Source organism: Cyprinodon tularosa, unplaced genomic scaffold, assembly GCF_016077235.1.
Source record: "Cyprinodon tularosa strain WSP-4 unplaced genomic scaffold, ASM1607723v1 ctg668, whole genome shotgun sequence".
Classification (NCBI taxonomy): domain Eukaryota; kingdom Metazoa; phylum Chordata; class Actinopteri; order Cyprinodontiformes; family Cyprinodontidae; genus Cyprinodon; species Cyprinodon tularosa.
The window spans coordinates 306150-448042 of record NW_024039416.1 but is presented as its reverse complement, the minus strand read 5'-3'; the positions used below and the strand labels follow the sequence as shown (position 1 = coordinate 448042).

The 141893-nt window shown below is 42.9% G+C and overlaps 7 protein-coding genes and 1 long non-coding RNA gene across 13 annotated transcripts; 3 read left to right on the top strand and 5 right to left on the bottom strand.

Moving 5' to 3' along the window:
* Window positions 1-98: 98 nt before the first annotated feature.
* Window positions 99-10695, bottom strand: olah (oleoyl-ACP hydrolase). Its single transcript, XM_038267265.1, has 6 exons — window positions 10478-10695; window positions 7995-8133; window positions 2110-2209; window positions 528-697; window positions 365-447; window positions 99-263 (listed from the first exon to the last, which is right to left on the bottom strand). Exons 1-6 carry the CDS (start codon window positions 10632-10634, stop codon window positions 121-123), a joined length of 792 nt encoding a protein of 263 aa, XP_038123193.1. The 5' UTR covers window positions 10635-10695; the 3' UTR covers window positions 99-120.
* Window positions 10696-22712: 12017 nt separating this feature from the next.
* LOC119771381 (protein argonaute-3-like) lies at window positions 22713-54807 on the top strand. 2 transcript variants are annotated; one of them, XM_038267262.1, is made up of 18 exons: window positions 22713-22888; window positions 25806-25926; window positions 26021-26229; window positions 26317-26453; window positions 28363-28497; window positions 29375-29462; window positions 36234-36381; window positions 38274-38393; window positions 38476-38619; window positions 43957-44090; window positions 47409-47593; window positions 47680-47839; window positions 47927-48017; window positions 49293-49487; window positions 49838-49972; window positions 51447-51548; window positions 51636-51835; window positions 53364-54807. In XM_038267262.1, exons 2-18 carry the CDS (start codon window positions 25822-25824, stop codon window positions 53470-53472), a joined length of 2397 nt encoding a protein of 798 aa, XP_038123190.1. In that variant the 5' UTR covers window positions 22713-22888; window positions 25806-25821; the 3' UTR covers window positions 53473-54807. The 2 variants fall into 2 exon arrangements, with proteins under 2 accessions (XP_038123190.1, XP_038123191.1); XM_038267263.1 differs by having other exon boundaries at window positions 22721-22888; window positions 38476-38598.
* Window positions 54808-55601: 794 nt separating this feature from the next.
* On the top strand, window positions 55602-56984 carry LOC119771391. The gene is made up of 2 exons (XR_005279141.1): window positions 55602-56266; window positions 56417-56984. It is a non-coding gene; the product is annotated as an uncharacterized LOC119771391 (long non-coding RNA).
* A 14331-nt stretch (window positions 56985-71315) lies between these two features.
* LOC119771379 (free fatty acid receptor 3-like) lies at window positions 71316-72267 on the bottom strand. The gene has a single exon (XM_038267258.1). It carries the CDS (start codon window positions 72255-72257, stop codon window positions 71316-71318), a length of 942 nt encoding a protein of 313 aa, XP_038123186.1. The 5' UTR covers window positions 72258-72267.
* A 10426-nt stretch (window positions 72268-82693) lies between these two features.
* On the bottom strand, window positions 82694-84678 carry LOC119771392 (free fatty acid receptor 3). Its single transcript, XM_038267283.1, has one exon. It carries the CDS (start codon window positions 84188-84190, stop codon window positions 83141-83143), a length of 1050 nt encoding a protein of 349 aa, XP_038123211.1. The 5' UTR covers window positions 84191-84678; the 3' UTR covers window positions 82694-83140.
* Window positions 84679-91485: 6807 nt separating this feature from the next.
* tekt2 (tektin 2 (testicular)) lies at window positions 91486-99582 on the bottom strand. 3 transcript variants are annotated; one of them, XM_038267281.1, is made up of 10 exons: window positions 99519-99582; window positions 97521-97674; window positions 95386-95511; window positions 95107-95312; window positions 94892-95035; window positions 94701-94815; window positions 92185-92292; window positions 91964-92107; window positions 91802-91881; window positions 91486-91714 (listed from the first exon to the last, which is right to left on the bottom strand). In XM_038267281.1, exons 2-10 carry the CDS (start codon window positions 97665-97667, stop codon window positions 91492-91494), a joined length of 1293 nt encoding a protein of 430 aa, XP_038123209.1. In that variant the 5' UTR covers window positions 97668-97674; window positions 99519-99582; the 3' UTR covers window positions 91486-91491. The 3 variants fall into 3 exon arrangements, with proteins under 3 accessions (XP_038123209.1, XP_038123210.1, XP_038123208.1); XM_038267282.1 differs by having other exon boundaries at window positions 97521-97705; window positions 99519-99571; XM_038267280.1 differs by having other exon boundaries at window positions 99393-99521.
* A 3502-nt stretch (window positions 99583-103084) lies between these two features.
* usf2 (upstream transcription factor 2, c-fos interacting) lies at window positions 103085-110818 on the bottom strand. 2 transcript variants are annotated; one of them, XM_038267267.1, is made up of 10 exons: window positions 110403-110800; window positions 109958-110001; window positions 108495-108610; window positions 106705-106821; window positions 106384-106537; window positions 106221-106308; window positions 105117-105175; window positions 104365-104456; window positions 104151-104279; window positions 103085-103356 (listed from the first exon to the last, which is right to left on the bottom strand). In XM_038267267.1, exons 1-10 carry the CDS (start codon window positions 110438-110440, stop codon window positions 103267-103269), a joined length of 927 nt encoding a protein of 308 aa, XP_038123195.1. In that variant the 5' UTR covers window positions 110441-110800; the 3' UTR covers window positions 103085-103266. The 2 variants fall into 2 exon arrangements, with proteins under 2 accessions (XP_038123195.1, XP_038123196.1); XM_038267268.1 differs by having other exon boundaries at window positions 103267-103356; window positions 106705-106818; window positions 110403-110818.
* An 8237-nt stretch (window positions 110819-119055) lies between these two features.
* LOC119771374 (lamin-A-like) lies at window positions 119056-137905 on the top strand. Of its 2 annotated transcripts, none has more exons than XM_038267253.1 (12): window positions 119056-119430; window positions 126113-126269; window positions 126369-126494; window positions 126571-126741; window positions 128468-128593; window positions 129426-129646; window positions 129720-129993; window positions 132918-133025; window positions 133108-133227; window positions 134768-134824; window positions 134935-135129; window positions 137559-137905. In XM_038267253.1, the coding sequence occupies exons 1-12, from the start codon at window positions 119093-119095 to the stop codon at window positions 137592-137594; spliced, it is 1929 nt and encodes a 642-aa protein (XP_038123181.1). In that variant the 5' UTR covers window positions 119056-119092; the 3' UTR covers window positions 137595-137905. The 2 variants fall into 2 exon arrangements, with proteins under 2 accessions (XP_038123181.1, XP_038123180.1); XM_038267252.1 differs by having other exon boundaries at window positions 119057-119430; window positions 134932-135129; window positions 137559-137904.
* The last annotated feature ends 3988 nt before the right edge of the window (window positions 137906-141893 follow it).

The following is a 141893-nucleotide window of genomic DNA, read 5'->3' as shown; positions in this document are numbered from 1 at the left end:
GACTTCAGAAGCTCGTTGAGTGAAACACCAGATAAAAAGAAAAATCAGGGGCTCATATGAACTCACACCACATCTTTGAATAAAAATTTCCCCCCAAAATACTTAAGAGAGTCCCTTTAATCATAAATAATCCATCTCTGCCGTCTCCAAGGCCTTGGTGATGTGGTCTAACAGGATCTTTTCATTCCCAGCATCCTTCAGGTAGAAATGAGAGCCTTCAAACATCCTGATGGTGAACTCTCCAGACGTGATGCTCCTCCAAGCTGTTCAGAGACACATTTAATCAGGCGTGGAACCCACAACCTTCTCAGCTCCTCACCGCAGGTGTATCTTTATGTTTGGGGTTAGCAGTTGAAGGACTGACCCTGTAAGTCGTGAGGAACGTCCTCCTTCCCATCGAAGCAGGTAACGGGACAGGCCAGGAACGGAGCGTCTGGTTTGGTACATCTGCAGAGAAGGAACCAGTTCAGTGAAACCGTCCGATCTCCTTCTGAATCGAAGCCAAACCAGCGAGGAGATGATCCGACCTGTAGTTCTCCACCACGTGCAGGTCGGCCTTCAGGGCCGGCAGGAAGAGCTTCAGGACCTCAGGGTTCGCCAGGAGCTCTGGAGGAGTTCCTCCGATAGACGTTAACCACCGCAGGAACTGCTCGTCCGACAACTCGTTTCTTTTTGGAGCTTTAGCGCGAATCTCAGACTGGAAAATAAAAACAGCGTCAGTGTTAATCTGGCGCCAGCTGAGGCACGAGGCTCAGCTTCTTTCTTTCTTTCCCCAAACGGCAGATGTCATTTAAACGTCGGTTTTTAGGCTAAATCTGGTCGGTCCGTCATAGTGTTGATTCAGTTGCTGAAAAGATTCTCAGTTATACAGGTCAGAGTCATTCTAAAAAAGTAAAAAAAAAAAAATCAATCCACTGGACTTTGTTTCCAAGTCTGAAGACGTTTCTCTTCCATCCTGGAAGCTTTTTCAATCCAAATGTCAGAAATAGCGTTTAGTTCCAGGTTTTATCCAGCAGCCCAACAAAGCCTGGTTTTAGTTTAGAAAACATGCAAATAGAAACGGATGAACGGGTCCCCCCCTTTGGAATGGGGGTCATTTGGCTTCTTTGTTAGCCTGCAATGCCCCATACCTGTCTATGTCTCTCAAAGGGGGGTCGTTAGAGGGAATTGTTGGCCTGGCCTGGAGCCATTAAAAAATGCCAACAGGTCATAAGATTCCCATCATAAAATAAATGTCCGCCATTAAATATAGACACAATTATGTCGCAACTGAAATAAATATGATTCACAAACTTGGAATATTTTTTGTATCATGTTACATGATGTTACATGATTTAGAAATACGGAGAATTTTTATTTTTGTATTTCGAGAATAAAGTCGTAAAATAACAAGAATAAAGTCATAATAGCAAGAGAAAAAAAAGTCCTAAAATTATGAGAATAAAGTTGTATTTTATGACGACTCATACAAGAAGCACGACTTTACTCTCCTAACGTTACAACTTTTTTCTCGGAATGTTACGACTTTATTCTTAAATTAAATAAAAACTAACCTGGCCCTAATTCTCCGTCATATATAAACATGTCGCCTCTTTCACTGATAGAAATTTGCCCTGAACCCTGAAGCCAGAGGAAAGGCAGAGAATGGGATCTGGAAAACTGGAATATGAAAATAATCTAATTCTTAAAAGTCAATCTGAGAAAGTTCAATAAAACAAATCTGAAAATATAAAATGTCATTTATTTTCATTAAAAAAACTATTGAAAATAAAGTTGATAAAGATAAATATTATTATAAAATTTAATCTGAGAAAAGAGAAAAGTTTGAAGAGAAACTTTGTGCTAAAACGTGGAACAAAAAAACAATAACCACAGGTTCATCCATGTAAAACGTAAAAACACACAAAAACATCAGGACTTTCAATGACAGGTGTCTATTTAAGGCTGTTTTCAAAGGCTTTCCATGACCTTCAAATTATCTTTTTTAATCCACAAACCTTCAGCAATTTTAAGGACCTGTGGGAACCCTGAAACCAGAACCATAAGCAAACAAGGTTCCCAGCTCAGGTTCCTGGTCCTGCAGCCTGAAGCATAAGCAGAAGAACTCACATGAGGAGCAGAAGCTCCGGACAGAAACAGATGAACCGGTTCCAGGTTATGAAGCTTCTTCAGATCTTCTGCAACCGCAAAGCTTGTGAGCGCTCCGAAACTGAAAGAAATGATTTCCGTTAAAAGTCGGGTTAATTTTAAAGGAAAAGTCCGATTAGCAAGAAATAATGAATGGATCGTTATTTATACCTGAAACTAATAGGTTCACGATGATTTAATGAATTCAGTGTTAATCAGTAAAATAAATCAAAACATTGATTTTAGTATCGATCACGGAGTCTGGGAGCGGCCATTTTTGCCCAAATATAGTAACCCCTCCCTCCTGCCATCTTCCTGCATCGCAGGGGGCCAGGAGGGGACTAGGAGGGGAGCTAGGAGGGGGGTAGGAGGGGACCTAGGAGGGGGGTAGGAGGGGGCCAGGAGGGGACTAGGAGGGGGCCTAGGAGGGGGGTAGGAGGGGACCTAGGAGGGGGGTAGGAGGGGGCCAGGAGGGGACTAGGAGGGGGCCTAGGAGGGGGGGTAGGAGGGGGCCAGGAGGGGGCCAGGAGGGGACTAGGAGGGGGCCTAGGAGGGGGCCAGGAGGGGGCTAGGAAGGGGCTAGGAGGGGGCCAGGAAGGGGCCAGGAGGGGGCTAGGAGGGGGCCAGGAGGGGACTAGGAGGGGGCCTAGGAGGGGGCCAGGAGGGGGCTAGGAAGGGGCTAGGAGGGGGCCAGGAAGGGGCCAGGAGGGGGCTAGGAGGGGGCCAGGAGGGGGCCAGGAGGGGGCTATGAGGAGGCTAGGAGGAGGCTAGGAGGGGGCTAGGAGGGGGCCAGGAGGGGGCCAGGAAGGGGCTAGGAGGGGGCCAGGAGGGGGCTAGGAAGGGGCTAGGAGGGGGCCAGGAGGGGGCCAGGAGGGGGCCAGGAGGGGGCTAGGAAGGGGCTAGGAGGGGGCCAGGAGGGGGCCAGGACTGGGCTAGGAAGGGGGCTAGGAAGGGGCCAGGAGGGGGCTAGGAAGGGGCTATGAGGGGACTAGGAGGAGGCTAGGAGGGGGCCAGGAGGGGACTAGGAGGGGACCTAGGAGGGGGCTATGAGGGGGCCAGGAGGGGGCCATGAGGGGACTAGGAGGAGGCTAGGAGGGGGCTAGGAGGGGGCCAGGAGGGGGCCAGGAAGGGGCTAGGAGGGGGCCAGGAGGGGGCTAGGAAGGGGCTAGGAGGGGGCCAGGAGGGGGCCAGGAGGGGGCTAGGAAGGGGCTAGGAGGGGGCCAGGAGGGGGCCAGGACTGGGCTAGGAAGGGGCTAGGAAGGGGCTAGGAGGGGGCCAGGAGGGGGCTAGGAAGGGGCCAGGAGGGGGCTAGGAAGGGGCTATGAGGGGGCTAGGAGGAGGCTAGGAGGGGGCCAGGAGGGGGCTAGGAAGGGGCTAGGAGGGGGCTATGAGGGGACTAGGAGGGGACCTAGGAGGGGGGTAGGAGGGGACCTAGGAGGGGGGTAGGAGGGGGCCAGGAGGGGACTAGGAGGGGGCCTAGGAGGGGGGTAGGAGGGGGCCAGGAGGGGACTAGGAGGGGGCCTAGGAGGGGGCCAGGAGGGGGCTAGGAAGGGGCTAGGAGGGGGCTAGGAAGGGACCAAGAGGGGGCTAGGAGGGGGCCAGGAGGGGGCCAGGAAGGGGCTAGGAGGGGGCTAGGAAGGGGCTAGGAAGGGGCTAGGAGGGGGCCAGGAGGGGGCCAGGAGGGGGCCAGGAGGGGGCCAGGAAGGGGCTAGGAGGGGGCCAGGAGGGGGCTAGGAGGGGGCCAGGAGGGGGCCAGGAAGGGGCTAGGAGGGGGCCAGGAGGGGGCCAGGACTGGGCTAGGAAGGGGCTAGGAAGGGGCTAGGAGGGGGCCAGGAGGGGGCTAGGAAGGGGCCAGGAGGGGGCTAGGAAGGGGCTATGAGGGGACTAGGAGGAGGCTAGGAGGGGGCCAGGAGGGGGCTAGGAAGGGGCTAGGAGGGGGCTATGAGGGGACTAGGAGGGGACCTAGGAGGGGGGTAGGAGGGGACCTAGGAGGGGGGTAGGAGGGGGCCAGGAGGGGACTAGGAGGGGGCCTAGGAGGGGGGTAGGAGGGGGCCAGGAGGGGACTAGGAGGGGGCCTAGGAGGGGGCCAGGAGGGGGCTAGGAAGGGGCTAGGAGGGGGCTAGGAAGGGACCAAGAGGGGGCTAGGAGGGGCGGGCCAGGAAGGGGCTAGGAAGGGGCTAGGAGGGGGGCCAGGAGGGGGCCAGGAGGGGGCTAGGAGGGGGCCAGGAGGGGGCTAGGAGGGGGCCAGGAAGGGGCTAGGAAGGGGCTAGGAGGGGGCCAGGAGGGGGCTATGAGGGGGCCAGGAAGGGGGCCAGGAAGGGGGCTAGGAAGGGGCTAGGAGGGGGCCAGGACTGGGCTAGGAAGGGGCTAGGAAGGGGCTAGGAGGGGGCCAGGAGGGGGCTAGGAAGGGGCCAGGAGGGGGCTAGGAGGGGGCTAGGAGGGGGCCAGGAGGGGGCTAGGAAGGGGCTAGGAGGGGGCCAGGACTGGGCTAGGAAGGGGCTAGGAAGGGGCTAGGAGGGGGCCAGGAGGGGGCTAGGAAGGGGCCAGGAGGGGGCTAGGAAGGGGCTAGGAGGGGGCTATGAGGGGACTAGGAGGAGGCTAGGAGGGGGCTAGGAGGGGGCCAGGAGGGGGCTAGGAAGGGGCTAGGAGGGGGCTATGAGGGGACTAGGAGGAGGCCAGGAGGGGGCTAGGAGGGGGCCAGGAGGGGGCTAGGAAGGGGCTAGGAGGGGGCCAGGAGGGGGCTAGGAGGGGGCCAGGAAGGGGCTAGGAGGGGGCTAGGAAGGGGCTAGGAGGGGGCCAGGAGGGGGCCAGGAGGGGGCTAGGAATGGGGCCAGGAAGGGACTATGAGGGGGCCAGGAGGGGGCTAGGAGGGGGCTATGAGGGGGCTAGGAAGGGGGCCAGGAAGGGGCTATGAGGGGGCCAGGAGGGGGCTAGGAAGGGGCTAGGAGGGGGCTAGGAGAGGGCTAGGAAGGGGGCCAGGAGGGGGCTAGGAAGGGGGCCAGGAAGGGGCTATGAGGGGGCCAGGAGGGGGCTAGGAGGGGGCCAGGAAGGGGCTAGGAAGGGGCTAGGAGGGGGCTAGGAGGGGGCTAGGAAGGGGGCTATGAGGGGGCCAGGAGGGGGCAAGGAGGGGGCCAGGAGGGGGCCAGGAAGGGGCTATGAGGGGGCCAGGAGGGGGCTAGGAGGGGGCTATGAGGGGGCCAGGAGGGGGCTAGGAGGGGGCCAGGGAGGGGCCAGGAAGGGGCTAGGAAGGGGGCTATGAGGGGGCCAGGAGGGGGCAAGGAGGGGGCCAGGGAGGGGCCAGGGTGGGGCCAGGAAGGGGGCTAGGAAGGGGCTAGGAGGGGGCCAGGACTGGGCTAGGAAGGGGCTAGGAAGGGGCTAGGAGGGGGCCAGGAGGGGGCTAGGAAGGGGCCAGGAGGGGGCCAGGAGGGGGCTAGGAGGGGGCCAGGAGGGGGCCAGGAGGGGGCTAGGAAGGGGCTAGGAGGGGGCCAGGAGGGGGCCAGGACTGGGCTAGGAAGGGGCTAGGAGGGGGCCAGGAGGGGGCTAGGAAGGGGCCAGGAGGGGGCTAGGAAGGGGCTAGGAGGGGGCTATGAGGGGACTAGGAGGAGGCTAGGAGGGGGCTAGGAGGGGGCCAGGAGGGGGCTAGGAAGGGGCTAGGAGGGGGCCAGGAAGGGGCTAGGAAGGGGCTAGGAGGGGGCTAGGAGGGGGCCAGGAGGGGGCTATGAGGGGGCCAGGAAGGGGCTAGGAGGGGGCTATGAGGGGGCCACGAGGGGGCTAGGAGGGGGCTATGAGGGGGCCAGGAGGGGACTAGGAGGGGGCCTAGGAGGGGGCTAGGAAGGGGCCAGGAGGGGGCTAGGAGGGGGCCAGGAGGGGGCTAGGAGGGGGCTATGAGGGGGCCAGGAGGGGGCCAGGAAGGGGCTAGGAGCGGGCTATGAGGGGGCCAGGAGGGGGCCAGGAAGGGGCTAGGAGGGGGCCAGGAGGGGGCTAGGAGGGGGCCAGGAAGGGGCTAGGAAGGGGCTAGGAGGGGGCTAGGAAGGGGCTAGGAAGGGGCTAGGAAGGGGCTAGGAGGGGGCCAGGAGGGGGCTAGGAGGGGGCCAGGAGGGGGCTAGGAATGGGGCCAGGAAGGTACTATGAGGGGGCCAGGAGGGGGCTAGGAGGGGGCTATGAGGGGGCTAGGAAGGGGGCCAGGAAGGGGCTATGAGGGGGCCAGGAGGGGGCTAGGAGGGGGCTATGAGGGGGGCCAGGAGGGGGCTAGGAAGGGGCTAGGAAGGGGCTAGGAGGGGGCTAGGAGAGGGCTAGGAAGGGGGCCAGGAGGGGGCTAGGAAGGGGGCCAGGAAGGGGCTATGAGGGGGCCAGGAGGGGGCTATGAGGGGGCCAGGAGGGGGCTAGGAGGGGGCCAGGAAGGGGCTAGGAAGGGGCTAGGAGGGGGCTAGGAGGGGGCTAGGAAGGGGGCTATGAGGGGGCCAGGAGGGGGCCAGGAGGGGGCAAGGAGGGGGCCAGGAGGGGGCCAGGAAGGGGCTATGAGGGGGCCAGGAGGGGGCTAGGAGGGGGCTATGAGGGGGCCAGGAGGGGGCTAGGAGGGGGCCAGGAAGGGGCTAGGAGGGGGCTAGGAAGGGGGCTATGAGGGGGCCAGGAGGGGGCAAGGAGGGGGCCAGGGAGGGGCCAGGGTGGGGCCAGAAGGGGGCTAGGAGGGGGCAAGGAGGGGGCCAGGGAGGGGCTAGGGTGGGGCCAGAAGGGGGCTAGGAGGGGGCTAGGAAGGGGCCAGGAGGGGGCAAGGAGGGGGCCAGGGAGGGGCCAGGGTGGGGCCAGAAGGGGGCTAGGAGGGGGCCAGAAAGGGGCCAGCGTGTTTTCATAGGGGAACAGAAAAGCATGAAATAAAAAGCAGGGCAGGGGATTCAAATACATTCAGAGAGCTGCATGAAGTGGGATTTCTATTCAATTAGGTTTAATTATAATTATTTTTAGGTCAACATACAGTCATGATTTAGGAATTTTACATATTTTTGACTTAATTTAAGTTAAATTTACCTTTTTTTATTAATGTTTTCTATAAAATCTGAATTAGAACTCAAGAAAAACTGTAAAAATTAGAGCAATTTGTTTTGGAAAAAAACATTTAGCAGATGAAAGCTGGGATCCTATCTCAGTACCACTAAAGCTATCACCTTAGTGTTTTTAAATAATTAGTAAGACAGAATTTGTAAAGAAATAAAATGAAACAGATGCAAAGGACCCATCAGTAACCATGTCTGTTTCAACACAGATCATCATTAGTGTTTGTTTGAGTATTATGTCTACAAGGGGCACTGGCCCCCATTGATCGCGGTCTAGAACCGCCCATGTTTCCTGATCCTCCACGGACGGGTTGGTCGTTGGATCGCCAACTTGAAGAGGGAGGATTTGCCATCGAACTTCTGGCCAGAGAAAAAACCTGTAATATGTAGCCAACATTTGGAAGAAGAATGTTTTCAAGATGACTTGGATAATAGCGCGTTGTGACAAACACCAGATACAGCACTGGGACTTGATCAACAGCCGATACCGCACCGTGACGTCACTAACCAGTAGGTGGCAGTAGTGTTCTTTGACAAACATGGATGCCTCCAGTAAAGCACATTCACATGAAAATTACTCTGAATTAAAAACACTGATCATTTATTGAACAGGATGGAATCATTTCAGATTTAAAGAACTTTCAGAAGTTTGAATTCTGAATATGAGCGACTTTTCCTTTAATGCAGAGCTGCTTCTCAGAAATGAAGCATCTTTCACCATTTTTAGGGAAGCTTTACCCTGAAATCAGAGGCAGCTGTATGGAACTACCCAGAACTCCCCCACCTATGAGACCCCCGGCTGGGAGGCGTTCCCACCTGTGACCAAACAGAGCAAACGGTTTCTCCCTGAGCAGCGGCAGCAGAGCAGAAATGGCCTCGTCTACGATCTGCTGCATGTTCTCATGGAACGGCTCTCTGGCTCGACTCTCTCTGCCCGGCAGTTTGACGGCAAACACTGAAGCAGACAGACAGAGAAGGTTCCATTAATCCCCTAAATAGAAAGAAAAATATCCAAAGAGTCAAAGATGGAGACGGATCTTTGTAGCACAGAGAAACTGGATCTTTGGTTTCACTCTTTTTAACTTGTTTTTCACATATTTTCCTTTTTTTACAAAACATCATCCAGTTTTACTTGTCATTAGTTGGTTAACTATGGTGCGCCGTTTGTAAAGTTAAGCAGTGAAAAATTAGGAGCAATATTTATGGTTATTTAGCGTTTTAAGAGAATAATAAGCGATTTATTTCCTCCCCAAGTCATTCATTCATTTATAAAAACCTTCGTTAAATATATATTCAGTTTGGAGCTAAATAGTTAGTTTCTAGGGATGCACTATATCGGGATTTTGGCCGATATCCGATATGCCGATATTTTAAAACTCATGTAGCCGATAACTGATATCGATACCGATGTTAAAGCTGGACAAAAATAAGTAGTCATTGAAAATAGCAGTTTTGTTATCCATTTCTGACACTTTGAAAAATAATATACTCAAATATATTTTCATATGCTGATATCAAATAGATTTTTAAAAATGCGGTATCGATCTATTTTACTTTCAAAATCTGGTGAAACTTCATCGTTCTGTTACAAACTCTCGTGATATTTTGCTAATTCTTGTGAGATTTTGTTAGTAAAATAGATCGATACCGCGTCAATATATCAACATATAAAAATATGGCAACATTTGGTGAATTTTCGGGGGATTTCGTAGCATAACGATGACATATAGCAATATTTCATTAGTAAAAGAGATTGATATGGTGTTTTTAAATGGCAATATATCAGCATATGAAGATATTGGGATATTTTAATGGATCAATATTTTTTCCCTCGTCTTTAGAAGTTTTTAAGTCTGTAAAAAAGAAGTTTTTGAGGAAGAAGTAGTTTTTTTTTTTTTTTTTTTTTAGACGTTAGAAACTCAGAAGCTGATCAAATATCGGGTTAAATATCGGTGGGGTGGCCGATGTCCGATATTCAGTTTTAAAGGCCGATACCGATAGGGGGCCGATTATATCGTGCATCCCTAGTTAGTTTGTAAATTAAATATTTAGTTTGGTAAATAAATACTTAGCTCAAACTAAATATTTAGTTCCAAACTGAATATTTATTTAACAAAGTAAGATTTTTACAGATGAATGAATGACACAGTGAAAAAACGACTTGGAAAAAAATGAAGCTCTCTTAAAACACCATAAATAACCATAAATATTGCTCCTAATTTTTCACTGCTTAACTTTACAAACGGCGCCCTATAGTTAAGTAGCTTTACACAAATGTCGTAATGCAAAATGAACTGTCAAAAATGAACTTTCCTCCTTTAACCGACGTCTGAAGAAGATGCAGAACCTTAAAGCAAATAAATTCTCCGATTTATTGGAAGAATTTCTGCTTAATTAGTTATTTCAGTTTTTTCAGTGTTTATCTCAGTGAACTCCTCTCATCGCACGCTACTTCTCGTAGGCTTCGTTCCTCCACCTCCTTTTACTGCCTGCATCAACCTAAGACCAAACTTGCCACTATGGGGGATAGGGCTTTTCAGGCAGTAGCTCCACGGCTCTGGAATGCCCTTCCAGAGTCCCTGAGAGCCCCACAAGGTTTGGAGGCCTTTAAAAAAGGTCTTAAGACTCACCTTTTTAAACAGGCCTTTTAGAACTGTAAGTTTTGTTTTAAATTGTGGTTTTTATTGTTGGTTTCAATTGTTGGTTTTGGTACCACTTGGTGCGAGATGTGTTGCTGTGGGCCCTACAATTTATTCTTTATTTTTTATTATTACTATTATTATTACTATTATTATTATTTTTTGGTAATTGTTGGTTTTTTTTTTTTTCTTCTTCTTCTTTTGGTCTCTGTAGCACTTTGAGATTTCTTTGAAATGTAAGGTGCGTTACAAATAAAATCTATTATTATTATTATTTTTTCCTCTTTCTCTTCCTTGTTCTAGCCTGTATTTTTTTATTGGAGTTAATAGGAGTTGTAATCTTATTTGTTTCTTGTAATGTTCAATATTGACGTATTGTTGAATTTGTCATTAATATTCTGTATTTTTCAATAATAAAAAAAAAGTTAAGAAGCTTTATTCTTTAGCAGCAGATTGGAATGTTCTCCATGCATGTTTTTCATATTGTTAATTACATAGAATTTTGATTAAATTTAAAGCAATAAATCCCCATTACTATAAGAGTTTTTCTTGCTATAAACCTGCAGAACTGTGAGGAACTCAGTGGTTCCTCATGCCCTCTATGCAGAGGCAGGAACGAGCAAACATGTTGGAAACCTGTGGTCCTGCAGGGTGGGTTACCTTCCACAGAGCTGTTCAGCACGTTTCCCCAGCGAGCATAGTGGATGGAGCCCCCCCCTGCCCAGGGGAAGCAGATGAGGCGGGTCACAGCTTCTGGCCTCCTCCTGAAGCAGCTGATCACCTTCTCCATCCTGAGTCCCCAGCTGCTCCTCTGCATTGAAGGAGCCAACAGCTTGTTGCCCCTCCTGCAACATTTCCTGCTTCCTTTCTTCTGTGGTTCAGGAACACAGTGGAATCCTCTCACAGGGTTCTGGCGACATCTACAGCCTGGAATGTGTCACTACATCCAGAATTTCCTCTTCTTCTTTTCTATCATGGCGGATCGCAAGCAACTTTAAGCTGCATACCGCCACCTACTGTTCATGAGTGTGTAGCAACATTGTTTTACATCTATTAAATTCTATTTTTTAATTTTGTATTCTGAAGATAAATACTCTTCTCAATTTCTCCCTTTCAGGTTCAGATGTTTTACACACTGGAAAAACGATCTAGAAATAAGTAAAAATATCTTAAATAAAGTGTATTTACCATTGTTTGAGTAGGTATATGAGATAGTTTTCCAATGGAATGAGTATTTTTACTCTTAAAATAAGATATTTAGATCATATGCACTTGAAATAAGACCATGCAATTGTGTTTTCTTATTTTAAGTGTAAATTGTCTTGTTCCATTGGCAAAATGCATCTTTTACCTCCTCAAACAAAGAACAAATACACTTATTTCAAGAAAAAATTACTCATCTAGATTTAAATTTTGTCCAGTGCAGTTCATCAATACGTCTTCTACATTTTATTTTTCTCCACATCCTTCACATTTATCATTATTTTTCCTCCCTATTAAATATGAATTGTCATTTAAATAAGTATGGCCTACTCTTAATCTGATCATTATTATTTCTTCCCTTCGGTTTCTCTCATTTATATTTCTATTTAATACTGAGTTTTGTACTTTATATAATCTTTTTCCTTTTTTATCTTCATTCCACCTTTTTGCCATTTTTCAATTTCTTTCCTCTTAATAAATGATTTTCCTTCCCCTTTCCCTAAAGGAATTGTAATTGCTATAACCTCCTCTAAAGCCCTTTTTGCTAATTTGTCTGCCTTTTCATTTCCCTTTACTCCTTCATGAGCTGGAACCCAACAAAACCAACTATCATTGCCACCCCTATATAATCTAAATAGACTGTGCTGGATTTCTAATACTAAATCTTTTTGTATCATTTCATTCTCCCTGAAAACTTTCTAAAACTGCTTTGGAATCAGTCCAGACCACCACCCTGTCTGCTCTAACCTCCTCCACCCATTATAAGCTTATTGCCACCATATCTGCTCTGCCTGCTGGTCCTTCTTCTTCTTCTTTTTTTTTTAATGGCGGTTGGCAGACAACTTATAGGTGCATTACCGCCACCTTCCAGAATGGAGTATGGACCAGACAAACTATTATATTCTCCCTAAAATACCCGTTCTTCTTAGAAAATTTAAAATACTCCCAAAAACTACATCCCCAGATGACCTTTGAAACAATTCCCTTATATCTAGTTTACTTTTATTCCTGTCTAACTCTCTACACAACATTTCTCTTTCCTGAGTATATTTATTACATTCTAAAAATATGTGTTGGACAGTTTCTACAAATTCCCACAAATACAACACCCTGTATTATGCTTATTCATTATTTTAAGAGTACTATTTAATCTTGTATGTCCAAACCTTATTCTAGATATAACATCTTCTTCTTTTTTAATTCTATTACATTTTCTTAATTCTCCAACCTTTTTTTGAATACTATAATAAAATCTAGCATTCCCTCCTTTATCCCACTGTTCTTGCCATTTCTTCTTGAAATACATTTTTATAATATTCTTTAACTCGTTTTTACTAATGTTAATGTTTAAATCAATATCCTTTTTAACAGCACTCTTAGCAAAACTATCAGCTAACTCATTACCGATAACGCCAATATGAGCAGGAATCCAGACAAATTTAACAACAGAACCACCATTTTTAATCCTAAAAATTGAGTGAAGAATATCCAATATAATATCTTGTCTCGACTCTGAATTAAATTCTAGAATACTTATTAATACACTACTTGAATCTGAACAAATTAAAACCTCCCTGTCTTTTGTTTCCTCAATCCATTCTAAAGCCATTAAGATAGCCATTAATTCACCTGTATACACTGCCAATTTATCTGTTATTCTTTTATTCCTCATAATATTTAAATCTGGGATTACAAATGCTATACCTACTCTTTCATTTAATGTTTTAGAAGCATCTGTATAAATTTGTATATACTCTGAATATTCTTTGTTAATATAATCTTCCACCTCTTTTTTATCTAACTGTCTCCCTTTTCTCAATAAATTTAAATCACCATCAGCCTGTCCAAACTGATTACAAAGTTATCTATTCCTAATTTTTTTACTTTATTCATGCCTGCTGGTCCTTTCTAAGGCCCCTACACTTATAGAAAGTGGACTGATCCACATCACTTCCTGTCTTATCTCAGAACAAGAAAAAATTAATAAGAAAAATCATACAACAAAGATAACCTGCAAATAAACTCTGTATATATTAATAGAAAAAATATAAATTTAGTAATAAATTAATACAATTCAAATAGATAAAATACATATTTTAGTCAGCTTCCAGCAGCAGGAATCCTCCCTGTAATCAACAGGTTCATTGAGACTCTAATAAAAATTAAATATTTATGTTGACAAACAGGATATAAGCAACAGGAAAGAAAAAAATAATGATCTAAATCAGATTTTCTCTAAAAGGTTCAGAATATTTACAGATTAGATAATTAATTTCTGTTTTTTACCTCTAGATTATAAAATATGTTGATGGTCAGAAGTAAAATTCAGTCTAGAAACAAAAATCGTCTTTCTTTCTTAGGTTTCAAATGTTCTTTTAGATTTCTAATCCCTAAAAGTCAAAAATGACGTTTCCCTTGTTCAGGAAGTGACGTTTCTTTTTCTACGGTTGGTATTTCCTGGTGGGTTTCCCTCAGAGGAGGAGGAGGAGGAGGAGGAGGAGAGTGGAACTGACGCCAAGAGGAGAAATTTAATCCACACATACCGGAAATGATACCTTTTTTACCTTTCAAAGTAAAAATCTGCAATTAAAATAGATCAATAAAAAAAAAAAAAAACCGAAAATGGGTCAGAAGTTTAAATCAGACAAAGGAGAAAGATCTGACTTTGAATGAAGAAAGAAATATTTTACATCAATAATTTTTTTTCTTGATTTCTGTTTGTGCGTCATTTTATTTCTGTGTATGTGTATACATATCTGAAAAATTAACTATTTCTAAATAAATGCTCTTTCTAAATTTTCACATCAGCAGAATAATAATAATGGGTTAAAACTAATAATAAAAAAATATAATAAAGGAGTGAAACTGTTGTAACTGGCTGACTGGTAATATTATGTATTATTAACGTAGATATGTCAGAAATATGTGTGAGGATATATTTAAATAAAATAAGACCCAGATTTATTTTAAAAACATGTGGATTTTCCTTTTTATTTGCTTAATTTTAACTAAGTTACACCTAAAAATACACAGAATGATATGATGTTGACATATTTTCCAGATACCGTGTTTATTTTTCCTCTGACGAGTAAAATTATAAAAGAAAATTAAATGTATATAGGAAAAAAAAAAGCTTATCATCAATTAAAAATAGATCATCAAAAAAAAAAAAACTGAAAGTGGTTCGGAAATTTTAATAAGACATGGGAAAACGATCTCGCTTTAAAGAAAAAAAAATATTTTACATCAACAATCTGGGGATTTATTGATTTCTGTTTGTGCTTCATTTTATTTCTGTGTATGTGTAGAAAAATCTGAAATATTTACTATTCTTTCTAAATAAAACAAATTTGCACATCAGCAGATAAAATAATAATGTAATAAAGTTTACTGGAGAAATGTTTTCTGCTGTGTTCTAACTGACCTACTGGTAATAATGTGTGTTTTTAATGTAGATATGTTCTGAAATATTTAAATAAAATAAGACTCAGATTTATAAAATAAAAAAATCACGTGCATCTCTCTTTTTGCCTCATTTTAACTAATACATACAAATACAAATAATTAGATTAAGTTGACATATTTTCCAGATAACGTGTTTATTTTTCCTCTTTCGAATAAAATAAAAATAAAAAATTAATTGTAGATTTATTTTCAATTCAATTCAGTTTATTTATATAGCGCCAAATTCACAACACATGTCATCTCAAGGCACTTTACAGTTCAACCAGATCATACAGTCAAATAAAAAAATATATATATCTTATTTATCATTTAAAATACATGCCTTGTTTCTCAAAACGTGAAAACATTTAATGTAGTCTTTGAGAGCTAGGGGTGCTTTTATTTTGAAAGATTCCACCGGAAACAGTTGGTTTCCATCTGCGCCATCTTTCCGGTTGGTTTGATTAGACCGGTTTTATCGGAGGAGGACACCGGGTTCCCGAACTCCTAACGCCCGTCTGAGGAAGAGGAACGCCGGCTTGTCACCTCCACTCCACGGAACATCGAGTTCGGCCTGTAAGAAGGGGAACATTTCTGGGTTTTTTCAGCTGTTAGCTGTCGGTGTTTGGAGCTAAAAACGCTGTTAGCCACATACGGGGCTGAAGTCGGTGTCTGAATGTTAGCTCCAGACTAAAGGCTGTGTCACAGTTTGTCAAAAACGTTTTTTTCCTGCATTAAATCAGCTAATTTTAGGGATCAGATGTTCTAAAGCTTTTATCAGCTCTTTGGTGATTTTCTTTAGTTTTAATTAAATGTTAAAACTGCGATTGTATCGCTTCTCCGCTATGCTAACCACCCTAGATAAGTTTTTAAAAATTCTTCAATTCTCATACAGACCTGTAAATCCTGTAAAATAGATAATTATATGTTTACGCAGTGAAATTATTTATGATTTTATTTAAGGGTCAAATAAATGTTAGTCAGAAAGTGTAAAAAAGGTGTAATAGCCCTTTAATGTCAGACGGGTCAGAGGCTAACTTCGGGCAGTTCTTCTACTTTTCTTTAGTTCTGTCAGTTCGGGTGGGATCCGGTTTAAAACCGATCCCTCCTGAGTGGAACGTCCTCACGGTGAAAATCTAACAGTTTTTATTCTATTTCCAGGTGCAGGGAAGGCAAAGAACCGGGCCAGGACCGTGTGGTACCGCTGCGAGCCGAAAGCTCAGGAGGGAGGGGGGGTGGGCCACCCGGATCCACACGGAGTAACAGTGAGCCGGGTCTCCGGACGCGGACTCATGAATGGAATCGAAACAGGTTTAGATGTGGGTCAGAAGCCGTTTCGTGGTTTCTGATCAACCGGTTCCCACTGGTTCCTTCAGCTGTCTGAGGAGAGGACGGGCCGGAGTCTCGAGTTCCGGAACATGGAGTTCGGCCTGTAAGTAAGGGGACTGAGTCTGGGTTTTCCAGCTGGGTTAGAGGTCGAGTGGTTTGAGGGGCTAAGAGACGGAGTCTGAGAGCCCAGAGACCTGGGTCTAAAGGGGCCCAGGGGGGTCTGAATGTAGCTGAGAGGCTAAGGCTGGTGTCTGAAGTTGCTCAGAGACCGTTTTTTTTCCTGCATTAAATCAGAGCTGAGTTTAGAGGTCCAAAATGGTTCTAAGGTTTTATCAGTCTGGGTTGGTGGATTTCTTGAGATGTTCCAAGATGAGTTAATAAACCGGGGCGGGATTGAGATCGTTTCTGGCTCCGCTGATGCTAACCAACCCTGAGATAAGACTTTTGAAAGGTATTCTAGTCTGAATTCCAAGACCTGGTTAGAGGCTCCAGGTGAGTTAATTAGAATGATTGAGAGGTTTAGCATGGATTGAGATTCAGAGACCTTGATTTAGGGTCAAAATAGTTAGAGGTTCAGAGATGGAGTTGAGAGGTAATAGCCCTGGATTAGAGGTCAGAGACCTGGAGTCTGAGAGGCTCCAGAGACGGGGAGTCTGTGAGGCTCAGAGTTCTGAGTCAGTTCCGAGGCTGGGTATCCGGTGGTCTGAAGGCCGAACCTGAGTCGGGCTCCTGAGACTGGAGTCTGAGAGCTCCAAACTGGTTGAGAGATCTCAAACCTAGTTTCAGTTCTAGTCTAGTTCCAGAGCTGGAGTTGAGAGGCTAGAGACTGATCTGGGTTCCAGGACCGGGTTGTGGTTCCAGAGACTGGAGCCGAGAGCCAGGACCTGAGGTGAGGGTTGGACCACTGGACTCCAGACTGGAGCTGAGAGTTGAGCCGGAGTCTGAGAGGCCCAGAGACCTGAGTTGGATCAGAACCAGGTGAGAAGCTGGGTCGAAGCCCAGAGACCTGAGTTGAGAGCCCCAAGGCCCTGGACCCTGACAGGCTCCAGGTCCTGGAGTCTGTGAGGTCCAGAGACCTGGAGTCTGAGAGGCTCCAGAGACCTGGAGTCTGAGAGGCTCCAGAGACCTGGAGTCTGAGAGGTTCCAGAGACCTGGAGTCGAGAGGTCAGAGACTGGAGTCTGAGAGGATTCCAGAGACCTGGAGTCTGAGAGGCTCCAGAGACCCTGAGAGTCCTGAGAGGGCTACCAGAGACCTGGAGTCTGAGAGGCTCCAGAGACTGGAGTCTGAGAGGCTCCAGAGACCTGGAGTCTGAGAGGCTCCAGAGACCTGGAGTCTGAGAGGCTCCAGAGACCTGGAGTCTGAGAGGCTCCAGAGACCTGGAGTCTGAGAGGCTCCAGAGACCTGGAGTCTGAGAGGCTCCAGAGACCTGGAGTCTGAGAGGCTCCAGAGACCTGGAGTCTGAGAGGCTCCAGAGACCTGGAGTCTGAGAGGCTCCAGAGACCTGGAGTCTGAGAGGCTCCAGAGACCTGGAGTCTGAGAGGCTCCAGAGACCTGGAGTCTGAGAGGCTCCAGAGACCTGGAGTCTGAGAGGCTCCAGAGACCTGGAGTCTGAGAGGCTCCAGAGACCTGGAGTCTGAGAGGCTCCAGAGACCTGGAGTCTGAGAGGCTCCAGAGACCTGGAGTCTGAGAGGCTCCAGAGACCTGGAGTCTGAGAGGCTCCAGAGACCTGGAGTCTGAGAGGCTCCAGAGACCTGGAGTCTGAGAGGCTCCAGAGACCTGGAGTCTGAGAGGTTCCAGAGACCTGGAGTCTGAGAGGCTCCAGAGACCTGGAGTCTGAGAGGCTCCAGAGACCTGGAGTCTGAGAGGCTCCAGAGACCTGGAGTCTGAGAGGCTCCAGAGACCTGGAGTCTGAGAGGCTCCAGAGACCTGGAGTCTGAGAGGCTCCAGAGACCTGGAGTCTGAGAGGCTCCAGAGACCTGGAGTCTGAGAGGCTCCAGAGACCTGGAGTCTGAGAGGCTCCAGAGACCTGGAGTCTGAGAGGCTCCAGAGACCTGGAGTCTGAGAGGTTCCAGAGACCTGGAGTCTGAGAGGCTCCAGAGACCTGGAGTCTGAGAGGCTCCAGAGACCTGGAGTCTGAGAGGTTCCAGAGACCTGGAGTCTGAGAGGCTCCAGAGACCTGGAGTCTGAGAGGCTCCAGAGACCTGGAGTCTGAGAGGCTCCAGAGACCTGGAGTCTGAGAGGCTCCAGAGACCTGGAGTCTGAGAGGCTCCAGAGACCTGGAGTCTGAGAGGCTCCAGAGACCTGGAGTCTGAGAGGCTCCAGAGACCTGGAGTCTGAGAGGCTCCAGAGACCTGGAGTCTGAGAGGCTCCAGAGACCTGGAGTCTGAGAGGCTCCAGAGACCTGGAGTCTGAGAGGCTCCAGAGACCTGGAGTCTGAGAGGTTCCAGAGACCTGGAGTCTGAGAGGTTCCAGAGACCTGGAGTCTGAGAGGCTCCAGAGACCTGGAGTCTGAGAGGCTCCAGAGACCTGGAGTCTGAGAGGCTCCAGAGACCTGGAGTCTGAGAGGCTCCAGAGACCTGGAGTCTGAGAGGCTCCAGAGACCTGGAGTCTGAGAGGCTCCAGAGACCTGGAGTCTGAGAGGCTCCAGAGACCTGGAGTCTGAGAGGTTCCAGAGACCTGGAGTCTGAGAGGCTCCAGAGACCTGGAGTCTGAGAGGCTCCAGAGACCTGGAGTCTGAGAGGCTCCAGAGACCTGGAGTCTGAGAGGTTCCAGAGACCTGGAGTCTGAGAGGCTCCAGAGACCTGGAGTCTGAGAGGCTCCAGAGACCTGGAGTCTGAGAGGCTCCAGAGACCTGGAGTCTGAGAGGCTCCAGAGACCTGGAGTCTGAGAGGCTCCAGAGACCTGGAGTCTGAGAGGCTCCAGAGACCTGGAGTCTGAGAGGCTCCAGAGACCTGGAGTCTGAGAGGCTCCAGAGACCTGGAGTCTGAGAGGCTCCAGAGACCTGGAGTCTGAGAGGCTCCAGAGACCTGGAGTCTGAGAGGCTCCAGAGACCTGGAGTCTGAGAGGCTCCAGAGACCTGGAGTCTGAGAGGCTCCAGAGACCTGGAGTCTGAGAGGCTTCCAGAGACCTGGAGTCTGAGAGGTTCCAGAGACCTGGAGTCTGAGAGGTTCCAGAGACCTGGAGTCTGAGAGGTTCCAGAGACCTGGAGTCTGAGAGGCTCCAGAGACCTGGAGTCTGAGAGGCTCCAGAGACCTGGAGTCTGAGAGGTTCCAGAGACCTGGAGTCTGAGAGGTTCCAGAGACCTGGAGTCTGAGAGGCTCCAGAGACCTGGAGTCTGAGAGGTTCCAGAGACCTGGAGTCTGAGAGGCTCCAGAGACCTGGAGTCTGAGAGGTTCCAGAGACCTGGAGTCTGAGAGGTTCCAGAGACCTGGAGTCTGAGAGGCTCCAGAGACCTGGAGTCTGAGAGGCTCCAGAGACCTGGAGTCTGAGAGGCTCCAGAGACCTGGAGTCTGAGAGGCTCCAGAGACCTGGAGTCTGAGAGGTTCCAGAGACCTGGAGTCTGAGAGGCTCCAGAGACCTGGAGTCTGAGAGGCTCCAGAGACCTGGAGTCTGAGAGGCTCCAGAGACCTGGAGTCTGAGAGGCTCCAGAGACCTGGAGTCTGAGAGGCTCCAGAGACCTGGAGTCTGAGAGGTTCCAGAGACCTGGAGTCTGAGAGGCTCCAGAGACCTGGAGTCTGAGAGGCTCCAGAGACCTGGAGTCTGAGAGGTTCCAGAGACCTGGAGTCTGAGAGGTTCCAGAGACCTGGAGTCTGAGAGGTTCCAGAGACCTGGAGTCTGAGAGGTTCCAGAGACCTGGAGTCTGAGAGGTTCCAGAGACCTGGAGTCTGAGAGGCTCCAGAGACCTGGAGTCTGAGAGGTTCCAGAGACCTGGAGTCTGAGAGGTTCCAGAGACCTGGAGTCTGAGAGGTTCCAGAGACCTGGAGTCTGAGAGGCTCCAGAGACCTGGAGTCTGAGAGGTTCCAGAGACCTGGAGTCTGAGAGGTTCCAGAGACCTGGAGTCTGAGAGGTTCCAGAGACCTGGAGTCTGAGAGGTTCCAGAGACCTGGAGTCTGAGAGGTTCCAGAGACCTGGAGTCTGAGAGGCTCCAGAGACCTGGAGTCTGAGAGGTTCCAGAGACCTGGAGTCTGAGAGGTTCCAGAGACCTGGAGTCTGAGAGGTTCCAGAGACCTGGAGTCTGAGAGGCTCCAGAGACCTGGAGTCTGAGAGGTTCCAGAGACCTGGAGTCTGAGAGGTTCCAGAGACCTGGAGTCTGAGAGGTTCCAGAGACCTGGAGTCTGAGAGGTTCCAGAGACCTGGAGTCTGAGAGGTTCCAGAGACCTGGAGTCTGAGAGGTTCCAGAGACCTGGAGTCTGAGAGGTTCCAGAGACCTGGAGTCTGAGAGGTTCCAGAGACCTGGAGTCTGAGAGGTTCCAGAGACCTGGAGTCTGAGAGGTTCCAGAGACCTGGAGTCTGAGAGGTTCCAGAGACCTGGAGTCTGAGAGGTTCCAGAGACCTGGAGTCTGAGAGGTTCCAGAGACCTGGAGTCTGAGAGGCTCCAGAGACCTGGAGTCTGAGAGGTTCCAGAGACCTGGAGTCTGAGAGGTTCCAGAGACCTGGAGTCTGAGAGGTTCCAGAGACCTGGAGTCTGAGAGGTTCCAGAGACCTGGAGTCTGAGAGGTTCCAGAGACCTGGAGTCTGAGAGGTTCCAGAGACCTGGAGTCTGAGAGGCTCCAGAGACCTGGAGTCTGAGAGGCTCCAGAGACCTGGAGTCTGAGAGGCTCCAGAGACCTGGAGTCTGAGAGGCTCCAGAGACCTGGAGTCTGAGAGGCTCCAGAGACCTGGAGTCTGAGAGGTTCCAGAGACCTGGAGTCTGAGAGGTTCCAGAGACCTGGAGTCTGAGAGGCTCCAGAGACCTGGAGTCTGAGAGGTTCCAGAGACCTGGAGTCTGAGAGGCTCCAGAGACCTGGAGTCTGAGAGGCTCCAGAGACCTGGAGTCTGAGAGGCTTCCAGAGACCTGGAGTCTGAGAGGCTCCAGAGACCTGGAGTCTGAGAGGTTCCAGAGACCTGGAGTCTGAGAGGTTCCAGAGACCTGGAGTCTGAGAGGTTCCAGAGACCTGGAGTCTGAGAGGTTCCAGAGACCTGGAGTCTGAGAGGCTCCAGAGACCTGGAGTCTGAGAGGTTCCAGAGACCTTGAGCCTGAGACGTTCCAGGGACCTGGATCCCGAGACTCTGGAGCCCGAGAGGCTCCAAGAGACCTTGATCCCGAGAGGCTCCAGAGACCTGGAGCCCTAGTCTCTGGAGTCTGAGAGGCTCCAGAGACCTGGTTCTGATCCCAGAGGTTTGGATTTTTACCAGCCAATGGTTCTGTTCGTTGCTCTGGTTCCATTTGGGTTTTCGCCGCGGGGAGGCAGATCTTTCCCGTCCTGATGGCTCGCCGTTTTTTTTCCCATCATTCCTCAGAAGGATTCCTGGTTCCTGATCCTCTGAGGCTTAAATCTAATTTCAGATGATGATGAGCCCAATGCACTTGTTTACCTCTTACCCCCCTGCTTGCCGTCACCATAGCAACATCGATGCTGTCACCATGGCGACAGTTTGGCAGAGCGCCCTCCCTCTCTCTGACTCTTTCATCCACTTTTCTTCTTCCTCATCAGAAGCAGAACTTCTCAGTTTGTAGTTCAGAACCTTCTGGATCGTCTTCAGCTTCAGACTCACTTCCTTCCTGCAGCCCGTCTGCTTCCAGCTCAGCTCATCGGAACCGAGTCCCAGCCTCACCTTCACCTGATTCTGATTAATCACTTATTCAAAGAACCATCAGTTAATTAGGTGATTGAATTGTGACCTAGATTAACTGTCACTGATCTTTGAAATCTGACAGATCTCTTGGAGTGAAGCATAGAAAAAATGCAAGCAAATGTATAGATTAAACTCATCTGATCTCTATTTATTCACCGTATTGCTGATGCCTGTTTGTAGTACTGGGATAAAGTTAAGCTAACGGCCGCCATATTGGTACTCCCTAGTTAAACCGGTCGCACTGTAAACAATCTGTGCGCTGCAGCATCAAACAACGATGATGTTCTCATATTCAGGAGGACTTAAGACTTTTAAAATAAAGATAAATTCATCACTTTGACACAGACTGGCTGTTTCATAGCATCAGTAGATTAAATTTAAATTAGAATAAAAAAATAGACGCATCACATCACGTCAATGAAGTCTCTAAATCCCGAGGAAGGAGTATCAACATGGCGGCCAGTGGCTTCACTTTTTTTAGCAATCCAGTGAATAAATAGAAATCAGTGGAAAACTCCTGATCCCAGACTGAAGGAAACCAGGAAGTAGGGTTTATTTCAGCAATCGATTCATCCGTCCCGTTTTTATTCATTAATCTAAAAATGACACTTTTTGTATGATTAACATTTTTAAATAAACAAACATTTGGAATATAGAATAATAAAACAATATTAAGCATAATAAATGTTAAAGCATAAATATATCTTATTTGTATTGATGTTCGTATTATATATATATAAAACATAAAATTGTAAAATTGAATCATTTAATCTCTAAATATATTAGTTATGAATACTATTCAATTATTAAATCCTTTAAAGAATAAATGAATGGAAAAAAAAGACTTTTACTATAAAATCAACATAATTATAATAATTGTTTTTGTGAATGAGCTGCCGCCGTTTATTGAAGATTGCGCCCCGGTTTGTAGCCACGCCCACATCCAAAATACCAGGATGTTAGGGCCAATTAGGGACACAGATGTCAACAGGAACATTCAGCTGACTGAAAAGAAGACGCTGCTGATCAGCGTTTAATAAATGTCAGTTTCAGATGAACTTTTGTTTCCTAACAGTTCTCTATCTCTTTTCCCCAGGAGCCCAAACCTTGTTTACGTTGCCACGGCGACCCGGATATGGCTCCATCGGAAAGCCCATCAAGCTCCTGGCCAACTGCTTCCAGGTGGAAATCCCTAAGATCGACGTTTACCTGTACGAGGTGGACATCAAGCCGGAGAAATGTCCCCGACGGGTCAACAGGTACCAGAGGACACAGAACGGGTCCATCTGTCCCCCTGCCATCCTGTTCTTCTGTCCACCTGTCATCCCGTCCTCCTGTCCTTATATCTTCATGTCCTTCTGTCATCCTGACCTTTCTTACCAACCGTCATCCTGTCCTTCTGTCCACCTGTCATCATGTCCTTCTGTCCACCTGTCATCATGTCCTCCTGTCATCCTGTCCTTCTGTCCACCTGTCATCCCGTCCTCCTGTCCTTATATCTTCATGTCCTTCTTTCATCCTGACCTTTCTTACCAACCGTCATCCTGTCCTTCTGTCCACCTGTCATCATGTCCTCCTGTCCACCTGTCATCCTGTCCTTCTGTCCACCTGTCATCCCGTCCTCCTGTCCTTATATCTTCATGTCCTTCTTTCATCCTGACCTTTCTTACCAACCGTCATCCTGTCCTTCTGTCCACCTGTCATCATGTCCTCCTGTCCACCTGTCATCCTGTCCTTCTGTCCACCTGTCATCCTGTCCTTCTGTCCACCTGTCATCATGTCCTCCTGTCCACCTGTCATCCTGTCCTTCTGTCCACCTGTCATCCTGTCCTTCTGTCCACCTGTCATCCTGTCCTTCTGTCCACCTGTCATCCTGTCCTTCTGTCCACCTGTCATCCTGTCCTTCTGTCCACCTGTCATCCCGTCCTCCTCTCCTTATATCATCATGTTCTTCTGTCATCCTGACCTTTCTTACCAACCGTCATCCTGTCCTTCTGTCCACCTGTCATCATGTCCTCCTGTCCACCTGTCATCCTGTCCTTCTGTCCACCTGTCATCCTGTCCTTCTGTCCACCTGTCATCCTGTCCTCCTCTCCTTATATCATCATGTTCTTCTGTCATCCTGACCTTTCTTACCAACCGTCATCCTGTCCTTCTGTCCACCTGTCATCATGTCCTCCTGTCCACCTGTCATCCTGTCCTTCTGTCCACCTGTCCTGCTGTCCACCTGTCATCCCGTCCTCCTCTCCTTATATCATCATGTTCTTCTGTCATCCTGACCTTTCTTACCAACCGTCATCCTGTCCTTCTGTCCACCTGTCATCATGTCCTCCTGTCCACCTGTCATCCTGTCCTTCTGTCCACCTGTCCTGCTGTCCACCTGTCATCCCGTCCTCCTCTCCTTATATCATCATGTTCTTCTGTCATCCTGACCTTTCTTACCAACCGTCATCCTGTCCTTCTGTCCACCTGTCATCATGTCCTCCTGTCCACCTGTCATCCTGTCCTTCTGTCCACCTGTCATCATGTCCTCCTGTCCACCTGTCATCCTGACCTTTCTTACCAACCGTGATCCTGTCCTCCTGTCCACCTGTCATCCTGTCCTTCTGTCCACCTGTCATCCCGTCCTCCTCTCCTTATATCATCATGTTCTTCTGTCATCCTGACCTTTCTTACCAACCGTCATCCTGTCCTTCTGTCCACCTGTCATCATGTCCTCCTGTCCACCTGTCATCCTGTCCTTCTGTCCACCTGTCATCCCGTCCTCCTCTCCTTATATCATCATGTTCTTCTGTCATCCTGACCTTTCTTACCAACCGTCATCCTGTCCTTCTGTCCACCTGTCATCATGTCCTCCTGTCCACCTGTCATCCTGTCCTTCTGTCCACCTGTCCTGCTGTCCACCTGTCATCCCGTCCTCCTCTCCTTATATCATCATGTTCTTCTGTCATCCTGACCTTTCTTACCAACCGTCATCCTGTCCTTCTGTCCACCTGTCATCATGTCCTCCTGTCCACCTGTCATCCTGTCCTTCTGTCCACCTGTCCTGCTGTCCACCTGTCATCCCGTCCTCCTCTCCTTATATCATCATGTTCTTCTGTCATCCTGACCTTTCTTACCAACCGTCATCCTGTCCTTCTGTCCACCTGTCATCATGTCCTCCTGTCCACCTGTCATCCTGTCCTTCTGTCCACCTGTCATCATGTCCTCCTGTCCACCTGTCATCCTGACCTTTCTTACCAACCGTGATCCTGTCCTCCTGTCCACCTGTCATCCTGTCCTTCTGTCCACCTGTCATCCCGTCCTCCTCTCCTTATATCATCATGTTCTTCTGTCATCCTGACCTTTCTTACCAACCGTCATCCTGTCCTTCTGTCCACCTGTCATCATGTCCTCCTGTCCACCTGTCATCCTGTCCTTCTGTCCACCTGTCATCCCGTCCTCCTCTCCTTATATCATCATGTTCTTCTGTCATCCTGACCTTTCTTACCAACCGTCATCCTGTCCTTCTGTCCACCTGTCATCATGTCCTCCTGTCCACCTGTCATCCTGACCTTTCTTACCAACCGTGATCCTGTCCTCCTGTCCACCTGTCATCCTGACCTTTCTTACCAACCGTGATCCTGTCCTCCTGTCCACCTGTCATCCTGTCCTTCTGTCCACCTGTCATCCTGACCTTTCTTACCAACCGTGATCCTGTCCTTCTGTCCACCTGTCATCCCGTCCTCCTCTCCTTATATCATCATGTTCTTCTGTCATCCTGACCTTTCTTACCAACCGTCATCCTGTCCTTCTGTCCACCTGTCATCATGTCCTCCTGTCCACCTGTCATCCTGTCCTTCTGTCCACCTGTCATCCTGTCCTCCTGTCCACCTGTCATCCTGACCTTTCTTACCAACCGTCATCCTGTCCTTCTGTCCACCTGTCATCATGTCCTCCTGTCCACCTGTCATCCTGACCTTTCTTACCAACCGTGATCCTGTCCTTCTGTCCACCTGTCATCCTGACCCTCTGTCCTCATGTCTTCATGTCCTTCTGTCATCCTGTCCTTCTGTCCAACCGTCATTCTGACCTTCTGTCCAACTGTCCAAACGGCCTCCTGTCTTTCTGTCCACCTGTCCTTCTGTCCACCGGCTGGGAAACCTCTAAACTTGATGCTTTGTGGTCTTCCTCCAGGGAGGTGGTGGACTCCATGGTGCAGCACTTCAAGGTGACCATCTTTGGCGACCGGATGCCGGTCTACGACGGGAAGAGAAGCCTCTACACCGCCAGTCCACTTCCTGTCGCCACAGGAGGGGTAAGGCTCTGGTTCAGCCGCCGTCCGTCACAGGGACAATCCGGGAAGGTTTGTTCCAGCTGGAGTCAGCTTGACTCTCTCTGTTCCTCCTCAGGTGGATCTGGACGTCACCCTGCCGGGGGAAGGTGGGAAGGACCGCCCCTTTAAGGTCTCCATCCGATTCGTCTCCCTGGTCAGTTGGCACCTGCTCCACGAAGTCCTGACGGGACGTGGCGTTCCAGAACCGCTGGACCTGGACAAGCCACTCAGCACCAACCCGGTTCACGCGGTGGACGTGGTCCTGCGCCACCTGCCCTCCATGAAGTCGGTATTTCTTCACGTCACGTAACGGTTTCAGAGAAACCCAGGAGCGGAGATGAGTGACGGTTCTGGTCTTCATACCCCCACCAGGTACACCCCGGTGGGACGATCCTTCTTCTCCTCCCCTGAGGGCTACGACCACCCGCTGGGGGGAGGGCGGGAGGTTTGGTTCGGTTTCCATCAGTCGGTGAGGCCCGCCATGTGGAAGATGATGCTGAACATCGATGGTGAGTGACGACAGAGGTCACGGAGCAAACGAGCTCTGGTTTGGTTAATTAGTTAAAGTTGACGGGAAATCATATTTAAATGTTAAACCATTCTGACTTAAACATGTATAAAAATGTAGTTAGAAAAGTTAGAACATTTCTATAAAAAAAATAAAAAATCCTGTCTTAAAATTCTGTGTTTTTTTTTTTATTCTGCAGGCCAGTTAGTTCTACGTCAGCCTGAACACCTAAATTCGGCCAATCATATATCAACGGTCATCTGTCAATCAAATACTTTCGATCATAGCATCTTGATTCATATGTCGCAGCTAATATACGCAACGGTTGAAATCAGAATCCTTTCCTTTCCCATTGAGTTGCGTCCCAGTGTTCACGGGGATGGACGTCTGTGTCTTCGGCAGGCGTAGAGCTAACAGAACTGGCAGCGTTACGAGGCAAGGGCTCAAACATGTACGGCTGGAAGCCTTCTACACCAAACCAAGCTTCTGCCGCCCTGGCGTCCTCTTCCACAACATCTTCGTCCCCGCTTTCCTCCTCTAAATAAAAAATGGAAGACGGAGGAGACTTATCCACGACCTCCGACACTAAACTCTCCTCCTCTTGCATGTTTCCGCTGTCCATAGCGTTCCTTGACAGCGTCGTTTCTAAGTCACCAATTTAGTGCTACTTGGTTCCAATGGAATTTCCCATTGGGAACCTGCTAGCACTAAGTTGCTAACTGGTTAGCAAGATGCTTCTGACAAACCGGCAGCAACCAAACTTGCTTGTGAACCTTCCACCACAACAATCCCGCCCCCTTGATAATCGACCAATCACATTCACTTTATTCACTCATGCAAAGTCGTGCACCACTAGGGAGAATTCGGAAATGAAACGGTTGGAACAGCCGTGCAATGCAATACCTCGGCTCCAGACGTCCCGCCCCCTCCACAGACGCTCCGCTGCTCCTCTCCCAAATTGTAGCTGACCACAGACAGTGCCGCAGACAGGAGGCCGGCTTGTTTTGTTTTTATGACCGAAATTGCAAAAAAACAACTCGCGAAGTTTGACCCGTTAGAAGAGCGAGGTGCGCGAGAACGCTGGGACCCTTTTTCCACCTGGATCTCCGCTCTTTTTGGCCCTCATGTCCCTCCGTCGTCGGACTAAACCCGCCCCCACTTCCTCGCCGCCTCGGCCGTATCTAGACCCACAGCGTGTAGCGCAGACCACGCTTCAATATTGAGTATAAATCAAAAATGTCTGCATCAAGCTCACTGCAACACACTGCTGTAAGAGTATAACCAGTAAGCGAGGCAGGAGGGCAAAATAGGTTTAGCGCCACCGCAGCACGGGAGGGAGAATTACGCCCAGGAGCAAATGGATAAAAATAGACCGGAGAAAAAAAAACATGAATCGATTTTCTTGCGGACGTATCGATGCATCAATACGAAACGATTATTATTTACACCCCTATGCACAACCCTGTAGCCGCTCTTTAGAGGGAACAACTAATAAAAGTTTTTGCTCAGAAACCAGGTTGTCTGTGCGTCTGTCGAATTTAACGCAGATATGAATGTGTTCATTACTATTCCTCCACTAAATGAAAAAAGTTGTACTTTATTATTATCTAGAGACTATTAATAACAGGAGGTGAAATGCAGTTCTAGATGAGCCGGGCATGTGGTGATGTCATCAGTACGCTTCTGTTCCATTTGACCAATATCTATGCTCCCGTGCTCCCCGAATCCAGACTTTCATGTGTTCTTCTCAAGAATATACTTGGCGAGGACACAAGTCCGTACTCGGGTTCTAGTGAATTGAGAAACAGCCAAAATATGCCTGATAAGTTTTAGACTGTCCTGATTGCTGTACGTTTGATCCGGTTCTCTGAGGTGTTTCAGCTCCGATTTTTCTCCTGTTGCCATTTCAGTTTCAGCCACAGCGTTTTACAAAGCCCAGCCGGTCATCCAGTTCATGTGTGAGGTGCTGGACATCCACAACATGGACGAGCAGCCGCGCTCGCTGCCGGACTCCCACAGGGTCAAGTTCACCAAAGAGATCAAAGGTATGTGACCGCTGTAGCTACCAGATCTGCTCGGGGCCCCGCCCCTTCCTATGATGTCATCACATGGCAACTCCACTCGGATTACACCCGTTTCTTAAGGATCAAATCTTTTTTGGAGTCTCAACATATAATTTTTTCTATATTTGCTATTATTTTACATTTCATTGACGATCTAAAGAAGCTGAAAGAAGAAAACAATCATTGTCAGTCTGGAAGGAAAGTCCTGCCTTCTAAGACAGACTGAGTTCTGCTATTTAACAAGATGACCAAAAAAAAGTCTCAGCTTATTTTTATTATTTTTATTAAGATCTGAGGGCAGAGAAGGACAATGGGACATCCTAAAAAATGACTTTGTAGAGATTTTAGAGGAATAAAACCGTTATTTTACTTGTAGGAAACAAACAGTTGTTGTTGACATGAAGCTAAAAGTTATGTAGCTTAATCTGGCTAACTGACTCAGCTAAAAGAGGCTAACTGTTAGCTACAGCTAGCCACAGCGCTACCGAGCTGTCCCCCTTTATATCACGGTCTAACAGTTAATTTGTTCACCAGAAACAGAAAATATTTTCAGTTTTCTTATCGATCAGGTAAAACTTCATCGGTCATTAGACGCGCTAACGCTGCAGATGCTCCCGACTCGGCACACGGACGCTGCGTGATGTTATTGTCGTTGTCTGGGCAACCACAGTATTTTAAATTTCGTGGCAACGTTCAGCCAATCATGTAGCGTAACATCACTGGCATGAAGCAGGACCCCAGCAGATCTGGTAGCTACAGCGGGCCTCAGCTGAAGCGAGTCCAGCACCGGCCTCCTCCGTGTTTCTTTCATGTTTAACATATTCAGACTGTTCCTGATGTTCTTTTAACGTCTCCGCAGGTCTTAAAGTGGAAGTCACCCACTGTGGAAGCATGCGCAGGAAGTACAGAGTGTGTAACGTCACCCGGCGGCCTGCCAGCCTGCAGACGTAAGTCTTCACACTAATGGAGGGAATTTTGTTTCATTTTTGCTGCAAGCAAAGAAAAGATTTAACCAAAAAAATAATAATACAATCCAGGAATTAAACTTTGAAAAACTTATTAATCATAAAATAAGGCTTTGATTGAAACTTTATTTGGTTTTATTTTAAATTTACAGATTTTATTTTTCAAAATGTTTCAGATTTCTCTTTTTTCTGATTGAATTTTTTTTTTTAATTCCATTTTCCAGATCATGCTCCTTTTAATCTGGTGGGCAGGCTTTCCTCTGGAGGGATGAGCACAGATTTATTTAGAAAAATTAAATTTTTTTTATCATTTTTTAATTTCTTTGAGCAACAATACAAGCAAGATTTACATTGAGATGTTAGTATCGCTCAAAAGGAATAGAATGGAAAAAATTTAAATCTAGAGAAGTAATTTTTACTTAAAATAAGCGCATTTTTTCTTGGGTTGAGGAGATAAAAGAGACATTTTGCCAACGAAACAAGAGAATTTACACTTAAAATAAGAAAACACAATTGCATTGTCTTATTTCAAGTGCAAATTATCTAATTAATCAAATTTTAAGAGTAAAACTACTAATTCCATTAGCAAACTATCTCATTTAGCTACTCAAATTAATGGTAAATACACTTAATTGAAGACATTTTTACTTATTTCTAGATCTTTTTCCAGTGTACCGTAGATAGAAGTTGAAGAGCTTACCCTAAGTAGAGAACAACAATCGTTCAGTTTGGTTTATAGACAATTTCCTGATTCCCATATTTACTAGGGGTGGGTATTGGCAAAGAAGTCACGATTCGATTCCAATCACGATTCATAGGCCACGATGCGATTGTATCACGATGCATCACGATACTTGAATTATTGTGATGTATTGCAATGTTTTCACTGAACACTGTTAGAAAAAGATCCAGCCCTTACCAGTGGCTGACTGGCTGAGTATGATCTGGGTAGTGCCTTCCAATTGATAAATAACTGAAAGCAACTGCATTCCTACATAGCTGTATTTATTGAAATGACTTTTGGAGGTGTTGCCATGAAAAAAAACAAATATTACTGTAACTGGACACAATATTACTATTGCTGGAGTGGACACACTGGAGAAAAGTGCTTAGGATTTATAAAACTAAAAATAACAAAATAAGGATTATCTCAATGAAATGAAAACATTCAAATTTATGACATTTCCCCTTTTGGACGTAGCTGCCATTATAACAATATCATTCCATAAACACAAGAGGACAAACTTAGACAAAAAAGCGCATTGGCTTTATAAAACTATCATTTTTTTACCTGTTGTTTCACCTCATCATACATCTATGGGACCAATACTTCAGTGAACTGTTTCCGGCTCGGGGTTATATAATGAGGCTCCAGTGTGCTGATCATTTTTTTGAACCCACTTTTCTCCACCACACCATATGGTCGCAAATCCAGGCAAATGAACTCGGTGATTGACTCTGTCATTTTCTTTGCACGTGTAGATGTTTGGGCTAGCTTGCCATCGAACATTGTTTGTTTAAGCACATTTTGCGGCGCTGGCGGCTCTTGATTTTCTGGATGGCGCCTCTGCATGTGTGTTTTTAGGTTCGTTGTGTTCCCACAGTATTTAATTCTGGTGTAGCAGTGTTTGCAAATTGCGTGCGTCATATCAACTTCATTTTTACCTTTGTTTTTAAAACCAAAATGCTTCCAAACATCGGATTTGAAATGTGATGGAGCCGGACAAAGTTTCTTAATCTCTTCCATGTTTTGTTTTTGAATGACTCGGCGCAGTATCCCGCGGCCGGAAATGCTTGTGACACAAGGCAGCGTGCGTCAACACATCCGCAGCGACATCTGCTGGACTGGAAGTTGTATTACACTTGTTTTTGGCTGATGTTCGCCAACAATTCATGCAATGTTATTTATTCATTTTTTAAAATTAATAATCGATACTTGGGAGTCAAGAATCAATGCAGTAGATTACGAAAATTAGAATCACCATGCATCATCATGACGATTATTTTGCACACCTCTAATATTTACTAAAACCCCTGAACTGATGGTTTGTTATTTTCTTTCTTTTTTCTGTCTTAATGTTGGCAGTGGGCTTTAGGCTGCCCTGCAAGGCTTTAAACCTGGGTTTAACCAGAGACTAAGCCATTCTCAAGCACATATCAAGGAGCTCATTTTGAGCCTGGATCCAGATTTATTGTTGATTCTGTTCATGGTGGAGAATCCTGCTTCACAGCAGCAGGTTGAGCCAAACATCCTCTAAATGTGCAGGGTCATCTTTGAGCACGCCATTTCACTTTTCTTTCACCAGTTCACCGCAGTTCTTCCAGCAGTCCACACTTTCTCTGCTCTCTTTTTCTCATGGTCTTCTCCTTCTTTCCCATCGCCCGGCTTGCCACAGGTTTGCCTGCTGTGTCTAAAAGTAGCAGCAGCAGCAACCCAGACTGACAGCTCATTGGCTCATTTGGATCACGTGCAGCCTGGAGCCGGACGCTCCCCAGGGCATGTTCATTAACTCTCTCAATATTAATATTGTTTATTCGAACATTTACTTAAATGTCTTTCAGTCGTTTTCTGAAAATGATCATTTTAGTTTGATAATTTATTATCATCTAACCATTTTTTAACTTGTTTAATTCTGAGATTTTTGTCCTAAGGAGCTGTAGATCTTTCCCTGAGCAGACTATGGTGGTGTCGTCTGCAAATAATGGAAACTTAAATTTAGCTGAGATATGTCTAAGGTCGTTTATATATAATAAAACATTTTAGGAACCCAAATTGATCCTTGGGGGACACCAAAAGCGATGTACCGTCTCTGCTGGACGTTGGCAACAAAGTTTTCATTGATTAAGCGTTTGGATTTGGCTTGAAGTGATGAGAAAGTGATCTAGAAGACACGATTTGAAAAGAACGCAACTTTTAAAATTAAATCTGAAAAGAGCAGATAAAAAATCTAGAATTTGCAAAATAAAAGTATAAAAAACATTTAAAAAAATCTAAATAAGCAAGAAAAATATAGAAAAGATAAATTAAAGAAAACGGTTCTTCTAAAAGCCTTTATTTGATTAGGAAGTTTTCAACGTTTCCTTTCTGAATGGTATTTTTGAAAGAATAATGGAGCCACAATCACTCCATACTCTCTACACCCAGCTGCTGGCGGCTCCCAGTTTTATGGAGAGATATTTGTGCCATCGGTTTGAGCGCGCAGGAACCAATCCGAGCGCGCAGTGAGACAACACGCGCACGCGCAAAGCCGGTCTGGCGCGCGCTCAACTCTGTAAAACCCTCTCAACACACACTGTTCTCGCGCTCAGTTTCATCTCTGCGCGTGCTCGAATCCGTCTCTGCTCGCGCTCGACCTGCTCTCTCTCCGCGCTCAACACCAGCTGTGCGCTCGGCTGTTTCTCCGCTCGCTCGACTCTCTGCGCTCGCAACTTCAGCAATGTATGTAAATGAACCATACCATCAGCCAATCACACCCAGCTTCTTTTCATCCAATGAAAGCATTCCTTCCTTCTTCTTCTTTTTTATCATGGCGGATCACAAGCAACTTTAAGGTGCATACCGCCACCTACTGTTCATGATTGTGTAGCAACATTGTTTTACATCTATTAAATTCTATTTTTTAATTTTGTATTCTGCAGATAACTAAATAATGCTTTCCTTAATCTATAAATATCCTTTATATTTCCTTTATTTCCCAATAATCCTTTAAGACTCCATTCTTGGCCTGTCCTTTCAACTACTCTTCTCAATTTTTCCCTTTCAGGTTCATATGTTTTACAGTTCATTAATACGTAAGCATTCGTTCCAAATACTACACCGGGTTAAATGAAAAAATAAAAATAAAAACACAATCAGGAAAATCAAACAACTCTTACAGTTATTTTGTCAACATTCCTAAGATAGTACTATAAAATATCTTGAATTATCTCAAATAAACTTCAGTAAAACAGTTATTAGATCATTGCCTCATCCATCTCTTTTACCTGCTATTGACATGGATTTAAATTTGCTGTTTTAAAAGAAAAATAAGGAGGATATTTCAGGGTCAAGTATGGTTCAACAGTATATAGATAATGTTTTGGATCATATTGGCCTTACTCTTAGCTTTTGTGGCGGGTGTTTCTTCTTTTTGTTGTTTTTTATGGAGGTTGGCAAACAACAATTACCGCCACCAACTGAAAAACCCTGTTTATCAAATTATTCTTTTTAATATATATAATAAAGAATAACCCTCTTATTTAGAGTCCATCTGTAAAAGGTCTTCTAAATAATAATTGTTAAATTTCAGATCAGGTCTGCTGTCTGAATAATTGTGTTTAAATTAATATAACGGTTGCTGATCTAAAATCAGAGCAAACTAAACTTCTTAATGGAACGATTTCTTCAATCCATTGTAAGGCCAATATGATCCAAAACCTTTCTCCTTTGTAGGCTGAATTCCATCACTGATTCTTTTACCCGATTTAAAAATAAATTCTGGAACTAAAACAAAACACCATTCCTAATATTGGAATATTTTGAAGCATCCATAAAAAATTTAACATATCCATAATATTTTTTATCTATATATTGTTGAACCATACTTGAACCTGAAATATCCTCCTTATTTTTCTTTTAAAACAGCAAATTTAAATCCATGTCAATAGCAGGTAAAAGAGATGGATGAGGCAATGATCTAATAACTGTTTTACTGAAGTTTATTTGAGATAATTCAAGATATTTTATAGTACCATCTTAGGAATGTTGACAAAATAACTGTAAGAGTTGTTTGATTTTCCTGATTGTGTTTTTATTTTTATTTTTTCATTTAACCCGGTGTAGTATTTGGAACGAATGCTTACGTATTAATGAACTGTAAAACATATGAACCTGAAAGGGAGAAATTGAGAAGAGTAGTTGAAATGACAGGCCAAGAATGGAGTCTTAAAGGATTATTGGGAAATAAAGGAAATATAAAGGATATTTATAGATTAAGGAAAGCATTAATTAGTTATCTGCAGAATACAAAATAAAAAAATAGAATTTAATAGATTAAAACAATGTTGCTACACACTCATGAACAGTAGGTGGCGGTATGCACCTTAAAGTTGCTTGCGATCCGCCATGATAAAAAAGAAGAAGAAGAAGGAACGAATGCTTTCATTGGATGAAAAGAAGCTGAGTGTGATTGGCTGATGGTATGGTTCATTTACATACATTACTGAAGTTGCGAGCGCAGAGAGTCGAGCGAGCGGAGAAACAGCCGAGCGCACAGCTGGTGTTGAGCGCGGAGAGAGAGCAGGTCGAGCGCGAGCAGAGATGGATTCGAGCACGCGCAGAGATGAAACTGAGCGCGAGAACAGTGTGTGTTGAGAGGGTTTTACAGAGTTGAGCGCGCGCCAGACCGGCTTTGCGCGTGCGCTTGTTGTCTCACTGCGCGCTCGGATTGGTTCCTGCGCGCTCAAACCGATGGCACAAATACACTATATTGCCAAAAGTATTTGCTCACCTGCCTTGACTCACATATGAGCTTAAGTGACATCCCGTTCCTAATCCATAGGGTTCAATATGACGTCGGTCCACCCTTTGCAGCTAGAACAGCTTCAACTCTTCTGGGAAGGCTGTCCACAAGGTTTAGGAGTGTGTTTATGGGAATTTTTGACCATTCTTCCAGAAGCGCATTTGTGAGGTCGCACACTGATGTTGGACGAGAAGGCCTGGCTCTCAGTCTCCGCTCTAATTCATCCCAAAGGTGTTCTATCGGGTTGAGGTCAGGACTCTGTGCAGGCCAGTCAAGTTCATCCACACCAGACTCTGTCATCCATGTCTTTATGGACCTTGCTTTGTGCACTGGTGCACAGTCATGTTGGAAGAGGAAGGGGCCAGCTCCAAACTGTTCCCACAAAGTTGGGAGCATGGAATTGTCCAAAATGTCTTGGTATGCTGAAGCATTCAGAGTTCCTTTCACTGGAACTAAGGGGCCAAGCCCAGCTCCTGAAAAACAACCTCACACCATAATCCCCCCTCCACCAAACTTTACACTTGGCACAATGCAGTCAGACAAGTACCGTTCTCCTGGCAACCGCCAAACCCAGACCCGTCCATCAGATTGCCAGATGGAGAAGCGCGATTCGTCACTCCAGAGAACGCGTCTCCACTGCTCTAGAGTCCAGTGGCGGCGTGCTTTACACCACCGCATCCGACGCTTTGCATTGCACTTGGTGATGTATGGCTTGGATGCAGCTGCTCGACCATGGAAACCCATTCCATGAAGCTCTCTGCGCACTGTTCTTGAGCTAATCTGAAGGCCACATGAAGTTTGGAGGTCTGTAGTGATTGACTCTGCAGAAAGTTGGCGACCTCTTCGCACTATGCGCGTCAGCATCCGCTGACCCCGCTCCGTCAGTTTACGTGGCCTACCACTTCGTGGCTGAGTTGCTGTCGTTCCCAAACACTTCCATTTTCTTATAATACAGCTGACAGTTGACTGTGGAATATTTAGGAGCGAGGAAATTTCACGACTGGATTTGTTGCACAGGTGGCATCCTATCACAGTTCCACGCTGGAATTCACTGAGCTCCTGAGAGCGACCCATTCTTTCACAAATGTTTGTAAAAACAGTCTGCATGCCTAGGTGCTTGAATTTATACACCTGTGGCCATGGAAGTGATTGGAACACCTGATTCCAATAATTTGGATGGGTGAGCAAATACTTTTGGCAATATAGTGTATCTCTCCATACAGTTTGACCAGCTGGTGGTTTTAATTCCCAGGTTTCCACTGCAGCTGGAGAACGGCCAGACGGTGGAGCGCACTGTGGCGCAGTACTTCAGGGAGAAGTACAGTCTGCAGCTGAAGTACCCCCACCTGCCCTGCCTGCAGGTGGGCCAGGAGCAGAAGCACACCTACCTGCCTCTGGAGGTGAGGATGCACAGCTTCACCATGAACAAGCTCACGTCACTCCTCTTTTCAAAAAATAGAAAACATCATCAGACCTAACTGGACCTCATTAACTTTGATAAATTTGTTTAAATAAACAAATTCTCTATAAAAACTGATTCTGTTTGAGTCAGAGCTCTTTAGTAATCATGTCTTTTTACTAATCGGAGACTTTTCTAAAAAAGATTAAAAAAACTGGACTTTGTTTCCAAGTTTGAAGACGTTTCTCTTCCATCCAGGAAGATTTTTCAATTCAAAATGTCAGAAATAGCGTTTAGTTCCAGGTTTTATCCAGCAGCCCAACAAAGCCTGGCTTTAGTTTAGAAAACATGCAAATAGAAACGGATGAACGGGTCCCCCCCTTTGGAATGGGGGTCGTTTGGCTTCTCTGTTAGCCTGCAATGCCCCATACCTGTCTATGTCTCTGAAAGGGAGGAACTCTATTGTTGCACTGTAGGTTTTTGAAAGCTGAAATCTGAGTCCACCCCCTCTGTTTAAGAGAAGATCGCAAGCACTATTTTCTTTCCAGCGGCCACGTCGAGGACGGCTGCGCTCTCGAAAGCGCCTCTGCCCTCGGACTGATTTCCTGCTGGCGTGAAGGAAGATGTGTTTTGACAGGTTTGGCAGAGACAAACCTTCTTCTGTAAGCCTCCTCCTGATTGGGCCTTGCAGACTCGATCACACAGGAAGTACAGTAGCGTCAGGAATCCTTTGACTGACAGCTCGTCTTCCATAAGTGAAGACGATTGCTGGAGGCGGAACAGTGGTGGAGGTTTCTCCAACGTCTGCGGTACAGACGCAACGGCTTCCTAACACCACTTCCTGTCTGATCGTCTCTGTGAGGCCCAATCAGAAGGTTTGTCTCCGCCCAAACTGTCAAAACACATTTTCCTTCAAGCAAGGAGCAAACCAGTCCGAGGTCAGAGGCGCTTTCGACAGCGCAGCCGTCTTCGAGCGTGACCGCTGGATAGAAAATCGTGCCCGTGGTGAGATCGCCAGCACGATCCCGGGCGCGCGTGGGAGGAGCTTAGACGCGCGGAGAGAGTTTTCTCCTCTCGCAGCGGCAGTTTCTTGCGCATGTGTGATTTTGTCGTGCGGCGGTAGATAAACCATTTATATCGTTTGAAATACCTGCCAGTATGTTTATTTTGGTTGCGGGCTTTTTGAAATAAATGTGATGCAATACAATTAATCTAAAAAAAAAACCTCATTAATTTCAGTTTATCTGTAATGTTTTTAACATTTAAAGGGGAACGCTGTTTTTTTTACATTGGGCAAAGCGGAGTGTGTATGACATCATCAGCGCGCGCCGGCTACCGTTCCTTTATCCTGTCCGCTGAACTGCTGCAAGTTTTCCTCACATGCCTGGAAGATGTCTAACGCTGCTACCACAGATGATCTCGCTCTCCAGATGAACGATTCAGATTAGCTAGAATGAATAGAAGGGGTAGAGCGTAGCCGCCTGTGGCCCGGGCTGCCCGTCACGACTACAGTCTGGCGCGTGGATGACGTCATACACACTCTGCTTTGTTTTTTACTTGGATTACAAAACCGAATATCTTCAAAACGGCTCCAAATGACACAAAACTCGTATGGGTGAGTAGAACATGATGGAATAACGTAAAATGAAGGGGCCAATGTAAAAACAAAAACGGCGTTCCCTTTTAAGAGCAGAAGATGGTTTTATTTTGGGGTTGTCCTTATTTATGCGTCAGAGCTCCTGCTGTTGGTCCTGATGGGTTTATAGACTAAATAAGGTAGAAATTCTTAGTTCTTATCATCCGTTAACCGTAAAGATTGTTATGCTGCTTTATGATCCAGAGATTCTCATAAAGCAGAGTCAAAGAATCGGTTGTTGTTGTTTCTGTGTGCAGGTGTGTAACATCGTCCCCGGTCAGCGCTGCATTAAGAAGCTAACAGACAACCAGACGTCCACCATGATCAAAGCCACGGCGCGGTCTGCTCCAGACAGACAGGAGGAGATCAGCCGCCTGGTGAGAGCAGAACCAGAACAGACACCATCCTCTCTGCAGGGTTTCAGGATCAACAGAAAGCTTTTACTACCGCCCCCTGCAGGTGAGGAGCGCCAACTACGAGTCGGACCCGTTTGTGCAGGAGTTCCAGTTCAGAGTGCGGGATGAGATGGCTCAGGTGACGGGCCGCGTCCTGCCGGCCCCCATGCTGCAGTATGGCGGCAGGGTGAGCTCTGAACCCTTTATGGTACCTTTCCTTTTAAATCACGCTCCACACACGCCCGCTTTAGGCTGAGAAGCTCACCTGGATTTCTCCACAGATGTTAGAGATTAAAAGACTCACGACATGTTGGAAAAGATACTTTGAATTAGACGTTTATTTAGAGTTATATATTAACGAGACACGGATCCTTAAAGTCTTAAAAGGCATTTTACTCTTCTTTCATAGGTCTTAAAGGAAAAGTCCAGTCAGTAAGGAATAATCAATGGATCATTATCTGTACCTAAAACTAATACGTTCGCGATGATTTAATGAATTTAGCGTTAATGAGTCAAAAATTAAAAATAATTTTCTTTGAGATCACTGAGTCTGTGAGCGGCCATTTTTGCCCACATATAGTAACCCCTCCCTCCTGCCATCTTCCAGCAGTGACGTCACGGTGCGGTAAGCCTAGCGCCATTCTCCCCGCTTTACAAGCTAAATCAATGGGAACTACTAGACACATCTGCAATCAACAACAATTATTGAAGATTTCCAGAGGACTTCACCATTGAAATTCACCAGAGCTATAGTGAAACTGACAATGCCCACGTGCATGGTAGCTGGATGCTGGAATACGATTTTACATTGAACTTCTGGCCAGAGAAAAAACCCGTAATATGTAGCCAACATTTGGAAGAAGAATGTTTTCAAGATGACTTGGATAATAGCGCGTTGTGACAAACACCAGATACAACACTGGGACTTGATCAACAGCCGATACCGCACCGTGACGTCACTAACCAGTAGGTGGCAGTAGTGTTCTTTGACAAACATGGATGCCTCCAGTAAAGCACACTCATAATTTATTGAAGAGTATGTAATAATTTTATATTTAAAGTCCTTTCAGAAGTTTGAATTCTGAATATGAGCGGACTTTTCCTTTAAAATATTGACGTCATTAATAGGATTTTATTTTTTTGACCCATATCAAACATTGAAATAATTGACAATATTTTCTCTGTAACCATTATTGGTTCCTATGGGTCCGACAGCATCACTAAGTTTTTATCTGGACAACGTGGGGGAGGAGTAAACTAAATGAAAACTGTACACAGGGTTTCCGCGGGTCATTAAAGAACATTAAAAGTCATTAAATCATTATTTTTTAAATTAAGGCCTTAATTGGCAATTCAAATTCTTTATTTTATTTTTTTAAATGTTTTTGTCAAAACAATTTCACCATATAAATTATAACGTAATGTATTTAAATGAGAAAATGCACATTTCAATAAAACTGGCTAGAAAACAAACAAACAAAACAAAACAAAATATATATATGTAGATTAAAAGGAAGTTTTCTGTGGAGAAATCCTGTTTCTCTGCAGCTCCACTTTTCTTCTGATTTGAAAGTTTGAGATATTTAGACTGTTTTTCTTTGCATCATCCTGACTCTGTGTAGATTTCCTGTCTCTAAACATGCAGCACATTTTGCTCGTTCATAAGGAGGTGTAATGCTACGTTCACACTGCACGTTTTGGCCATCAAAGAAAGCTTCTGCTGCTTCATTTCTGATGCTTGTCTACATTAAGGTCAGACGTCCAGTAAAGTGAGTCCAGATGCTTCTGCTGCTCCTGTGTTCGATGCCAGAGAGCAGCTTTGCTATATTAGCTGTGATCAGCGGGTAAAAAGTAGTTAGAATCTATGTTGAAGTGAGAAAGTCCTCCTGAAAACATGGTCTGTGCAGTCAGTTCATCCAGATTACCATCCTGCCTTCAAAGATTATTTCTCTGTGGGAGCCACTCAGACCCCCACATACCGGTTTAGGTACCAGATCTGCTCGGGGCCCCGCCCCTTGTTATGACGTCATCATACAGCAAGTCCATTCAGACAAACTGTATTGCACCTGTTTCTTAAGGATGAAATCTCTTTTGGAGTTACATGTTATTAATAGGGGTGTAAATCACATCCATCATGGCGATTCGATTCAGTATCGATTTGCTGACCTAGCGATTCGATTATTTCCGATACTCAATAACACACCATGATGCGATACGATTCGATTCATTGGTTCATTTTATTTATTTTTTTTATTTAACACCTTACAGGCTAAACAAAGTTTCAGGTTTGAAATAAATCAATGAAAGCTGTAATATCGTTATGCTTTTTTTTTATTTGAGAAACTACAGAAAATAACAGAAGTAGAAAAGTTTTACCCCAACTATTCCTATTAAAACCTCATTCACTGAAAAATAATATTATTAATATCCTTCTAATAATATTTAACGAGGAGACACTAAAAGTCTCCGCTTATTTTTATTCTTTTTATTAAGATCTGAGGGCAGATGAGGACAAATGGAACATCTTAAAAAAATGACTTTCGTAGAGATTTTAGACAAATAAAACACTTATTCTACTTGTAGAAAACTGACAGTTGTTGTTGACACAAATTTAAAAGTAGTGTAGCTTAATATGGCTAACTGACGGAGCTAAAAGAGGCTAACCTTTATATCATGGTGTAACAGTTACTTTATTCACCATAAACAGATATTCTCAGCTTTGTTATTAATCAGGTAAAACCTCATCTTTCATTAGACACGCTAACGCTACAGATGCTCCCAGACTCGTCACATCGACGCTGCGGGAAGTTATTATCGTTGTCTAGGCAACCACAATGTTTTACGTCATGTGGCAACGTTCAGCCCATAGATATCCATAATAAAGGCTAGATGTCTCGTCCGCGCTGCTGGCCAATGGGGGTCGACGTCCGCACGTGGCGGCCATCTTGCCACAGGCAGCTCGCTCTTTCGTAACATTGTGTTTTAAAGGCGCATGTACTTAAATAACCATAACTTCCTCAATTGTCTAACGATTCTCAAACTGTTTGGTTTGTTAAACAAAAGTCAGACATGTAGTTATGATACTGCACACTTATGAATAATTATAACCATGGAATTTCATATGAAAAGAACATTGAATAGAACATACAGGTGCAATAAATATACACATGCACAAGGTATTTATGTTAAATCAATATATGCTATTAAAACTCAGTGTACTGAATACTATATATATAGATATATCTATATAGATACATATCTATATAGATATCTATCTTATTTATATATATATATATATATATATATATATATATATATATATATATATATATATATATATATATATATATATATATATATATATATATATATATATATATAAATAGACACCTTTATTTGGGTGTGATTAATTATTTCACAGTCCTAATTTATTTATATTTACATACATACTTTTATAATATGAATATTATTGTTATAATAAAATATGAAATACTGACAAAAAAGGCTTATTGTGTGGCAACCTCTTGGTGTAGAAGCATAATCCAGGTTTCAAATTAAAGGTAACACTTTGAAGTTTCATGTAGACTATTCGGATTATATATCAGGGGTAATTACACAAAAAAGTTCCTATTTTTAAACCATTATAAAAGTGACATTTATTTGCTATTAAAATTGGTACAATAGTCCCCTTCACAAGTATATATAGATGTAGCATGTTGAAATCCCCACCTACACTACTGTGATGGTATACACATGGAAGACAGAGATTTAAAAAAGGACCCAAAAAACATAGCTTGGCTAATGCCCTTTGAAAAGGAAGGTTTTATTGAGCTTCTGTGTAATGAGCGTTTTCCACAAGGCCATCAAAGCCGACAGGAAGGTAGCTGTGGTCATGTACTAGCGCAGGAATGTCAGTAAACGGGGATGGAAGATCTTCTCCTCCTGCTTACACATTATATAACCTGCAGAAACAAAAACAAAAGTGACCAACAACAATTCACGGTGTATAAGATTGGTATATCAATATGTGATTAAATTTCAATGATACACATGCCCTTTGAAGATGAGCTGGAAAGTTGAAAATGTTTGGCACAACACCATCTTTAAGTTGTCCAAATGAAACTAATACAAACTTATAAAAGCTTTGAGTCAACAACAATCTTGTAATACTATTATGTCATAGCAAAAGTCTGGCATCTTCCTTTTAATAAACCCAGCAAATTCCTGTAACATAATGTAAGATGTTTTGACAAACCAAATCGATTGGAAATCATGTTAAATTTTGCCTCTTCCACTGATGTAAAGTTGCTGGTTAACGTTAGCAGCTAGCTAAACTGTAACGTTAGCTGCTAACTTACTAACGTTAGTTCTCACTTTGCAGCTTCTTGTTATTAGCCAGCTAACGTTAGGCTAATAATGAAAATACAACAACACTCAGATTATTGTTATTAGCCAACTAATAACTACAACCACATCCACAAAGATTGTAATTTACACCAAAGATTAATTGTCATACAATCGTTATTGGTGTCAGTAAAACCTATATAATTGACTAATAGTCTCAGCCTTGATAACTTGCGCAAGTAGCCGTGATGCACAACTATGCTGCACGATTAAGTCATTTTCGACAAAAAAATCCGCAATTTCGACTTGTTCAAGCATCAAGAATTATAGCCACGTTCATAATGTTTGTAAGAAACCAAACTGTTTGTAAATCCGTCTAGAATTCAATGAGGTAAGAGTATTTGAGTTCGTGCTGATCACTCGCCTTCATTAGGTACCACAGAGCACAACAGAAAGCCTGCCTGAGGCAAGATGGCCGCCGGTGATGACGTTTGAGACTCCGCCGTAAGACATCTAGCCTTTATTATGGATATCTATGGTTCAGCCAATCATATAGCGTTACGTCACTGGCAGGAAGCAGGACCCGACCAGATCTGGTTCCTACAGCGGCGCTGCGCTGTCACTGGGAATCCCCAGCAGCAGCTGCCTCAGGCCCGCTCGCCTCTTGGGGGTTTTCCCCTCCTGTTGGTGGCGGCTGGAAGTAGATGTTAGCGTTTTTCAGGTCTGTGCTACAAACTGCAGGCAGCAGGATAATAAAAGCCAACATATTCATTTGAAGTTAATTTAGGCGTTAATAAACTTTTCAGAGGAGTGATCATAGCGCTCTGCATCAGCAGTGCTGTGTCTGACTCCCTGCCACCTCCCAGATCAGCTTCTCTCATTGGTTGATGTAGCGCATCAAGCTGCAAAAATTTTATTTTTCCAACATCCGCTGCTTCTGAAGCGCGTCACGATCAAAAGCTCATGAGGCGCTGCACCTGCTGACCTTTTGATGCACCTTAATGCACGTTAACTACTGACTTTGCTGTAAAGTAGCTGCTTCTGCTGCTTCAATGGCGTTAGGTGTGAACGTAGCATTACGCTGCTAATGACTCCTCAGTGTGTGCGTCTGCATGCCCTGCTGCCCTTTTGTTTCCCAGTTCTGCTTGTGTCTGAACGGCCGTCGGCACCGACCGCTCCTCTGCGCTCTCTCTCTTTGCAGAACCGTACGGTGGCCACGCCCAGCCACGGCGTGTGGGACATGAGGGGTAAGCAGTTCCACACCGGAGTGGAGATCAAGATGTGGGCCATCGCCTGCTTCGCCACCCAGCGACAGTGCAGAGAGGAGATCCTGAAGTGAGAACATCCAGTGTTTTATTTGTCGTCTGTCGGGCTGCTGGCTCCTTTAAAAAAGCGTTTATTGATATTAGTTCGTAAATGGAGGGAAAAACTGGGATTGAGGCCGAAAGTCCTAAAAGATGGGATTTGGATCCATTTCAGGAACTAAGTATGAATTAAAAGGTCCTCCTCAACTTCTGGTTTCCTTCCAGAACATTTCATTTAATTATTATTAACAATAAAAATCATACCATAGAATTTTGACAACTGTTATATATATATGTAATATATTATAACTTAAGCAGGTTTCCTATTATGTATACAGTCATGGGCAAAAGTTTTGAGAATGATTCAAATGTTAATATTTACAAAGTCTACTGCTTCAGTTTTTATAACGGCTATTTGCATTTACTCCAGAATGTTCTAAAGAGTGATCAGAGTAACAGCAATTAATTGCAAAGTCAATATTTGCCTAGAAAATGAACTTTATCCCCCAAAACACATTTCAGCGTCATTGCAGCCCTGCCTTAAAGGAGCAGCTAACATGGTTTCAGTGATTGCTCCATTAACACAGGTGTGGGTGGTGATGAGGACATGGCTGCAGATCAATCTGTCAGGATTCAGTCAGAATGACACTTTAAAAAGAGGCTGGTGCTTGGCATCATTGTTTCTCTTCTGTGAACCATGGTTATCTCTAAAGAAACACATGCAGTCATCATTGCACTGCACAAAAATGGCCAAACAGGAAAGAGAATGGCAGCTAGAAAGATTGCTCCTCAGTCAGCAATCTATGGCATCATCAGGAACTTCAAGGAGAGAGGTTCCATTGTTGCCAAAAAGGCTCCAAGGCGCCCAAGAAAGACCAGCAAGCGCCAGGACCGTCTCTTAAAAGTGTTTCAGCTGCGGGATCGGGCTACCAGCGGTGCAGAGCTTGCCCAGGAATGGCAGCAGGCAGTTGAGGCGGAGACTTTTGGAGCAAGGCCTGGTCTCAAGGAGGGCAGCAAAGAAGCCACTTCTCTCCAGGAAAACCATCAGGGGCAGACTGATATTCTGCTAAAGGTACAGGGAGTGGACTGCTGAGGACTGGGGGAAAGTCATTTTCTCTGATCAATCCCCTTTCCCATTGTTTGGGACATCTGGAAAACAGCTTGTTGGGAGAAGACGAGGTGAGCGCTACCACCAGTCTGGTCTCATGCCGACTGTAAAGCATCCTGAAAAAACCATTCATGTGTGGGGTTGCTTCTCAGCCAAGGGAGTCGGCTCTCTCACAGTCTGACCTAAAAACACAGCTGTGAATAAAGAATGGTACCAGAATGTAGCCTCGTGAGACCATCCTGATCTCGCGAGCTTTCAAGGTTTCACTCGCTAATCAGTCTGGAGAATCTCCGTTAAAGAAAATTTGGAGCCGTTCACCAAACGAACGTCCAATCAGAGTTGGCTTTGAGGCGGGTTGAGGTGTGACGCAACGAGAAGCGCGACAGTTCAGTCTAAAGAACATGGCGGCTTCAGCCGATGAAACTAGCGTTAGCCTGGCTATCGAGCAAGTTGTATGGGAATTACAGAGTATTTCTTCACTGAAAGAAGAGCAAAACACTGCTCTGGAGGCTTTTTTCAGAGGAAAAGATGTTTTTGCTCTTCTCCCGACTGGTTTCGGCAAGAGTAGCCTGGCTTGTGGTTGTGTTTTCATCGTCGCTCTGTTAGTACGTCATATGCTTCGTTGATCTGATTGGTTTATTTGGCCCGTCTATCACCAACATAGGCCAATCAGCTAACCAGTATTTTCGCCCCTTCCCAAAATTACTTCAACGGAAGGTTTCCAGATAGATATGCGGAGCAAATCCATCTTGCTGAGTCAGATTAACCAGAATGTCCTCCGAGAGCAACTTCTCCCAACCGTCCAAGAGCAGCATGATGGAGCACCTTCTATAAAGCAAAGCTGATATCTAACTGGCTCAGGGAACAAAACAGAGAGACCATGGGTCCATGGAAACTCCCCTGATCTTAATCCAATTGAAAACTTGTGGTCAATCATCAAGAGACGGGCGGACAAACGGAAACCTAGGAATTCTGACAAAATGCAAGCATTGATTGTGGAAGAATGGACGCTATCAGTCAGGATCTGGTCCAGAAGTTGATTGAGAGCAGCCAGGGAGAAATGTCCTGAAGAAGAGGGGTCAACACTGCAAATATTGACTCATTCTGTCATTAAAAGCTTTGGTTACTCAGAATATGATTGCAGTTGTATTTCTGGATGTGATGCAACATCTGACATGAAAACCAGAGGGCAGCAGATCAGGTGAAAATATAATATTTGTGTCATTCTCAATACTTTTGGCCATGACTGTAAATTTATTAATAAGAATTATAATATAAAATGTCTCCCTATTATACTACTATGAATAAACCTTTACTTTTTTCTGTTTAAAAGACATCTTTAAAGAGCAAACAAATTATAAAAAAAACATCTTATGACTGCTACTAATTAAATATTATTATATTAAAATAATAATAATTATATATAATATTTTTAAATGATAATAAATTTAAAATAAAACCCTCCAGTGATAATAATACAATGATTTAAAAACTATTGCTTATGTATTTTGTTCTGTGCTAAAGTGGATATAATTGATCAAAGTTATTATGTAAAAAAAATGTTTTAAATTATTTTATTAAGCCGACATAAATACAGATATATTGTAGATACTGTTTAATATTTATTTATATTATATTCTTAGGAATCAAATAAAAGAACTGAATTTTAAAAAATTGCTTCTGAAAAATGGAAAACTTTAAACAAATCTGTAAAAATGTGAACAATATTTCAACATGGACTAAAAACTTTTAGCACAATATGAACAGACCAGATGAAGCTACTATGAGAAAAAGCAGAGAGAGCAGAACGTTAGAGATTGAACTAATAGATTCTGCAGAGTGGGAGAATAGAGATAGAATGAAGCAGAATGATGAAAAAGGGGTCCCTATGTCCTCCAGCAGTCTAAGCCTATAGCAGCAGAACTATAGAGATAGATCAGGATAACCTGAGCCACTCTAACTAGAAGCTTTATCAAAAAGGAAAGTTTTAAGCGTAGGTATAGATATTAAATCAGTGTACAGCCGTGTTTAAATATTAAAATGTATAATTTAATGTTTATTTTGTCAGAAGTTTCAGGTCAATTTACCAAGGTAAATAAAACAGAATGAAGTTCAGGTTGATGTGAAATAAAAAGTTGGTTCAGCTCAGTTGAACCCGGACCAACCTGTGGAGGGTCCAAACCAAAACGCCTCCCAGAGTTCCCAGCAGATTCTTACCACTGGTTCTGCTTTCCCCCTCAGGAGCTTCACGGAGCAGCTGCGGAAAATCTCCAAGGACGCTGGGATGCCGATCCAAGGCCAGCCCTGTTTCTGTAAATACGCCCAGGGGGCCGACAGCGTGGAGCCCATGTTCCGGCACCTGAAGAACACCTACGCCGGGCTGCAGCTCATCATCGTCATCCTGCCCGGGAAGACGCCCGTCTACGGTAACAAACCTGCCTCCTTGTCTCCTCACGTCGACAGGAAGTGAGGTCATCGGTCCGGTATAACTGAAGGTTCTGTCGACCCACAGCGGAGGTGAAGCGGGTGGGAGACACTCTGCTCGGCATGGCCACCCAGTGCGTCCAGGTGAAGAACGTGGTGAAGACGTCCCCTCAGACGCTGTCCAACCTCTGCCTAAAGATCAACGTCAAACTGGGAGGAATCAACAACATCCTGCTTCCGAACCAGCGGTGAGGCTCCAACGACATTTTCCCCCTGAACTCTTCATCCTCAGGGAGCCATTAACCATGGCTGTTTTCTGCCTTCGTTTCCACCAGACCGTCTGTGTTCCAGCAGCCAATCATCTTCCTGGGAGCGGACGTCACTCATCCTCCAGCCGGCGACGGGAAGAAGCCCTCTATCGCCGCGGTGAGAACATCCCACAGGTCACCTGCACCTGGTTCCTCTGCTGTGATTCTGTCAGATGAGCATCAGACCAGCATACCGATATTCAATACCCATTTATCCCTTTAGTTTTTTACGAAAAATAAACTTAAACTACCTCAACGGGCGTGTATCCCTTTAGTCATTTACAGTAAAACAATCGAATTACTTATTTTTTGGTGTTTTTTGAAGCGTATGGTGATCTGACCTTAAATTGTTTCTTTTGTACATGACTTAAAGGATACACGCCCGCTGACGTAGCTTAAAGTTTATTTTACGTACAAAACTAAAGGGATAAATGCAAATCTAAGGTCCCAAAAGCTACACTTTTGATAAAGCTTCTAGTTAGAGTGGCTCAGGTTATACTGAGCTATCTCTATAGTTATGCTGCTATAGGCTTAGACTGCTGGAGGACATAGGGACCCCTTTTTCATCATTCTGGAGGATCTGATGAACTGTAAAGTGCCTTGAGATGACGTGTTTGAGATGTCCTTTACAGTTCACCAGATCATCCAGTCAGATTGATTTCTATCTAAAACCAGTCTATTGCGTTGACTCTTCAGCAATCCCTCACACTAAGCATGCTTGTAGCGACAGTGGAGAGGAAAAACTCCCTTTGAACAGGAAGAAACCTCCAGCAGAACCAGGCTCAGTGTGAGCAGCTATCTGCTGAGGGCCACTGGGGTTCAAGGAGACAGAAGCAGACATAGAAAAAGAAGCATAGATACAAAAGGCAACTGTCAACCAGCTCCACAGGCGGCCCCGTCCAGGAAACACACAGCCAGGCAGACGAGCTCCGAGCCAGCTCCCATGTCAGAGGATGAAGAGAGCACATCCAGTTAGTCACAGTCAGAGAAACAGGACTACACTGGAAAACAAGCCAAGATCCAGCAAGTATTTTTGATGAGGTATAAGAAAGGTAGAGCAAAGTAGAGGTGAGAGAATGTGATCTGGAAAATGCAATTTATAAAAATAATTTTTAAAAATAAAATAAGAGATACCCTTTTTGATGAAGAAGATTTCAAAGTTTTATCCGTGGATTATCCTTTTTTTAAATTGAATTTTCATTTATAAAACATTTTCATTACAACGATAATGGAGTAGATTTCACTCCATAACCATCCAGCTGTTTACTCCTCAAACTGCGGCAGGTTTCTGGCTCTCTGGCGCCCCCTACAGCTGTTGCCTGTAACAGCCCTGCAGGTTAAATAAAGGGAAGGTCCTTGACATCTTCACAGCATCCATCATGTTGCTCTGCAGGTGGTCGGCAGTATGGACGCCCACCCCAGCAGGTACTGCGCCACAGTCCGCGTCCAGAGACCCAGGCAGGAGGTCATCCAGGACCTGGCCTCCATGGTGCGAGAGCTCCTGATCCAGTTCTACAAGTCGACGCGGTACAAGCCCACCAGGATCATCTTCTACAGAGACGGCGTGTCGGAGGGGCAGTTCAGACAGGTGACGCTTCTCATCCTGCTCAGTTCTGATCTCCAAACAGGACAATGAAACACAAGAAAAGCTGTATGCATAGAATTTTCATTTTCTGTACACTCTGTGTATATAAAATGACAGTAAAGTTTGTCTAAGTCTGATTCATCCTCATTCTTTGATGAGCAGATTGAAGCCTGGAAGCATTCATGTATGTTTACGATGAATTCAGAGGCACCAAAGCAGAAATAATCCCTAATTAAGTCCCAGTTCTGAGCCGTGGAGACTTTATCAGACTCTAAAGGCTGCATGGCCGTCGGCTCCTGCTAAGTTGACGCTGATCTGAGGACTATGGGCCTCCGTATCGTCTGTCTCTGCAGGTGCTGCACTACGAGCTGCTGGCCATCAGGGAGGCGTGCATCAGTCTGGAGAAGGAGTACCAGCCGGGGATCACCTTTATCGTGGTCCAGAAGCGCCATCACACCCGTCTCTTCTGCGCAGATCGGAACGAGCGGGTGAGACTGGAGTAAAACCAGCACAGACTGGGAGCCTTTAACACATTAAAGGTCCCAAAAGCTTGAAAATAATGTTTTATTAAATGATTTGCTTAATCAGGAACCAATAACCTTTAGTTAAACGTACCCTGTGATCTAGCCTGTTAGCTTTGTAGCATAGCGTATCCTGTGATCTAGCCTGTTAGCTTTGTAGCATAGCGTACCCTGTGATCTAGCCTGTTAGCTTTGTAGCGTAGCGTACCCTGTGATCTAGCCTGTTAGCTTTGTAGCATAGCGTACCCTGTGATCTAGCCTGTTAGCTTTGTAGCATAGCGTACCCTGTGATCTAGCCTGTTAGCTTTGTAGCATAGCGTATCCTGTGATCTAGCCTGTTAGCTTTGTAGCGTAGGGTACCCTGTGATCTAGCCGGTTAGCTTTGTAGCGTAGCGTACCCTGTGATCTAGCCTGTTAGCTTTGTAGCGTAGCGTTCTCTGTGATCTAGCCTGTTAGCTTTGTAGCGTAGCATATCCTGTGATCTAGCCTGTTAGCTTTGTAGCGTAGCGTACCCTGTGATCTAGCCTGTTAGCTTTGTAGCATAGCGTACCCTGTGATCTAGCCTGTTAGCTTTGTAGCATAGCGTACCCTGTGATCTAGCCTGTTAGCTTTGTAGCATAGCGTACCCTGTGATCTAGCCTGTTAGCTTTGTAGCATAGCGTACCCTGTGATCTAGCCTGTTAGCTTTGTAGCATAGCCTACCCTGTGATCTAGCCTGTTAGCTTTGTAGCATAGCGTACCCTGTGATCTAGCCGGTTAGCATTGTAGCATAGCGTACCCTGTGATCTAGCCTGTTAGCTTTGTAGCATAGCCTACCCTGTGATCTAGCCTGTTAGCTTTGTAGCATAGCGTACCCTGTGATCTAGCCTGTTAGCTTTGAGCATAGCGTACCCTGTGATCTAGCCTGTTAGCTTTGTAGCATAGCGTACCCTGTGATCTAGCCTGTTAGCTTTGTAGCATAGCGTACCCTGTGATCTAGCCTGTTAGCTTTGTAGCATAGCGTACCCTGTGATCTACCCCGTTAGCTTCGTAGCATGCATGGAAACAAGCTGCCTCTGCTGCTGGCGGTCTGAACCTATCGTTAGACATTCCTGTAACTCAAAGAGGAATAGTGCGAACATTCTGATTCGCAGCAGTTCAGTTCTGACATTTCAGCCATCACGAATTAGCCTTGGTCATTCTGGAGATCTGGGCCTGGGTCTCCATGGTGGTTTCCTCTTCCAATGTGAACCCTGGGAAGCTTCACTGAAAGAGAAAGAAATCCTGTGTGCTGTGGTTGTTTTCAAACCTCTGTGGGGGGGTTTCCTGTGGAGTTAGCCGGGCTGAGAGGGGATTCTAGAGCAGTTTACATGTTAAGATGAAACATGGACGTTGGTCCTCAATGTCCAAAAATATTATCATGGTTTATGACCCAACAACTGGTTCTGTCTGGTTCTGTCAGGTGGGGCGAAGCGGGAACATTCCTGCCGGAACCACCGTGGACACGGACATCACCCACCCTTACGAGTTTGACTTCTACCTGTGCAGCCACGCTGGAATCCAGGTAATTTCCTCAGCGTTTGCTCCTCATCCTGCTTCCTCTTCCTCTGCTGATCGTGTGATCGCCTCGCCGCCTCTCTCCTCCCCACAGGGAACCAGCCGCCCGTCCCACTACCACGTCCTATGGGACGATAACTGCTTCACTGCGGACGAGTTCCAGCTCCTCACCTACCAGCTGTGCCACACCTACGTCCGCTGCACGCGCTCCGTCTCCATACCGGCGCCGGCCTACTACGCCCACCTGGTGGCCTTCCGCGCGCGCTACCACCTGGTGGACAAAGAGCACGACAGGTGGGTTTCACTCTGCAGGAACTTTGGAACTTCTGTCAGGAACTCTTTCCTCCATCTTTGGCGTTAATCTGGATTTTTTTCACTTTCAGCGTCTCGACTCTGAGCTGCGAGTCACTCTGGCATCCTTAGTGCTGCATGAAACCTACTAGCTTAAAGTTTCTTCATTAAAAACTGACTAACAGTTGAATAGTTTCTTTTTTTTCCACAAACTGAACTAAAGAAAACTGGAGCAACAACAAAAAAAACTTTGATTTAAAAACGTTCCCAGTCTGTCCCTGTAGTGGAGACCATAATACGTTAATCAGCTGGTACCGTTTCTGTTCAATATGGAGGAGGAGCTCACTGTTTTCATTTGGATTAGATGGTAAAAAAAAATTTGGCAGAAATCTGGCTTTAAGAAAATAAATGTTTGTTATTTAGAGGCCAATTCTTCAAAGGCATACTATGCAACATTTTTCAGTTAATTAATGTGTTCCATAACGTTTTGGATGATTAAATGAGTCATTTCAGGTCGAACAAAGGTTTTCTCGGCCGCCCTGGTGGTCTGTAGGGGAAATACCGTACTTGCAATTGCAGGAGCCCTCGGCCCGCACTAGAGACTGACACGGGAGTGGATTTTCACTCCTGTCCCGTCCCACTCCCACAGATAAAAAGGGTGTCCCGTCCCGATCCCGGGCCAGAGTAGAAATCTAAATCCTGTCCCGTCCCACTCCTGGTGAAATTACTCCCACTCCCATCCCGCTCCCATTCAGAATGACTCCCGCTCCCGCACCACTCCCATTCTTGTTGTTTTTGAGCGCGGGTGAAAAACTCAGAGCGGAAGTTACTATTGGTTTGCTCCCGCTCCCGTCTGCTCCCGTTAATGTTTAATCCTGTACCGTCCCAATCCCGTGATCGTTACTGATACTGACTCCCATCCCACGGGAATCCCACGGGAATCCCGTGACCCGTGGGATTCCCGAAAAATGTCAGTCTCTAGCCCGCACCCACAGGCTCAGAAGTCTCGTGCATCGTGAGAGTCGGTCTTGCTTTACGGCGAGAACTGCTACACGCCCCCAGTGAAAGGCATGCTCGTTGCTAGCTCAGTGGCGATGCATGCATAAGGTTGTTTAGACCAAATCAGAACCCCATTTCCCCAACGACAGTTGGATAAATGTATGGGAAACTCCAACTTGGCTTACTACAATCTTTGTTATTTAGACACATGCATAACAAATAATGTATGAAAACATGCTTAATTTTCAAACTCAAAAATTGGAACAAAATAGTCACTTACCGCAGTAGATGTGGTGATTCGTTGCGTTCGCTTGTCTGCTAAGCTCAAAACAACCGCCTGGCTTGAGGGAGAAACCAGGAGAACAGCTGAGCATATTTACGACAGTGCACTTATACTTTCGCCCTCTAGGGGGAGCCTCGCTGGATAATCAACACCGGTTGCATAGTATACCTTTAAAGGAAAAAACGTCTATAAATAAAGCGAACTGTTCAGATCTGTGGTTTCTCACCGTGTTTTTATTTACATCCTCAGCGCCGAAGGAAGCCACATCTCAGGGCAGAGCAACGGCAGGGACCCCCAGGTTCTGGCCAAGGCGGTGCAGATCCACCACGACACCCTGAGGACCATGTACTTCGCCTGAACGCCCCTCTCGGCCCACGGTGCTCCACAAGAGATCGGAGAGGAAACCTCATAAATGTCTGTAGTTGCTCCCGGTTTACATGCTGTGAAGGAAGCGGTTCTGATCCGACTGCTGAGCCGCTTTACGTGGGCGGGGGGGTGAAGGCCTCGCAGAGACCTGGGAAGCTCCTCCAGCTCCGCTTGTGTTTTACTTTTCGTCTTATTTATGGATCTCTTTCTCCTTTTATTTAAATCCTCCTGATTTCTGATCTTTGGTTGAGAAACAGACATAGTGTTTAGACGGTTCTGTCTGTCCGCTGAAACGGTTTCTGATCGACGTCTGGCGTCTGAACTCCCTGTTCTGATTGGCCGTCTGTATCGAAGTGCCTGATAGGGTCAGAAAGTGATCGGCCGGTACAGAGGGAATGTTTTGATTGGACAGATTCTGCAGATGGTTCCGATTTGATCATTTTCTGCTAATTAATCATCAAACTTAACATCCTCAGATTGAAGATGCCAAACTCAGGCGCCGTTTGTTAGAGTTTAAGGTCATGTTGGTTTTGGGTCGGAAACCGTCTCGTTTGGTCGGAGGAAAAACCCTCAAACCGGACGTTGTGACGGAAACGTCTCTGTGATTTCGTTATGCAATAAGAATCTGACTTTTTTTTTTTGTTTTTGGGCTTTTCTGCCGCAGTGCCGTTGAGCCTCCTCACTCTAACCCAAATGAAGCCGTCGGGGCTTCATCACTCGGACCAAACCTACGTGCCTGCTCGCTCGCGGCTTCCTGCCGATTGGCTCGCCACGTCCAGCCCGTTTTCTGGCGCTGCTTCATCGGACTGGAACCATCAGAACCGTTTGTTCCGTTTGCCTCCACTTTTACTTGAAGAAAATTTGAGGTCGGAGCGCGTTCGACGTATTTGACCAAGAATGGACCTCCAGAACCCGTCTCACAGATGCCTTGAATCTCCTTCAATTGAAGCGTTTTGAAGTCTGAATAAAGATATATTTATAGCTGCAGATGAAAACCAAACGCACGTTTAGCCACTTTTTGTCTAAAACAATTAAAGGACCTATTTAAGAGAAGAATTTATGGATTATAATCAGAATCTGAGTTTATTCAATTAATGTCCAGAAATCAGAAGTTTTATATCTCGTTTAACTTACCTGTCAGATTTATGAAGTTGAAAACCTTGATGTTTTTTTTTTTCGGTGTTTTGTTTTTGTTCTGGTTGGGTTTTATTCAAAGCTTAGATCAAACCCTGAGTTGGTTCTAAAAACAAACCTGGACCTGACCGGATGGCGATGAACTGTCCAATCAGACGTGGTTCTGGTTCTGGTTCCGTTCTGCCTCCCAAGTTGGTTCTACAAAACATTCTCATCTGAACTTCTAAAAATATGTTTATTTAGTTTTATTTCCCTTTCAGGACCTGTTTAGCTGAAATACCATACCTGTGATTGGACCGTTTGAATCCCCGTCGTCCAATCAGGTCGAGGTTCGACAGATGGAATCATTTAATGATGAATTTGTGAGTTTTAGCTGCGGGGAATTATTTAAAAGCAACTTTCTAATAATTAAAGAATGAGGCGAGTTTGTATTAAAAATGAAGAAATTAATTCTTAAGGTTTTCATTGGGAAAGGATAAAGATCATCTGCCAGTTTGGGAAAATTAATGCAAAGTTTTCATTTTACCATCTCAGAACCCAGTGGTACCAGAACCAATTAACCTGAAGGACCTTTGATGAAGATGGTCTTTCCTGTAAATTAGATTTAAAATCGTATCTCTATATTTATTTAGTATTTTAAATAATATAATCGGTTTGTAATCTCTGGAAACGAATCCGATGTCCAGAATATCGGCAGCCCCGTCTTTTAATAATTGTTTCTGTCATCTCTTCATTTTCTTGTGAAACTGGTGCTTAATAAAAGTTGAAATGTTCTTCGCTGCATCACAGATCTGGATCTCAAACCCAGGCTGTGATCAGAACCAGAGGAAGGAGTGATTTCTCGGGCCGGAGTTCGTCCTCCAGCCTGGTTCTGCTGCGGTTAGAAAACCTCCACTGAAATGATCCATCAGCGCCTCCTTCCTGCTCTGCTTCGGGTTTTTACATGATAGAGGGGAGGTCCCGAAGTTTAGCGCAGGACCCGTAGAGGGGAGGTTCCGAACTTTACCGCCGGACCCGTAGAGGGGAGGTTCCGAAGTTTACCGTCGGACCCGTAGAGGGGAGGTTCCGAAGTTTACCGTCGGACCCGTAGAGGGGAGGTTCCGAAGTTTACCGTCGGACCCGTAGAGAGGAGGTTCCGAAGTTTACCGTCGGACCCGTAGAGGGGAGGTTCCGAAGTTTACCGTCGGACCCGTAGAGGGGAGGTTCCGAAGTTTACCGTCGGAACTGTAGAGGGGAGGTTCCGAAGTTTACCGTCGGACCCGTAGAGGGGAGGTTCCGAAGTTTACCGTCGGACCCGTAGAGGGGAGGTTCCGAAGTTTACCATCGGAACTGTAGAGGGGAGGTTCCGAAGTTTACCGTCGGAACTGTAGAGGGGAGGTTCCGAAGTTTACCGTCGGACCCGTAGAGGGGAGGTTCCGAAGTTTACCGTCGGACCCGTAGAGGGGAGGTTCCGAAGTTTACCGTCGGACCCGTAGAGGGGAGGTTCCGAAGTTTACCGTCGAACCCGTAGAGGGGAGGTTCCGAAGTTTACCGTCGGACCCTTAGAGGGGAGGTTCCGAAGTTTACCGTCGGACCCATACACGGGAGGTTCCCAAGTTTCGGACCCATAGAGGGGAGGTTCTGAAGTCAACCGTCGGACCCGTAGAGGGGAGGTTCTGAAGTTTACCGTCGGACCCGTAGATGGGAGGTTCCGTCTGACCCATAGAGGGGAGGTTCCGAAGTTTCGGACCCGTAGAGGGGAGGTTCCGAAGTTTCGGACCCGTAGAGGGGAGGTTCCGAAGTTTCGGACCCAAAGAGGGGAGGTTCCGAAGTTTACCGTCGGACCCGTAGAGGGGAGGTTCCGAAGTTTCGAACCCATTGACCGTCACAGACTGTGCCTTTGCTGATGGTGCTGATAAAGTTCTGGTCTACATGAACCTGTGCGGATCCGTGGCCCTGCTGTATGCTGTGTTCATGTGTCGTAATATTTGTGTAATGCCAAGTAAATAAAATATGCAGAGCTTGAACGGACCGGACCAAAAGGCCCGTGAGCGATCATGGAAACTCTGGAGCACAACTGGAAACCAAACGCCTCTGTCAGTACCGGCTGTGTCCGCGTGGATGTGATGTAGCATTATTTATTTCACAGCTGCAGCGCCCCCTGGTGTTATTTCTTCTTTTGTTTTTTGTTTTTATTAACAGCAATAATGGGTCAGAATAGCGTGCGGTGGTTCTGTGGGGCTCTTACATGAAGGAATGAATCCAAACCCGTTTCTCATGTTTGATACTGTAACCTGGATGTCAGGACGGCTCCTTTTACCTCCTGCTCTTATCTGGAGCCTTTTTAGTTGCCCTATTTAATTTTTGGAATAAAGATATTCAACAGGTTCATGTGTTTGTTTGGGAGAAAAGTCTTTTATTTTTATTTTTGAATGAATCAGAGATGTTGAATCCTGGAAAAATATTCACACCCATCATTCGTCACATTTGTATGGAAGAGGATTAGGGCCACTGGCAAAGAAACGTTTTTTATTTCATTTGAGTTGGGGGAAAAAAAGACAGAATTCTTACTTTAATCTTAGATTAAGTCCGAATTCTTACAGTTTAAGTGAGGCGTTCAATTTTATATGGGGAAAATATTAAAATTCAGATTTTTTTTCCCCCATATTAAACTCAAATAACATGAAAAATCAGTTAACTTTTTAAATTTTTTCCAGTGGCCCAAATCCCCTTCCGTACATTTGAAACACAAACTCCAGTCGGTTTAGTGAGAATTTCAGCAAAGAAAGCAGCAAACATCCGTGAAGCAGAAGGAAAACTTTCTGTCCTATTTTAGGAACCTGAATTCAAATGTTCTGGCAATCATCTGCCGCCTTTTCAGGACCACCGGGTCAGAACTTCATAGAACTTCTGTTTTCTGCAGATTTTGGAGGATTTTTTCCACCAGAGTCAAACTTCAAAAGACATCATCAATAGAAAATAAAATTTGAAAATTAAACTTTGTGAAGAACAGATTTTTTTTACTCAAGTTTACACATTTACATAAAATGCTGAGTCGTTAAAGTCTGCCACAATTTTATCAACTGACTCCCAGTTAGTTAAATTAAACTACAGCGAAGAAATCAAGCCTCATTTATCTGTAAATAAAAAAAAAAAAGTGAACACAAAAAAGAAAAGAAGTAAAGAATCCCCCGCCTCTCCAGCAGGTGGCGCAGTCCAACAAGCGCTTCTTCAGGTGCTTTGAGCCCCAGCTGCCATCTTTGTGAGGGCAAATTGCCACAGTTCATGGAAAATAAAACTGGTAAGAAAGGTTTAGAAATGATCAAACCAAAATGAGAAATAAGTAGATAAAAAAGGAAATAAATAAATCAATACATTTAAACCAATCATTAAACATTGGCTGATAAATAATTGCAATGAAACACATTGTGGTTTTGGACATCATAGACTTATTGTTACAGATTCTTAGTTGGATTCAGGTCTGGACATCCATGGGTTGATTTATTCACTGTTTTATCCAGAGATGGAACAGGTTCATAGTCACCTGGTGACATGCAGATGGAACAGCTGGGTGTCATCTACATCGCTATGGTAACTGATGTAGATTATTAAAGTCTGAGTTAGAGGGAGTATGGAGATCTGAATAGGAGCGGCTCTAAGATGGAGCCTTGGAGAACGCCGCATCTCATTTAATGAATTTGAATTTAGTTTTATTCAGTAAAAGAAAAAAAACAATCACTGAGTCTGGGAGCGGCCATTTTTGCCCAAATATAGTAACCCCTCCCTCCTGCCATCTTCCAGCAGTGACGTCACGGTGCGGTAAGCCTAGCGGACGGGTTGGTCGTTGGATCGCCAACTTGTAGAGGGAGGATTTGCCATCGAACTTCTGGCCAGAGAAAAAACCCGTAATATGTAGCCAACATTTGGAAGAAGAATGTTTTCAAGATGACTTGGATAATAGCGCGTTGTGACAAACACCAGATACAGCACTGGGACTTGATCAACAGCCGATACCGCACCGTGACGTCACTAACCAGTAGGTGGCAGTAGTGTTCTTTGACAAACATGGATGCCTCCAGTAAAGCACATTCACATGAAAATTACTCTGAATTAAAAACACTGATCATTTATTGAACAGGATGGAATCATTTCAGATTTAAAGAACTTTCAGAAGTTTGGATTCTGAATATGAGCGACTTTTCCTTTAAACCAGTCCAGTTCTGGACCAGAAAGGCCCACCCAGTTTCCCAGACGCTCTGATCAAATGATCAACAGCTCTCCAGGGTCCAGCTGGGAAATTGATCCCCGTTCCCAAAATATTTGTAAAGGAAAAGCACACGGTTTACTGCTTACTCTCTCTATACTTTCCAGAGAAGAAATCTCTCCAAACGAACATTTTCTAATGTATTTTAAACTAACCTCAAATATGAAGTGAAATGAATTTAAAAAATCACAGAAACTTTATCAACAAACTGGTTTTAAACCAGGCCATAAATACTTGGAGATCAACTCCTCCTGTTTCAAGTCCTCCTGCAGTTGATTCCAGTCTGAGCTGTAACCTGGACGCATTTAGTAAGACGAACTGAAACGAAAGAACAGAGGAACTTTCTGAATTCCACAAAAGTTAAAAAACAATTCACTGGACTTTGCTTCCAACTTTAAAGATGTTTCGCTTCCCATCCAGGAAGCTTTTTCAATTCAAAATGTCAGAAATAGCGTTGAGTTCCAGGTTTTATACAGTAATTCTATTCAGTTTATTTCTATAGCGCCAATTCACATCATGTCATCTCAGGTCACTATCCAGTTGGAACTGTCTTGCTGGCCAGGTCTCTCTTGCAAAAGCAATTTTAGATCTCATAACGACTAATGTGGTTAAATAAAAGCTAAATTAAAAAAAACTACTGATTTCTTTTTCCAAGTCTAGCTTTTTTTTTATTTTATTTATTTAATTATCAATTATTTTCATACAGGCTTCATTTATTTATAAATGGATCCTTCCATCTTTTCCCACCAGACTCGGAGAAGGTAGGAGGTTGGATCATGGTATGGGTCAGAAAATGTTTAACCCTTTATAGGGCGCTCAGTGAAATACTTTTACATTCAAAATGTCAAGCCAATAATGTTATTGGAATCCAGGACAAGACCTTATTACCTTTAGAACATTAAAAAATATTGATATTTTGATGGAAACAATTAATGTCAATGTAATAACGAGAAACGCCAACTTGCCCGAATATATTAAGGAAAATAACATTATGGTTCTATAAGAAATTCATGAAAAACACTCTGAGAGTAAAAGAAACATTTTTTTTGGTACAACATAACCTTAGATGCATTAAAGGAATAGTGCACCCAAAACATGATTAGCCTTCATTTTCTACTCACCCCCATGCTGAACAACACTCTGGAGTACTTTTTTGATTTCTCAAATGCATCTGGAGATCTGGGAGGCTTCTTTCTTGCTGTCTGCTGACATTCAAATATTGGAGGTCTATGGCGCCCGAGGCAGAAAGGTCCATAAAAGTCCACAAAAAACGTGTCAATATTCCTCCATACTGCTCGTCCAATGTATTCCAAGTGTCCTGAGTGGGTAGCGTCCAGAATTTACTCGAAACGAAGTCATTTAGAATGTTTTTAGAGCATAAACAGTAGTGTATAGGATTTCCTGAAAGCGCGCACCTGCGCGTTCACGAGCGCATTCAGCTCGGCAAAGAACTCATGCTCTTCCTCAACACTGAAGTCCTCAGACATTTTTCTTTCGTTGTTTCTTTCTTTGCACAGGTAAACAGCACATTTCTTCTTCTACGCTTGCATTATCGGCAGAGCAGACGCTGAATGCGCACTTTCATCTGGTTTGGTCTGCCGCGGTTTCCGTCGACTCGTGAACGCGCTTTTAGGAAATCCTATACACTACTGTTTTTGCTCTAAAAACATTCTAAATGACTTCGTTTCGAGTAAATTCTGGATGCTACCCACTCAGGACACTTGGAATACATTGGACGAGCAGTATGGAGGAATATTGACACGTTTTTTGTGGACTTTTATGGACCTTTCTGCCTCGGGCGCCATAGACCTCCATTATTTGAATGTCAGCAGACAGCAAGAAGCCTCCCAGATCTCCAGATGCATTTGAGATATTGTAAGGCTGTTGTTCTGTTTTCGTTTTGATTTCTTCGAGCCTAGTGTTAAGTCATTAATGCAACACGGTCGTCTAGTTAACCTTATCATCGCGAGAGCTTTCGTTGTTATGATTCTGGTTGTAAGGCTCACTTTACGGACACTGCTAAAACGCTGTCTGTGCCAGAGCTAGAGGCCAAACAACGCAGTGTATAAACCATCAGCTGTGTCTGTAACTCACCTGTTGCTGGAGAAAGTAAAGTTCAGTTCAAGAAGATTCCTTGTCGTGTGCTTCACGTGGGCTACATTAATAATTGGCAATCCTTTTGGGGAAAGCCTGGTCTGATTCGGAGAGACGGCATTCATCCCACTTTGGATGGTGCAGCTCTTCTTTCTAGGAATCTGGCCACATTTATTAGTCCTCCAAAACCCTGACCACCCAGGGTGCAGACCAGGAAGCAGAGTTGTAGTTTAACACACATCTCTGCAGCTTCTCTACTGTTACCCACTCTTTACTCCATCCAGACAGTGTCTTGCCCACGACCAAAATCTAATAAATTAGCAAATATTCCTAAAGGAGTAAATCATGATAATCTAATTAAAATAAAAATAACTCCAATTGGGGAAAAAGTTAAAACAATTAAATGCGGTCTGTTTAACATAAGATCTCTTTCCTCTAAAAGTCTGCTAGTTAATGACTTGATTTGTGATAATCACATTGACTTGTGTTGCCTTACAGAAACCTGGCTGCAGCAAGAGGATTATGTGAGCATAAATGAGGCAACTCCTTCAAGCTATTTAAATTTTCACATACCCAGAAGTTCTGGGCGAGGAGGAGGAGTAGCAGCAATCTTCCAGTCTGACTTACTGATTACTCCCAAAACAGTTAATACCTACAACTCTTTTGAACATTTAACCCTTAATTTCCCTGATCCAAATTTCAAGGCAAGAAAACCTCTTCTTTTTGTAACTTTGTATCGTCCACCAGGTCCTTACTCTGAATTTTTAGATGAGTTTTCAGAGTTCCTTTCTGATTTGGTATTAAAAAACTGACAGGGTCATCATAGTGGGAGATTTTAACATCCATGCTGACATTGAAGGCGATAGCTTAAGAGCAGCCTTTAATGCTATCTTAGACACTATTGGCTTTGTTCAAAATGTGAATAGTCCCACACATTCTCATCTTCATACTTTGGATCTTGTGCTGACATACGGCATAGAATGTGAAGAAATAACAGTATTTCCTCACAACCCTGTCCTCTCTGACCACTTTCTAATAACCTTCAGGATTACTTTAACAGAGTTCTCCTCCCCCAAAAGAAGGTTACATTTTAGTAGATCTTTATCAGATAGTGCAGTTATAAATTTTAAAGAATCTGCTTCACTTTCTCTCTCCTCTTTGTCGCTGAGCAGTGCTGCAGAATGCAAAAGCATAGCTTATTCCCCTTCACAGGTTGATGATTTTGTTGATGGGGTTGCTAGTTCTCTGCGTGCTGCCTTAGACAATGCAGCTCCTTTGAAAATGAAAACCGTTAAAAATAGAAAGCTTGCTCCTTGGTTTAATGCAGAGCTGCGTACTTTGAAGCAAAATGCTAGGAAACTGGAGAGAAAATATCGCTCCACAGGCCTGCGGGAGTCCTTCCTAGTCTGGAAAAATGGTTTACTGCTGTATAAGAGGACCCTTTGTAAAGCAAGAGCAGCATACTTCTCCTCATTAATAGAGGAGAATAAGAATAATCCTAGATTTCTTTTTAATACAGTTGCCAAACTCACCCAGAGCCATAGCTCTGTTGAACCGTCCATTCCACCTGCTCTTAGCAGCAATGATTTTATGGGATTCTTTATAAATAAGATTGATCTTATTAAAAATAAGATCATAAGCACTCCTCTATCCGCGATTGTACCTGAGGTAGTCATGGAATCTGAACCGGGTTTAGACTGCTTTGATCCAGTTGAACTCTCTGAATTAGCAAAATTATTGTCTTCATCTAAGCCTTCAACTTGTATGTTAGATCCAGTTCCAACCAGGTTATTTAAGGAGGCATTCCCTTTGATCTCCTCCTCCATTTTAGATGTGATTAATTTATCTCTGTTTCAGGGATATGTACCTAAAGCTTTTAAGGTTGCTGTAATTAAACCTCTGCTTAAGAAACCGTCTCTTGACCCAGATGACTTGGTTAATTATAGACCTATATCCAATCTTCCTTTCTTATCCAAAATTCTTGAGAAAGTAGTTGCCAAGCAAGTTTGCGATCACTTACACCATAATGAACTTTTTGAAGAGTTTCAGTCTGGCTTTAGAGCTCATCATAGCACTGAAACAGCTCTGGTGAAAGTCACTAATGATATTCTCATGGCCTCAGATAATGGACTTGTATCTGTGCTCGTCCTGTTGGATCTTAGTGCTGCATTTGATACAGTTGACCATAATATTCTTTTAGAAAGACTTGAACATTTTGTTGGAATTAAAGGAACAGCATTAGACTGGTTTAAATCTTATCTATCTGATCGATTTCAGTTTGTTCATGTTAATGATAGATCTTCAACATGCTCAAAGGTTACCTGTGGAGTACCACAGGGATCAGTGCTAGGACCAATTCTATTTACTTTATACATGCTCCCAATTGGTAGAATTATTAGACAGCATGGGATTAATTTTCACTGTTATGCTGATGATACCCAGCTATATCTGTCTATAAATCCAGATGAAGCTAACCCATTACATAGATTACAGGCATGTCTTGAAGACATAAAAACCTGGATGACTCTTAACTTTCTGCTTCTGAATGCAGACAAAACAGAAGTTATAGTCTTTGGACCAGAGTCTTTGAAAAATAAGCTGATTAGTCAGTCACTTCATTTGGATGGGATTAAACTGATTTCAGATAATAAAGTAAAAAATCTTGGTGTTGTTTTTGATCAGGACCTGTCATTTAAATCCCATATCAAAGAGGTTTCTAGAATTTCCTTCTTTCATCTGAGGAACATTGCAAAAATTAGAAATCTCCTGTCCAGGGGTGATGCTGAGAAACTAGTCCATGCATTTGTTACTTCAAGGCTGGACTATTGTAATTCTTTACTATCAGGAAGTCCACAAACTGTAGTTAAGAGTCTTCAGCTGATCCAAAATGCTGCAGCCAGAGTTCTGATGAAAATTAAAAAGAGAGATCACATCTCTCCTATCCTGGCTTCTCTTCATTGGCTTCCTGTTAAATCAAGAATAGAATTTAAAATCCTCCTTCTCACATATAAAGCCTTAAATGGCCAAGCTCCATCTTATATCAGAGATCTGATTGTTCCTTATGTTCCTAACAGAGCACTTCGCTCTCAATCTGCAGGTTTACTAGTGGTTCCTAGAATTTCTAAAAGTAGAATGGGAGGCAGATCTTTTAGTTATCAGGCTCCTCTCCTGTGGAACCAACTACCAGTTTTAGTCCGTGAGGCAGACACCCTGTCTACTTTTAAGGCTAGGCTTAAAACTTTCCTTTTTGATAAAGCTTATAGTTAGAGTGGCTCAGGTTATCCTGAGCTATCTCTATAGTTATGCTGCTATAGGCTTAGACTGCTGGAGGACATAGGGACCCCCATTTCATCATTCTGCTTCATTCTCTTTCTATTCTCCTATTCTGCAGAATCTGTTAGTTCAATCTCTAACCTTCTGCTCTATCTGCTTTTCCTCAGAGTAGCTTTGCCTTGTCTGTTCCTGTTTGGCTGTGACGTCATCCTGGAAAGAAACATCAGCTGTGCTGTGACTGGGTGGATGTGCTTTCTTCGTCCTCTGACATGGGAGCTGGCTCGGAGCTCGTCTGCCTGGCTGTGTGTTTCCTGGACGGGGCCGCCTATTACAGCTGCTTTTGTGTCTCTGCTTCCGTCTTCTTGAACCCAGTCGGCCTCGGCAGATGGCCGCTCACACTGAGCCTGGTTCTGCTGGAGGTTTCTTCCTGTTTAAAGGGAGTTTTTCCTCTCCACTGTCGCTACAAGCATGCTTAGTGTGAGGGATTGTATTGAGTCAATGAGTCGATGCAATCAACTGGTTTTCCTTAGATGGAGAACTTTGTATCAATTTGACTTTATGATCTGGTTGAACTGTGAAGTGCCTTGAGATGACATGTGTTGTGAATTTGGCGCTATATAAATAAACTGAATTGAATTGAATTGAATCAGAACATCCACGCCACCGGAAGGTAAAGCACGACAACTGGTGTCAGAAGTGGGATCTTGTTAATCCAAAAAGAAAAGAAAAAAAAAAACGGTATCCTGAACTAATAAGTCAAGTTACGCTACAGAAAGAAAAAAAAAAAAAAAAACGTTGTGAAGTTGCTGAAGCGCAGCCGCGGGCAACTTCCGGTGCGGTCCTTCAAAATAAGAGCGTAACCGGAAGTACACGGAAAAACGTTGAAAAATTTACTAAAAAATGACAGAAGAATTACAAGGCGCTACATCAGCCCCTGGGGAGGCAGAAACAGCTCCTAAATGGTTACAAGCTGTCTTGGAAAATCAAAATCAACAAACAAGAAACCTTCAAATGATGCTGGCCCCTGTCCTTTCACACATTACAGGACAATCAGCTGCACAACAACCCACACCATCACCTATTCCTGCTAATGGGGGGGTGAATATAATCCCAATGCAGACAAGAGAAAGGCATGCACCTGAGCCAAGTGTCTCTTTTGATATGACTACTAGACCAAGGGATAATGCGTCTTTTGCAGCTGAACTGGAGGTCATAAATCAAAGATCTCGAAGCACAGGGCCGTCAAGGCGGACTATAGCTTCTGAACCTGACACTAGAAGCAGGGAGATAAGAGACTCTGAGCGTGAAGCCCAAAACATACCTGTGTACCATGATGATAGGAGGCAAAATATTTCTACAGCCCATTACCATACATTGCCAGAACCCCAGAGACCTAAACTAGCTACGTTTGATGGAAATGAGGATTGGGATTCATTTTTGATGCCGTTTGAACGTCAAGCCAGGAAGTATGGATGGAGTGCTGTAGAGCGAGTGGACAGACTACATGAGTGTTTAAGAGGAGCTGCAGTCCGGTACGTCTGCTCATTACCAGAACGCACAAGGGAAGATTATGTTCTGCTGGTGGAGCAACTCGCTCAACGTTTTGGGAAAAAAGACCCCCCAACACCATAAGGAGGAAACTTGGAGAACTCAGACAAGGACGGGAAACATCAGCTGAGTTTGCAGAGGAGGTGAGACGCCTGGTCACACTTGCTTATTCAGGAGTAGACCTCCAATTACAGGATCAGTTAGCAACTGATGCTTTCCTCAAAGGCTTACGAAATCAAAAGGTGGCCTATGAAGTTATGAATCGTGATCCAAGTTCCCTTGTTGAGGCCCAAAAGTTGGTGGAGGCCCATGAGCATAACTTCAAAGCTACCGTAGGCCGCGACACTGAGATAAAAAACAGAGCAAGACGCATCTCGTGGGTTGACGAAGAAGACAAGTGTGAAGACACAGCTACAGTGTCACGCAGGGTCCAGACTCCCCAGTATGTTACATCTGACCAGTTTGCTGCATTAGTGGAACAAGTTAAGACTCTTGTTAACACCGTTGGAAATCTGAAGCTGCAGGTTGAAAGTCTCCAGCCTGGCAACACAAGAGCCCAACAGCCAAAAGCAGCCCAGAGCTTTGTACCAGAAAGAAAGCAAAGTTACCAACAGGTGCAAAACAACAGAGGGCGCTCACAAACACCAAGCCCAAATCGTGGAGCAGCTGGTCCATGTTTTAAATGTGGAGAGACAGGACATTTCAGAAAGGACTGTGGTAGGCCACCCAGCCCTGTGGCATGTAATTATAATGGAACGCCTACAGACCACATGCTGCAGTCAGATGGAGCCCCTATCACAGATCCACAATTACAAGGACGGCAGATTGGCTGCACCAAGAAGAGAGGTGAGAGTTTACAAGTTCCTCTGATCATAAATGGCATTTCAACACAAGCAGTGGCAGACACAGGAGCTCAAACAACTGTGATATCGGAAGAGCTGTACCAAAGTCTCCTGGAAAGCAAAACAGCACCTGTAGAGCTTCGCCAGACCTACCTACTGAATGCAGGAGTTGGAGATTGCATGAAAGCCAAACATGGACTCACAGTAACGTTTGAAATTGGATCTAAGACTTTCAAATGGGATGTGCATGTCGCTCCAATAAGAGACTCTGTTCTCCTTGGATTGGATCTGATGAAAGCCCATGATGTTGTCATCTATACCCGTGGGAAGGTTTTTATTGGAGGTGAACTAGTGCCCTCAAAAATTGTCCGTGACTATGGGTCAGACTACTGTGTAGCTAGAGTGACTCTTGGGGAAACCATCATCATACCAGCTACATCTGAATGTGTTGTGTGGGGGGAAGTGGAGGAGCCAAGGCCGGATGTTACAGCAGTGCTAGAGCCCTCAGACATTGCAGAAAATGTGGCCCTTGCAAGCGTCGTCGTCACAATGAAAAAAAAGTGCCTGTCAGAGTGTGCAATTTTTCAACCAAGAGAACAGCTTTACCAAAAGGAGCATGCCTTGGAGTCCTCGTTGAAGCTTTTCCTGAACCCACATGTGAACTGGAGCAAAATGATGAGCCTAGTTGTATGGAAGAGAGTGCATCACCATTGCTAGTGGGAAGAGTAGCAACAATTTCTGACATTCCTGAGCATCTCCAAGGCCTGGTTGTTGCTACAAGTGAAGCTCTAACTGAAGAACAACAGCAGCGGTTTATTCAACTGCTACTCTCATACCAGTCCATCTTTGCTAAAGATGAGACTGATCTTGGTTACATGTCTGCTGTTACACATAAGATTGACACTGGTTCTGCTAGACCTGTACGCCAACCTGTTAGGCGAACCCCTCTGGGATTTCAGGGTGAAGAGGAAGCACATCTTAAATCCATGCTAGAAGCCGGGGTAATCACGCCATCAGTTTCTGAATGGGCTTCTCCAGTGGTCCTGGTACACAAAAAAGATGGAGGAGTAAGGTGGTGTGTAGATTACCGCAGTCTAAATAGTTTGACTGTCAAGGATGCTTATCCGCTACCTCAGATTGAGGAATGCCTTGATGTTGTTGGGGGAGCTACCATGTTCTCTACACTAGACCTCCAGTCTGGTTACTGGCAGGTTGCAGTAGACAAAAACTATCGTGAAAAGACAGCCTTCATTACAAAATGGGGCCTTTATGAATACACCCGAATGCCATTTGGACTCTGTAATGCTCCGAGTACTTTTCAAAGGGCAATGGAGTTTGTCCTTAGAGGCCTTCAATGGGAAACCCTCCTTATTTACCTGGATGATGTCATTGTCGTTGAAAACGGAGTGGACCAAAGCTTAGATCGTCTCGAGCAGGTTTTTCAAAGGTTTCAGAGCCATGGGCTTAAGCTAAAGCCATCAAAATGTCACCTGCTTCAAGAAGAAGTCCTGTTTCTCGGCCATATTGTGAGTGGAGAAGGAATCAGACCGAAGCCAGCTCTTGTCAAAGATGTACAGCTGTGGAAATCCCCTGAAAATCTGCAAGAGTTACAGGCGTTCCTGGGGCTATGCAACTACTATCGCAAATTTGTCCCAAATTTTGCAGAACTGGCAAACCCCCTTCATCATCTTCTGAAAAAGGAGAGTGAGTTTGTATGGACAGAGGAACATCAGGCTGCTTTTACTAAGCTCAAAGAGAGACTGACCACTGCACCTGTGCTGGGATATCCCCATCCTGAAGGCAAGTTTATTCTCGATACTGATGCCTCCAACAACAGTGTCGGTGCTGTCCTGTCACAGGTCCAGTGGGGAGAAGAGAGAGTTTTGGCCTATGCCAGCTGTCAGCTTACGCCAGCTCAACAAAGGTACTGTGTCACACGTCGTGAATTACTCGCTGTTGTGCGTTTCACACGTCAGTTCCGCCACTATCTTCTAGGAAGAAAGTTCCTACTTCGGACCGACCATGGCAGTCTCACCTGGCTCTTTCGGTTCAAGTGCCCTGAAGGACAGCTAGCTCGCTGGCTTGAAGAATTGAGCCAGTACGACTTCCACATTGAGCATCGAGCTGGTAAGCAGCATGCTAATGCAGATGCCATGTCAAGGCTGCCAAAAGAAAATATGGAAAAATGTGACTGTTACCAAGCAGGGGTAAATCTGGCAGATCTGCCATGCAGAGGGTGCAAGTACTGCCAGAGAATTCATGAGTGGTGGGAAAAATTTGAAGAAGACGTGGATGATGTTGTGCCACTAGCTGTGCGTTGCATAGAGCCTCAAAGCTTTATAAATTGCAATCTAGTGTTCGTCAAAGACGACACAAAAAAGAAGGGACTTAGCCCAAAGCTTCAAGCGTTATGGAGGGGTCCCCTGATTGTGGCAGCACACCGTGGTCCTGTACTGTATGAGATCCAAGGTCCCAAGCACAGGACAATAATGCAACATGACAGACTCAAGCCCTATGACAGCGAGGTGATACCAGTTTGGGTTTCACATCAAAGGAGTAAAATACTGCAACAGTGCCAGGATCAAGACCATCTAAATGCGGAGGATGTTCCTTTGGCGCCAGTGCTACCACTGCCAGACGATCCGGACAAGGCATCGCAGGATGAAGGTTCAGGTCAGACTGTTCAACCCAAGGGTCCAGCGTACCACCAGGGAGGCAGACGAGGTGATGAAGAATCTTCAGAAAAGACTTTTAAAACATCGAGTGGTCGCATAGTCAATCGACCAGAGAGATTCAGACACTAGTAGAAGTTATACTGAGCTAAATGTTATGGGTTAAAACTTAAATGTTAAAACTAAAAGTAACCAGGGGATTGGTTAGTTTTATCGCCCCATGGTATTTGTTTTTTTGTAATTTTGGACTCATTTCTGTTTACCAGAGTTGTTTCTTTACCCTAAAGATACTGAAGGGACTCAGTAGTCTTGAAAAGGGGGGGTAGTGTAAGGCTGTTATTCTGTTTTCGGTTTGATTTCTCCGAGCCTAGTGTTAAGTCAGTAAATGCAACACGGTCGTCTAGTTAACCTTATCATCGCGAGAGCTTTCGTTGTTATGATTCTGGTTGTAAGGCTCACTGTACGGACACTGCTAAAACGCTGTCTGTGCCAGAGCTAGAGGCCAAACAACGCAGTGTATAAACCATCAGCTGTGTCTGTAACTCACCTGTTGCTGGAGAAAGTAAAGTTCAGTTCAAGAAGATTCCTTGTCGTGTGCTTCATCAGAACATCCACGCCACCGGAAGGTAAAGCACGACAATATCAAAAAAGTACTCCAGGGTGTTGTTCAGCATGGGGGTGAGTAGAAAATGAAGACTAATCATGTTTTGGGTGTACTATTCCTTTAATGCTGATACTAGCACCTATATTTTATTGTTTATAAGCCTAAATATAATTGTTAACTAGGCTTATTAACTTTTTAACTTTTTTACCTTGAGGTATCCAACTTAATTTCCAGTAGGTAATCTATCATTCAATGCTCATCTAATTGGTCAAATGCCAAAATAAGCTGACAGCCATGTAGCAGGATCTTTGCTGAATGTCTGGATATAGATCTTGTGCATCTAGACCTCACTGAGGGATGGGGGGGGACTCCATTTGTAAGGGGTATGCATGTGATCAGAAACACTAACTTGCCCTATAAAGGGTTAAAGACCACATCCATGATCTGAAGGCCTGACTGAGAAGGAAGAGGAGGGTACAGCTGCTGGACGGACCAGTTTCCAGCCGGTTGAAGATTACCTTTGACCTTTGGAGGGCTTAAAAGTATTAGACTCAATGACAGCTGGAAGTGATGGTGGAGTTGGATCCTCAGAGGACGGAAGGAACGATGGGAAACATGATGAAGATGTTTCTGGTTCTGGGGTTGATTGTGAAAAAGTGAGCGGCTGTGGATCTCCAGAGAAGTTTCCTGATCCGGACAGGTTCCGCTCAGGTAGGAGAGTGTTTAGTTTGGCGTTTCCTCCTAAAACTGCTTCTGAAGAAGTTCTGGAAACACATCTGGTCAAACATCCGTCTGTGATTCTAAGAGGAACAGAGTCCCCCTTTCAAATTAAAGCAAAGGGTTTTATGAGCGGATTTGGCCAATTAAAAAGCTGAGGAGGTCGTATCAGCTGGCAGGTGGTGTAAACACAGATTACGCCGCGGTGTGTTCAGGCCCCGGCTGTAAACGGCGACTCTCTCTGCTCTCAGAGGACTTCAAACACTGCATGATGGTCGGATTACGGCCGTTTCCTGCCGGTAACAAGCAGCTGGTGTGAGAGCAAACATGCCGTCCATCTGGTGATTAAATAAGGCAGAGCATGAAGACTTTTTAGAAGACGGAGAAGTCGAGTCATGAAGACATTGGATACCAGCTAGGAGAACGGATTTCTCCAGATACATTAAAACTTTATTTATGGTAGTTATTGTTGTGGCAGCGTTGAGCAATGGTTTGGGATCCCAGAACAGAACTTTAAAGCCACAGTTTCAAGTTTTGATTTGCTACCTAGAAACGCAGCAACTAAGCTCCAGATTTGGGAAATCAGCTGCTTTTCACAGAGGTTTACTGGTTTAAGAACAGTGTGCAGAACTTCTTTCATCCTCATCATGAACGGCATTAAGTCAAGTTCATAAATATGTCGCTCATGTCGGGTTCTTTTGTCCTTCACTATTCTGCAGATGATGCTGCGGAGGGCGCGGGCCTCCTTCTACACCCCAGGATGTGCATCTTAGCCGTGATCCTCATGAAGCAGCGGTTTAACATGCCCCTGACCGCCGTGGACGACATGTAGAAGATAAATGGATCCAGGCAGGCGTTGAGGGTGCTGGAGAGCAGCGCCAGATTCCTCCACTCCTGGCTCTCGTGTTGGATGAATCCCACCACATGGGAGGCATTGTAAGGCCCGAAGCAGACAGCGAAGACTATCAGCGTCCCCAGCGCCAGGCCGATGCACCTCAGCCTCCGCCGCCGGCTGATGTTGGGTAGGCGAGACAGAATGAGGATGAAGTTGACGTAGCAGAAGCAGCTGATGATGAAGGGGATGCAAAAGAGGAGGAGGAAAAGCTCCAGGCGAACGGGCAGAAGAATTTTGAGCTCAGCCTCTGAGAAGTTGCGGTAGCAGGTGGTTGGAGGTGGGACGGGCCCGCTGGCGTTGCTGCTGTAGCTCCACTGGGAGTACGGCAGGATGTAGACGATGCTGAGGTTGCAGGAGGTCACCACCCAGAAGATCAAGCAGGCCCACACGGCGTAGCGAGGCCGGCGGCACACAGAGTACCTGAGGGGGAAGGCCACGCCCAGGTAGCGCTCCACGCTCACAGCTGTGAGCAGCAGCGTGCTGTTATAGATGGTGACATAGAAGATGAACCCAGTCAGCGGGCAAAGAGGGTAGGGCATCAGCCACGCCATGTTGTCGTACGCCTCCTTCATTTTAAAGGGCAGGAAGGTCAGGAAAATGAGGTCTGAGATAGTGAGGTTGAGGAGGAGGACATCAATGGGCGCCGCCTTGCGACACACCTTCTTGCAGAGGGTGATGAAGGACAGGATGTTGGTGGGGACCCCCATCAGGAAGGTGAGGATGTACAGCGAAAACAGCAGGCGACTGTAAAACATGGCCGCTGCTCAGATCCTCACGCACTTTCAGAGAAGCTGCATGAAAGAAAACAAACAAAATCAGGATCTGATGATGAGGCCAGAAAAATTCTTCATCTGCTGCGTGTCTGAGTTAATAAAGATACGGCTTAAAAAATGACAGAATCATCAAGAAGTTCACTCTTTATTACATGCTTTATTTGCACAACATCTCCTGCTACAGCGCTGGTCTGATGGACAGGTTTATAGCATTATTTAGCAACAGGGCTTGGCTAACTGCATGTAGCGAGGCTAAAGCTTTATTCTGCTTTCCCCGACATCTTGATGTGGGTCTGATCGTAGCCAGGCTAGCTTCTCTCAAACTTTACGCAGATGCATGATTTCTTTTTTCTGCAGGTCTTAGTACCAACCCAAACAACCAAAGAAGCTAATACCAACGTTTAACAAATGATATTAGCAGAATACACGTAGATTCAGTGCTGATGGATTTAAATTATATAAATAATTATAGAGGCCTCTTTCTTTTATCCACATTAGTAATACATGCTGGAGGTCACGTACGAATCTCAGCAAAAACAAGATTCTTAATTGCTGATTTGCACGTACTCAGGTTATAAGCTAAGATTTTAGCTAGGGATGCACGATATAATCAGCCCCCTATCGGTATCGGCCTTAAAACTGAATATCGGACATCGGCCACCCCACCGATATTTAACCCGATATTTGATCAGCTTCTGAGTTTCTAAAGTCTAAAAAAAAAAATATATACTACTTCTTCTTCTTCCTCAAAAACTTCTTTTTTACAGACTTAAAAACTTCTAAAGACGAGGGAAAAAATATTGATCCATTAAAATATCCCAATATCTTCATATGCTGATATATTGCCATTTAAAAACACCATATCAGTCTCTTTTACTAATGAAATATTGCTATATGTCATCGTTATGCTACGAAATCCCCCGAAAATTCACGAAATGTTGCCATATTTTTATATGTTGATATATTGACGCGGTATCGATCTATTTTACTAACAAAATCTCACAAGAATTTGCAAAATATCACGAGAGTTTGTGACAGAACGATGAAATTTCACGAGATTTTGAAAGTAAAATAGATCGATACCGCGTTTTTAAAAATCTATTTGATATCAGCATATGAAAATATATTTGAGTATATTATTTTTCAAAGTGTCAGAAATGTATAACAAAACTGCTATTTTCAATGACTACTTATTTTTGTCCAGCTTTAACATCGGTATCGATATCGGTTATCGGCTATGAGATGTCTGATGATGCAGGGCTGAACTTATGAAGTGTTTAAGACAGCTGTAGGAAGCTGCCTGTCACAACTCCAGTCCGGCGCGCCGATGACGTCATACACACGTCGTTACCTTTTATAAAGATTCAGCCCTACAGATCTACAGATGTTTCATATATCAGTTTCTTTATTCATCACTTCATTCTTTGTCAAGTTTGATAAACATGATGTATTAATCGATCAATGGTTGAAATGTAAAAGATCAAACATTTCCAGACCACATTTTTTCCCAGCCTCCCCGCTGCAGGAAACAACTTGGACCAGGTTTTAATTGCATACTCTGCATTAACAACGCGAAAAGAAGGAGTGTATTTACCCTTTAGTTCAGGGGTCACCAACCTTTTTAAGGCTGAGGGCCACTTCAAGGGTACCGAGACTTAGGAAGGGCGACCATTACTGACCCATGAGCTGCAAGGGTTAGCGTTAGCCTAAACTTTGTTCGTTATCAACATATTTTTATTGTTTCTGTTAATTCCTAAGTTTATTTAGACATTGTCATTTTGAAATCTCTATAAATGATTAAAAAGAAGAGCAACAAAATAAAATAAAATTTCAAACTAAGCCCACTGGTGGGTTGTTCTTTATTTAGAAGACTCGGTGAGGGCACCGCGTTGGTGATAAATAAGATTATTTGCAAATGGAATGGGTGTTTTTACTCTTGAAATAAGATAATTAGATAACATGCAGTTGTCTTGTTCTACTGGCAAACTGTCTCTGTTATCTCCTCAGTTCAAGAACAAATGCACTTATTTGAAGGAAAAAATGACTTATCTAGATTTGGATTTTTTTTGTAAACTTAACGTTTACTTGTAAACTATATGGAATACAACTGTTATAGGATGCAAAGAAAGTTGCTAAAAGTAATTACATCAGAAAAACTCAAATTAAGACTGTCTAGAACATCAAATAAATTAAAAAGAAGTCTGCAGTATTTAAAAACAATACATTTCCTTAAAGTAGAGATTCTACGTACCCTTTAAATGGTGCACTAGATGTACCTCCGTATAAACTTAAAGTGAAACTATGACATTCAGACCAGTATCATCATAATAATCCAGATGTTTAGTGAAGTGAGATTTTCTCTTCCCTACGGTAAGTACTGGTTATTCGCTCAACAATAAGATACAGAAGTAGAGAGTTATGTTTGAAATGTTTTTGTACAAAATGTTACTTGGATTTTACCTAAACTCTAATATCCTAAAGGTGAAAGCAACTTTTATTTCCCTCAATACATGAGCAAGTTATCTTTTTTGTTGAGAAAACTAACAAATAATTCTTGGAAAGAGAACAAAAGAATGAGATCCGGTTGAAAAAGAGAAGAACCGATTCTATTAAGAGACGTAAAAGGTTAGTTATGCTTTAGATTATGTCAGATGATTCTACGTGAAGCATATAATGAAAACTGTTAAGATTAATATAAAAACAATATAGAAATGCAGATGAAAAAAGGTTAAAACGCCAAGACTTCTATCTCAAATAAAGTATGTTAATACTTACTTAAATCTTTGTGTTTCGAAATACTTTTTTTCTGTCCGTCTCTCTCCCTCTTTGATCCAGGGAGACGGGAAACAGTCATTCCAGTCTGATTCAACAACATCCACGCACCGCCATACACACTCACTCACTCAAGTCCACAGGAAGAGACCCTTTTTATTTTTTTTCTCCTTGCATAACTTGACAGGGACAATTAAAGTCAGAGTGGACACACAAATCTTGATAACATTCTGCAACTTCTGGTAAGGAAAAGATGTTCATGTATTGCGGGAAGGAGTTGCTTTCGTTAATAGAAGCATCATTTGGCAGAGTAGGACTAACAAAACTGAAATGTGTGTCTGCAGCTTAATCCTAACGCTTATGAATATCCAATACTTATAAACGTTACATCCTTTAATAGGTTAAATTCCTAGCTATCGTATGGAGCCAGATAATATCTGGCAATAGGATAAGCATTATAAGTAATAGTTAAAATTTATCTTTGAGGGTTTGCAGCAGCAGGGATTTGTTTGATTTAAATATCAGACTGTAGACCAGGCATCCCTAAAGTCGGTCCCAGAGGGCCGCTGTCCTGCAGGTTTTAGAGGTTTCTCTGCTCCAGCCAGAGATGGCAAAAGTACTCACTTTCCGTACTTCAGTAAAAGTACAGATACTTGTGTTAAAAAATACTCTGGTAAAAGTGGAAGTACTGATTAAACTTCTTTACTCAAGTAAAAGTAACAAAGTACAGGCTTGTAAATTTACTTAAAGTATAAAAGTAAAAGTAGAAACCACTTTTTTCATGCCGTTGCCTACATTTTAAATGGATGTCTGCCAATAGGACTAGGTCTCCGTTGTGTTCATTTTCAATCATCTCGTCGTCCATGCTACTATGCTAACGCCACCGCCACCAAGCTGCAATGATTTGCCGCCAATGAATACCGCCGAATCTATCGATTCATCTTGTAGTGGTGCGTCAAATGCAACGTAGATTCCCATCCAATTAGATTGAATTTGGTATTGATGACGTGAAAAATAATAACGGTAACTCCATTGAAATGATTCAAAACTAAAGTAACGAGACAATTTTTTTAAATGTAAGGAGTAGAAAGTACAGATATTTGTGTAAAAATGTAAGGAGTAGAAGTAAAAAGTCGCCATAAAAATAAGTATTAAAGTAAAGTAAAAATATCAGAAAAATCTACTTGAGTACAGTAACGGAGTATTTGTACTTCGTTACTTCCCATCTCTGGCTCCAGCACAGCTGATTTACATTAATAGTTGATTAACAGGCTTTTGCTGAACTGCAATCATCAGCATCAGCTGTGCTAAAGCAGAGAAACCTCTAAAACCTGCAGGACAGCGGCCCTCCAGGACCGACTTTAGGGATGCCTGCTGACCAATAAGATGAAAAGTTCATGATTTCTGTCTCCGATACGTAATGCAGATTGTCAAACATGTACATTTCTAACAGTAGATTAGTGAATAAAACAACAAATTTTATAACTGGCAAAGCACCTTAAAGTCGTAGGGAAGCGGCCGTTCCAACTGTTGCATTCTGCAATTCTCCCGAGTGGTGCCCGACTTTACACGAGTGAATAAAGTGAATGTGATTGGTCGATTATCAAGGGGGCGGGATTGTTGTGGCGGAAGGTTCGCAAGCAAGTTTGATTGTGGCCGGTTTCTCTGAAGCATCTTGCTAACCAGTTAGCAACTTAGTGCTAGCAGGTTCCCAATGGGAAATTCCATTGGGACCAAGTAGCACTAAATTGGTGCCTTAGAAACGACGCTGTCAAGGAACGCTATGGACAGAGGAAACATGCAAGAGGAGGAGAGTTTAGTGTCGGAGGTCGTGGATGAGTCTCCTCCGTCATCCATTTTTTATTTAGAGGAGGAAAGCGGGGACCAAGATGTTGTGGAAGAGGACGCCAGGGCGGCAGAAGCTTGGTTTGGTGTAGAAGGCTTCCAGCCGTACATGTTTGAGCCCTTGCCTCGCAACGCTGCCAGTTCTGTTAGCTCTACGCCTGCCGAAGACACAGACGTCCATCCCCGTGAACACTGGGACGCAACTCAATGGGAAAGGAAAGGATTCCGATTTCAACCGTTGCGTATATTAGCTGCGACACATGAATCAAGATGCTATGACCGAAAGCATTTGATTGACAGATGACCGTTGATATATGATTGGCTGAATTTAGGTGTTCAGGCTGACGTAGAACTAACTGGCCTGCAGAAGATAATGGAAAAAAAACACAGATTTTAAGACAGGATTTTTTTTGGGGACAGTATCGTCTGATAAAGAGAACATTTATATACATGTTTAAGCCAGATTTCAGCTTTCATAAACCTCCAATGCAGCGATAGAGTTGATTCCTTCCTGCTATCATCGCAGCCCCAACCCCTTTACAGGGGAGCAGAAGACCTTGCCTGTTCAGCAAGGCCAACAATTCACTTTAATGACCCCCTTTCAGAGACATAGACAGGTATTGGGTATTAGAGGATAACAAACATACAAAAGAGCCCCCATTCCTAAGGGGTGGAGCCCTTTCGTCAGGTTCTATTTGCATGTTTTCTAAACTAAAACCAGGCTTTGTTGGGCTGCTGGATAAAACCTGGAACTCAACACTATTTCCGACATTTTGAATTGAAAAAGCTTCCTGGATGGAACAGAAACGTCTTCAAACGTGGAAACAAAGTCCAGTCGATTTTTAAAAAACATTTTTGGAATTATTATGACCTGGATGACTGAGAATCCTCACCAGCATTTAGGTTGAGGATCCTTTGCTAATGTTTGCTAACTACAGCTAGGAAAAAACAACAATACTGTTTAAAAGGCAGGATGTCCTGAAAAGTAGCCAATCACAGGCCGTTTACATTCTCGACTTTGTTCCACGCCTCAAAGTGACAAAAATGAAAGGATCCAGATGTGAGTAGTAGTTTATATTGGGGACCTCAGATGCCTCTGAATCCAGACCTGGTTCTGATTGATACTGTAATCCATGCAAAAGGAACTCCAACCCAGAAGAGATCAGTGTGTCCATGTGCATTTGTTTTATTCTACTTAACCTTTATTTAACCAAATTAGTGGGTAAGAAGAAATTATTATATACGATATCGAGCTGACTGACAGGGACACAGACGAGGACAAATCAGACATTTCAACTGTAGATAATATGTGTTTTGATTTGTAATGGAGCCGATGAAGGCTACAGCCTCAAACATGTTGGTCTGACACTAAAGTTGGTTCCAAGAACTTTCAGTTTTCACTTCATCACATCTTTGACCCGGTCATGCATTTTGAAAGGAGGTGAAGTTCTGCCAGAAACCTTTGGATCTCCTTTTAAACAAACTTTTTTGGGTTTTTTTGTGATTAGTACCAGTGATTAAAACAAACCCAGCTGTTCATGTCATGGTGCGATTTGTAAGCATGGAGAGTCTCTTCCTACCTTCCACTCTGAGACCAACTTTCTACAGAAATAATAGAATAAAATAGAATAGTAAATCCCTTTATTGTCCCACAATGGGGAAATTGTGGTGAAAAGTTACAAACCTGATTGAATATTTCAGCTAATTTGTTCTAATTCCCATAAACATTGCTATACTTGTTTAATAAATCAAAACCTACTGAGCAGCACCTGAGAAAAATCAAAGATATAGATTGACTAGATGTTAGTACATCCAGCAGGACACCAGCATTCAGACATAAGTTCATAAAACAAATGCAGAAAAGAAATGAGTTTATCCACAGCAGGCGTTTACCTCGATCAAGGCTGAAATCCCAAACCGTCCATCCTGCATCCGCCGTCTTCAGTTTCAGGAATCAGACTGTTTGATTGTAACTCAAGACGGTGCTTAATATGCTTCAACTGCGGAAATTTAATAAACTGTTCTCCAAACATGGTCTCCCGGCAACCGATGGGAGAACCTGTGTGACGCAGTTTACCGTAGGATATGTGGGAGAATCACTGAAAGATGGAGAGGAGACGACTTCAAACACCGTCTGTATGCAGAGCCCAGAAATATCCGACATACTTTTGTTTATCTTTAGATAAATATGAAAAATAAAACACAAAGATTTTTCAAACACTTGTTTAATTCCTGCAGTAAATACATGATGGGATCCAAACTCTGCAAATGTGGATCCAGTTTGGGTCAAAAATTTCAAATCGATAAACGATATTAATTCTTCCTTAATTTACTGATTTTCTTTGTTTTATCATCACTGCTCTGATTTTATAGTTTAATTACTTCATAAATGTTTAAATCTCTTTGAAAGAAATAGAGCAAAGTAAAAAAAAAAGAAGTAAAATATAGACTATTTGAAATTAAAGTAATATGAGATAAATAAAAAAATAAAAAAAAAACATATTGGCCTATAGGAAATATGCTAAAGTGAAATATTATATTAGAGATCCTATTAACTACGGTAAGAAAATGTCAAATATGCAAAGTAAAGATTAAAATCCAATAATCAAGATTAGATCATTAGTATTAGTAACATAAAGCTAAGGTAGTAAACTCAGCTAATTTAAAACGCTAAAATAAACTTAATGAGGTTAATCCAGAAGCTCAAAAATGAAGTACAACAAATTAAAAAAACATTAGCAAGTCTATTTAAAAAAACTAAATCAAAACAATAAGCAAAATTGAACAAACTGATGTAATGTAAAAGGAAAACGAAAGTTAGGCTAAGCTAAATAAAGCTAATATAAGCTAAGGTTACCAAAACAGCGCTTATGCTAAAATTAAACCAAAATCAAATACATTCAGGTAAAATTAAGTAAAAAAGAGGGATTTAGAATGTGATGAAGTATGTTTAAAAAATGCTAAAATAAAAATCTAAGCTGTACTAAACTGCAACAATTAAAGACGAGAAAAACTAAGAGAAAGTCAGCTAAACCAAGGTAGGGTCAAATAATCCAAGCTTAGATATGCTAAGCTACACTATAAGCTAAATTTAATTTAGGCTGCACTACTAAACTAAAAAAAAAAAAAAACTGGATAAACTTAGCTTAGAAAAACTAAGAAAAAGAGAAATAAGTTCAGAAAAAGCTAATCTACAACACTGAGCTTAGCTAAAGTCGGGCATTCAGTGTACGATTTTTCGATTTGTTTCACGCAGCCACAGCTACCACTGTATGACAAATCCGCAGGATTTAAAAGTTCCCAGCTTACGATGTTTGTTCTCACACTGTGCGACCCGACGCTTTAATGCGATCTGTCTGCTCACACTGTACGTCTAAAAACCAGGTGGGACTCAGCTTCGCAGTGAGATGGCGCTACTCGGACTCGTCTATCTGGAAGCCAAACGAGTAGAGAGGAACATGAAGCTCACTAGAGTGAAACGCGCTGCCTTGGAAATTTGGGCAATTTTGTGCTGAAAGCCCTAAAAAGAAAAGGAGACAACGTATTTGGACAAAGACATGGCTGAGCTAACGTGGCTACTACGGTCTGACAGTTTGACAGAAAGAACTCCATTTCACTCATTGCCCCCCCCGCCATGCTGCTGGGTTTTCCTCTGAGAGGAAGATGCACGAGACTTCTGAGCCTGTGGGTGCGGGCCAAGGGCTCCTGCAATTGCAAGTACGGTATTTCCCCTACAGACCACCAGGGCGGCCGAGAAAACCTTTGTTCGACCTGAAATTACTCCTTTAATCATCCAAAACGTTATGGAACACATTAATAACTGAATGATGTTACATAGTATGCCTTTAAGTTTTTTTTTTTTTTTTTTCAGTTTTATTGGTTTAATTTCTATTTTGTTGTGTTTTTTTGGATGTATTTGAGTTCTTAGATATTTCTTTGTTGCCCTCTTGTATTGGTCCCGTTTTCCCTAGATCCTTCTAGAATCCTCTGTTCACACCTGCTCCCAATCAGCTCATTAGTCCTCTCTTTGTTCAGTCAGTCATAAATACTCTCCCTGTGCAGCTCCTCAGTGCTGGCTCCTCATGATTGTTTTCCCTGATGTCTCCATGGTTCTGGTTTGTTTAACATTTTTAAGTTGGATTTTTGGATTTCTACCTGTAAACATTCAATTAAAACTGCAAGAACTCACCTCTGCCTCCCTGCCTCTGCATTTGGGTCCTCAACCAAACCCTGACAATTTGGTACAATGTTTCTAGTAACTATATGACTAACCAAAAAAAGCAAATTAATGCTAAGTTAAGACAGTGTAGAGTAACAAGTATACATTTATTAAGGTAAAAAAGCAGACAAAACATCAGCGAGTCATTTGATTTTAATCTGTTTATTTTTTAAATAAATCAGCTGTAAAAACAAATCATCTGGAGATTTCAACAGAAATTAGGAAGTTCAAGTAAAAAAACATTTCTTCCCTTCTGTTAGACATTGGGAGTCCAACAAGAGTCCAAACATGGAAAGGGTTTCATTTTGTTTAATTATTGACGAACATTTATTTGTTTCATTCTTTTTAAAAAGAAATATGCTGTAAACTCTTTAGAGTTTGTCAGAAAAAAATCACAGATAAATGACAACTTCAGTCAGGGTGGGATAAACCATTAGGTAAGTCTAGACAGAAAGGTCCAAACAGACAGCAGCAAACCATTTGAAAACAAACCATGCAAAGAGCAGTGTTGCCAACTTAGCGCTTTAGTCGCTATATTTAGCCACTTTTCAGACCCCTCTAGCACTTTGATTTCTAAAAAGCTCCTAGCGCCAAATCTAGAGACTTTTTGCTGCTACTGGAGACTTTGGAGACATCTAAAAGCAGCGAACTCTGCTCTCCAGAGCGAGTAGATTGGTAACCCCGCCTCCTGCTCTCCTCTATCTTGTCTGCTGTCATGATTCATGCAGCTATTATTTCATCCAAATGAAAAATGGAGAACAGATAAGCAGATCATGGCTTGTCTACAGTGAAAAGAAGGACTGGGTTATTTACTTTGGCCTTTTTGGAAACACAGGAAGGAGCAATCAGCTAAGTGAGCTTAGTGCTTGGAAAAAATCTTTCATTCCTTTAGAGACAGCATGAAAAGTCAGCTGAGTACAAAACATAGAGAGGAAAACAAGAAGAAAAGGGACAAGAAGAGAGGGACACAACCTAGAACAGATAATGGATGTCTATTCTATTAACATTTCTCTATCTGTAGAATGGGTCTGTTCTATGTGTTGTCTTCTCCATTCAGAGGGCCCCCTGCCTGTCTTTGCCTAGGACCCCAAATGTTCTAAATCTGCCCCTGAGTTCATTTACAGCATAATTAAGATGCTCCCTTGGTGGGCGGCAGATTTCCTGGGTTGGCCCCTCCTTGGCGTCTTTGCTCTTGGGGTCCCTTTGGGCGTCTGGGGCTTTGGGCCCCCCGGTGCTCGCCTCGGTGTTCTGGCGGGGCGCGTCTTTGGCTCTCCACGACCACTATTGAGCATTTTCCCTTTGGATAAACTTTACATGTACAAGTGCACTCTCACAAACAACTACAGCTGCTTGGTTCCAGGTACTTAGAGATTCACTTCCATAGAGTAGGCCCACATTCTTATCTTCAGCTACCGCCGTATACATGTCAAATTAAATAATACTACTTTAGTGATAGTATCAAGGTGCCATTTTATTGTATCTCTTATACTATATCTGTTGGTTTTGCTGTTCTTTTTCCATCTCTTTGCAGGTGATGAAGCAGACTGAAGATGTTTTATCATCATCTCCCTTTTATCTCCTCTTTCTTTCATATTTTCTCATTTTTCCTGTTTTTCCTTTCCTGTTCTACTTACATTGCAGTGTCTATATAATCCGTAAAACTCCCTGCATAATTATAATAAAGCAATTTATATGCATAAACGAAGGGGAACTCTATGGTGATAGCCGTACTGATCCACTTGTGAAAGCAAAATCTGTTGGGCTCTTTTTGGCATCAAGACAATTATTCTTATTGCCACATTTCCAGACAGGACATTGTTAAAAAAAATTAAAATAATAATAATAATTAAGATTCTTAGAAAAAGGTTCCTGCTGGAGAAATGTTAAATTTTATACAGTTTTAGAGATACTCGGTTTCCTGGGGATGAATGAACTGTTTGGTTTCTCTCAGTACAACATCTTCTACTGTCTCTCTTCAACCAAATCATTTGGGTAAAAGTTAAAAGCCACCATGTAGATCTGAGGTGGTTCAGACCTGAATATGAAAGATGGTCGGCTTCTTTTGTTCTCCATTACATCCTTGGCTTTCCTTTTTCTCCTCACCCTCTGTCTGCATCTTCTTAGACATTGTAGGTCGTGCCTTGATATTTGTAAACCCACTTATAGGCTTTCCTTGATGTCGAGACCCATCGCTCCACCTGAAGTCACTCTGCTGACCGCACATTCTTCCCAGGATGCCCCTGGACACGACCGGGGAGAGCATCAGCATCACCACTGGCTCAAGGAAAACATTGCAGGAGCTGGTCAGCATCGCTATTGTCCTCCATTCAACACTTTTATGCTGAACAAACCCTACGATGTGCGAGGCATTGTAGGGAGCATAACAGATCACAAACACAGCCAGCGTGGACAGCGCCACCGCCAGGACTCTCCTCTTCCCCAAACAAGGCAAATTTGAGCGCCAAACCAGAAGGACGCATCGCAGCGTGCAAAAGGAAGTCACAATTAGAGGGAATATAAACAAGACAACAGCCATCTCCAAGCGAAGAGGAAGCAGGACCTTCAGCTGTGTCGCGTTGAAATGGTCGTAACAGGCGGAGACGTCATTCTCCACTACAACAAAATAAGCGTCGCCTTCAGCAACCAGGCCAATCCCAAGGTGTGCCATCACCAACAACCACAAGGAGGCGCAAATGTAGCATGACAGTCGTGCCCGGCGGTATCTCTTGTAGACGATGGGGAAGGCGATGCTGAGGTAGCGCCCGACTGTGACAGCGGTGATGAAGAGGCAGCTGACGTAGATCGAGAGGTAGAGGAAGAAGCTGTAAATTGGGCACATGGGTGGCGGCAGCATCCAGTCCTTTAGCAGTGTCTCTAATATCTTTACGGGCAGCCAGACCATGAACGCCAGGTTGGCCACACAGAGGTTAAGGGCATAGACGACGTTGGGCGTGGCGCCATGTTTGCGAGCCTTGCGGATATAGACGAAGAAGACGAGCAGGTTGGCAGGAAGGCCCAGGAGGAAGGTGAAGATGTAAACAGATAGAGCAACACAGTCTGTGACCGTAAGATCCACCATTTTAGACAAGTCTGCTGAGGCACAAAGATTTCCCGAGGTTTACCATGACCGATCAAACGGGGACTTCTAAAGCCAGCAACCCACCTGGGCGTCCATCCTGGTGTCTTCTCCGCTTAGGTTTGGCAAATTCAGCTGGTCAGAGATGAACACCAGGCTAAGCTCCTTCTCCATGATGCAAACACAACTCTGATGAAGAAGTAAAAGCTCCCCAACCGGTGACAACAGCAACAAAGGAGGCGGTGACTGCAGAGTGGGTGCGTTGGGGGCGAGGTTCACACGACATGATGACAGATAAAGAGACGCCACCGTTCAGGCAGAAGTATGGCGCATTTATCCAACACCAGCCTGCCTTAATCACCCTCTCAGCAAAGGCCAACAGACAGGTAGCATCTGGGCCCTTAAGTGAAATGATTCAGAATAATCTGAGCGGTTGGAAAGCGCATGCTGTGGGAGTGTTTTGGAAGGCCTGGCAGTAAAACAGTAAATGCACCCTTAGTGATAGTCGACCAGAGAAGGTTGGGCTCTAAGACGGGGAGACCTGTTTGTGCATAAAGTTGCTTCTAACAGTTTTATGACGGAGATAGTTTCTCTGACGGAGGCAGGGGGATGTGTCACATTGGAGGCTTTTTGGAGAGAAAATGGAGCAGAAAATCACAGTGGCCTTTTATTAGAGGAAAACTGAGATACCAAGAAACGGTCTTCCACGAAGGTAATCACCACAGGAGGTGTTTGTGTGGAAAACATGGATTTCTGACAAATGAATGTTCAGCAGGTTTTGCAACTTTGCGCTCGGCACGATTTCTTTTTCGATCGGTAAGATTGTCTCAATTAAAGGCACTCATGTTCCTTTTCGTAGATAATCTCAGGACGTGATGTACCGCACACAGTTCCATTAAACCAACGACAAAAGCTTCCAGAGTGAAGCAAAAAAAAAACAAACCTCTCTGTGGTAAAGTTAGGAAATCAACAGAAAAACCTTCTGACTGGATTATTTTCAATTATCTTCAAACAAAAGCGGATGCAGACAGGAAGTTTGGGATGAATTGTAGTGAGGATTATTTTTACTACATTATTTATCTGAAGCCGAGTCAAAGTTCACGTCCTTATCGCAGCCTTTATGCCTCTAGCAGCGGCAATTGATCAAACACTATGACAAAGCCAAACAATGCCATTAAAGCAAATGGTTGATAAGGCATGAGAGAGAGAGCCTGCTCAAGTCTGAACTTTAAATAAACATGTGGACTAAATTAGAGAAAAACAGGGCTTTAAACCACATTAGAAAGAATCTTTAAATGATCATTTAAGGAAAAAAGAAGCCAAACACATCAATGACAACCGTTCGTTTCCTACAAGTAGAATAACTGTTTTATTTGTCTAAAATCTCTACAAAAGTCATTTTTTAAGATGTTCCATTTGTCCTCCTCTGCCCTCACATCTTAATAAAAAGAATACAAATAAATGAGACTTTTTCTGTCTCCTCTGGACTTTTGCTTCCAAGTTTGAAGACTCTGCTTCCCATCCAGGAAGCTTTTTCAATTAAAAATGTCAGAAATAGCTTTAAATTAGCTTTATAGAATGGACCAAAAACAACAACTTGTTTTGGCTTAGAAAACATGCAAAATGAACCGGAAGAACGGGTCCATCCCTTAGGATTGGGCAGTCGTTTGAGTTCTTTGCAGGCTAACAAACATAGCATGCAAACAATGTAGAATACATTTACCACAACTTCCATTCAAAATATAAGAATGAATTAAAATAGCTTAACTAGCGGCTGGCTAGCTCAAGTGGTAGGGCACCTGTGCTGCAAACAGAAAGCCTGGGTTCGTATCCCAGCTGGGGGGAATGAACTGCCAGTGTGGGTCCTTAGGCAAGACCCCTCTCCCTAATATCTGCTTTGGGGAGTGAATAGGGCATTGCACACAGACTGCCACTCTGGGTCCCTTAACTCCCCCCTCACTGCTCCCAAGGGGATGGGTTAAATGCAGAGAGATAACGCCGTTGCTAACCCTAACCTAACCGTTGCTCTGTACTTGCGATAGTGTCATGACAATAAAATGCTGGGGGGGAAAAAACAACAAAATACTAAGCTACTATGTACATACAGGAAGAAAGCCATGATCAATAAAATCAGGCAATAATATAACGGTTCAGCATGGATTTTATTTTGAAAATCCAATTGCCATTTGCTTTTGAAGTCATTTGAAGCATTTTGAATGTCGATTCACAAACAAAATACAAGTGGTAAATAAAGCCTTATTGGTTAGATAGAATTAAAAGTATTTGCATTAATTAAAAAAACAATAGCCATTTAGATAACTGATTCTTAATTATGTTATAACCCTGTACTCAGGTTCAGCACCAATCACATCTTGGAGTTTGCAGCCGACACCATGGAGGTGGAACTCATCAGAGACGACAACGACCAGGGCAACAGAGAGGAGGTGGAGCAGCTGGTGGTGCAGAGATAACAGCCTGATCCTGAACCTGCAAAAACAAGGCCGCATTTGTCGGCCGCGTAACGAGCAGTGTTGGAGCCTATTAAGAATTAGATTCATTTATCTTTTGCAAAATTATTAATGTTAAAGAGCTAAGGTTATGTGAATGGTAGAGTTATTGTTTATTTGTTTATGTATTTGTTTTGCTTTGACCCTCCTCCTTGTCAGTCCGCCTCCTGCTGCGATTAACAAGTAGAAGCAGCTGATGAGGTGGATTTGATTGTTTGTTTGAAGGAGTGAGGAGTGCAACAGTTTTTTCACACACATCACTTAGCTTTATATTTGAATTTTTGTAAGTCAACTCTGAGAATATTTCTGTTATTTTTTATTAGTAAAGAAAACACCCTTATTTTGAAACAAGAAAATTCTCCACGAGTGCTTTTTGTTTTGTGAGTCGAAAAACCTCCTCCTAAGACTACTCTGGCAATTTTTGATTTTTTTTGGAAACTTTTTTGATGCAAGAGTAGCCGCAACAAGTGAAAAAACTTCACTGATGACTTGAAGAAGGGCCTAAAGTCGGGAGCCACCAACCGATTACGCTCTGATGCGCAAAGAAAGCAGTCAGCAGGCCGTGAGTACAATCAGCTGACTGAGTTTATGAATGAAGGCGCCGCTGCGCTACAAAGAATGATCGATAACTACAGAAAGCAAAGCTGTTGATTTCAAAGAAGGATGCTTATTGATGAACTTACTTGAAAGTGAAAAGATCGGTGTGGTCATTAACAATCCTATCCAATCCTAACAATCTTCTAATCCGAACAGGCCTTGGCGCCGCGTTATGATGTAATCAGCAGACGAATCTGGCCTTTGGAGGAAGCAGCACCTGAATTGGAACTCAGAAAATGAGCCGTATGACAAGTGGCAACAGAAAAGGGACAGTTTGAGTTGAGAGTTTAATACCTCAAAGTATTTATAAGGACCTTATTTCTACCTCCAAGTAAGGCAGAGCCAGCAAGGTGTTATGATTTTATGTTCAGTTTAATTCCAAGCCACCTGGGAATTTATATTTCTGATACTTTAAGATGTTTATTGTTCGGTAGGGGTGGTAAATATCTTATTTAATCAGATATTATTTCGGCTGTTATATACTGTTTATGAACACACGCCCTACTAGCTGTATGTTAGAACAATAAATGAAAGAGTGAATCGAGCACTATGGTCAAACAGTTAATTCTTTACATTCATGGAATAAATTCACCACAACTTCTGTTCAAAATATAAGATTTTATTAACAAAAATCATTCAGCTCCAACTGAAACATATTTCAGTTTAAAACTTTTAACTAAAACTAGTGAAACTCAACTAAACGAAGTTAAACTACTATGTACAAAGAGGAAGGGAAACATGGTTGAAAACCATATTACAGTTTAAGGTGATTTGGGATATGATGAAATTAGCTTTTCACTAAATTAGAGAAATAATTACAGTTTTCTGACCAATACAAAATGCTTGTTTACCAAACTCTTCTCTTCTCTGGTCATCATGTCAAGATAAAATATGGACACTGGTTCCCAATGTCCAAAAACCATTATCATGGCATATGGCACAACAAAGGTATGTTCATATGTTTTACATCCTTTTTTTATGTCGCTTTTTTACACTTTACACTCATTGAAGTTTATGTTTTAATTTAGTTCAACAGTGGTTTAATGTTGTCAAAAAGGTGGAGCTGTAACAATAACAAGTGTAAGCTTAAAGTCGTAGGGAAGCGGCTGTTCCAACATTTCCGAATTCTCCCGAGTGGTGCCCGACTTTACACAAGTGAATAAAGTGAATGTGATTGGTCGATTATTAAGGGGGCGGGATTGTTGTGGCGGAAGGTTCGCAAGCCTATTTGGTTGTGGCCGGTTTGTCGGAAGCACTGCGTTGCGTATATTAGCTGCGACATATGAATCAAGATGCCTTGACCAGTGATGGGACTAACGGCGTTGAAAGTAACGAATAATCCAATTACTTTGATTGTAACTGTAACGCAGTTACCATTGCAGACACCCCGTTACTGTGCATACTCAGGTCGCACAATGAACCTTTTTTCATGATAGGACTCGTGCGCGCCTTGTCATGAAAGAGGGGAGGATGAGAATGGCTGATGTATAGTGAGATTCCGTCCGTCAGTTGGGTAGGTGGGTGTTTCTGCTGGCGGGTGTTAACGTGCAGCACACACAGAGAGATGGAGAGTCAGGAGGACTCCAGCAGCAAAACAGCGTTTTCCACATGGAAATACCGGTGTTACGTCGAGCTGCGTTTCCCCATCAGATATGGTTTCCCCTGCATCTCCGCACAGCGCAGGCGGCAAGATTCACCGTGCAAGCGACAGGAAATGAGCATGCTCGCTAAAGGCGTGTAACAGTCGCCCTGTGCTCGCGCCACAGGAGAACTACGGAGAGCGTGAACGATCAAATGATAGCCTATATGGAGAAAGGGAGAAGGATGGATGGATGGATGGATGGATGGATGGATGGATCTATTCAGCTCTATTCAGCTGGCTTTGAAACACACGGCAAGAAGGTGGGGGCTGGGTGGTGAGAAACGCAAAAGTAACGCAACAGTTACTTTTACTAGTAACTAGTTACTTTTATTGTGGCGTAACTCAGTTACTTTTTGGTAGAAGTAACTAGTAACTATAACTAATTACTTTTTCAAAGTAACATGCCCAACACTGGCCGTGACCAAAAAAATTTGATTGACAGATGACCGTTGATATATGATTGGCCGAATTTAGGTGTTCAGGTTACGTAGAACTAACTGGCCTGCAGAAGATAACGGAAAAAAAGCAGATTTTAAGAAAGAATTTTTTTTTTTATAGAAATTATCTAAATTGATAAAGAGTACATTTATATATATCTTTAAATATGTTTCCCTACGACTTTAAATGATCCACATTAAAGCTGACTTCCTAATAAAGTAAAATAACTCTTTATTGACACCAAGAAGAGGTGGAAATGATACCACCTTAAGATCAGACGCTAGGATAATCAACACATCGTCAATGTTTTTCACACACAGGTTTAATTAAGTTAAGGTTTTAAATAACAGTTACTCCGATAAGTAGAGTGAAGTAAAATGAGCACTGAGAGTTGATATTCGAGGAAGAAATTGTTTTACTTTACTTTGCAGAGGAGAACGAGACTTACAGCTGAACTGTTAGTGAGGCTCTGGTTGAAGGTCCAACCCCTGCATACAGACACTTCACACACACCAACAATGAGTCTTCCCAAGACTCATTGTTGTCCCAAGACTCACTTCAGTTCATCAAGGACATAAATTTAATCAGATAAACTTTTCAGACACCTGTTTTCTGTTCACAGCAGAAAAGGACGTGGGAACCTTAAACACAGTAAGGACGTGTTTATCTATATTTCCCCCTCGTCTAAACTAGGGAGGAATCTGCTTCTTTTCACACCTGCTTCAACTTCCTACATCCCAGCATAAAGAATGGAAAAATGTTGCTTTTATTTCACCAAGAAAAAGAACAGTCTAACAATGCAGGTTTGAAGAAGCACCTTCTTGTAATGTAACCCGTAAGGCTCTCCGGATACTCTGGAAACACGAGGGGTAAATTATGTTTTAGTAAATAATTGATTAGAGCGACGTTCCGATTTGACGTAGGTCATTGGGTCTTCAGGCTTCCTGGAAGTGTTTAAAGGAGAAGTCCACTCAGCACAGAATAATCAATGGATCATTATTTATACCTTAAACTGATATGCTCGTGTTGATTTAATGAATTTAGCGTTAATCAGTAAAAAAAACAGTAATTCTCGTTGCGATCACGGAGTCTGGGAGCGGCCATTTTTGCCCAAAAATAGTAAGCCCTCCCTCCTGCCATCTTCCAGCAGTGACGTCACGGTGCGGTAAGCCTAGCGCCATTCTCCCCGCTTTCCAAGCTAAATCAATGGGAACTACTAGACACATCTGCAATCAACAACAATTATTGAAGATTTCCAGAGGACTTCACCATTGAAATTCACCAGAGCTATAGTGAAACTGACAATGCCCACGTGCATGGCAGCTGGATGCTGGAATACATCGGGTAAAAGTGAAAAAAAGAGTTATTCCACCTTTCTGATTCCTGATCCTCCACGGACGGGTTGGTCGTTGGATCGCCAACTTGAAGAGGGAGGATTTGCCATCGAACTTCTGGCCAGAGAAAAAACCCGTAATATGTAGCCAACATTTGGAAGAAGAATGTTTTCAAGATGACTTGGATAATAGCGCGTTGTGACAAACACCAGATACAGCACTGGGACTTGATCAACAGCCGATACCGCACCGTGACAATGTCACTAACCAGTAGGTGGCAGTAGTGTTCTTTGACAAACATGGATGCCTCCAGTAAAGCACATTCACATGAAAATTACTCTGAATTAAAAACACTGATCATTTATTGAACAGGATGGAATCATTTCAGATTTAAAGAACTTTCAGAAGTTTGGATTCTGAATATGACCGAACTTTTCCTTCTCTTTCCAGGAAACCTAAAGAATCAATGAGCTACGCCGAAGTCTGCTTTGAAGGTTGGATCAGGACTGGCTGTGAACTCACCTCTAGTTGGCTTCTTCATTGTTCATCATTGACCAGATGTCCACACCTCATTTCTTTCAGACCTTTTATTTGCTCTTAATATTAATATAATATATATATTAACTCCACTGACTTCTTAAAATGTTACCTATTATGAACAATAAAGCTGAAACAAATCAAAACAAACTCCAATAATGATAAACTTTCAAATAGGTCAGACAGCTAGTCAGAAAGCCGTCGCCAAGGCAACAGGAGCAATGAAGTCGGACTGGCTCTTGATCAGCCTTAGTACGTGAGTTGCTGGGAATTGGCCAGCAGCTCGAAGTCGCTCCTGCCGCTTGAATTCATAAGCGGAACCATCGGCACCACAGCCTCTTCGGTACCGGAGGAGGATGTGATGCGGGTTCTCGTGTTCATGCTGCGCTGCTCCAGAGACAGGGCTTCCTGTTTCCTGGAAAGATCGAACTGCATCCGTGTGTGATGGAGCTTCAGCTTCTGTAGAGAATGTCTGAAAGGAGCAGACGACGCCATTAACACATGGTTGTGTTCACAAAGGAAACATTTACATCGTATGATTAGTAGAAGAAGGACCCACTGAGCTTCTGAGAGCTTCTGCTTCAGAGCCGTGATGGTGGCCTCCAGCTGCTGAACCTCAGCTAAAAGGCTGTGCTGCACCTGGAAACAAACAGGAGGGAAACCGTTTAAAGTTTCAGTTTAATGACTGGTAGTGCCTAAAAGACATGAGGCTAACAGAGACCTGGTCGCGGCACAAGTCCACGCCGGACCTTTGGGTCCTGGTCTCCAGCCGGGTGTGAGCCAGCTTCAAGGAAGCCGTCTTGGCCTGTAGGTCTGCATCCAGCCCACGAATGTCGTTCTCCATCTCGGCCATTTCCTCCTGGGTCTGTAGAGATTCCAGAAGCACATCAGAAACATCCAGAGACGGACTGAAAACCACAGCTTCTTACGTTCATGTCATACCTTCTTAATCTGCCACTGCAGCTCATCCTGGGCCTGCTCTTCCTGGTGGATTCGTTTACGGAGAGCAAACTCTGTGGCTCTGCGCTGGACATCCAGCTCGTTACGGACCTACAGGAAAACACAAAACTGTTCTAACCAATCAGAATTACAGGAGAAGTTCGCTCATATTCAGAATTCAAACTTCTGAAAGTTCTTTAAATCTGAAATGATTCCATCCTGTTCAATAAATGATCAGTGTTTTTGATTCAGAGTAATTTTCATGTGAATGTGCTTTACTGGAGGCATCCATGTTTGTCAAAGAACACTACTGCCACCTACTGGTTAGTGACGTCACGGTGCGGTATCGGCTGTTGATCAAGTCCCAGTGCTGTATCTGGTGTTTGTCACAACGCGCTATTATCCAAGTCATCTTGAAAACATTCTTCTTCCAAATGTTGGCTACATATTACGGGTTTTTTCTCTGGCCAGAAGTTCGATGGCAAATCCTCCCTCTTCCAGTTGGCGATCCAACGACCAACCCGTCCGTGGAGGATCAGGAATCAGAAAGGTGGAATAACTCTTTTTTTTCACTTTTACCCGATGTATTCCAGCATCCAGCTGCCATGCACGTGGGCATTGTCAGTTTCACTATAGCTCTGGTGAATTTCAATGGTGAAGTCCTCTGGAAATCTTCAATAATTGTTGTTGATTGCAGATGTGTCTAGTAGTTCCCATTGATTTAGCTTGGAAAGCGGGGAGAATGGCGCTAGGCTTACCGCACCGTGACGTCACTGCTGGAAGATGGCAGGAGGGAGGGGCTACTATATTTGGGTAAAAATGGCCGCTCCCAGACTCAGTGATCGCAATGAAATCTTTTTTTAATTTTTTTTACTGATTAACGCTAAATTCGTTAAATCGGCGCATTAGTTTTAGGTATAAACAATGATCGCTTGATTAGTCCTCGCTGACCGGACTTCTCCTTTAAAATCCAGCTAACAGGTGACACGCTTACTTCCGCTGTTTATTAACTACTTCCTCCATATGTCCATTTAAGTCCTCCACATTTTGCTTTGTAACTCAAACATTTGTTGGAATTTTACAGAGATGGCAAAAGTACTCACTTTCCGTACTTGAGTAAAAGTACAGATACTTGTGTTAAAAAATACTCTGGTAAAAGTGGAAGTACTGATTAAACTTCTTTACTCAAGTAAAAGTAACAAAGTACAGGCTTGTAAATTTACTTAAAGTATAAAAGTAAAAGTAGAAACCACTTTTTTCATGCCGTTGCCTACATTTTAAATGGATGTCTGCCAATAGGACTAGATCTCCGTTGTGTTCATTTTCAATCATCTCGTCGTCCATGCTACTATGCTAACGCCACCGCCACCAAGCTGCAATGATTTGCCGCCAATGAATACCGCCGAATCTGTCGATTCATCTTGTAGTGGTGCGTCAAATGCAACGTAGATTCCCATCCAATTAGATTGAATTTGGTATTGATGACGTGAAAAATAATAACGGTAACTCCATTGAAATGATTCAAAACTAAAGTAACGAGCCAATTTTTTAAAATGTAAGGAGTAGAAAGTACAGATATTTGTGTAAAAATGTAAGGAGTAGAAGTAAAAAGCCGCCATAAAAATAAGTAGTAAAGTAAAGTAAAAATATCAGAAAAATCTACTTGAGTACAGTAACGAAGTATTTCTACTTCGTTACTTCCCATCTATGGAATTTTATGAGACGGATCAACACTAAAGTAGGGAGTGATTGTGTCAGATCAGATGGAGAACATCTCTAAACATCAGTTCTTAGTCTTTACACAAATTCTTAATTGGATTAGACTTTGACTAGGCCATTTTAATCAATGAATGTGTTTTGATCTTCAGCCCATTATAGTATTGGAAAAGTCAAAGTAATGTTAAAGGGAAGAAAAGAAAGCTGCAGTGGAGGAAGAGGAGGTTCTGCTCTTTACTCGTACATTTGGGATTAGTCTTGTATTTTTGCTAAGCTGCAGCCACCAATACTAATGCCATCAGAACGCCTATAATAAGTGTGTCTAAGCCCCCCCCTTCAGTGTACACCATATTGGATATTGGATTTTAAGACCCCTCTAGCTGTCGCCTTTTTGGAAACACAGGAAGGAGCAATCAGCTAAGTGAGCTTAGTGCTTGGAAAAAATCTTTCATTCCTTTAGAGACAGCATGAAAAGTCAGCTGAGTACAAAACAGAGAGGAAAACAAGAAGAAAAGGGACAAGAAGAGAGGGACACAACCTAGAACAGATAATGGATGTCTATTCTATTAACATTTCTCTATCTGGAGAATGGGGCTGTTTGATGTGTTGTCTTCTCCATTCAGAGGGCCCCCTTCCTGTCTTTGCCTAGGCCCCCAAATTCTTAAATCCGCCCCTGTTGTATATCAAAAGGAGTCGGTCTCGGATGATAAGCAGATGCTGATTTTATCAACTGTTTTCATGAAGCAGCGATGAAACCAGCTGCTCTCCAGCTCAGAATGAAGCAGAGAGAAGATCTCACCCACCTGGGATCTACTCAGCCTCATGTCCACTCTCATTTGCTGGGACGCGCTCAGGGCCTCATTGGCATGAGCCACGTTATACTGGCTGAACTGGAGCCACTCCTGCGGGTTGGAGGAGCTGCATGGATGAAGGCGTTTCATCAGTTTGAGCATCACAGGTTTGGAAATGTTAAACCGTGGAATGTCGGTTTTACCCTGAAGGTATCCGGGTCGGGTTGGTCTTCAGCGAGATGTCAGGTGACTTTACAGTGAGGGACAGGCAGGACATGTCGATGTTCAGCGCTTCCATCTTGTTCTGGAGGTCGGAGGTCAGCTTTTGTCGAACCTCCTGCAGAACGCTGGGGGGTGAAGGGGGGGGGCATCAGAAGGAGAAGATCCAGATCTACGTTGGATCCACAGCAGGACTCACCACAGCTGCTCAAAGGCTCCATCGATGTTCTTCTGCAGACGCTGCTGCACCTCCTCAATCAGCTCCACCTCCTTCTGCAGCTGCTCCTCCACGGGGTCCCTGACCAGGTCGTGGCCCCGCCGCCCCTCCCTCAGCGTCAGGCATTCATGGCTGACCTCCAGAGGGACGGCGGTGGCGGCCAGGGCCAGCTCGCTCTGCTCTTTGGACTAAACACAGAGCACATGTGGTGAGAGAAGGATCTGGAAACGCGGATCTAAGAACGATTTCTGATCCAATCACCAGAGTCAGAGCCTCCATCTCCTCATCCACCCTCTGAGCGCAGCGTTCCAAGGCGTCTCTCCAGCGGGCCACATCCCAGATCCGATCGCTGAGCCGGCCGGATGTGTCTCTCTCATCCAACACAGTCTGCAAAGAACAAAAATCACCTCTTTGGTTCATCTGAAGCTCAATAAATATCAACACAGAGGAGAATCCATCAAATCTACGGAAGAGGATTAGGGCCACTGAATTCTGACTTTAATCTCAGAATTCTGAGAAAAACTCAGAATTTTGACTTTTTTCTCAGATTTCTGACTTTAATCTCAGAATTTTGACTTTTTTCCCATGTTAAACTGAAATAAAATTTAAAAAACAGTTAACTTTTTTTTTCCAGTGGCCCTAATCCTCTTCCGTACAAATCCACCAAACCTGCTGGTGAAGCAAAGATGTCGACGTTTAAAAGAGTTGATTCAACAAAATTAGGAAATGAGCAAAGAAAATTCCACACAGTGAGATTATCTTGTCTAGAATTAGACATAGATATTCTTCAGTCAGACTGCTTTCTTTTTTAAGGAGGGAAATTTGTTGCAAAGAACATGTTTTACAAATTAGAATTTGAAAAAGAATTCACAAATAAAACTGAACAAATTTTAAAGATGCAGCGCAGACTTTGTGACCTAAAGAGTTGATGCATATGATTTATTTTAAAGGAAAAGTCTGTTCAGCAAGGAGTAATCAATGGACCATTATTGATACCTAAAACTAACACGTTTGCAGCGATTTAATGAATTTAGCGTTAAAATTAAAAACAATAATTTTCGTCCGCTGGTCATGGCAGCAGCCGACCAGGCGGCAAGAAAAAGATTAAACCTTCTGAGGCTAAAAAGAGAAAACGTGAAACGGATCGAGGAAAAGTTACAGGTCTAGCGCCCCTAGTGGCCCCTAGTACACGGTGTGCCTTTATCATTTGTTAGGTTTCTGTTTCTGTTATGTTTTTCTTTTGCTCCTTGATTTCTAGTGTTTAGTTTTCTTTTCACCATGTTTCTTTATTCTAGTTATTTGATTATTATTTTGTTGATGTTTTCCTATTAGTTCCTGTCTTCCAGCTTTTCATTTGTTATCCTCTGCTGCCCTCTTGTGTCTTCTTTCTCTTGCTCTGTTTTCTGTTCTGCGCTCACCTGTGTTCAATTCCCTCATCAGCCCTCTTCCTGTCTCTGTCCCCTTTAAAAGCCCTTCCTCTTCAGTTCCTGTTTGCTGGATCCTTGTCTAACATCTGCCTGCTTTCCTCGTCTCTCCCTGGCTCCTAGAGTTTTGGTTTACCCCTGATGTCTCCTTGGTTCTGGTTCGTTTTTGTTATTTTTGGATTTTTTGTTTTTTTTTATGCCTGCCTCAGTTCCTGTGAACCTGTAATTTCCGTTGGATTTTGATTCCTGCCTCCGCTCCTGTTAACTTTATTAAACCCTCTTAAATTCATCTCAGCCAACTGGTTTCTGCATTTGGGTCCTCAACCAACACCACACCCTGACATCATTCAGTTAAATTCAATTGAATTTCTTTGTATTGCATCAATTTACAACACGTCAGCTCCAGGCTCTTTACTGAGACCATAGACTCAGACTGGTTATTGGTTTGTATTAAGAAAAACCAGCAGAATGCATCCAGTTATTGACTTTTACAGGACATGTGGCTCCTGGATCAGCCTGCAGTGATGATTCTCGCTTGCATTTTGTCGTTAAATCTTCAGCAATCCCTCACACTAAGCATGCTTGTAGCGACAGTGGAGAGGAAAAACTCCCTTTGAACAGGAAGAAACCTCCAGCAGAACCAGGCTCAGTGTGAGCGGCCATCTGCTGAGGCCCACTGGGGTTCAAGGAGACAGATAATGAAAAAAGGTTTTGAGAGTAAATTTACTGTTTTCTCAGTTTGTTTAAAATTTATTGTTTAATTTTTTTCAAATATCATATTTTTTTATTTGCTATTATTATTTCTATTACTCAGATTGAGGTTTAGAAATGGAATTCTTTTCAAATTACAATTTACAGATCGCATTTTGTCTCGTCGAACTGAAAATTGAAAAAGAAAAGAAAAATCTCAGTGAACAGAAACTCTTAAAACCTTTTTTGATTAAAACGTTTCTTCAGAGAGTGACGTCGCACCTTGAAGTGGGTCTCGTTGCGGAGCGTCCGGCCTTCCTGTCGGACCTCCTGGGAAAGGTGCCGCTCTTGCTGAGCCGCGTCGAACAGCTGCTGGTTGTTTCTGCGCCACTCGGAGACCTCGAACCGCGGGCTGGGCTTCCACGACATCCTGCTTCTGATGTGGAAATATTCAGAAACTGAATATCCTGAATACAGAACCTTCGGACGATTAGCTGCACATTTGGGTTAGCGGACAGCAGAACAAAGATATTATAGATTCGTCAAATAAAGGGATGTTTATAGATCTAGTAACAAGTTCAATCTGAAAAACTCATACGAAGAGAAAAGTCAATTAGGAGTTTATTGATACAGTTACTTTGTCTTTGGCGCTCAGACCTCGGCAGGAAACAAAGCGCTTAACTTTGATAGACATGAATGAACACGAGCAAAGAAACTGGTGGTGGAGTGGAGATAGATGCAGTTGGTCAGTCTGTAGACTGCTGGTTGGAGAGACGGTCTGCTGAGCTTTATGGGGAGATCCAGTGGACTGCGTGAGCTGATACTAGAAAGTTGAGAGAACCTGTCCAAGATGAGCAAGCATTAAGCGACAGTGGAGAGGAAAAACTCCCTGTTGGGAAGAAACCTCTGGCAGAACCAGAATCAACATGGCGGTCTTCTGCTGGACCGGTTAAGATGAGACAGGGAACACAGTAAGAGTTCAGAGGAATGATGACGCTCTGATGAAGCTTTAGCTACGATGGTGGGGGAGGGGCTGGAGGGGGGTTAAAACGAGGAGCAGACAGGTGCGTATCGGAGGCCTTTTAAGATTAACGTCGGATGCCGATTGGCTTTTGTGGAGATGTGGTTCAAAGCTGATGCGTCGCAGTGGGATGAAGGAAAGCAATTAGTTTCTTCAGTTGAACTTCCGCCTAGATTCCATTTTATCAGATGTTCTTCAGACACTGATGTTCAAAAATAAAGTTGGCTTGTTTTAAAGCTTTAGGTCTAAGTATCAGATCGATGTTTATTGTGTGAACCTTTTATTTCTAATACTTCGATGTTCACCCCGTCCTCCTCATGTTGGAGGACAGACCACAGGTTCTGAAGGCGGTTCGGGTTCCTGAAAGTTTCCTGATTCAGGTCCAGAATCTCAAACTGCTTTAAACAGAGACATTTGCCAGTTCAAGGCAAGTCTTTGAAGGTAGGGTCACTAGTGAACCTGTGAACATCTCTGACCCAATCATGCTGTAAAGTTCATCTTCTGTTCACTGTTTAATATTTTGTGAGGTGTCAGTTACGCTAAAACCAAATTGTCGAGAAAAAATAAATTCTATATTGCAGCTGAAAACATCAGCTCAGCATGATACCAAAATAACATGAAGAAAAAATGCAGTTTATGTGCCTCCAATATAATAGATTTTTTTTTTTTTTTTTACAATCTTATTTAAATAAGAAACCAGGATTTTGAGGAACAATCCTTTTGACTATTTATTTGAAGAATCCGTCTTTAAGTGAATATCTCTGGGTTTACTCATGTGCAGAGCAAAGTGTTACAATAACAACCAGGAACACTTTGGAAATAAGATTTTCCTTTTTTTATTTAAAGATCAGGGCTCAATAAAACAAAAATACACTAATTATTTATTTTTCTAGTCTTTACCGTTTTCCCCATTTGCCTTAACAAAAAAGAAAAAAAAACAACTATAATATTTCGGTTTGTAATTATTATTATTATTTATTTTTTTTACCGGCCTTTCAGGGCTTCCATACAACTCATCACTTGCTTGAATTTTCTTCAGGAGAACCAGACCTTTCAGTCTCTCTGTTCAGTTCTTGGTGGTTTGATTCATGTTTGGTAAATGTTAATAGCAGTAATATTTTAGTGAGCCTGACCTGAAAAGTGGACTTTTCGGAACTTCCCTCATTTGAACAGCTTCTGGGTCCAAACGGTTCCCAGAACTCCACAATCCTCCTAAACTGGACCCGAACTGCTCATTTTCAGCAATTTTTTTTACTCACCGGCGATCCAGAAACTTCTCTTCGCTTCGTTTCCGCGTCCCGGGTAGACGTTTCCATAGCAACAGGAACGAAGCCGTATCCAGGCAACGTAGCAAAACAGGAAGGAGTTTTAATTATCCGTCTGAGACCCGAGGTGTCCGAGTATTAATGTTTATTCCTCTATTCTAAATCCTACTGGATAAAAGTTTGTTTGTAGAAGTTAGAGGATCCAGTGAAAGTTTAAAAGTAAGATTTTTAAAACTACTTAAAGTATAAAAGTAAAAGTAAAGCAGCAATAAATGTTAAGGCCAGAAGCTTTACTGCTCTACTCTATTAAAGGAACAATTTTCTACAATTCTGGATGAAAACTTCCTTAAACTTTATTTATAACTAATGGTAATGGTGCCAAATTTAACTTTGCATCATCTGGAAAAACTATTTATTTTATTTTGGTATGTGGTGAGCAACAAGTTGGGGCAGCACCGAGTCCAACCACAAAGAAATGAATTGTCTGGATAAAACTAATTACTGTATATATATATATATATATATATATATATATATATATATATATATATATATATATATATATATATATATATCGCTCCATTGCCATTTTTTTTTATTAGGTAAGGAAAAACCACCTCTGTCAGGACTCGCTTGTAACTTTTTAAGACTCAGACGGTGATGGGATTTACCCCATAGAAAATCCAATATTAAGGCATTTAGCTCTTTGAAAAAAGAGTCTTGAATATGCAAAGGAATATTACGGAGGAGATAGAAAACAACTGGGGCTGTCATCATCCTAATAGAGTTAATCCTTCCCAACAGGGACAAGTGAATTTTAGACCATCTACCAAAGTCAGTTCTTATTTTTCCAATCAATGGGCCGGTTTTCATTTTAACCATATTCTTATAATCAGAGGTGATCTGTATGCCCAAATATTTAATACTTTTGGTAGACTAACAGAATCTCCAGTTTTTATATAGAGAGGAGGGGCAGTGTCCAGACATGGGGATAACTTCAGACTTATCCCAGTTTACTTTATATCCAGACAATAATGTGAAATCTTCAATACAATCTAATAAAATGGGAACAGATTCTTCAGGTTTAGTTAGAATGACCAACATATCTGCATACAGAAGAAGCTTGTGATGGATGTTGTGCTCAATATATTTTTAATAAAGTAAACCAATTTTCAAATAGATGCATATAGTTTTTAATTCTTTAATTAGAATCAATCAAAATTGTAATCGTCCAAGATGACCAAAAAAAAGCAAGATTTTTTTTTTTTTGGCCATATCCCAGTCCTAGTTCTCAGTGTGTCTGCTGCTCTCTTCCTCTCTGTGTCTCTTCAGCAGCAACATTTGTAGTGAATGTGACTCAGAGCTCCTATCAGGCAGAGAAGCACAACATCACTCTGGAGTGGACCTTCACCACCAGACCTCATGGATCCTGGAGTCAGTTGAATGTCATCTGCAGCTTCTTTACTTCTAAAAGACATCCAGTCGTCTTTCATGTCCATGATGGTGTTGAGGTGCCAGATAGAGACTGAGACGGGAGTGGATTTTCACTCCTGTCCCATCCCACTCCCACAGATCCCAATCCAATCCAAATCCTCTAAATTCATTTTCTTTGATAAAATCCTGATAACTGAGTTGATGAACAAACATCATCATCTTCTAGATGAAGCCTCCTGCTTTGAACGTTAACAAGTATGAATAAATATTTCTGATTTCTCTCCATTGCCATTTTTTGGCCCCAATACCTGGCTGTGCAGTATCGGCTGATACCATCAATTTGAAATTGTGTGTATCTATGAAGAACTGCAGACTACTTGGATGTAAAATAATCACCATCATGGCTTCATGTCAAGCTGCTGCCTTCCTTTGTGAAGCAGGAAAAAGACTAAAACAAAGAGAATCCAGTAGAACTTTTTATTTCCTACCTGGAATGGGTGACAATAGCGGAAGAAACTTTAGGCTCTCAGAATGGCATCGGTGCCCTATTAGTTGGTACTCGCCGATACCGATACCACCATTTTAGGGCAGTATCGGGGCCCCGTTCGATACTGGAATTGGTGCAACACTAGGGAAATTATTGACTTTTGGTGTGTATATATATATAGGCGCTATAAGACCATCTTATGTCCATCATCCTGCAGAGAGAACAGCTCTCACAGCTGCCAGCCTCCCCAGTAATGCACGGTAGAGACTGACACAGCAGTGGATTTTCACTCCTGTCCCGTCCCACTCCCACAGAAAAAAATCCTGTCCCGTCCCGATCCCGGGCCAGAGTAGAAATCTAAATCCTGTCCCGTCCCGCTCCTGCTGAAATTACTCCCGCTCCCATTCAGAATGACTCCCGCTCCTGCACCACTCCCATTCTTGTTGTCTTCAATAAGATTTCTGCCAAAACATTGAATCTGAATTTCTATGAAGGTTCAGTTAAGTTCCTGTTTCTAACTGTAGTAAAGGTCAGTTAAAGTAAAAGGAATAATAATTATAAATCGTTTTTGGGTCGTGTAGTTTTTTTTGACTCGCATTATAGTGTAGGCTTCAGGGAAAAAAAATACAAAATGGCGGCGCCACTACTGGATTTGTTTTCTTCGATCCTAGTTTTTTTTTCTAGTTACTATCGGTTTGCTCCCGCTCCCGTCTGCTCCCATTAATGTTTAATCCTGTACCGTCCCGATCACCTGATCGTTACTAATACTGACTCCCATCCCACGGGAATCCTGTGACCCGTGGGATTCCCGAAAAAATGTCAGTCTCTAGTGCACATCCCAACACTTTGAGCATTAACTTCCCAGAAATGACCAAGGTCAAAGGTCATGACCCAGAATCAGAAAGCCTCCTCTCTGTAGAGCAAGATGGCTGCAGACCTGAGGTCAGCAAAGCAGCATCTGAAGAAGGACAGAAACATGTTTGGAAGGACCTAAGGAGCACGGTGTGGGAGGGATGATGATGTGGATCTGCAGCCGATGGACCACTGATCCTGGTGGAACGTATGAGACCATCGGGCTCAGACCTCATGACCTCTGAAGAAACCTGAAGAACCAAAGGTGCGTTTGGACCAGAACCCGTCTGCGAGGACGGGAGAGGCGGGTGGAGTCAGACAGAATTTCAGAAACAAACGATGCAAAAGTTCAAACATTCACTTCATCTTAAGACCAGAGGACGTTTCCCCAAAACCTCCGAGCCTTTCGGAGACAAACAGCACTCGGATATAAATACGTTTGTTTTATTGTGTCAGAATGCATCATGCCAGTGGTTATACGTCACGGTGTGTGGGGGGGGGGGGGTCAGTAAACAGAAGCTCGTTAATCGTCAGGGTTAACGCTTCAATCCTGAAGCAGCAGGCGGCCGGCGGAGCGGCTCCGTTTAACATCCTGTGACTCCCCTCCCAGCCAGCAGAGTGTGCTGCGTCTCTGTGCAGGTTCTCCACATCCTGCTACCTGAGCTACGTCAACAGAAAGGCGTCAATCAGGCCTTCATCTAAAAACTAAAAACCTTCGTCTCATCAGGGCCGCCGGGAGCAGTTTAGGAGAGAGGCTCCTCCCCCCCGATCACAGCGGCAGCCGTTGGTCATTTCTCACATTTAATAGCTTCACACATAAAAAGGTCAATTTATCAGTCGGACACGGAGGCGAGGAAGAGGAGGAGTTTTTTTTGTTGTTCCTTTAGGTCTTTTTTTTTTTAAAGCAGAAGGTCGGAGCCGTGCGCCGTTCTCCTGATGGAAGCCTCTGGGCCGCCGCGTCCGAGGCGCTCACTGAGGCGTTTCGTCCCCGCCCACCTCCACGCCGTGCTGCTGCAGCTGAGCGCGGAGCAGAGCGTTCTCGTTCTTCAGCTCCTCGATCTGAAAGAAAGCAGAGGTTTAACGCCAAACGCCGTTCATCGGAGCCGCCGAGCGGCCCGGATACGGAGACACATTTGTTCCAATATTACTGAAAGCAAAGTCGATTAAAAACAAAAAGTTTTCAGGGAAATTTATGTTTTTTTCATATTTAATTTCAATTTTTATTTTATTTTCTTTAGATTTCCATTTTGGTTTTTTGCCCTTTTTGGGGAGACTGAGTTTTCTGAACTTTTTTTCTCCATTTTATAGCTTTTTCAATTCAAAAAGTCAGAGATTTGAGTTCCAGGTTTTATCCAGCAGCCCAACAAAGACTTGTTTATGTTTAGAAAACATGCAAATAGAAACGGATGAACGTGGGGGGGGTCGTTTGGCTTCTTTGTTAGCCTGCGATGCTCCATACCTGTATAAAACCTGGAACTCAACGCTATTTCTGTAATTTGGAATTGAAAAATCTTCCTGGATGGGAAGAGAAACATCTTCAAACTTGGAACCAAAGTCCAGTGGATTGATTTTTTTTTTTTTTACTTCTTTGGAATGACTCTGACCTGGATGACTGAGAATTTAAACCAGCAACTTGTTCTATTCAAGTTCAAGTATTCAAAAATATTGGAACAAATTTCTCTCCATACCTTAACTTAACATCAACACAGCGGAGCCAATGCTGCATAGAAACAGGTAATCTAGAGCCGATTTAAAGCAAACCAGCAGCAGCTCTGTTCTGCTCAGAGGGATCAGAACCTCTGATGATCCGTTTCATAAACGACCGGTTTAGTTCAGTGTGACTGGGACTCCACCTGTTGCCTCAGCAGCTCGTTGTCCATCTCCACCCGCTCCAGCTCCTTGTAGCTCTCCTGCAGCCGCTGGTTGTTCTGACGGAGCTCTCGGATGTAGTCGCAGGCTTTGGACAGGATGCCTCCTTTGCTCTGAGCGACACACAAAGTTTCCTCGGATTAAAACGGTTTACTGAGACGTCAGGGAAAAAAACGGGTCTACTTCCGGGACGCTCACCGCTCCGGTTCTGGTGTCCTGGCTGCAGTCTGGGATCAGCTTCGACAACGTGACGATCCAGTTGTTGATCTTGTCTCTTCTTCTTCTCTCAACTGAAAAAAAAAATAAAAAATCAACCTTAAACTTAAACAAAGATGATAAAATATTTTCAAGAACACAATTAGTGCAAATAGAAGGGAGTGAATAATCTGCAGGTTTACTAGTGGTTCCTAAAATTTCTAAAAGTAGAATGGGAGGCAGATCTTTTAGTTCTCAGGCTCCTCTCCTGTGGAACCAACTACCAGTTTTAGTCCGTGAGGCAGACACCCTGTCTACTTTTAAGGCTAGGCTTAAAACTTTCCTTTTTGATAAAGCTTCTAGTTAGAGTGGCTCACGTTATCCTGAGCTATCTCTATAGTTCTGCTGCTATAGGCTTAGACTGCTGGAGGACATAGGGACCCCTTTTTCATCATTCTGCTTCATTCTATCTCTATTCTCCCACTCTGCAGAATCTGTTAGTTCAATCTCTAACGTTCTGCTCTCTCTGCTTTTTCTCATAGTAGCTTCATCTGGTCTGTTCCTGTTTGGCTGTGACTCGGAACACAGAGGTCCACCTGGACCAATGAGGCTCTGAAAGTCCAAGAGACAAACTGCAGCAGGAGAATCAGCCTAAACATCCAGTTACGCAGCATTTTTCCTGACAGACATGCAGACGTTTGTGAGAGAAACAGGAGGAATGCAAAGGGGTGTGAATACTTCATTAGGAGACAAACCTTCGTTGTGCTGAGCTCTCCGCCTCTCATCCCTGGGGGCCCGCGGGCCCTCCACCTTCCTGCAAACACACCAACAGCTACATCTCATAAAAACCACACAACAGGGTTCGATATATCGAATATACTCCATATATCTCTGCCATGTACGATAGTTAAAATGAGCATCGCAGCCATCGAGAAGAAATTCACATGACCGTCTGCAGCCAGTGGGCCTCAGCAGATGGCCGCTCACACTGAGCCTGGTTCTGCTGGAGGTTTCTTCCTGTTCAAAGGGAGTTTTTCCTCTCCACTGTCGCTACAAGCATGCTTTGTGTGAGGGATTGCTGAAGAGTCAATGAGTTAACTTTTTATTAATGCACAAAAGAGCCTTTTTTATTTTCCATTGTGTGTTTTTGCTTAGTTTGTTTTCTGGGATCTTATTAAAGGTTTAATTCTGACATCATGTGGCAGAAAAGCTTTGATCTGATTCAAATAAAATGTTTTAAATTAGAAACTAAAGTTTTAATAAATAGATCAGTGCAATTTAATGCACTCTATTGTTTATGAAGGTAATTTAAATATATCGCGATATTAGATTTCAGTCCTGTCATACATTTTATGCTGCTTCTGTTTGTTGTTGCACTAAAATAAGCCTTTTTCTATCAGAAATGAAGTAAGATATCCTGATAAATTTATATTTTTTAGCATTAATGGCAACATTTCATCATATTTATACCTAAAGTTAACTTTGGATGGAATAAATCGTGATCTAGATAAGTCATTTTTTCTTTAAATAATTACATTTGTTCTTGAATTGAGGAGGAAAAAGAGACATTTAGCCAATGGAACAAGACAATTTACATTTAAAATAAGAAAAGTACAATTGCATTGGCTTTTTTAAAGTGCATATTATCTAATTATTTTAAAATATAAATACTCATTCCATTGGCAAACTATCTCATTTACCTACTTAAAATTAGGGTAAATACACTTAATTTAAGAAATTTTTACTTATTTCTAGATGGTTTTTGCAGAGAACAAAATGCAGATATTGGACAGAGGTTTTATCACCGGGACGACGGCGGCGGAGGCACGGACGGGACGCTGAACGGATCCGTTACTCACGTGGTGTAGGTGTGTGTTCTGGGTGCGATGGTCCGAGGACTCGCCGTCTGCAGAACCTCAGAGGGACTCATCATCACGTAAAACTGGCCTGAGTTAAACAGAACAAAATGGCGTCAGCATCACGAGGGAGGTCCGAGTTTTCTCCAGCCGAGCGCTTCCTCACCTCCTGCCTGGGAGATCGCCGGGTCCGGACCCTGCACCGACACCGCCGTTCCATCGCTGACGGCCGTGGCGGGGAAGTAAGCGAACCGGGTTTCTCCTCCGACGGCCTCGGCGGCCGGACTGCCTCCGTTACTGAAGGAGTTCTGGATCACGGCCTTGAAGGGGGGAGGAGGAAGAACGTCAGGAAACGATCTCCAGCCTCATCATCAGCCGCCATGTTTCCCTCAGGAAGCCTCCAGAAGTTCTGATCCAGACGTCTTTCAACACCCCAGAAATCAGAGCCGGGGGCCCGAATCAGGAGCTTCTGGGTTCCTGGACTCACCTGAGCCACAGCCTGAGGAGCTCCGGCAAACGCAGCGGCGGAGACGACGCTGACGGCACCATCCCCCGCCGCTTCCAGGTGATCCTCCGTTACCTGGACGACCCGATAGGTCACCTGCTGAAGGAGCCAAGAGTAAATCTGTGGTTCTGGGAACGAAAAACTTAAAACGGAGGAGGAGGACGGGGTTCTTACAACATAAGGCTCAAGTTAAGAACATTTTATTAGTGTTGCACCGATACCTACGGTGGCCCTGAAGTGCTAACTGCAACTAATAATCTAAAAGTGCAACTACATTAAGGAAATCGCAACTACATTAAGGAAATCGCAACTACATAAAGCAAATCGCAACTACATAAAGCAAATCGCAACTACATTAAGGAAATCGCAACGACATTAAGAAAATCGCAACTACATTAAGAAAATCGCAACTACATTAAGGAAATCGCAACTACATTAAGGAAATCGCAACTACATAAAGCAAATCGCAACTACATTAAGGAAATCGCAACGACATTAAGAAAATCGCAACTACATTAAGAAAATCGCAACTACATTAAGAAAATCGCAACTACATTAAGGAAATCGCAACTACATTAAGGAAATCGCAACTACATAAAGCAAATCGCAACTACATTAAGGAAATCGCAACTACATTAAGGAAATCGCAACTACATAAAGCAAATCGCAACTACATTAAGGAAATCGCAACTACATTAAGGAAATCGCAACTACATAAAGCAAAGCGCATTTACATTAAGGAAATCGCAACTACATAAAGCAAATCGCAACTACATTAAGGAAAACACAATTACATTAACCTACCGGAAAAGGTAGGTACCAGTGGGAAGCATGAGACATCGCTGATTGGACGACGGCGCCGTTTGACCCTTGAACCGGAAGTCATTCTGCCTGCTGCGGCTTTTGAAAACATGGATATTGTCGGCGCCCCAAACATAGCTGCCGTTATCCAGGAATATTTTGAATCAGGACATACGTACGAGGTGATACTGGATATGCTCAAGACTAATCACCAAATTTCCGTTAGTTTGCGTACACTGAAGACACACTTAAAAGAAGCTGGACTGTTCAGACGACGCAACTTCCGGTTCAAGGGTCAAACGGCGCCGTCGTCCAATCAGCGATGTCTCATGTTTCCCTCTGGTACCTACCTATTCCAGTAGGTTCATGTAATTGTGTTTTCCTTAATGCAGTTGTGCTTTTAGATTTGTAGTTGCAGTTTGCACTTCAGGGCCACCGTAGATACCAGTATGAGGCGGCGCCCGATCCAGCTCTAAAATGGTGTTATCAACAAATACAGCAACGATACCATTTTGATTTCGTATGTCACTTGAACGCAGCCTTCTCTCTCCCGACACTCACTAATGATAACTGATGCTATTGGCCTGCTCCAGACCAATGAGAGCGGAGCAACAGCTGGTCTGAACCAATAGTGGCGCGGCTTTTTCACGCGGTGGGAAAACAATGATGTTAGTCAGCTATTATTTCATCCAAACAGTTAATCTGATCACGGCTTGTCTACAGTGAAAAGAACAATTATCTTCATGTTTGATATAGATTATAAAAATAAAATCCTACTTATGACGTGGTAAATATTTTACTACCTATGAAAGACATTTTATTACCAATTAAGGACTTAGTTTGATATTGAAGAATAAAACGACCACCTGTCTAAAAGTTCTGGACATGATGGCGAGTTTCTGATCCCGGTCCCCCAGATTTAAAGCTGAGCCTAATTAGTTCGGCCGACCTCCGTCTGGCCCACGCCTCACCTGTCCGCCATTGTTCTCCGTCCGAAACTGGTACTGAACGCCGTGGTCTGCGAACGCAGCCTGAGGGACGCTGGTGATGGTGACTGCAGACTGCTCGTCCGTCCCCACAGCTTCTCCTGCAGAAACAGCCAGTTCACCGCGTTAATAACCGGCTTATAACCAGTCTGCAGACGTTCAGAGCTAATCTCTGCTCATTTATGATTAAATCGATAAATAATGCAGAGGCTTATAAAGAGGTTCATCATGAGAAATGTTTGGAAGACCAGAATAAAAGCAGGTTTACAGGAGAAGTTAAACGTTTCCTTACTTCTGAGACGTAAAATAAAGCCAATAATGTCAAAAAACCTCAAATTTATGTTTATTCCTAATTATTGACTCACAGATTCAGGTGACCTTAGATATATTTATCAGAGTACAAATTCTAAAGTTAAGAATACAGATAAATCTTTGCAAAACAACAAGAATCACATATTTACAAGCAGAAAGACGTGCAGCTGAAAGTTGGCGTTAAATGAGAATTAGCGGCTAAATGTGTGATTTTTACGTCTAAATTATTAGACTGGATGGAGGGAATTAAATCTGTGAAACATAACTTGTAAAGAAAGCAAATCGTACAAATAAAATGCGAAAATATTAAATCTGTTAAAAAAAATTGGAAATTTAAGTGAAAATGCACAAAAAATATGAAAAGAAAAAAAGCTTTTCTTAAACATTGCTGAAGGGTATTTCTTTTCTTTTTTTTTCAGTTTTCCATTTACAAAACAAGATCTTTAAAATAACGATGAAACAAAAATTCACTCCATAATAAATCTACAGGTTTTTGTTTGTCGGTTTAAATCCCAACTTTTGCAAATGGGAACAAAAACAGAGACGACAAAACTGCATCGATATTAAATGAAATGCCATAATTCACTGAGGCTTTATTATTTATTTTAAGTATTATGATAAAATCTACGGTTTGCAGCAATTATCACTGCAGGCTCCACACAGCCTGAAAAATCAAGCTTTAAAATAGATAAAAGGAAATAGAAAGAAATTTTTTTTGTTAAAACATAAAAGGAAATAGACGTTTTATTTCGCTAAAGCAAATAAAAGGAAATAGAAAAGTTTTATTTTGTTAAAATAAATAAAAGGAAATAGAAATTTTATTTTGCTAAAGCAAACAAAATGAAATAGAAAAAGTTTTAGTTTGTTAAAATAAAAAGGAAATAGAAATTTTATTTTGCTAAAGCAAATAAAAGGAAATAGAAAAAGTTTTATTTTGTTTAAACAAATAATAGGAAATAGAAAAGTTTTATTTTGTTAGAACAAAAGGAAATAGAAATAGAAGTTTTAATTTGTTAAAATAAATAAATAGTAGGAAAAGGACAAGTTTTAATTTGTTAAAACAAATAAAAAGAAATGGAAAAGTTTTATTTGGTAGAAGGCAGCTGAGAGCAGCAGAGTTGTGCAGATCCTCTCACCTTCCTGCAGCTGCACCACCTCCGCTGTTTCCTGTTTAGCGTGACTGAAACATGAACAAAAAGCTGCGAATCAGTTTCAGTTTCCACAGATAACAGGTAATAACCAGCAGCAGCACAGCGCCACCCGGCGGCCGCAGCTGGAAATGAACGCAATGAAATCAAGTTTGTGCAAAACGAGCTGAAAATAGACGCTAATGTGCAGCAGAACATTTCTGTTAACCCTTCTTTTAATCAGAATAATAACATAATAACTTTGGTTTAACATCTGCAGTTTTTGCAGATGTCCCCCCCCCCCCCCAGATCTAACATCATCATCATCATCATCATTTATTAAAGTATTTAATCGGTTTTAAGGCGCTGAGCGGCTCAGGGGAGAACATGTTGACTAAGGCCGAGGAAGAGCGCCTGAGGGCGGGCAGGAAGAACCGGAGCAGCTGCCTCTCACCTCACTGAGCCCTCCAGGCTCTGATCCAGCATCTCCATCAAGCCTTCCCAGGATGGAAGAAACTTCAGCAGCTCAGATGGACGGAGATGGAGGCCCTGATCACGGGGACAAACACCCGGGTCATGTGAGGAAGACAGTCCCGGACACGTGAGGCGCGCGGCGGGTTGGAGCGCAGCTGGAGGCCCCAGAGGAGGCTCCGTGAGTGGGGGGACCGACAAGGAGCCTCGGCCTGAGGTTCCGTTCGCTCCGATCGGCTTTAAATCCCCTGGAAACCCGAAGTGAAGCTGAATTCTGGTTGAAAACAGGCGGATCCGCTTCTTTTTGTCCTCAATGTCCTCTGAGAGCGCTGCGCTCCTTTCTGCGCCAAAACTGCGGCGCTTAATGCGCGCAATAAGACGCGGAGTGGACTCATCTGCGCTCCGCAAAGCGCAGCAAAAACAGTATTTTAATGATGAAATTTTTTATTTTTGTTCGGCTAAGATATCAGATGTTGTTGTTGGAATCACGTGACGTTGATCCGAGCCGTTTTAACGGCCAAACTCTGTTTCTCTTCGCTTTTCTGTGACTTTCCTTCAAATTAAAGGGATTCCCTCTCAGATTGGGACTCCTGCGTTTATCTAAATCGGTTCGCATTTTCTTAAATGACACTCTGCGTGTTTTATCCCACATATTTGCTGACACTCGGTTCATCCGTGGATTTTTTTCAGCTTCTTCACTCAGGTGACCACAGAGATCCAATACGGGTTTTCTCAAAAACCACATGACAGAAATCAGCCATGTCTGCCCGGAAAACCCGCTCACGGCTCGGTTCCATGACTTTATTCTCCGTCCTGACGCAACATTTAAGCTTTATTAGCGATTCACTGCCTCATCCGTTACTTTAAGTTTTGTTGGAGGGAATAATTCAGGATTCAAAGTTCGAGGAAAACATATCTGCGGCTCCTCTGATCGATCAACCTGCTCTTCAGCAGAAGCGCCATAAGATGGCGATGTAGTTCAAACACAAAGATAGCCTGATGTTAGCTAACACAGGGCGACCAGACGCCATGTTGTGAGTGGCAGTATGATCTACTGTTCTAGACAGCTGCTTCCGCGGCTTTTACCGCCGTACGATCTGTCGCTTAGCAACCGGGACATTTGACACACAAAGCAGAAAAAGCATGAATACCGAACTTTTTAAAACTGTTTCTTCTTATTTTTTTTTATTGTAAAGTAAATAAAGACTTCACCCATGAGAATCCAGAGTGGAATATAGGTTCCAACCACCGGGAGCAGGAACAAATCAAATCAAATGTAATGATAGAAACCTTAGTCAGTTAAATAACCTGCTGCTGTCATTCTGCACATCTCTGATGTTGCTGCTATTTTCAAATCTCCATTACTGTAAAAATGTAGCTGCATATTGGTTATTTATTCTCCAGTTTTATATTGTTAAAACACTTTACAGTATTTCATTGTCTATATTTTAACTCTTCCCTATTATGTTATTCTTATACATTTTTCTAAGGTCCTCATTTGTGTGACCATTTTTAATCATCTTTCTGCTGCTGTAAATTTGCCCATTGTGGGACAATAAAGGGATTTTTTTATTCTGTTTTATAAAAGGGGTAGAAAGATAAAGTAGTAAATCTAAACTATGTATGTATAAAAAATATATCTGCAAAATGTTTTATATTCAAAAGCAAAAAATGCTTAGTTAAGCAAATAGTACAAAATAGCAATAAAAAAATTTTCTTAATCCTATCAGATTTATAGTCCCACTGCAGATATTTTAAAATCTGTCCTTAAATTCCAGCCAAACCCATTTACACGGTAACAGATAAAAACCTTTAGTTAAATCAAACATTACCGCCACATATCTGACTTTATAACCATTTTAGACGGAACTATTCATACTTGTATTATATTAAACTGAACTTCCAATATTCACCACTGTTCGGCGCCATTTCCCTTTTTCCTCTGATCACAGAGCAGCCAGCTAGCTTGGACTCCCAATAAGTCCTGGGATATCCAAGGACACCGAGGATACATCAGACCCGTCCTTCAAATCGGGCAAAAAGAAGGATGCATTTTAAGGCGGCATAACGAGGAGTCTTGTAATCCGACCAGACCTCGGCGCCGCGCTATGACGTAATCAGCCTTCGAATCTGGCCTTCTAAAGACGCAGCCTATAAATTCAAACAGAACCGTAGTCTGTTCTCACTATTTGTGATGTCAGAAATACATTGTTCTTTTTGTTCATAAATTATCAATCAAACAATAAGTGTACAAGCCCAAAAACAAAGATTAAAACAATGTTTTTGTTCCAGCAGCAGAAGGAGAACCATTGTCATTTCCTCTAAATAGGGGCGGATTTAGGAAATTTGGGGCCCTAGGCAAAGACAGGGAGGGGACCCTCTGAACTGAGAAGACAACACATAAAAAAGCCCCATTCTACAGATAGAAACATTTTATTAGAATAGTCAGTCAGACGGATGTTGGCCGATCTAATTAGGATCAGCTTTGGCTCTGGGGGATCGGGGTCCCTCATTCAGATGCTCCCCATCATGTCCAGAACTTTTAGACAGGTGGTACTGGAGGTCAGAGGTCATCCTCAGCCCCCCCCAGGTAGTAAAATAGTTACCATGTCATAAATAGGATATTATTTTTTAATCCATATGAAACACAAAAATAATTGACGATATTTTTTGCTGTAACTATCACCGATAGCGGAACCAATGAAAACGCTGTCGGACCTAGGGGGTGATGAGCCGCTAACGTTTAATCTGGGCAATGTGAAGAAGAGTAAATTCAATGAAAACTGTCCAGCCAAGAGTTTCTGCAGAACCAGGCAATGTTTATGAGAATAGATAGAATAGACATCCATTATCTGTTCTAGGTTGTGTCCCTCTCTTCTTGTCCCTTTTCTTCTTGTTTTCCTCTCTATGTTTTGTACTCAGCTGACTTTTCATGCTGTCTCTAAAGGAATGAAAGATTTTTTCCAAGCACTAAGCTCACTTAGCTGATTGCTCCTTCCTGTGTTTCCAAAAAGGCCAAAGTAAATAATCCAGTCCTTCTTTTCACTGTAGACAAGCCATGATCTGCTTATCTGTTCTCCATTTTTCATTTGGATGAAATAATAGCTGCATGAATCATGACAGCAGACAAGATAGAGCAGAGCAGGAGGCGGGGTTACCAATCTACTCGCTCTGGAGAGCAGAGTTTGCTGCTTTTAGATGTTGTCTCCAAAGTCTCCAGTAGCAGAAAAAAGTCTCTAGATTTGGCGCTAGGAGCTTTTTAGAAATCAAAGTGCTAGAGGGGTCTGAAAAGTGGCTAAATATAGCGACTAAAGCGCTAAGTTGGCAACACTGCTCTTTGCATGGTTTGTTTTCAGATGGTTTGCTGCTGTCTGTTTGGACCTTTCTGAACATGTGCAGCAAATGGACTGATCCAAGATGGTGGACACTGAAGGGGGGGGGGGCTGAGACACAATTAATATTATCAGCGTTCTGATGGCATTTTAGCCAAAGGATTTTTATTAAAAACATAATTATGTAAACAAATAGTTGTATTAGCCATACCGACTCTGTTTACATGTATGGTACTGCCTAGTATTGCCTAATGGTAGATCATGGGCTTCAGTTTGAGCTGCGGTTTTCCTCTTGGTAATCCACCTTCTATTTCTCGATCCCCCCAATCATATTAATGTCACATCAAAAACTATTCTAGATCATTTCAAAATGCACCATATACATTCTACCTCACATGGATTCAACATATATGACAGACAGACAGACAGACTTTGGCTACATAAAGTTTCTTTAATCTATCAGTAACAATTTTTTAATAGATCTTCATAATGGAATTTTCCCAATTTCAACAAAAAATCATAATTTATTCACCAGTCCGATCTAAAGACCTCTGCATCAGTGCTTTTAGCCTCATTTTAGGATCCTTGTTTAGCTGCGTGTGCACGTTTATAGAAACCCAAGATTTATTTGCTCAGGTTAGACATCAGAATAAGTTTACACACCCTATGATTTCCATTCCTTCGCCTTAAACCAGAACTAATTTCCCCTCCTTACTTTTGCGCTCTTTCTCTAATTCTTTCTCAACCTGCACTTCCATCTTCTTCACCCGTTTCTGCCCTTCATTTTTTTGTGAATTCTCAATCACCACCGTCCTCGCTACCAACTGGTCCCCATCCATCATCATTTATTTCTCTATCAAACTCACCCTGCATTTTGTCTAACTGCTTTTAGTTTTATCTTTACTTTTGCTGTTTTCTTAATTCCCTGGAAGGGATGGTGCGACAGAAAAAAAACCGCCGGTCTCCCTCACTGTCTGTCTGCTCTGTTTTCTGGAGATAAACCGGCCCCTCCCTTTTCTCACATCAGTCCAACCTTAAACAATTAACAACCAAAATTTTAAAGCACAAAATATTCTAGATCATAATATCAGTGACACAGGATACATTTTGCAACAAAACAGAGTTAGAAATTATCCACAGCCCACATAGTTCATGATATCCGCTTCACACACACACTCATGCTTTCCCTCCCTTAGTGTGACGATGTTGGGGTGCGTTTGCTCACCTCACAGCTCATGTATTTTAACTAGGGATGCACGATATAATCGGTCCCCTATCGGTATCGGCCTTAAAACTGAATATCGGACATCGGCCACCCCACCGATATTTAACCCGATATTTGATCAGCTTCTGAGTTTCTAAAGTCTAAAAAAAAAAATACTACTTCTTCTTCTTCCTATGAAGCATATGAAGATATCCCAATATCTTCCTATGCTGATATATTGCCATTTAAATACACCATATCAATCTCTTTTACTAATGAAATATTGCTATATGTCATCGTTATGCTACGAAATCCCCCGAAAATTCACCAAATGTTGCCATATTTTTATATGTTGATATATTGACGCGGTATCGATCTATTTTACTAACAAAATCTCACAAGAATTTGCAAAATATCACGAGAGTTTGTAACAGAACGATGAAATTTCACCAGATTTTGAAAGTAAAATAGATCGATACCGCGTTTTTAAAAATCGATTTGGTATCAGCATATGAAAATATATTTGAGTATATTATTTTTCAAAGTGTCAGAAATGGATAACAAAACTGCTATTTTCAATGACTACTTATTTTTGTCCAGCTTTAACATCGGTATCGATATCGGTTATCGGCTACATGAGTTTTAAAATATCGGATATCGGCCAAAATCCCAATATCGTGCATCCCTAATTTTAACCTTAGCTTTTGTCTGGTCTTGTTGTTTGTCAGCTCATAGTTTAATAAAAAAGATATCTTGGACTCACAGGACTTTATTTTACTCGTTGTGTTTTCGAGCACAACTTATTATTCTATTCTGTTTTAGTTCTGTGTGTTCAGAACTTTATATATCTGTAACCTGAGTCCACAGAGTCGCCCCCCTGCTGGGTCTCAGTATTTTAATTCAACCATCCAACCATTGTTTTATATCACTCCTTCTATTTCCTTTCATAGACTTAGGCTTAGTAGAACTCGGGACACTTAATTTAGTTGTTTTAAACCCAAAATGCAGGTTTAATTAAACAGGTTCTCCTTAGGTTTTTGTTGGCTAGCCTGTGTCCCTCGTCCTCGATCCTAACGCCCCAAATCCTCGGACGAGCCCCCAAATTGTTGAAAACCGTCTTGGCTTCCCCGGGTCCGTTGATTCGAGTGCAGGTCAACTTAGATGGAGTGAAATAAAGAGGCTTGACGATAAAGCTTCGACTGGCCTTTGCAAAGAGAGACCAGCATCAACATCAACAGCACGCATCTGCAAAGAGCACCTGTGGCCTCCTCTCCAACACAGGCTCTTTTTAATCATCTTGATCAAGGAGAATCTTACAATTTCACACAGACGGTCCCACAGATTAATCATACTCCATACATTCCCATCTTGCCGTATTAAGTTGTTTCCTGTTTTTCTGCTTCTACAAAATCAGCTCTTTCTGTGTGTCGGTCGGAGCAAGGTCATTCTCAGCCTTCCACCTGCACCTGTTGTTTTCTACGCTCTGTCCTGTAAATCTGCCCTGATACAGATGAACGTTTTGCTGCAGCTTTAACTTAGCTCTTTACTTCTTTTAGCTTAAACATGTATATACCGTATATGTTTATATATCCTAAACTGCAAAGCTGGTCTGAAAATAAGTAAAAAGTTCTTAAGAAAAGGGAATTTGCCTTTAAGCTGAGCAGCTGAAGAAGATGAACGGGATTAAGGATTTTAGCCCTAAAACAGATCTTATGCAGTAGACATAAATATATATATTTTTTTCTTATCCTTTATCCATCCATCCATCTATCATCTGACAAGCTTGTCCCCAGTGGGGTCACGAGGGGTGCTGGTGCAGTCAATGGGCGAGAGGCGGGGTCCACCCTGGACAGGTTGCCAGTCCTTCGCAGGGCTCTTATCCTTTATCAATCCATAAATCATTTAATCACAATTATATGGGAAACTGTCTTACCAGCTGAAATTAAGGGATGTTTTGCAGTGTGCTTTCTTGTTTCTCTCACTGATCTCAGTGTCATGGTCTTGTTTCTATTGTGTTACTTTGTGTTTACTTTGCTCTATGTTTCCTAGTTTTATTGGTTTAATTCCCTCTGGTGTGTGTGTTCCTTTCCCCTTGGCTCCCTCGTTGTCTCCTCTCACACCTGCTCCTTGTCAGCTCGTTAGCCCTCCCTTTGTCTCAGTCAGCTACATATGCTCTCCCTCTGCTCTCACTCTTTGTTGGTTCCTTGTCTTTGCTGTCCTCCCATGCTGTTGTCCACCTCCCTCGTCTCCCTGGCTCCTCGTGTTTGGTTTTCCCAGATGTCTTCTTAGTTCTGGTTTGCTTTTCATTATTTGTTGGATTTTTGGATTCCTGCCTTTGTTTACTGTTTTTGCTCCAATAAAACTCCTAGAAATCTCCTCATCCTCTCTGCCTCTGCATTTGGGTCTTCCAAACCAAACCCAACCTTGACACTCAGCCTCTCAGGTTCCTCTTCTTTCTCAGGGTCTGTGCTGCTTTTTCTGCTGCAGGTAGTGATGAAGAGAAAAAAAATCAGTGTTTTTTAAATCATTTCAATGAAAAGAAGAAAAAACAATAAATGCTGGAATGATTGCAGTTTATTCAAACCAATAACAGGAAGACATTGTTTCCTCCTCGCTGATTAACATGCTGCTCTAAATAGTAGAAATCCTGTTATTTAAACCATAAATAACACAACTTTAATATTTCAAAAAGCCTTTCTAGCTGCTGTTAGTTGGTAAAAAACAACATAATTTATGTCACACTTTTCACATATTAATAGATTTTTATGATTCACTCTTAAGAATAAATAGAAATGTGATGTCATGGCGATTAAAGGATTAAGACTCAAGTCCAAACTCCTCTCCACACCAATAAGAACTGTGCAACTACACAGATTAAAGAGTAATGATTCATTTGTATACTAACAAAGATTACTTTTATATTCTCACAGATGAAGATCTGATGTCATGTTTCTATGATTTGAAACCAAGGAACAAACAAAAATCCTTCATTTACAGACATTTTTATGGATCTCAGATCATGCAACATGCTAACTACGTGCACAATCGAACCCGGAGCCGTCTTGCTGCAAGGTAGCAGTGCTGCCCACTGCATCACTGAGCAGCCCACACCCCCCCACACACATTAAAACATACACCCCTCTTGTTTTATCATTTAATGTGGTGAGTGCAGCCGAACAGCAAGCACAGTGGTGGCAGGCTGATGGTACGGGATTATTAATCATGGTCCAGTCTGGGTCATCAGCAGGACAGTGATTCAAACACAGCAGCTGATCTACAGCAGAGAGACGGGAAAACAGAACCATCAAAGTTCTGTAACGGCCTAGTCAAAGTCCAGAGCTCAGCCTGGTTAGATGCTGGGCTCGGGCTGAGCTGACGTCTGTTAAATAAGACTTAAAATCGGACTTCTTTCATGAACAAAACAGCAGAGTTAAAGGAAGAAAATTGTGCAAGTACAACAGGACAGCAACTGGAAACGCTTCAGTCCCAGTCCTCCACTGGTTTTTCTTTTTTTCCGCTTGCGCTGACTCAGTTACTGTAATTATAAACGCATCACAGATCTGTGTGTTTATTTGAGCTGAGGCTGACTCATTCATTCAAGCTGCACACCCACAGCCGACAGAGAACAAGCACCTACCAGGAGCCAAACTGGGGCCGCCTCCCTCCTCTCCACCCATCTCATTCTTTCCTACATGGGCACTCAGATCAATCCTCAGACAGCTCAGTAACAGAGCCAACAGGCTGGTCCGAAGAAGCTACAGACGAGTCAGAGAAGATCCAGCGAGCAGTTTCCTCTCCTTCTATCAGGATTTAATAGGTAAAACTTTATTGCAGAGATGTTTTAATTCTTTTAATTTCGGGTGGAGTCGCCGGCCCCTCCCAATGACTCTGGATTAATGAGGTCTTTGTGTTTCATGCATTGAAGAGGTCGCTGTACAGATTTTAAATACCAACTTATTCAGGTTTTATTCTTTTAAGCAGATTTGAGAAGCTCTCCTGAATTTACTTTAAATAAACGTAAAGAATATCGTCTGCAAAGACGCCCTAAGCAGGAATAATGTGCTCATAAAGGTAGAAGATCCATCTTTAGGAGGAAATGCTAACAGGTATTTTTTTTATCAAAGGTACAGAGGTAAAATGGCCACACCCAAAAGCTCAACCAGAGGCGGAAACACCCCTCTGTCCCCGAACCGCATCACTCGGCTCCAGGAGAAGGAGGACCTCTGCAACCTCAACGACCGCCTGGCCATTTACATCGACAAAGTGCGCTCTCTCGAGGCGGAGAACGCCGGCCTGCGCATGCGCATCACCGAGTCCGAGACCGAGGTGACCCGGGAGCTGACGGGCCTGAAGGCCGCCTACGAGACGGAGCTGGCCGACGCCCGCAAGACTCTGGACTCGGTGGCCAAAGAGAGAGCGAGACTCCAGCTGGAGCTGGGCAAAGTGAGGGAGGAGCACAAGGAGCTGAAAGCCAGGTGGGTTAATGGTGGGGAACACGGCACCAAACATCACATGCCAGATTGTATGACTTCTGCTTGCAGCAGAATATGATCAAAAACATGGAGGTTAACTGAATAAAGAGCCAGTCCTTCGATTGTTAGATTCAGACTCTAAAAACAGGGCAAAAATTTATGTTTCTTCCAGTTCAAAGGGAGTTTTTCCTCTCCACTGTCGCTACAAGCATGCTCAGTGTGAGGGATTGCTGAAGAGTCAATGAGTCGATGCAATCAGCTGGTTTTCCTTAAGTACAAAAGTTTGAATCAATCTGACTGGATGATCTGGTTGAACTGGAAACTGAGATGACATGATGTGAATTGGAGCTATAGAAATAAACTGAACTGAAACTGAATTCGATATTAGAATAGGAAGAGGCGGGACTTAGCAGCAGCCAGCATGCAGGACCCCGAACATCAAAATCCCTGAAACTTTGTGACCAAATCACAAAGAAACAAACCGTCAGATGTAAAGTCTTCTCAATTCTGCAGCTTTGCATGTGTTTAATGCACATGGCGGCCATCTTGGATGTTGGGTTTTAAACTCGTAGGGAAATCATATTAAATCATTCTGGCTTAAATATGTATATAAATGTACTCTTAATCAGACAATATTGTCCCAAAAGTTAGAAAATTTCTATTTAAAAGAAAAATGCTGTCTTGAAATGTGTTTTTTTTCGTTATCTTCTGCAGACCAGTTAGTTCTACGTCAGCCTGAACACCTAAATTCGGCCAATCATATATCACCGGTCATCTGTCAATCAAATGTTTTCGGTCATAGCATCTTGATTCATGTGTCGCAGCTAATATACGCAACGGTTGAAATCAGAATCCTTTCCTTTCCCATTGAGTTGCGTCCCAGTGTTCACAGGGATGGACGCCTGTGTCTTCGGCAGGCGTAGAGCTAACAGAACTGGCAGCGTTGCGAGGCAAGGGCTCAAACATGTACGGCTGGAAGCCTTCTACACCAAACCAAGCTTCTGCCGCCCTGGCGTCCTCTTCCACAACATCTTCGTCCCCGCTTTCCTCCTCTAAATAAAAAATGGATGACGGAGGAGACTCATCCACGACCTCCGACACTAAACTCTCCTCCTCTTGCATGTTTCCGCTGTCCATAGCGTTCCTTGACAGCGTCGTTTCTAAGTCACCAATTTAGTGCCACTTGGAACCAATGGAATTTCCCATTGGGAACCTGCTAGCACTAAGATGCTAACTGGTTAGCAAGATGCTTCTGACAAACCGGCCACAACCAAACTTGCTTGAGAACCTTCCTCCACAACAATCCCGCCCCCTTGATAATCGACCAATCACATTCACTTTATTCTCTCGTGTAAAGTCGGGCACCACTCAGGAGAATTCGGAAATGCAACGGTTGGAACGGCCGCTTCCCTACGACTTTAAATGTCTGCAATCTTTAAAACCCAAAAAGTCATTTTATTCATTTTGACCTTTGAATAAAACACAGCTTATTATTCTTGGTTTCTGTTTTAAACAACAAAGGTTTTAAATATACATAAAACATTTTATCCATTTAAATCCATACAAGTATGGATTTTTTCTTTGTGAAAAATATAGAAAATAAAATCCAATTTTCATGTTAATGACTCTGAGAAATAGATCTATTTTACGACTTATTATACTATGTTATTATACTCTATTTAAAACCAATAGTTGGTGTTTTCTCGATTTTATTCACTAGTTGCAGAGGCTCCAAACACCAAAGGTTTTAGACCCCTAACTTTGCCTTTAAATCAGCTTCAACCTCAGAGGATTGCATTGATTTTTACCTTTTGTTTTAAGGTGCCCCTTTATGCCAAGGGCCCTACATTTCTTAAATGCACCTCTGTTGGGAGGTAACATTAATAGTTTAATAAGCCAACCTGAAACTGGCTCCAGAACCGGTCCAGGGCTCCCAGAACCTGCTGCAGAAGCATCTAATTCACTCTAACTGTTATTTCAACCAGTATTTTACCTCCTTTATGACAGAAAACTGAGAAAATCAGAAATAGACTCAGAGACAGAAGGCGTATTTATGGGACGATCATGGGACGCAGCGCTGCCTGAAGGTTTTCTGCAGAAACCCTCTGATCTTTGAGAGCCAGACATTGTTCATTAGAAGCAAACGTCAGGAAACGAAGGCTTTCATTTCGCCTCGCAGGTGTAACTGATCTAATGGATGTTAATATTTCATCCATAAATGCATTAAATACATAAACAAATTAAACCATTTACTACTCATCTGTTTATAGCTGAGAATTATTCTTAGCTTCAGGGAAAAATTTTTCAGTGTGTCACTGAAACCTTTTTTCCATGGTTGCACCAGGATCAGCAGCTCCACCCCCCCGGTTCCCTCCTGCCCCCCCTCTGCTCCCTTAGACCCCGATGACTAACTCTTTCCCCGTCCTCCTCCTTCACCATCATTATATACGTGGCAGAGTCTCAGGCTGTACTTTTTCCTCTTTTATTTCCATAAATATTCTGGGGGGGGAAAACTTGTCTGTTTTGGGTATGGCCAAGACGTTGCCATGGCAACTAAACAGCAGCAGCCGTGGCTTGTGGTTACGGGATTCACGGGGACCAGCTTCTTGGGCTGTGAGTCATCTGCACCGAAGGTTGTCCTCTGGTTCTGTTTCACAGGGGCGGAGCTGAGGGGTGGCTGGGCAGGGCCATGCCCTCCTCCCTCTCACACTGGATCTGTTTCTATTTATGTGCTTAGGGTATTTTTTATTTTTTTTATTCCAACAATAGAAGCCAGTTTATTCCACATTATTAAAACACAGTTAAACAAATAAAACACAGTTAGAGGCATTTTTTAAAGTCCTGATAAAAGTTTTGATATTTTCCCTCTTTCCATTTATTTTATTATGTTTTTCTTCCACAACTATTTTACTTTAACTGGTTCTTGTCAACATTGAACTTCCATTTTCTAAAGACATGCAGCCCAGAGGAAAGGATCATAAAAATAAAAACATATCTGAATTAGGGATTTAAAGTTAATTGCATTTGCAATATAATACAACTTCATAAAACAAAAATAAAACAAAACTTCAAAAATCCCAGCTCAGATTTGATCGTAACTATATTAGATGTAACAAGACACTGTCTCTCCCCCTCCGGCCCTTTAGGGGGCGGTAATCGTTTTAAAGTGGGTTTGCAGGCATAGGAGGGAAGCGAGAGGAAGAGAGGAGAGGAAGTAGAAGAATGTTTCCCAGCAACATTAGCTTACAGTTGGTACAAATAAAAAATAAATATAATTTCAACTTGATTTTATCTATTCACGCTCCATTTCTATTGTTTCCTCTTCCAAAGACGACTTTTACTGTTTGCATTTATCTATTTTCCACATGACAGACTGGGCTAGAAATGATAAATCCCACATGGTTAAAATAATCCTGGATTAGTCAGAGGTGTCAAATATATTCATGATTATTACTCCAGTAGACAGGGGCGGATGTAGGAAAGTACCAACTAATAGGGCACCGATACCATTTTGAGAGCCTAAAGTTTCTTTAACTATTGTCCCCCATTCCAGGTACGCATAAAAAGTTCTACAGGTGCTGGTCATAAAATTAGAATATCATGAAAAAGTAGATTGATTTCAGTAATTCCATTTAAAAAGTGAAACTTGTATATTATATTCATACATTACATACAAACTCATATATTTCAGATGTTTATTTTGTTTAATTTTGATGATTACAAATGACAACAAATGAAAATCTCAAATTCATCATATCAGAAAATTAGAATATTGTGAAAAGGTTCAAAATTGATGGCCCCTGGTGCCACACTCTAATCAGCTAATTAACTCAAACCACCTGCAAAAGCCTTTAAATGGTCTTTCAGTCTAGTTCTATAGGCTACACAATCATGGGGAAGACTGCTGACTTGACAGTTGTCCAAAAGACGACCATCGACACCTTGCACAAGGAGGGCAAGACACAAAAGGTCATCGCTAAAGAGGCTGGCTGTTCACAGAGCTCAGTGTCCAAGCACATTAATAGAGAGGCGAAGGGAAGGAAAAGATGTGGTCGAAAAAAGTGTACAAGCAAGAGAGATAACCGCACCCTGGAGAGGATTGTGAAACAAAACCCATTCAAAAATGTGGGGGAGATTCACAAAGAGTGGACTGCAGCTGGAGTGAGTGCTTCAAGAACCACCACACACAGACGTATGAAAGACATGGGTTTCTGCTGTCGCATTCCTTGTGTCAAGCCACTCTTGAACCACAGACAGCGTCAGAAGCGTCTTGCCTGGGCTAAAGAGAAACAGGACTGGACTGCTGGTGAGTGGTCCAAAGTCATGTTCTCTGATGAAAGTAAATTTTGCATTTCCTTTGGAAATCAAGGTCCCAGAGTCTGGAGGAAAAGAAGAGAGGCACTTCATCCACGTTGCTTGAAGTCCAGTGTAAAGTTTCCACAGTCAGTGATGGTTTGGGGTGCCATGTCATCTGCTGGTGTTGGTCCATTGTGTTTTCTGAGGTCCAGGGTCAACGCAGCCACATACCAGGAAGTTTTAGAGCACTTCATGCTTCCTGCAGCTGACCAACTTTTTGGAGATGCAGATTTCATTTTCCAACAGGACTTGGCACCTGCACACAGTGCCAAAGCTACCAGTACCTGGTTGAAGGACCATGGTATCCCTGTTCTTAATTGGCCAGCAAACTCTCCTGACCTTAACCCCATAGAAAATCTATGGGGTATTGTGAAGAAGAAGATGCAATACACCAGACCCAACAATTCAGAAGAGCTAAAAGCCACTATTAGAGCAACCTGGGCTATCATAACACCTGAGCAGTGCCACAGACTGATCGACTCCATGCCACGCCGCATTGCTGCAGTAATACAGGCCAAAGGAGGCCCAACTAAATACTGAGTGCTGTACATGCTCATACTTTTCATGTTCATACTTTTCAGTTGGCCAACATTTCTATAAATCCTTTGTTTTTATTGGTCTTCAGTAATATTCTAATTTTCTGATATGATGAATTTGAGATTTTCATTTGTTGTCATTTGTAATCATCAAAATTAAACAAAATAAACATCTGAAATATATGAGTTTGTATGTAATGTATGAATATAATATACAAGTTTCACTTTTTAAATGGAATTACTGAAATCAATCTACTTTTTCATGATATTCTAATTTTATGACCAGCACCTGTACTGGATTCACTTTGTTTTAGTCTTTTTCCTGCTTCACAAAGGTAGGCAGCAGCTTGACAAAGCCATGATGGCAATTATTTTACATCCAAGTAGTGTGCAGTTCTTCATATATACACACACTGTCATGATTCTATTAAAGTTCTGACCCAAAAATGCAGAAGACCAAACAGAGACCAGGGAAAAGTTTATACAGGTTTATTAGGAATAATGTGATGAATCCAGTGCTGCTCTGAACACCGTCAAACCAGAACTGGAAGGTGAGGGGAAGACACTGCGGTCAGTTCAGGCTCAGTGGGAAATTTTAATCTTTGCTTTTGAATTGGAGGAAAAGGTTGCAGACTCACTTCTCCAGGAAAAGATGTCCTTTATGGAATCCAGTCTGTGAGGGAAGGTTCCAGAGATTGTCTTGTTTGGTGTTGGGCGGATGGGGTTTACTCAGACTTAAGTTGTTCCTAGATGAACGGAGAAGCTGACTTCCACTCAGATTTCCTGCGGTACTTGAACGGGATGTGGAACAGATGAAACCTTTGCTCGGTGTGAAGCTCAAACGACCTCTTGGGGAAAGTGGATCCAAACTTCCTGTTTGGAGTGAACGGAGAAGCTGACTGCCACTCAAATTTCCTGCGGTACTTGAACGGGATGTGGAACAGATGAAACCTTTGCTCGGTGTGAAGCTCAAACGACCTCTTGGGGAAAATGGATCCAAACTTCCTGTTTGGGATCCCAGCTCAGTTAGAAGCTGAGTTGATCCTTCCAGAAAGAGAAGGTCCGAACAAATCCAGTTTGCAGGATGACTTCCTGCCGAGAGACAAAGACAAGAACAAAGTTAAGACTCAGCTTGACAAAACTCAGTTTGACTCAACAAAAACTCTGCTTGGCTAGAGTACCCAAACTGGCAAACAAAAACTCAGGTTAGACTCTGCTAAACTAAGCATGGCTAGAATACCCTGTATTGGCAAACACTCTGGCCTCGAGGTAGTGGCAGTCAGCAGCTTAAGAACACTCCACAGGTAATGAGGCAACGAGCTGCAGGTGTGCAGGGAGACCCAATGAGGACGGGGCACCACCTGGTGGAGGAGGAAAGGAAACACAAAAACAGACCACACAAACTGGATTCCTGACACCCACATCAATTTCAAGCAGATGGTATCGGCCCATACTGCACAGCCAGGGATCAGGGCCAAAAAAATGGCATCGGTGCAACATTAATAATCACCATTAAATGTTTATAAGGTTCTGATGCAGAAGCTAACGATGGGGTTACATCGTCCTGATCGTCCATCTTATCAGACTTTAAGTATAATTTTTTCAAAAACCAAACAGTGAGAACAGGCTGCTTCCTTCTGACTTCCCGAGATCTGGAAAATGTTTATATTTATCTCATCTACTGGCTGACTGGGTTAAACTGTTGGCTCATAGGATATGAATGAGGAGAAAACCTGTCCTGGTTCTGCCGCCGCCGACTCCTCCGGAGCTCACGGCGCTCTGTGTCTCTGCAGGAACACCAAGAAGGAGTCGGAGCTGGCAGCAGCCTTGCAGAGGCTCAAGGACCTGGAGGCTCTCCTGAACTCCAAGGACGCCTCTCTGACGACGGCGCTGGGAGAGAAACGGAACCTGGATGCTGAGAACCGGGACCTGAAGGCCCAGGTGGCTAAGGTAAGACCGGACCTCTGGGACCAGAAACAGAACCTTAACCTTCTCATCCTCCTCTGGTCTTCAGCATGAAAGGCATTTGTTTTCCTTCTTGTGTCGTAGCTGGAAACCAGTTTGGGAGATGCCAAGAAGCAGCTGCAGGACGAGATGCTGCGGAGGGTGGATGGAGAGAACCGGATCCAGACTCTCAAAGAGGAGCTGGACTTTCAGAAGAACCTTCACTCTGAGGTTCAGCTTCCTCCAACATAAACGTCTAATAACGAGCTCAGCAGAGATTTATTCTTCTTCTCTTCGCGTTTACCAGGAGCTGCGGGAGATAAAAAGGCGCCACGAGTCCCGGATGGTGGAGCTGGACAGCGGCCACCAGCAGGAGTTTGAGAGCAAACTGTCGGAAGCGCTCGCAGAGATGCGGAGTCAGCACGAGCTGCAGGTTCAGCTCTACAAGGAGGAAATAGAGAAGACCTACAATGCAAAGGTAGATCTTTAGAGATGCACCAGAACCCGCAGACACTAATTAAACCACAATCTCCTCTGCAGACAGTTAACTGTCTGATAAAGTCCAAACTGGGTCATCAAGCAGAACCCAAACACTGAAACTGGTCTGCAACAGAATGCTTTAATAAGACCAGAACCAAGGTGTTCTACTCATAGACATTATATACGTAGACGCATCATTGGACGCGGGCTGATGTGCCTTGAGGGCGGCCATCTTGGATCAGTCCACAGTTCTGATCCAAGAACAGCTGCTGTCATTTTAATCAAATGAAAGACGAGTCAGAGATAATATGACAATAATCTCTTATATCTCACAACCGCTTAAACGACCAAAACTAATTCTAAAATATAAATATATATAGATATTATGATTGACGCATATCAACTGATTAAAGATCAAATGTTCACATATGCATAAACAATGATTAGGAGAAAAAAAGAGTTTGAAAAAGAGTTGTGTAAGAAGTTTAATCAAATTTATACACTGCAAAAAAAAATTAAATCTAAATAAGTCATTTTTCTTAAAATAAGTGCTTTTTCTCTTGAATTGAGGAAGAAAGTGAGACACTTCGGCAATAGAACAAGATGATTTACTTTTAAAATAAGTAAAATCAATTGCATTGCCTTATTTCAAGTGAATATTATCTAATTATCTTATTTTAAGAGTAAAAATACTCGTTCCATTGGTGAACTATCACATTTACCTACTGAAATTAAGGGTAAATACACTTAATTTAAAGACATCGTTTTTCCAGTGTAAGGACAAAAATACGAAAGAGGATTAGGGGCACTGAAAAAAAAAATGTTAACTGATTTTTATATTTCATTTCAGTCAGAATTCTGACTTTTAATCTCAGAATTCTGACTTTTTTCTCAGAATTCTGACTTTTTTCTCAGAATTCTGACTTTTTTCTCAGAATTCTGACTTTTAATCTCAGAATTCTGACTTTTTTCTCAGAATTCTGACTTTTAATCTCAGAATTCTGAATTTAATCTCAGAATTCTGACTTTAATCTCAGAATTCTGACTTTTTTCTCAGAATTCTGACTTTTAATCTCAGAATTCTGACTTTTTTCTCAGAATTCTGACTTTTAATCTCAGAATTCTGAATTTAATCTCAGAATTCTGACTTTAATCTCAGAATTCTGACCTTTTTCTCAGAATTCTGACTTTTAATCTCAGAATTCTGACTTTTAATCTCAGAATTCTGACTTTAATCTCAGAATTCTGACTTTAATCTCAGAATTCTAACAGATAACAAACATGTTAGCATCAAGCCATAGCCATGTCTGTTTTAGAGACTAGCTCTCTTGTTTTAATGACCTTCTGCTCCTCCATTAATGAGGGGACCCCTCAGGCACGTAAAAAGTTGCCTAATTTCGTCATTTTCCACCAATGTGTTTGTCATATTACTGAAATAAAATTTAAAAATCAGTTAACTTTTCTTTTTTGAGTGGCCCTAATTCTCTTCCATACAGAAAGGTTTTAGTTAGACTCCACATAAATTTACCGTTCACTACGATTTAACCAAAAAGTCTTGACAATGACAAAAAATGAATAAAATTAACATATAATGTATGTTAACATCATAACATATGATGTAAACGCTTCCAGATACACAAAATCTAAAATCTGAACTGGAGGACAAACATCGGTGTAGGATGGTCTGTTTCTGAATGATCCACCATTGTGTTTCCATCCGGCAGCTGGAAAGCGCTCGTCAGACGGCGGACAGGAGCAGCCACCTGGTGGGAGCTGCACACGAGGAGCTGCAGCAGACGCGGACCCGCCTGGAGTCCACATCTGTTCAGCTCAGCCAGCTGCAGAAACAGGTAGCAGGACCAGCACAACATTTCAAACAATCAACTTTATAGAGCATTCTGCTGGAACATTCGGGTCACCTGACTAAAGGACGCCTTCAGGCAGGGGCAGATTTAAGAAATGTGGGGCCCTAGGCAAAAACAGGCAGGGGGCCCTCTGACCTGAGAAGACAACACATAAAACAGCCCCATTATACTATGACGAAGTATTAGGGTCCGGCTAGAGTTTTTGTTTTTCTTCTATTTCTAGATAATGTCATACACACTCCGCTTTGTTTTTAAAACATAAATCACACAAAAATCTAAGCAGGGATGTCTGTGGGACAGTGATTGGCCTCCATGTTCTGAATGCTGGCGTACCATAAAGAATAAATGATGAACAGTTTAGTTTGTACCTTCAAGTCGTTGCCCATAGGAAGACGTTACTGGATATAACCTAACGGAATATCTTCAGAACGGCTCCAAATGAAACTAAACTCATATGGGTGAGTAGAACATGATGGAATAACGGAAAATCAAGGACCCAATGTAAAGAAAACAGCGTTTCCCTTTAATATTATAACCGTTCTGATGTCATTTTAGCGAAAGAAAAGCAGTAGTTGTATTAACCAAACATGTAGACATAGTTTTATGGGGCCCCATTAACTTGGGGCCCTATGCAGTTGCCTAGTATTGCCTAATGGTAAATCCCCCCCCTGATTTTTTAAATGTTTTCTACAGGTTGGTTTAGTCTCACAGGAACTTATCCTCTAAAAATATTCAGAATAAGAAAATGAAATCAACCTAAAATTGTAGAAAAATAACTGGTTTTCTACATCCTGTATCATCTCTGACTCTGATCCAGCTGGCAGCTCGCGAGGCGAAGCTGAGAGAATTGGAGGACGCTCTGTCCAGGGAGCGGGACACCACCCGCCGCCTGCTGGGGGAGAAGGACCGGGAGATGGCGGAGATGAGGCAGCGCATGCAGCAGCAGCTGGATGAGTACCAGGAGCTGCTGGACGTGAAGCTGGCTCTGGACATGGAGATATGTGCCTACAGGAAGCTCCTGGAGGGCGAGGAGGAGAGGTACGCTTCCAGCCGCACTCTGAAGATTTGAAACTATCTTCCACTTTCTTCATCCTGCCATCATTCCCTGCAGGCTGCGCCTCTCCCCCAGCCCCCCTCCCACCAGAGTGACAGGAAGTCGCTCCTCCACTTCCATTGGTCACTCTCGCTCCATCCTCGGCAGCGCTCGCAGCTCCCCCGCCAAGAGGCGCCGCCCCAACGACACCGACAGCGAGGCGTCCAGCTTCACCGGCGGAGCTGTTGCCCGTACCCGCATTACCCAGCAGGCCTCGGCCAGCGGCCGGGTCACTGTGGACGAGGTGGACCTGGAGGGGAAGTATGTCCGCCTCAGCAACAAAGCAGATGAGGTGAGGAGGTTGGAAATCCATCTGAAGGGGTTCCTCAGGGATCCGTCCTGGCATCCCTGAACTTTGAGCCTGAGCTCAACAATCCTGATGATCCTCATCAAAACCTGATCTAAAGGATTTTCATCTTTTTGTTGAGCATTAAGGTCAACAGACAGACTGAAAGTTACACAAACAGAAAAATCAAACTTTAATCACAAAGAAAAAAATCAAACTGGAAGTGAGCAGCTTCCTTGAGCTAAGAAGGAAAACAAAGTGACAGTGGAGGAAGATTTTTTACTCTTGATTGAAATAAAAAAAGAAAACTATTTCAGTATATAATAATCTTATTTTAAGGGACCAAGATACTCATTCCATCAGCAGAAATGGTTGAAGCCTACACTGCAAAAACGATCCAGAAATAAGTAAAAAATTCTTAAAGTAGGCTAAGTATATTTACCCTTATTTTGAGCAGGTAAATAATATGATCTGCCAATTGCATGAGTATTTTTACTCTTAAAATAAGATAGTTAGATAATATGCACTTGAAATAAGACAATAACATTGTTTTTTCTTATTTTAAAAGGACGTCGTCTTGTTCCATTGGCAAAGTGTCTCACTTACCTCCTCAATTCAATGAAAAATGCACTTATTTATTATGGGAGATGTTGTTTTAATGTCCACATAATTTTATTTCATTTGTAATTTTTTTATTTCATGTTTTGTTGTTGGACCCCAGGAAGAATAGCTGTAGCTTGCTACAGCTAATGGGGATCCTAAATAAACTAAACTAAACTAAACTTTAAGAAAAAAATAACTTATTGAGATTTCTACTTTTGCAGTGTACATATCACTATTTCAAGAATTCACTTTTTTCAGATTCTTAAACTTTTTTTAGGATTGGGAAAACCAAATGTAAAGAATAATTGACTAAAATCAGAATCTGGATAGGAATCATGAAGTTGTATCACCCTGAGGTTTAAACCATACTCATGATTCTTTAGTAAAATAAATATGAAAAAGACTAAGACTAAATAAAATCCTTAAGTAAAATTAATCAAGTGCAGTTTATACAATTATATAGTATATTTATGTCAGGATTTGATTATGGAGTGTAGACCCAAAAGCAGAGGCAGGAAGGCAGAGGTGAATTTCTTTAGATTTAATTAAATAGGGAAACTGAAAACAAAGGCAGGTTATCCAAAAATCCAATAATGAAAACGAAGACCAAACAAGCATCAAATCAGGAGTCCAAAAATCCAAAAGAATCAAACATAAAAACTAGTCAAAACGAACCAGAAACCTTGGAGACATCAGGGGAATCACTGTCACAACGAGGAAGACTCAGGAAGACGGAGTTGGAGGAAGTTTGACAAAGTTTGGCAGTGTTTGACGAGGACCCAGCAAAGGGGAACTGAAGAGAGACAGTGTATTCTCATTATGAGTGCGTATGACATCGTACGAAAAGTTATGCACCGTAATTTCGTACGTTTTGGACGTTTTACTCGTCGTATGCGCATGCGCATCTGATGCACCATTCACGAATTTAGAATATAAATTACAATTAGCCCTAACCCTAAGATATAAAACAGCAAGCAACGTAGTTAGAGACATGAATAAGTGATGATTGCACTTTTTTTCCCAGTTTTACGTCCGTCCGCGGATCTGCTTTTTTTTCCTGTCTGCCAGCGCATGCGCACTGATGTGGTTTTTTGAGGAAAAACGTCCAAAACACACGAAATAGTGTGCATAACTTTTCGTACGATTTCATACGAACTGATAATGAGAATATGTTGAGAGAGAGGGCTTTTAAAGGAGACTGAGAAAAAGAGGGGGCTAATGAGGAAACTGGGAAAAGGTGTGCACAGAAAAAAAGAGGGAAAGAGCTAGGGAAGAGGGAGAACACAAGAGGGCAGCAGAGAGCAACAAATAGAAACGTGGAAAACTGGAAATAACAACAAAATGATAATCAAATAACTAGGACTATAAAACATGGAGAAAAGAAAACTAAACACTAGAAAACAAGGAGTAAAGTAAGACTGAATACTCAAAAGAAAAACATAACAGAAACCTGACAATTTATTTATTGATTGATTCTGTGGAGCACTTTGGTCAGCTGTGGTTGTTTCTAAGTGCTTAATAAATAATATTGGATTGGATAAGAAAAGAACGCAGAATAAGAAGATAAGAAAACAGTCAGAGCAGCAAAGATATGGAGGCAACGCTTCCCACAGCCATAAAATATGTTAAAGTGGATCAGAATTCATTACGCCATTAAAGCTGCACTTTCATTTATAATTAAATACATTCATAAGGTTATTAATAAATGATGTTCTCAATAAAAAATAAATAAATATTACAATAAAAGGCATCCATTAAATACAACAATCAACATGATAAAAATGGTTTTATTTTGTCTTATTTTGTCATTTGTATTACAATTTATTTCTTAACTTCATGATAAACAGATTTAAAAAATATATATATATGTATATTTATTTTTTTATTTATTGCAAAATATATTTACTTATTATATAGTTTATGGATTATTTCTTAATAATCTGTTTATAGCAGTATTTTTTATTAATTACTGTAAATTATGAATACAACGGCTGCTTGACACCTTTGGTATCGACAAATTAAACTGGATCTTTGGTCAAATGAGGCGATGCTCTGTTTGGCATCAGAAGCTCTGGATATCTGGACCTTTGAAATAAAGCTTTGGTCACAGACTCAAACACATGTTAAAAAAAAAAAAAAAAAAAAAAGCTTTAAACTCTTTTTCAACTGTAAAATGAATTTAAAAAATCTGTTGTTTGTTTCCCTGTGAGCAGGCAGCCTGTGTTGGAACATACCGCCCCCTGGTGGTGTTTCTTAGATTGAACGCTGCTGTCTGCCTCACTTCATTCCTGGTGTTTCATGTCCCGTTTGTTTGGTCCCTCCTGTAGGATCAGAATTTGGGGAACTGGCAGCTGAAGCGGCAGATTGGATCCAGCTCTCCCATCATCTTCAAGTTCCCAGCTAAGTTCACCCTGAAGGCCGGCCAAAGAGTCACGGTCAGCAGCATCTCCACTCTTTACAAACGGAGCAGCAAAGCCAGATCTCAGGTGTTTAACCTGTCATTTTGTCTGTGGTCAGATTTGGGCATCTAACGCTGGAGGGGTCCACAATCCTCCTTCAGACCTGGTGTGGAAGACTCAGCCTTCCTGGGGAACCGGGGACCAGTTCCAGACCACGCTCATTAGCGCCAGTGGAGAGGTATCCAATCTAATCCAACTTTATTTATAAAACAGTTTAATATTTATCGAAGGACCAAAGTTCTGTACAATGGCTGGGGTTTGACTTGGAGGGGCCATTTTGAATGGCTGCTACTGTAACAATAGAAATGGACTCTGTTCTTCCTAATTATGGAGCCAAGCAGGAGCAGATAAAGGGTAAAAAGAAGTGGCCCCTGAACTGAGCCCTGTGGTACCCCACACAATAAGGGAGCATACTGTATTGTGTGGGCTGCTGCAGTCTCTTTATTGGCTTCCTGTTAAATCCAGAATAGAATTTAAAATCCTCCTTCTCACATATAAAGCCTTAAATGGCCAAGCTCCATCTGATACCAGAGATCTGATTGTTCCTTATGTTCCTAACAGAGCACTTCACTCTCAATCTGCAGGTTTACTAGTGGTTCCTAGAACTTCTAAAAGTAGAATGGGAGGCAGATCTTTTGGTTCTCAGGCTCCTCTCCTGTGGAACCAACTACCAGTTTTAGTCCGTGAGGCAGACACCCTGTCTACTTTTAAGGCTAGGCTTAAAACTTTCCTTTTTGATAAAGCTTCTAGTTAGAGTGGCTCAGGTTATCCTGAGCTATCTCTATAGTTCTGCTGCTATAGGCTTAGACTGCTGGAGGACATAGGGACCCCTTTTTCATCATTCTGCTTCATTCTATCTCTATTCTCCCACTCTGCAGAATCTGTTAGTTCAATCTCTAACGTTCTGCTCTCTCTGCTTTTTCTCATAGTAGCTTCATCTGGTCTGTTCCTGTTTGGCTGTGACTCCATCCTGGAGAGAAATATCAGCTGTGCTGCTGCCATCAACACCTTTGTTTCTAGATGTTGGAGCTTGGCCTTTTTTCCAGTGTAGTCCTGTTTCTCTGACTGTGACTAACTGGATGTGCTCTCTTCATCCTCTGACATGGGAGCTGGCTCGGAGCTCGTCTGCCTGGCTGTGTGTTTCCTGGACGGGGCCGCCTGTGGAGCTGGTTGACAGTTGCCTTTTGTATCTATGCTTCTTTTTCTATGTCTGCTTCTGTCTCCTTGAACCCCAGTGGGCCTCAGCAGATGGCCGCTCACACTGAGCCTGGTTCTGCTGGAGGTTTCTTCCTGTTCAAAGGGAGTTTTTCCTCTCCACTGTCGCTACAAGCATGCTTAGTGTGAGGGATTGCTGAAGAGTCAATGAGTCGATGCAATCAGCTGGTTTTCCTTAGATAGAAAACTTTGAATCAATCTGACTGGATGATCTGGTGAACTGGAAAGTGACCTGAGATGACATGATGTGAATTGGAGCTATAGAAATAAACTGAATTCAAATTGAGGATGACTTTAATTCGCTAAGAGAGACACAGAAAGTTCAGTTTTCTAAATATTATTTTAAACATTGATCCATTGGTGTAGACCTACTGAAAGGCACCGAGTGCTTTGTTGGAACCAAACACACCTGAAGATCTATGGAGTCAGTCTGCAGGTGACTTTGAAGCTCCTGAGTTCAACGTCAAGACAGGAAGTTGATGAAAAGTGTTTTATTTTTGCAGGAGATGGCTATGAGGAAGGTAACCCGCACTCAGTTTGAAGATGAAGATGAAGACATGGTAAGAGGACTTGGATCTAAAAACACCCTCATCTCTAAACACAGCCTTCCATTTAGCGAGCAAGGCAGCAGGTCGGCTTCCCCGGTTCAATTCCCTGTCGTCTCCAGCAGGTGGCTCACAGCACCTGCGCAGACGGCGAATACAACCTGCGCAGCCGAACCGTGGTCTGCGGCTCCTGTGGACTCCCGTCAGACAAGTCCAGCAACTGCTCCGTGTCGTCTGCGTCCCGCTCGTTCCGTAGCGGAGGGCTCTCCGAGGGACTAGTGCCGCATTCCTACGTGTTCAACACGAGCACACCTCGCAAGGTAAACCTCCTCGCCTGCTGCTGAAGCAGAGGCGTAGCTAGAATGTTTTTATAAGGGTGGCCAGGCACTCGCTAACGTACACTGAGGGGTGGCTGAAAGCTGATAGGTGCCAGAACCTCTGCACTTTCCTACAGGAACATTAACGAGCACAATGCCCATATTTTCTAAATAAAAACAAACTCTACTTTCCTATAGTTATTTGCTAACAAATAGACACATATATTTAAACATCCATGCTTTCTAGTTAAAAGGTGTAGATCAGCGGTAACCAATTAAAAATCAGCCGGGTCCGAATAAAGAAAATCATCAACCAGTAAAGGTCTGGAGACTTTTTTTATTATAATCTGTTACTTTAAACAGAATTTAACACTGAAATAAAATGAGATTTTTATGCATCCATGTTATACATTGAATGTTTAATAAATAGTATTAAAAAAAATGAAATAGAAAATGTTTCCATTTTAAAATCTAAAGTGTTTTTTGAAGTAGAGAACAATTGTTCACTTTGGTATATAGACAATTTCCCGATTCACATACTTTATAAAACACCTGAACGTTTTTCTTTCTTTCTTTTTTCTGTCTTAAAGGAATATTACACCCAAAACACGATTAGCCTTCATTTTCTACTCACCCCCATGCTGAACAACACTCTGGAGTACTTTTTTGATATCTCAAATGCATCTGGAGATCTGGGAGGCTTCTTGCTGTCTGCTGACATTCAAATAATGGAGGTCTATGGCGCCCGAGGCAGAAAGGTCCATAAAAGTCCACAAAAAACGTGTCAATATTCCTCCATACTGCTCGTCCAATGTATTCCAAGTGTCCTGAGTGGGTAGCGTCCAGAATTTACTCGAAACAAAGTCATTTAGAATGTTTTTAGAGCATAAACAGTAGTGTATAGGATTTCCTAAAAGCGCGTTCATGAGTCTACGGAAACCGCGGCAGACCAAACCAGATGAAAGTGCGCATTCAGCTCAGCAAAGAACTCATGCTCTTCCTCAACACTGAAGTCCTCAAACATTTTTCTTTCGTTGTTTCTTTCTTTGCACAGGTAAACAGCACATTTCTTCTTCTATGCTTGCATTATCGGCAGAGCAGACGCTGAATGCGCACTTTCATCTGGTTTGGTCTGCCGCGGTTTCCGTAGACTCGTGAACGCGCTTTTAGGAAATCCTATACACTACTGTTTATGCTCTAAAAACATTCTAAATGACTTCGTTTCGAGTAAATTATGGACGCTACCCACTCAGGACACTTGGAATACATTGGACGAGCAGTATGGAGGAATATTGACACGTTTTTTGTGGACTTTTATGGACCTTTCTGCCTCGGGCACCATAGACCTCCATTATTTGAATGTCAGCAGACAGCAAGAAGCCTCCCAGATCTCCAGATGCATTTGAGATATCAAAAAAGTACTCCAGAGTGTTGTTCAGCATGGAGGTGAGTAGAAAATGAAGGCTAATCATGTTTTGGGTGTAATATTCCTTTCATGTAGGCTGCCCTGCAAGGCTTTAAACCTGGGTTTAACCAGAGACTAAGCCATTCTAAAGCACATATCAAGGAGCTCATTTTGACCCTGGATCCAGATTTATTGTCGATTCTGTTCATGGTGGAGAATCCTGCTTCACAGCAGCAGGTTGAGCCAAACAACGCTCCGAAGGGCTTTACCGTATTAACAGGAGAAGCGGCGCAACTGAAATTAGACACTGTCGTCAGACAACATGCAGTAATTTATAAATGTTTGAAATCAGGTTGGGTCTGGATCTGGACCACGGTCCGCTAATCCGTAACCTCTGGTATAGTGAATAAAATTCTTTCAGGTTAGCGTTCTGGAGCGAACATCTTTTCCATTGTAATTACTTACCTAATCATTCTGCATAAATTTTATATTTACATGTTAACTACTAATATCTACATAAGTTAATTATTTAATAAGTTTTTATTAAAATAGTTTTTTATCTATGAATTCACTGAAGACTCCTAGATGACTTGCAGAGACGCATCATTTTCTCTTTACCCCAAATAACACAAAATCTAGCTCTGAAAACAGCATTCATTCTGTACTTATCATCTTTAATGTTAGTAGAGCATAACTAAACAAAGTGTTTTTCTTGTCAAGTAATTGTTAATATATGAAAATTTTAAATGTTTTAAATATGTCTCTTGAAAGTATTACTGCTTCCACCGTCTGTATTAGAGGGGGTGGTGAATGGTTGGCTAAGGGTGGCCATGGCCACCTGTGGCCCCCCATTTAGCTCCGCCCTTGTGCTGAAGCCAAACTTCAGCCGCTGGTCACCTTTCTGATTCCCTGCAGTTTCAGCTCTGCTGGAGCCCGTTTTCCACCTGTATGGCGGCTCCTCGGTATAAATGAGGCCCTAGGGGCCTTTGAGGGGCCCGTTCTGACTTTGTTAACCCTTTCCTTCTAGACTGGATCCAGGATGGAGAGCTGTCCGATCATGTGAACGCATCGATCCATGAAGAACCTGTTCTCTTATCCTACGAGAGTTTAGAGCGTATTAGCTTCTAGTTTATGTTTTATACTTTTAAACTTTTTCAGGTAGTAAGATTTGAGATTTGTATATTTCTTTTTTTTATTTTCTACCCATGCATGCTAACCGATACCTTTGGATTTCACTTTTCATTAAATACATATTGTTTTAAAAATTGTAACCATTTTTTTTCTCCCTTTTAAGCCTTTTAAGCTTGAGGAGTTTTTTTTAACATTTAACTTTCAATGTTTTGTATTTTTTCATATTCTATTCTGTTTCTGTTTTTATGTTAAATTTGATACCATTTATTATTCTTTGTTTTATTTTTTTATTTTAAACTGTGCTAGAGATCCGCGGGAAATTTGGATCTTTCTTTTTCTGATATCAATAAAAATTTCCCCCAAAAAATATTTTGAGGTTATTTCTTTAACAAAAAAGAATTTCCTCTGTTTGATTAGATAATGGTCAAATTTTTTGGTTTCTCTTGTTTGATGAAAGAAAAACCCACAATGGTCAAAGAAATCACTTAAATCTGGCAAATTTAAAAGAAAAGTTCAGTCATATTCAGAATCCAAACTTCTGAAAGTTCTTTAAATCTGAAATGATTCCATCCTGTTCAATAAATGATCAGTGTTTTTAATTCAGAGTAATTTTCATGTGAATGTGCTTTACTGGAGGCATCCATGTTTGTCAAAGAACACTACTGCCACCTACTGGTTAGTGACGTCACGGTGCGGTATCGGCTGTTGATCAAGTCCCAGTGCTGTATCTGGTGTTTGTCACAACGCGCTATTATCCAAGTCATCTTGAAAACATTCTTCTTCCAAATGTTGGCTACATATTACGGGTTTTTTCTCTGGCCAGAAGTTCGATGGCAAATCCTCCCTCTTCAAGTTGGCGATCCAACGACCAACCCGTCCGTGGAGGATCAGGAATCAGAAAGGTGGAATAACTCTTTTTTTTCACTTTTACCCGATGTATTCCAGCATCCAGCTGCCATGCACGTGGGCATTGTCAGTTTCACTATAGCTCTGGTGAATTTCAATGGTGAAGTCCTCTGGAAATCTTCAATAATTGTTGTTGATTGCAGATGTGTCTAGTAGTTCCCATTGATTTAGCTTGGAAAGCGGGGAGAATGGCGCTAGGCTTACCGCACCGTGACGTCACTGCTGGAAGATGGCAAGAGGGAGGGGTTACAATATTTGGGCAAAAATGGCCGCTCCCAGACTCAGTGATCTCAACGGAAATTATATTTTTTAATTTTTTTACTGATTAACACTGAATTCATTAAATCACTGCGAACCTACTAGTTTTAGGTATAAATAATGAATTTCCCGGAATTTCCCTTAAATACTAAATACAAATTCTATGAAAATATACAAATATAAGTCAGATATTAAAACATTAAAATAAAAGTGAACTAATCATGCAAACAGCTTTTAATAAACATTTTAGATTCGATTTTTTCCCTTATTTATTTCTATAATTAGAGACTTGAATAAAACTTTGCTTTAATATTTCCTTTGAATAGGTCGACAATTACTAAAATAAAAATGTATGGGAGAAAGAAAGCGACTATTTAACATTACAGTACCAAATAAATTTGATAAGGAATTCAATTCCACCCTCATCCAGGAAACTACATAAATCCTCAAAATCAGAATCAGAATCAGAAATACTTTAATAATCCCAGAGGGAAATTACTTTTGTTACACGCTCCAGTTACAGTTTTTTATATATATATATATATATATATATATATATATATATATATATATATATATATATATATATATATATATATATATACAGGTGCTGGTCATAAAATTAGAATATCATGAAAAAGTAGATTGATTTCAGTAATTCCATTTAAAAAGTGAAACTTGTATATTATATTCATACATTACATACAAACTCATATATTTCAGATGTTTATTTTGTTTAATTTTGATGATTACAAATGACAACAAATGAAAATCTCAAATTCATCATATCAGAAAATTAGAATATTGTGAAAAGGTTCAAAATTGATGGCCCCTGGTGCCACACTCTAATCAGCTAATTAACTCAAACCACCTGCAAAAGCCTTTAAATGGTCTTTCAGTCTAGTTCTATAGGCTACACAATCATGGGGAAGACTGCTGACTTGACAGTTGTCCAAAAGACGACCATCGACACCTTGCACAAGGAGGGCAAGACACAAAAGGTCATCGCTAAAGAGGCTGGCTGTTCACAGAGCTCAGTGTCCAAGCACATTAATAGAGAGGCGAAGGGAAGGAAAAGATGTGGTCGAAAAAAGTGTACAAGCAAGAGAGATAACCGCACCCTGGAGAGGATTGTGAAACAAAACCCATTCAAAAATGTGGGGGAGATTCACAAAGAGTGGACTGCAGCTGGAGTGAGTGCTTCAAGAACCACCACACACAGACGTATGAAAGACATGGGTTTCTGCTGTCGCATTCCTTGTGTCAAGCCACTCTTGAACCACAGACAGCGTCAGAAGCGTCTAAAGAGAAACAGGACTGGACTGCTGGTGAGTGGTCCAAAGTCATGTTCTCTGATGAAAGTAAATTTTGCATTTCCTTTGGAAATCAAGGTCCCAGAGTCTGGAGGAAAAGAAGAGAGGCACTTCATCCACGTTGCTTGAAGTCCAGTGTAAAGTTTCCACAGTCAGTGATGGTTTGGGGTGCCATGTCATCTGCTGGTGTTGGTCCATTGTGTTTTCTGAGGTCCAGGGTCAACGCAGCCACATACCAGGAAGTTTTAGAGCACTTCATGCTTCCTGCAGCTGACCAACTTTTTGGAGATGCAGATTTCATTTTCCAACAGGACTTGGCACCTGCACACAGTGCCAAAGCTACCAGTACCTGGTTGAAGGACCATGGTATCCCTGTTCTTAATTGGCCAGCAAACTCTCCTGACCTTAACCCCATAGAAAATCTATGGGGTATTGTGAAGAAGAAGATGCAATACACCAGACCCAACAATTCAGAAGAGCTAAAAGCCCCTATTAGAGCAACCTGGGCTATCATAACACCTGAGCAGTGCCACAGACTGATCGACTCCATACCACGCCGCATTGCTGCAGTAATACAGGCCAAAGGAGGCCCAACTAAATACTGAGTGCTGTACATGCTCATACTTTTCATATTCATACTTTTCAGTTGGCCAACATTTCTATAAATCCTTTGTTTTTATTGGTCTTCAGTAATATTCTAATTTTCTGATATGATGAATTTGAGATTTTCATTTGTTGTCATTTGTAATCATCAAAATTAAACAAAATAAACATCTGAAATATATGAGTTTGTATGTAATGTATGAATATAATATACAAGTTTCACTTTTTAAATGGAATTACTGAAATCAATCTACTTTTTCATGATATTCTAATTTTATGACCAGCACCTGTACACATCCAACTGCACAAGATGATAAAGATAAAAATAAAAAGATAAAATATATACCCATATAGTATATATCCTACTTTATTATCTTAGCTGACATGAACGACGTTTGGGAGACATCTAAATATAGCTAATAAGAACAAAGGGAAAGAGAAGAGCTTTACAGGCCTGGCTGAAGAATGTTGTGCTTTTAGACCTACTCCAGTAGATTATCAAAGCCCCCTTTAGGATAGATTTTGTTTTCTCTTTACCTCAGCCTTTTCCGAGTATTCATAATGCCTCTCTCCTTCTCTCCTTAAGGATCTGTAGTGGGGAAAAATGTATCCAACTATTTCCTCCAGTTAAATAAACTGACACTGATGGATTTCACTCAGGTGGCACTTTATTTTTATCTTTGCAAAGAGAGAACAGTTCATCATACGGCCATTATTGCTCGGTAATCAGCCCTGTTCTGCCTGGGCAGCGTTCCTTCCTCCTGCTTACAATATTGGAAAGTAGTCAGAGTCAAAATAGATTACAGACACTTTGGTTAAACAGTAACATGTTATGAATAAACCTTGAGAAAGAATCTGGTTTCTTATGGGAATAAGGTCTGTCTTACCTAAAAACACCCTCACACAGGAGAATTGCTTGGCCTCGCAGGTGAAACAGACTGAGTGAAAACTTTTATAGTGAGTAAATAGCATTAATCAAAATATAAAATAAGAGAAGCTAAATTTTCCGACCACAGATCATAAAGGGGTCTTTTTCTATACGCATATTGCTGTATAAATATTGTCTCTTAATAATAACAACTTAATAATGCATAGAAATTTTGCTCAGAAGTCTGATTTTCCAAATTCAAATCTCCTCTCTTTCATCTTTT

Bases quoted from the DNA above. Each gene is read 5' to 3' on its own strand.
- LOC119771374 (XM_038267252.1), top strand. From the start codon at position 119,093: ATGGCCACACCCAAAAGCTCAACCAGAGGCGGAAACACCCCTCTGTCC. The intron at 119,431-126,112 runs GTGGGTTAATGG...GTGTCTCTGCAG, and splicing joins CACAAGGAGCTGAAAGCCAG to GAACACCAAGAAGGAGTCGG. The intron at 129,994-132,917 runs GTGAGGAGGTTG...TCCCTCCTGTAG, and splicing joins TCAGCAACAAAGCAGATGAG to GATCAGAATTTGGGGAACTG.
- LOC119771381 (XM_038267262.1), top strand. From the start codon at position 25,822: ATGGTGCAGCACTTCAAGGTGACCATCTTTGGCGACCGGATGCCGGTC. The intron at 25,927-26,020 runs GTAAGGCTCTGG...GTTCCTCCTCAG, and splicing joins TTCCTGTCGCCACAGGAGGG to GTGGATCTGGACGTCACCCT. The intron at 51,549-51,635 runs GTAATTTCCTCA...TCCTCCCCACAG, and splicing joins GCAGCCACGCTGGAATCCAG to GGAACCAGCCGCCCGTCCCA.
- usf2 (XM_038267267.1), bottom strand. From the start codon at position 110,440: ATGGAGATGCTGGATCAGAGCCTGGAGGGCTCAGTGAG. The intron at 106,538-106,704 runs GTGAGTCCAGGA...CCCCCCTTCAAG, and splicing joins CTCCTCAGGCTGTGGCTCAG to GCCGTGATCCAGAACTCCTT. The intron at 104,457-105,116 runs GTTTGTCTCCTA...TTTTTTTTTCAG, and splicing joins GAGAGCTCAGCACAACGAAG to TTGAGAGAAGAAGAAGAGAC.
- LOC119771392 (XM_038267283.1), bottom strand. From the start codon at position 84,190: ATGGTGGATCTTACGGTCACAGACTGTGTTGCTCTATCTGTTTACATC.
- tekt2 (XM_038267280.1), bottom strand. From the start codon at position 99,424: ATGAGGGAAGTTCCGAAAAGTCCACTTTTCAG. The intron at 92,293-94,700 runs GTGGGTGAGATC...GTTTTCCTGTAG, and splicing joins TGAGGCTGAGTAGATCCCAG to GTCCGTAACGAGCTGGATGT. The intron at 91,882-91,963 runs GTCTCTGTTAGC...GTTTGTTTCCAG, and splicing joins TGGACTTGTGCCGCGACCAG to GTGCAGCACAGCCTTTTAGC.
- LOC119771379 (XM_038267258.1), bottom strand. From the start codon at position 72,257: ATGTTTTACAGTCGCCTGCTGTTTTCGCTGTACATCCTCACCTTCCTG.
- olah (XM_038267265.1), bottom strand. From the start codon at position 10,634: ATGCAGAGGAGCAGCTGGGGACTCAGGATGGAGAAGGTGATCAGCTGC. The intron at 8,134-10,477 runs GTAACCCACCCT...TGTCTGCTTCAG, and splicing joins GCTGAACAGCTCTGTGGAAG to TGTTTGCCGTCAAACTGCCG. The intron at 264-364 runs GTCAGTCCTTCA...GTCTCTGAACAG, and splicing joins CGTTCCTCACGACTTACAGG to CTTGGAGGAGCATCACGTCT.